Raw genomic sequence first — 144,179 nt, 5'->3', positions numbered from 1 at the left:
GATTTAATTATTTAAAAATTCACGAAGCTTAGCAGTTGTACTAGCAAAGATACAGGGGTTCATAGTTTCTCCCTGGATCTGCTGACCCTACCCTCCAGTTTGTCTTCTCTCCAGGGAGTTGGACTCCACCCTGATTGGCTTAGCCACTTGGTCAGAGTCTCTGCTGCCCTCTGTGGAGTGCTTGGAACTGGCAGGTGGCTGGAGCCAGGGCACAGCATGGAGTTGATTGGATGCCAGTGAGTGCAAGGGACACAGCTGCATCATCTGCTCCTGGGGCACAGGGTGTGGGTTTGCCTTGAATAGGTTTTAAGTAAGTCTCCTTTTTCTGCTCTTTTAGGAGCCCCATTTAGATTGCATTAGGTCCATTTATCCTGCCGCATTAATTTAAGTTAGTATGTATTCGGTCAGCTCCTAGATTGTGAAACACCTGCAGTCCACTTAACTCTTTCTGATTTTGTGTCTTTTAATGTATTTTAGTGCTACGTAGGTTTTACGTCTCACAGTACATTGTCATTGCTGATATTTATTCAAAGATTGGCTGTTTCTATTGCTGTTCCATGTCTAGTTCTAAGAATACTTTCCTGTTGGATTATTACCCTTTTAGTAGGAAAATATTGGCAATAAAATTAGCTAATCTTTGTTTGCATGGAGATATCTTCAATTTTTCTTAATTAAAAAAATCCTTTCTGTGTATTCAGAATTCTAAGCCAACTTTGCTTTGCTTTGCTTTGGCTTTAAAATTTTTTCATTTAATCATTCCTTTGAAGAAGATAGCTGCCAGTCTTTAATCTGGTTTCATTAGTTTCTTTAGGGAACACAGCTATGATTCTAACGGATTTACAAGGTTTTATTTCAGACAGTACCTGTTTTTTGTACATGCTTTTCAAAATTTCTGTTTAAGACTATTACCGATTGCATTATAAAGTGTTTATATATCCTTTGCTTGGTATTTTTAATATTTGGAATTCTAATGAGTCTTGAATCTGTACCAAGACTCTTTTTCTTACAGTTTTAGAAACTATCCAGCTGTGATTTCTAAAATACTGCTTTTGCCCTATTGATTTTTCTTTCCTTCATCTCAGGAATTTCAATTACATACATGCTAAATTTTCTTACCATATCCAATATATTTTAACATTCATGTTTTTCTATTTTTTCCCTCTGTGTTTTTGCCAGGATATTTTCTCTCATCAGTATGTTAATCCACTTTTCTGATAAGTATAATCTAATATTATACTCATCAATTAAATTCTTAAAGTTTTATTTCAATGCAATTATTTTTGGAAACTCTTGATCACATGTACTTTAACTCTATATTTTAAAACTCTGGTATCAGGAGTCTCTGTGGCTTTTGTTTCTTTTTTCTTGGTCCTAATTGAATCTCTAGTAATTTTTGACACGTTGTTGGACATTTTATGTAGCAAACAGTAGAGCCTTCAGAAGGCACTATCTTTCCACAAACAAGGCAAAGTATAATTAGGTAACTTGCATCCAATCAGGGACTGCACTGTAGTTTTTATGAAATTTCATTTTCTTCGGTTTACCTCTTCCCCATCCTATAGCTTTCTGACTGGTCTTTAAAAGGCTTTCTTTGTAGTGGCTTCAGAAGTATAATTATTATCTTATTGGTAGATTTCCACGAGCTTTGTACCTGCCATCTTATGTTCCTACTCTCTGTAGTTTGAAAGTTCTGCAAATGCTTTGGTCACAGCAATCTAACTTTTCTGGGCCTCCACTTTCACCAGGTTGTCTCTAATCTGTGTTCTAACTGCCTGGACATTCTTAAATTTCATTTTTTGTCTCCCTGGACTTCTGAGACTGCCTACAATTCTGCCAGCATCTTTTCACTGGCCCACAAACCTCTTCCTGGTGAACAGTACTCAACTCCTGCTGAGTACCAAGAGCAGTGAAAAAGGCAGTGACGGGGTGTCTCACCCAAGGTTTTCCTCTCTCCAAGCCTTTAGGCTTTAGATCCTTATTGGCTCACCAGCTTTCTGTGCCTCCAAGAGTGCACTGTTTTCTGTCCAGCTTTGAAACTGTTCTCAGCAGGAAGCGTCTGCCCTCTGAAAGCCCTTCTAGCATGCCCCAGAGTCTTATTTTAAACAGCTTTTCAAACATCTGCCATGGAATGAATACTTATTATCATTTTACTGAAAATATGCCTAATATTTTGACAGATTTGACAACTACATAGCTAGCTACATTGTGCAGGTAGACCATAGTTTATTTGCTCAATGTCTTCTCAGTGGACCATTTGTAAACTTATCATTAAAATGTTCAACCTTGAAGAAATGGAAATAGTACAGTAAACACCCTCCATTATTCAAACTTAAGAATGCTAGGATGTCATTAAATTCGTGTTTTCTCTAAATTCTTCAGCATGCCTCATCTATGAATAAAGGTATTTCTCTTTCATTATCATAATGTGGTAGACAGTTTTGTCTATTAGTTTAGTAATGCAAATAATGTTCTAAGGACTATCCAGGGTTAATAGTCCCCCCAGCTTCTCTACAGAAGATCCCATCCAAGACCCTTTCAGGATGCCCACGTGCACTGTTAAACTCTGTGAATACTACGGATATCTGTATGCATGCATCCTGAGGATCAAGTCCAGTTCATAAATTAGGTATAGTCAAAGCTGAGCAAGTATAATAAACAGAACAATTATGACAATATACTATAATGAAAGCTATGTGAATGTGTTTCCTCTCTCTCCCCTGTCCCCTTCTCTGTTTCTCTGCCACTGTGTAGACAGTGTACACAGTACAGACACAATCACAAACAGGAAAGGATGGTGCAGGATACTGCGAGACCCCATCACATTACTCAGAGTGATCATTTAAAACTTATGCATCACTTATGGAATTTTTGTAGTTAATATTTTTGTGCCACAGTTGACTAAAAGTAGATAAAGCCACAGAAAGCAGAACTGCAGATAATATCGGGAGAACACTCTCTTGTATTTGTATTTTGCATATCACAATATGTATCTCAAGGTAGTGTGATCACTGGTACAAAATGTAGACACATTTTAAATTTTGACAAATAAGTGGCACATTGGTCTCCAGAAAATTCGGACCAATTTGCACTCTCAACAAAGAATACAAGAGAGCTGCTTTGAAGGAGAGTGCTTTTGATGGTTCTCTCTGGGTATCTCATGTGGCAATCTGGGCATCCTCTGATGTACCAAGTGTGTCAATTAGCACTTGAAAGTCGCTATCCCTATTAAGGCAAGGAGAGATTTTTGAAATCCAGAACAATTTTGTCAGAACTTTAAGTGTCCCCTAAAAGAAGCAAATACCAAGAAGACCCAAATTCCAAAATTTCAGCTCTGATTACCTCACTATAGTCGAGCCATGAAAGGATCTGGTCAGCTGTCCCCAGATAAAAGAGCATTTGGTCTCACAGAAGCAAAAGGAGGGGAGGGAGAGAGCCAACCTTGTTTGTCTGGTTTATGAAGGACAGAATGAACTCTAGTGTACCTCTAATCCCTTCCACATTTTCCTATCACAGAGAGCAAAATTAAGTGTTTCGTTTCACAAAAGGAAGGAAAAAGTTAGGGTAGACATAAGAAAACTTAATTGCAGATGAAAATGATTCATTAAACTTACTCCGCCGAGTTCGGGTGAAGTGCATTAACCTTCTGTAAGGGCAGAGAGTTCTAGACACTTCTGAGTAAGAGAACAGAAAGGAAATATAATCTTTCTACGATGTAGTGAAGTCATGTCTGTGTCGGTGAAGGCAGATGGAGGGATCAGTGCACCCCGCGTGGGATTACACATGCAATGAACAGTTACTTGGGGCAGAATCTTGGTTTCTAGTTTTCCATTTTATGAATGTTTTCAAACATCATTGAGCATGATGTCCTTATACCACTTTATCATATTAGCAACCAACAAATGTAAATTTGTAAAGAGTTGACAACACTGCCAAAGGCTTTGCATATTTGTTTTTAATTCAGTCCGCAGGTTTTGCAGATATCAGAGAAAGCCTGGGGGAGGGGAGCGTTAAATCAGCTAATTTCAATACGGCTAACATTCTCAAAACTGAAATTAAATCTGAATGTGCCATTTGCATTTAAATATTATCTACTTTAAATATTAACAGAGATTATAACAGAAGATACAGAAAATTACAAAGATTTAAACAGTTTATTTTTGAGACAGTGAATATTAATATTTGCCTCTACACACATAGATGTTAATATCTGTAACTGCCTTGTGTCAAAATAATATTCATTTTCTATTTTAAAGATTTGAAGAAATAAAACAGGCAAGAAAGATGCAGCTTCCAAATATGCCACTACTCAGAAATAATCAGCATTTGCATGTCAGGAGATAACTTTCCAAAATTGTTGGGTGTATTGATGGAGCCCAGACGATGGGGCACAATTATAATGTAGAACATGTTTGTAAAATAGCAACCTTACAGATATTTCCTAATCAATTAGAGGTCTCAGACTGAGCTTCTGTTCTGCTGTTTCTGATGAATTCCATTGATCTTGACAATGTCTACAGCCCAGCTGCAGGCCTCTGATAAGCACTGAGCCTCAGTATTTGCCTAAACCTTCTGGTACCCTGGGCTGTCAAGGATGCCTTTAACTATGCTCACCCAGAAGGCCTCCGTTCTGGAACATTCCACACTGTGGTAATGCCTTTGACCCTTTAAGGGCCCCTCCCCTCATTCTCTGGAGTGTTTCTATGAATCTGCTCAAGACTAGCCTGCCTGTCACTTTGTGACTCAATGCATGGAACCAATTATGTAACATTTTGTCAATTTGTACCTCTAAATGCTGTGTAAACTAAGCTCTCTGTAAATTCAGCTCTGTTGCCTTTGTAGAAGTATCCCACAACAGTCCACTGGCATAAAGATTAAACTCTGCCTTCTTATCTCCTCAGTGCAAAGAGTCTTCCTTTCAGTTTGGTTTGGCTTGGAAATTTTCCCACAAAACGGACACAGTACTCAAAATGTGGACTTCTGACCTGCTACCACAGTCTCTGGCAGAAAAACTCCACCTTTCCTGTAGGACTGGTCAGTGTTGCTGTGAGGTGGGCAGAATCCTGCATCCAGACAGTCTGAGTGCCTTAACCTGTGATTAAGAGTATGAGAAAGGCCAAAAATGTTTTAAAAAATTAGTTTATTCACAACTTGTCTAACTTGAGAGAACAGCCAGTCCTTATCCTGCCTGGAGGGCACAGAAGTACTCCAATTTATACAGGGAGTGGGGGAAAGGCCAACAATGTGCATGTGCAGATTTAACTGAGGTTTGGTCCAAGGAGGGTTGAGCCTTTCCAGCCACCGGGGTCGGTGCCAATCTCTACTCTCAGTATGAGGAGGGCAGAGAACTCACCTGTCTTAAACCAATTCCCAGGTTTTAAAGATCCATTGTAACTTCTTTGTTACAACAACGTCCTCACTGCAGAGGGTCCTCCACCCATGACTGGAGGAAATCAATGTCACAAGAACAGAGAAAAAGAGCTGAACACCGCGTGCCTCCCGGGTTGTTACCATGACCTTGCACGGGCTTGTGTTCCAAGCAGGTACAGCGCAGCTCCCCAGCAAAAGGGCTTTCTCCCTGTTTCTTCGGGTCATTTCTGAAGTCACATAAAATTTACATGAAATAAATCTCTATGCTTTTTTCTTGTTAATCTTCTATTATTGATGCCTCAGTCATGAATTTTGCAGAGGCTGAGAACTCTTTTCACCAACACAGTGTGTATGCATGGACTGCAGGGTAAATAAATGTTTCCTGTTGTAGCTTGCTGTTTTCCCTTAAGTATATATTGAGAATGGTTTCCGTGTTGATAAATATTTTCTGTTTATATTTACAATGGCAGTACTTTTATCACCATAAAAATAAGACTTCAGAATGCAAACAGTTTAAAGAATATCCCTCCCACTCAGTCTCCACAAATAATCTTAATCAACAATTATGTCCTCTCATATATAATATCTTGCATGCTTTTCTGTTCATACACATCAGCATGTGGATTACACACTGCTTTTCCTTTGTTCACTTAATAATGTGTAATTGAAATTTCTTGTTTCATTATAACACAGAACATGCCATTGGCTAGTTCTATGGTAATAATTTCATCTTTCATTCTAAGTATTATTATTATAGGCAGCTAACTTTAGGCAGAATTTAACATACAATCTGGGAAACACTGGGGTCTCAAGGACGTCAGCAAAAACAATAAGGACATCAGAATCGTGGCTGGAAGCACATCTAAAGACCAGGCCTTAAGACAGAGATGTGATGACCTAGGTTTACATGCTTCCCCACGGGATTGGAAGTATTGTACTATACTGATATCACCTGGTCCAGTAAAGTTCAGATAGACATTGGTTACCAAGGGGGTGACCAGAACACCCAGGCTCATGCCTACCCATTCCTTTCAGTGTATTCTGCCTGGGTCAATATTAGCTAACTGGACATGCTTGTAACCCCATAAACCACCAGTAGTTTGGCCCCATGTTACACCCACATGGTGGCTTTGCTGTACAAATTACCCCTGACCAAGGGCCTTGCTGGCACCACTTTTCCAGACCCCTCCTACCTCTCAGGAGCTATTCCTATTCCCCAGTAAACCTTTCCTCCATTGTCCTTTGGAATTATTCTTCAATTGAGGGGACATGAACTCTGCATACATGACATCTTGCAGGTGGAGAGTTGTATATTCCCCTATACAAATATAATGGTCATGCAATACACAACTACTAGTAGCCAGAGTCATCATCGTAATGTTGTTAATGTTATCATTGATATTACAGCTATTATTTTTATTATGTACCAGACATAATTCTATGTGGTTTACATGCAGATCACCTAATTCCATGTCCTTTATAGCCAGCATTTTTACCTTTCTCCATCCCCAGGCATAGTACCTCCCCTCCTCTGCAGGTCCTGCCCAAACATGCTGGGTGCTTCTCAGGGCCTTACCTGGAGGGAAATTTGATAATTTCATTTATCTATTTAACGCTCTAACTGCCCTCTCTATTTATAGCTACATATAAACAAATATGTAATTTGTTATATCAAATACATTTTAATTTACATAAATGTTATTATGCCATAAATCTTGGTCTCTATTAATAGCCTTACAGAGCACTGTGTTTATAAAATCTGCCCATCTGGCTCTATGCTCATTCATCACATTTTAATTATTCCATCCCAAGAACACGAGCACCTCTGGGGCTTGACTCAGAGTGCAATGGTGTCATAGCATCCTCGCCTGCTTGCCGAACCCCATGAGTAGGAGCCTGGCTGCCGTGGGGCCCTCGGGCTTCATCCTCCAAGTGCTTCTGGATGCTCACTAGAGAGAGCGCAGCTCGCCACTTCCCCTGGCAGTGACATTCTCTTCTCTCCACATCTTGGCCTTTTCTTTTCCAAAGAAAAGGAGCTTTTCTTTGCCAAAACTGGGTATAAAATTAGGTGGATTTCATTTGAATTGTATTTATCTGGTTATAAGTAAGCTTAAGCATCTCTTCCACTTCTGTTAAGTGTTCAAGTTTCCTAGCTTTCAGAGTCTCATAATTACCACAGTTGGCAGCTGACGAGAGCCTGATGACTTACATAGGCATTTCTGAATCCGTGTCTTCAGGTAAGCTTCTGAATCCAAGTTCTGCTTTCTTAACTGCTGTGTCAGCTCGCCACTCACTGTCTTCCAAGGAGTACTGTCATTCAGCTGGGCTCACTGTCCAGGTATATAGGCTCATTCTTTCCCACGTGCACTCTGGTTATTCAGACGCTACTTCTGATTAAGCAATATCCATGCCAGACCAACTCTTAATGACTCCTGATATTTTGTTTCTAGACCTAAAGTTAAACAAAATTTTCTCATTCCTTCCTTTTCCTATAAAACTATGTTAAGACAAGCATTTGCAAACATGCCTCCAAACTGGTTATCAGCAAGACAGAGAAATAACATGCAAGGAAATGGATTTGGAAGCTTCAAAATAATTGCTCCTAAAATCAATAAGTAGTGCTGCAAAAAGGTTCAAACATCTGGAAAGCAATATGAAAATGTAGGTGACAGTTTCTGTGCTGACAAATACAGCAGTTATACTCCTGATTTGCTACACAAAACAATCCCAAAGATGATATCATGCTGTACCTGAGGATATTCACTGCAGTCATGTCAATTTGGGGGAATAATAATGTCTTTTTTAATTTGATAATGGTTAAAATTACATATATCTTGCATGAAGTCTTAATTTTACATTTATTTTTAATTTTATTTTACTATTTTTGTTATTTCATTTAATGGCTAAAGAATTTGAAAATAAAATAATGGAAAACATTATGTTTAGCTCCTAAGATACAACATGTTTAAATGTCTTGATAGGATTCAGTGAATTTTCAAGAACAAATGGGTGGACGGTATCTGAATATGCAAAGGTCAAAGATGAGAAAATGTGGCAGAACTCAGAGACTTAACATCTGAAAACTCCTATTTTTAGAAGAGGAGTTTGGCGTTTCTATACACAATGGTCTTCAAGAGTAACTGCTCGAAAATGGAACGTGTGTTGAGCCCTCTATTGAGAATCAGTGCAGTGTCAGGAGATGCTGCGTGCATCCATGATTGTAGGGTAAAATTTAAAACACCAACCCCGCTCGCTCAGCAGCTGAACCAGGACTCACATGCAAAGCCCTCTTCCCTCCTGGGTCACTGGGTCACGGTGAAGGGAAAGCTCTTCACTGAAGGAGATCCGGGCTTCTCCTTTGGCATGTGTGACTGCAGTCCTCTACTGAATGAATTCTCGGTTCGTGTGAGAATATATCCCTGCCCTCACACACCTAAATGGTGACACAATGGATTGACTGTGCGCGTATTTCGTTACTGGAATAGTGTGCCTACCTGTCCTCTTTAAATTGCTCCACTAGTGTAAGAAACTGAAAGAGTAAGTAAGATCCAAAATGTACAATAGACATTGTGAACTGGGAAGAAACTGTTCAACTGTATGTCAACTGAAAACGTTGGTCTGTTCACATCGTGCAACCATATGTCTTCCTTGACGAGATCTGTATTGCTGCAGTGCTATCAGGATGGAAAAGTGATTATCTGCTGATGAGTCCTACATATTAATCCCCAAGTAGACCACCTATCTCTGGAGTTCAAATCATATAAATCGTTTGCCACTTGGACCTTATATCTGGGTGCCTAAAAACACCTGAAATAATTGCATTTGGTAGAGAACACATCGCCTTCTCAAGAAAACCTGCTACTCTTCAAAGTCTCTGTCCCACAGAAGGACACTGCTATTGCTCCTTCTCCCAAGCCACGTGGTTCCTGATTGCTCCCTCTTCCTCACCCCCACAATCAGGCTCTCATAAATCTTAGCTATCATGTCCTCAATGTGTCCATCAATCCATCCCCTTGCACACAGTCCATGTCAGAGGGCTGATCGGGCTTCATTATAACTGAATTTTTATATGTGAGCTCTCGGAACAATGAGTTCTCCACATTCGTGCTGTTGACTACTGTGTTGGGGAATCAGAATTCTGCAAACATTTTTAAATTAGTAACATTTTCAAATGAAAAATAATCTTGAACATAAACAAAAATTCATTGAAGATCAAGTTCTACTAAAAATACTTTCAATGGCTGCAAATACATATGAACACAAAGACAGTTTATTTCTTTCATCTTAGGCTTTAAATAAAATGCATATTTAATTTTATCTGTGTGCTGGAAATGGTGCCGTACATTTTATTTCATTGCAATAACTTTGTAGATTCTTCACACTTAGCAAAACTAAAGATTTTAAACTAAAAATCAAATATATAATGGAATATTACTTAGCCATAAATAAAGATAAACTTGAGACTTCTGTAGGTAAATGGATGCAACTCGAGACTACACTCATAAGTGAAATAAACCGACACACATGTGTAAACATCATATTGCTTCACTAGCGTGAGAAACTGAAAGAGTAACTAAGATCCAAAATGTGCAACAGACATTGTGAACTGGGAAGAAACTGTTCAAAAGAAAACTGTGATGGGCGAAAGGGGAAAAGAAAGATGGGACAGGAAAGATATGTGTATATGTTTGTGTATATATAAAAATATATATGTGCACACACAAGTTAGTTCACATAGTTATACAGCTAGTTTCTCTTAGTTCATTGAAAATAAAGTTTCGTGCTATGAAACACACTGACAAAGAGCTAACTGAAACCAAGCCTGAGTACATGATAGTGAAAACTACTTTTCGTTTCGTTTTAGATGAGAATCTGTGAGTCCTAACCATAACTGAATTTTATAAGCTGTGTTTTTAGATGCTTTACTTGTAAATGTTCAATATAATATACTTATTATACTAAATATTGGGATTGGATTTGACTTTTTAGCTTTCAAGTGACAAGAAACTAAAATAAAATTTAAACAAGTATATTTAAATTTTCATATTACTCCCTCTAACACAAGGTGAGATTAGGGGATATTGCTTTGTAGGAGAGAAAAAGATTCTGTAGGAAAGAGGAATATCCTCCCCGTAACACCACATTATATGGGATTGTTCTGGAGCTGCTCTCCACTAGACTCTTCCACTGGCAGTCTTAGTTCAAGCTACTGAAAACCTGGTTATGGATAAATGACCAAGCAAAACCAGAACGCCTTGTTCATACTGCGAACTCTGAATTCCAGTGGCTCAGTGGTACTGAGCTGAATGTGTGCGGCAACAGGATCCACTGCACTGTGTGGGAAACTACATCACAGATTCTGGCCCTCACTACCTTTCAACCCTTTTGGTGTCCTGAACAGGTCACATAGGCTGCCTAAGCTACAGTTTCATATTTTATAAATTTTCCCTAATTATTCAGAGGGCTATCCGTCATGCAGCTAACAAAGCGTGATGTGTAAGTGGTTAGCAAATGTGCCATCAGCCTTTAAGAACACAAAAGTGGAAGGGCCTGATAGCTACTTGAGTTACCCTGAGGGACAAACCTGTTTGTAAGCTGCTGTCCAGAGAGTTAAGGGAAATTGACCCAAAATCACACACGTGTATTTTCAGTGTAGTAGATCCTCCACTTGAGTCTTCAGGATTTGAGGACTTACTTAACAACTATTTGCTGGGCTGCGAGTAGAGTTTCTGACTCTGCAGGTCTGGTCAGAACCAGGGAGTTCTGCGTTTCTACTAGGTTCCCAGAGGTCAAGGTGCTGAGCCAGGGACCACACAGCCTTGGTCCTTCCCTGCGCTGCGCCGCTCTGTTCCAAGTCCCGGTGGGAATCAGGTAGACTGGTGTCTTGTGCCTCTCAGCCTAGGTGGTATATCTCATGAGATAGAGCTGAAAACCCTTTCCACATGTAAACTTTTCACATGAAAACCCTTTCCACATGAAAACCCTTTACACGTCAACATGCTGTAATCATGATTAAAGATTAACTCTATGCGGCTTCCCTGAGGTCTGCCACATGGGATGGTCAGAAGGGGACTTCAGTACCAGCTGATCTGACCCCGTAGTCTGTGTTCCTACCCCTTTTTCAAGTTTGGCATCCTTCATAACGTTTCGCACAAATGAAAACCCTTCCTCTTCACTGGACACATAGAGTTCATCTTTAAGTAAGCATCGAATTATCAGCTGGAGAGGTAAAACCTATGCATCAAGGCAACGCTTGTCTTTGGGGTATTGAAATCTGCTGGGGAGACAACATGTGTTTTGCATAAATTCAGACACAGACAGCATAGGCTAAGGGCTGCAGCACACAAAGAACTAAACTGTGGATGTGGGTGGGATTGGGGAAGAGGCTGGGGAGAAAGCCCCACACTTTAGCTTTAGCTCCAGCATCATCTGTGGGGTCCTGTGGTGGCACACTATGCTTTTGGGACATTTGTCTTCTCTTCCGTAAGTGTAGGACCATCATGGTGTCAACCTCACTACTCGGAGGGCAGGCGCCAGGCTGCGCGTTCTATAAAGGTTTAGCACTGGGACTGCACACCGTTTTAATCTTTTTCTCTTTTTCTTTCCATTTTCCCCCAGTAGAGGTTCATCAAGGCCTGACCAAGTGTAAGTTTTGTTGTAGACATTTTATAAGCATTTATTAAATGACTTAATAAGGACTGATGTGAAAATTAAATGAGAAAATATATATGAAACAGAAAGCCCTAATGCTTACTAAGAGCCTCAGTGGATGCTCTTCATCTTTAATCAGAGGATAGAAATCATAGCATGAAAAATTTTGTGAGTAAAAACATGAAGACCAGAAATTATGTTAACATAACCAAAAAGGTTATAATATTAATTTCTTTAAAAGATGACTTAATGTATCAAGAGTAACGTAATAAAATCTAAAAGTCCTTTCTCATGTTTAAACTTTACACACACAATTTACCATCATAAATATGCCAAATTACCCAAGAATCCCTGTGTCTTTACCCTATTATTACGTGTCCTTTGCTCACTTTGAGAAAGAGATAATTCACTGAGCAATCTCTCCACTCTGATGTGATCCAAGAGTAAAGGGGAATGTGTGACTGTACCCCTTTGCCTGTTTATGTTGGCTTTCAAGAGTGGTGTGGGGCTGGGCTAGAGTTTCTGGGGCTTATTTTCTCCTTTTCATTTATGAGTTAAATCCCTTAAAGTGTACCATAGCTCACAGAATTTTCACGTATTAATCCTTACAAAACAAAGGATTTCTTAGATTATTTGAACTGTAAAGACAAAAGAAGGAAATGATATCAAGCCCAAGCAAGGATTTTTCATGTTGAAAACTCTATGTGGTATTTAATGTGCTTTAGCTTCTTACTCGACTTTATAGGCTCAAAAACATGAAGGAGACCAGATCTTATCTTTTAGTAGATAAATGCCAAAATGGGTCTTTTATCAGTTTGTCCTAAGGCTTTGGATATATTTTCTGGAAATGGATATAAAGCTGACTTTGCTTTTGTTTATTGGAAGTATGAATCCAGAGTCCACTATTCTGTGCTTTTTATACTTCCAAGGAATTCATTTTTACCCATGCCCAGGTCTCACTGCAAAATAAGTTAAGTGGGTCAGTGATAACTCTTTGTTCACTCTAAGATGGACATTCGTCTTTTATTTTCCCTATTCATTTATATTCTTCCTATGTTGTATAAAATCCATCTTGTGTATGTTATCCCAGGACCCAAAGTGTCTTCCTGTGGTTCTATGACAGGGGACTATAGAAAAGGAAAAATAATTTTCTCTCTCGTCCTTCATGAATTCTTAGCTGGGAGTTTTTGTAATAAAAGATGGGCTTAATGAAAGAAAAACAAACAGAAGCCTAATAATGTATCACATTACAGTCCTGACAGGGTGGCCCAGTGTACAATGTTTCAACTTCATTTGAAAGCAATATGTGTGGTAGAAATTTCACACTGCATTTTGAATTTTGATCTTTTTCTGGGTTATTGATATTTAGCATTCTGTTTTCTCTTGAAGCTGGACTTGTAGAGAGTCACAGTTCCCGGTCAGCTTCCAGTTGTTCTGTTTCTGTTCAAATAGCCAGTGTGTTCTCAATTTCCTCCGGTACCCAGAACTGACAAAATATTGGATGGTAATTAAGTTCTTATTTTTTAAAAAATTCATCTGAGCTATAAGAATTTAGCTGTTCAATAGTAAAATAACATAGGACCAAATAAACCCATAAAATAATGAAGCGTTATAAGAGATGTGAGAGGTCAGAAGTATAGCACCCCAAGCGGGCCGTGATCCATGCTGTACACCCTGGGGTTACGAAGAATGAACTCCAAACTGCGCTGTAATTCTGAGCTCCACGGAGATGACTCCATTTAGCAGCACAGGGGAGGAAGCAACCTGAGGACAAATCAGGGCACAGAGGGACAAAAGGAATGAAGGATACACTGACTGAACAGCCTACATTTCAAGAGAGTCCATCATAATCTATATTCACAGAAGAAAGCCGCAAAAGAATGGCTTCAAAAACAATAGCATCCAAAATCTCTAGGTGCCTACCACTGTGCAGTTTAAATTAACTTTGTGTTTGGGTTCTCAGTTTCTTTGGATATGATTCTAATTTACTTGCTGTTTTATAACTTTATTATTTTATAAGATATGATCACTTTACTGTGTATGTGATGTCAATTGCTATTTTGGACATTATTAATTTGCTTACTCCCTCTTACCTTATCCATCTTCTTGCAGAGGGTTGAACATATGTTTCAGAAGAAATGAAAAGAGAAAGAAGAAAGCAAAAATCAGCTTCTGATAAGAAAACTAGGATTTTGCTGCAAGAAAATTAGTTTGAGAAGCAAGCAGCGCTGAGACAGAGTTTTCAAAGATCCTTTAGCTCCTCCATTTAGAGTGGCAGCAGCCATGCCTGAGGGATTCACACTTTAGAAGTCTTTCCTTCTTTGGGGACAGATACACCTTCTTCATATGACAATGATCTCATCAAACTTCCTTTCTGACCGTAAGGGGATATGGCATAGGAGAAAGGCAAGGACAAGGAAGGTGTTGAAACCAGCAGATGCCTGCTTCAGCCCAATGTCAGGGCTGTTCACAGCCTGACACCAATGACATTTGGCTTTTCTGAGCCAACCTTACTTCCCTTGTGATTCAGACAGGTTGAAAATGTGAGTCCTGCTGTGTAGGTAGAATCAGGGAAAGAGCCAGAGAGTATGCAGGAGCCACAAAGCTGTCCCTCAGCACTGAGCTCAATGAAGACCCCTCCAGGCATCATGGAACCTTGTTCGGCCAGGGGCAGAGGTGGTGACGGCAGGGAGTGAACTGGACCGGAGAGAACAGAGTCCAGCACAGCAGAGAAAGGTGACAGGGAGTTACACCCGCAGACCTCCAGTCCTGCTCACCTCCTACTGGGCTATGTCCAGAAAAGGAAAATCATCCTAAAGACCAGCAGATCACACATCAATTTTGTCCCTGGGAAGATTAGAGGACCCTCTCCTGTGCAGGGGTTCCCCTCTTAAACACATGGCATCCAGAGACAGAAGCAGGAGGAGGGGAGAATTGGTATATTTTGTGATAGTGAGACTAAATATTACTGAAAATGACCTTTTAATTGTCAGGTTGGACTAGGCTTGAAGGAAGACTAAATGCAAGGTAACTTTCCCACTAACTTGCAGGTGGAGACTTGAGAAAGAAGGCTCCAGAAGTTACAGAGAAAGGCTGTGAGCCTGTCATTCTGTTACAGAGGCCCGCAAATGCACCTGGGGAGAGGGGCTGCATGAGACCAGCTCAGGAAAGGTCAACCCATGTCTTGCTTCACATGGCACTGCTGTCACAAAATACCTGAATACGAGGCTCACGGGTCATCTGACACTGGCAAGGCTGAGAGCTGAAGGGACTCTGGAGAAGAAGTGTGTGTGTGAGAGAGACCAGGAGTGGCTGACCTCCCTGGAACAGCTTCCTCTCCTTCCACACCCAGTCCTATCACTCAAGAAAGGCAGGGTGGGGCCTCCGCCACTCACCACCTCCCACTGGTCCTGTCTCCAGTGGTCCCGACACTCTCAGTGCTGTTACTCTGGGACTTACATTTCCAGCACATGGACCCCTGCAGTGAATAGATGCAGACAACAGCAGAGCTACCCAGAGTATCAAATGGCATTTGCAAAATAAATCCTTCCAGTCCCCAAATGATTTTAACTTCAGTGAAGTAGATAAAATCCCTCCTTATCGTTCTGCACATACTGTTTAGTCTTCCTAAATTAACAAAACAAACTGCAAATAAAGGTGTTTATGGCCACAGATGCTAAGGAAATAGTTATGATTTAAGAAAAAAGACTCCTGTTACAACCCTATGTTAATAAAATTTAAAATCTCAATACAGTAGGCAATTGTACTGAAATATTCTTATTATAAAATAGACTTGGGATTAAGTAGAAAACATGTGTTCACTAATGGAGTTCCTATAGTTGGAATCTGAAGTCATATGAGTTGTGATATCCAATACATGATCTGTGATAATAAATACCTGGAAATACTGTGTACCATCCTCACTGTTACCACATCCCAATACTAAGTCCAGATGCATTAGAAAGAAAACTATCGAATGTAAGGCCAGCAAGCACCAGAAGAAAAAGTGTGGAATTTAAATTTTTTCACAGTGCACTAGACCTTTCAAGTCAGAGAGCAGCAATCTGGCTATTCACCAAGTAAGTCCTGTCGGGCTCATCAAGTCGTTCTTGCTTTAGACATTGCTTTTAATTTCAGAGACAACAAAGCATCATGACACAGTCCTGGACTTAGATTCCAGGTTCATCCCTCTGAGCCTTGTGTTCTAGAACACATCCTAGAACCAATCTGTGGCTAGCTGTCCCCCACACTAACATGGAGACAATAACACCATATCACCTGTGAAACGTTCATGAGAACTAAAAAAGTGAACTCGGGGGAGAACCAAGATGGTGGGGTGATGAGCAGCAGAGGAACAGCCTCTCGGAGAGTCGCCATCCAGATGCTGGTATACAGCAACATGAGGAAGACCAGAAGGAGGGAAGCGGGTCCCCTGTACCTAGGAAGGATCTCAGGCATGAACTAAAGCCCACAGAGAGAGAAGGGAGAAACTTCAACAAAGAAGGAGGTACCTTCTCCCTGAGACAGGTCTCACTGCACAAAAGGTGCAGTTCAAACCTGCAGACATGTGGTGATGGCTGGTGACCCCACAGGCCTCCACAGAGAGACACAGCAGTGGAGGGAGAGGCAGACACGAAGACTCTACCAGCCAGCAGTGAGTGCTGAAAGCTTAGTCCTCCCATGTGAGAGAGTGATAGGCTGGGAGCTGGTTAGGAGAGGGAACAACTGAGCTCAGAATTCAGAACTGCTGCTGGTTCATCTAAAGTCTCCCAGCTGGGATCCAAACTGTGGAAGGTGCACAGACTGCTGCAGGCTGAGGAGTCTGGTCTCAGCCAGAAGGTGCAGGCTTGCTGCCTTACCCACTACCCCACCAAAAGCTGCTTGCGGGCTTGCTGGGATAGATCAGCATGGCCCGGGACTCTGTCTCCATGCATTGTATACAAGTCACAGCAGAGATAAACCTGGATGTGGAGTTTTTCATTCTTTTTCTTTTTTGTCTTTTTCTCTCCCTTGTTTGTTTCTCATTCTTGTTGTGGTATTGTTTTTGGTTTTGTTCTTTTTTTTTTCTCCTTCATTGTTGGACCTTGTTTTTAAGAATGTGAATGTAGATTCTAGGCTGTGTGGCTGTGGTTTTGTTCTGTTCTTCTTTTCATCTCTTCCTTCTCTCTTTCCCTTCAGTCTTCTGCACCAATTTCCCACCAAAGTTAGCATGATCCCCCTTTGTCCTCCAACCTTACTTCTGATACTTCCTCTTCTTCCACTTCTCTATTTCTCTTTAACCCATTTTAAATTTTAAACTGATATATTAAAGACTTGTATACTGCATGTAACTTTCTGGCTTGTTTTAGATTTTGTTATATAATCACAAATCTAGTTCATACGGTTAAAAGTGACAAATCAGTTGTTGGCTCAGCGTGACATTTTCTAGCCTGAATTTGATGCTAATAGTGCCACTGTGCTAAAATTGACAAAACTGTTACAAACACCGGTTGGTCCTGGTATTCCTTGATTTTGATTGAGTAAGGGTCACAGAAAATACTGTGGCACAGTGCCAGAGAACAAGGGACAGGGCCAAACAAGCAGCAATTTCTCATCTCCAACAAAGTGAAGAGTTGGATCTTGCAACAGACTCAAAACCCCAAAAATCAGATAGAATTGAAAATACCTTAGAGAAGTTGTCACAATGTAAGGGTTCTAAATACTTGCAATAGAACAACCCACCATAGGCAACTTACCAGCATCAGCCCAGGAATTATACTAAAAAATAAATAAATAAATAAAAGAAAGTGAGAAGACACACAAGATACAACCCCACACATCCAGCTTACCAAAGGCAACCTAGAGGTAAATCAGCTGGATTGCTCTAAAAGTCTCCCACCTGCCTCTCTGAAGTAGTAACAACAAAGTAATTTAATGAAGTTCTGGAAAGAATAATTTCTCAGATAACTGCAAAATTGGGATCTACAAGGGAAAACCATGCTTAGTGACTAGACCAGATACAGGTTTAAAAAATGAGTTTAAGAAAATGATGCAATTTATGAGTGCCTAACATAGGAAAGAAATGTAACCCATAAGATAGAGTCAGGCAGACATCCAGGAGAATAAGAATTCCATTGACAGCATCCACAGGAAATCAACCAGTGTGAGGTCAGAAGCTCAGATATAGAAAATAGGCTTGCAGATAGCAATTATGAAAAGAAAGATTTCTCAAAAATAGTAAGGTACCATAAGAAATCAGTCCAGGAACTGCTATATGAGGCAGAGAAGAATAACTTAACATTGATTGGAGTCAATGAAAAAGCAGGAGATAAAACAAATGACATTAAAAAAATAAAACATTCGCAGGGGGATCTGGGGCTGCACCAGATGAGTTCTACTAGAGCATGCCCAGGGAGAGTTTAAGATCATCCCTCCCAGCAGTTAAGTGCCTGTCCAGCTTCCAGACACACTGGACTAGGCTCAGGAGGTTTTGTGGTCAACTAGACCATGCCCAGCAACCTTCTTCAATCAGGGGAGCTGAAGGCATGTTAAGTGAGTTCCAGCGCATCAGTGCTAGCCTAGGGAGAGTTTTAGACCATCATTCACAGTGGTTAGGAGCCTACCCAGCTTCCTGAATCATTGGAAGTGACATGGGAGGTCCTGCAGACTGGACTGGACCATGCCTAGCAAACTCTATTAAGTCCCAGGAGCCAAGGCCATAGGACATGATTTCAAACATGCCCAAAGAAAGCTTTGGAACATCCCTTGAAACACAGAAATATAGGAAAATGGCAAGATGAAAGACCAAAATGCAGTCTCAAACCTCCAGCCCATTCCAAGAAAGCCTAGGAGCCATATACAGAGAAGAAAACATATGCCATACACTTGAAATACTTAAAATAATAGCAACTGAAATAAAGAAGCAACTCTGGGAAGCTCTAAAGGAATTCAAATTAGAAATAATCTCCCAGGTAAAAGAAGAAATGATAAAAGTAATGAAAGAAATGCTGAACACATCTAAAGAAGATATAGTCAAAAAAATTAGAGGAAAAATGCAAAAAGATAGACTCTCTGAATGAACAACATAAGAAAAAAACCAATACATGAAGCAGTTTCAAAGAGATATAGATATACAGGAAATCAAAAATGTCACTGGAAGTTGTCAAAACCACCTCAATGAAAGTGAAGATAGAATTTCACACCTCGAAGACAAGATTGCAGCTAGTGAACAGGAAAGGAAAGATCTTTTAAAAATAACAAGGAATCAGGAAATAAGAATTCAACAGCTGCAATATGATGCAAAGAAAAATAACATAACATTGATAGGGATAAATGAAAAAGAAGGGGACAACACAAATGATACCAAGAGGTTATTTACAGAAATAATAGCTGAAAATTTTCCAAACATGAGAATGTAAACTGACATTAGGGTTAGTGAAGCATATAGAACTCCAAACAGCCATAACCAAAATAAAACTATACCCAGACATATAATAATCATGATCCCAGAAATTCAACATAAGAATAGAATATTAAAAGCTGTTAGAAAAGACAGATCACCTTTAAAGGAAAACCTATCAGAATCACAGCAGACTTCTCAACACAAACAATGAAGTCAAGAAGGGCATGGAGCAAAGTATTTCAGATCCTAAAGAAAAATGATTTCCAACTCAGATAGATGTACCCTGTAAAATTGTACTTCAAAATGGATGGAGAAATAAAATATTTCCATGACAAAGAACAGCAGAAGAACTTCATCATCACCAAACCAACCCTGCAAAGAATACTGAAGATACACGTAGGAAAAAACCACTAAGCAAGGCAGACAATTAAACAGAATGGAAAGGTAAAGATGCAACAGCAGAAAGATAACATGCCAACAATAAACCAATATATAACAGTTATAATCACTAATGTAAATGGTCTCAATTCAACAATTAAAAGAAATAGACTGACAGAAGGATCAATAAACAACATCCAACCACATGATGTCTACAAGAAATCCATCTAACCCAAAAGGAAACTCATAGACTGAAAGTCAAAGGATGGAAAACAGTACTTCATGCAACAGGAACCGCCGCCTCCCTCCCCCCAAAAAAACAAAAGCAGGGATAGTTATTTTGTTTGCAGACAATGTGAACTTCAAACCAAGAATGATCAGAAGAGATAAAGAAGGTCACTACCTACTAGGTAGGGGATAACTTCAAGAGGAAGACATAACAATCTTAAATATATATGCACCAAATTCCAGAGCACCCAGTTATATAAAGCAAATTTTAACAAATAAAAATCAAATAAGCAATAAAACAATTATAACAGGAGACCTCAACACACCACTGACACCAAGGGACAGAACAACCAAACAGAAAATCAACAAAGAAATAACAGAACTTAATCACACCTGTGAACAAATGAACTTGATAGACATATACAGAGTGTTCTATCCAACATCAGAATATACACTCTTCTCAGCAATACATGGGACATTCTCTAAGATAAACCATGTACTAGCCCACAGAACATATTTAAGTAAATGCAAAAGAACTGAAATAATCCCATGCATGTTATCAGATATAGTGCCATGGAACTAGGAATTAATGATAAAAGAAACTGCAAAAACCTCACAAACATATGAAAACTGAATAATACAGTCGAGCAATCAGTGTATCACATAGGAAATTAAAGAAGAAATTAAACAATACTTACCAGCAAATGAAAATACAAATACAATTTACTGTAATCTGTGGGTTGCAGTGAAAGCTGTCCTCAGAGGAAAATTTATTGTCTGAGTTCCCACATCAGGAAAATAGAACAAAAACAAATAAACAACCTGGTGCTACACCTCAAACAGCTAGAAAAAGAAGAGCAATGCAAGCCCAAAGCCAAAACAAGGGAGGAAATTATAAAAATCAGAAGAGAAATTAATGCAATAGAGACTAAAAAAGCAATTCAAAGAATCAATGAATCAAAGAGTTGGTCATTTGAAAGAATAAATAAAATTGACATGCCCCTAGCCAATCTTATTCTAAAAAGGAAAGAAAGGCTCAAATTCTTGCAATAAGGAATGAAAAAGGTGAAATCACTACAGACTCTGTGGAAATACAGAAGATCATCAATACCTATTTCAAAAGCCTCTACTCTCATAGGTTCAATAACACAGAAGAAATAGACAGATTTCTAGAAACATATAAACAACGAAAGCTGGGTAAAGAAGATGTAAAACTGCTGAATAATCCAATTTATATTAATGAAATTGAAAATATAATTAAGTCCTTACCTACAAAGAAGAGCCCAGGCCCAGATGGATTCACTGCACAGAATTCTACAAGAAATACAAAGAAGACTTAATGCCAACACTCCTCAAACTCTTCAATGAAATTGAAAGGGAAGCAACCCTTCCTAAATCATTCCTAGAAGCAAATATTACTGTAGTACCAAAACCTGAGAAAAACCCAACTAAAAAAGAGAACTACAGTCCAATCTCCCTAATGAACACAGACGCAAAAATCCTCAATAAAGTATTGGCAATCAGGATGCAGCAAATCATCAAGAAGATGATACACCACGACCAAGTGGGATTCATCCCAGGCAGGCAGGGATAGTTCAACAAATGTAAATCAATAAATGTAATCCACCATCTCAATAGAGCCAAAATTAAGAATCACATGATCATTTCTATAGATGGAGAAAAAGCTTTTATAAGGTCCAACATTCATTAATCATAAGAACCTTACAGAAAATAGTCTTTACCTCAATATGATCAAGGCCATCTATGACAAACCAACAGCCAGCATCACATTAAACAGCCAAAAACGGAAAGCCTTTACCTTAAAATCAGGCACAAGACAAGTATGTCCCTTTTCATTGCTCCTATTTAATATAGTACTGCAAATAGTAGCCAGAGAAATTAGACAAGAGAGAGATAAAAGGAGTAAATACAGGAAAAGAGGAAGTTAAATTATCATTGTTTGCAGATGACATGATACTCTACATAGAAGACTCCCAAAATTCCACTGAAAGACTCTTAGATATAATAAATAAATTCAACAATGCAGCCGGATACAAAGTCAATACTCAAAAATCAATAGCATTTCTATACACTAACAACAAAATCACTGAGAGAGAAATAAGAGAAGCCACACCCTTCACACTAGCATCCAAAAAATGAAATACTTACTAATTAATCTCACAAAAGAAGTAAAAGATCTATACAGGGAAAATTATAATACCCTGAAAAAGGAAATCAGAGGATCTAAGAAAATGGAAAGATATCCTTGTTCATGGATAGAAAGAATAAATATTGTGAAGACGGCCATTCTCTCAAAACTGTTGTACAGATTCAATGCAATCCCAGTGCAAATACCATTAACATACCTCATAGATCTAGAGAAATCACTCCTAAAATTCATCTGGAACCAGAAGAGACCTAGAATAGCAAAGGCAATTCAAAGTAGCAAAAGCAAAGCAGGAGACATCAGAATCCCTGACCTGAAGTTATACTACAAAGCTACTGTAATAATATCAACGTTACTGGGGAAAAAAAAAACCAGATCTGAAGATCAGTGGAATAGATTAGAAGATAAAACCACAGAGAATTCGTGAACAGGAATCAAACTGCACAGGAAATACTTTCCAGAATCAATAACTGGGATCACATGTTATTAAAAAGTTTCTGCATGTGAAAGAAATCTCCAGGATAGTGAAAAGAAAACCCACAAACTGGGAAAAAATCTTAATGAACTGTTCCTCAAACAAAGGACTTCTGTCTAAAACGTATAAAGAATTTTTTAAAAAATCAGATCCCCAAAATTCAAAGATCCAATCCAAAAATGGGCATCTGAGATGAATACACACTTCTCAAATGAAGAAATACAAATGGTAAATAAATACATGAAAAAGTGTTCATCATCATTAGTCATTAGAGAAATGCAACTTAAGTGTCCACCAACTGAGGAATGGATAAAAAGTTGTGGTGTTTTTATACAGTGGAGTACTACTCAGCTATAAAGAATGATTACAGTGAGATATTTATAAACAAGTGGACACAACTTGAGACCATATTCATAAGCAAAATAAATCAAACTCTTATGTATAAATACCGTATAGTCTCCCTAGTATAAGAAATGGTAAGAGCACATAAGATTTTATGGTAATTGTGATTCTCCATTACATTGCTTTCAAGACTTATAATGTTTTCATTCATTAGTTGGGATAGTTTTATTGTTTTGTTTGATTTTATTATGTGTGATGGTTTGAACAGCTATTTTGAAGAAAACAAGACATTATGGCAGTCATTGCTGATTTAATATCATCTTGCTTTGAAGTCCTACCATGCTTTTGTTCTTCAGTTTCCATTGGTTCTATCATGTTATGTCTTATTGGATTTTAACATGTGAGATAGTATAAACAAATTTTTTATGGAAAATGAGGTAATATAGTAGCCATTGTTAATTTTCTGTTATTTGGTTCTGAATGTCCTGTAATACTTTCATTCTCTTGAATGGTTTTAATACTATTTTGTTATGTTTGATACTATTTTATGTGAAGGTATGCTCAACTATTTCAAAGAAAGAGACATTATGGTAGCTACTGTTAATATCCGGTTGTCTTGTGGTGAAGTGCTGTGTTGCTTACATTGTTCTGTTTTGATCTGTTTTGTTCTGTGCTCTTTTGTCTTAATCTCTTTAAAATAAAAAAAAAAATTAAAACCATTCACAGATATCATGACAGAAAACTCTCCTGGCAGAGAAAATGGATTTGACATTCAGATAAATGAGGTATACAGAACTCCAATTAGCTATGATCAAAAAAAAATCTACACCAAGGCTTACCAAGTCAAGAGATAGAAGTTCAACCCAAGAAGAGAACCTTAAAAACTATGAGGTAAGAAACAAACCACCTATGAAGAAAAGTCCATCGGGATTATAGCTGATTTCTAAGTACAAACTTTCAAGTCAAGGAGAGCTTTTCAAGTCAAGGAGAACGTGAAGTATTTCAAGTTCTAAAAGGAAACAACCTTGAACCCAGATTGATGTATCCCTCAAAAGTATCTTTCAAAATTGATGGAGAAATAAGACATTTCCAAGTTATAGAACTTCTAAGGAAATTTGTTACCAAATCAGCCTCCACAATGTTTTTAAAGGACATTATACAAAGAGATAAAAAGGACTAGAGCTCCATAAACTACAACAGAAGGAATCTACCAGGCAAGGCAAACAATTAAAGCAGAGAGAGGGAGAAAAAGGAGGATCAGTCAACAACAGGAAAATACAACAACAAGGATAAGTCAATACATATCAGTTACAAGCATTGATGTTAATGGTCTCAATTAACCAATCAAAAGACACAGACGGCAGAATAGATCCAGAAGCAGGCTCCAACAATGTGCTGCATGAAAGAAACACATTTAATTCAAAAAGAAATTCATAGACTGAAAGTCAAAGATGGAAAACAATACTCCATGAGACAGGAATCCGTGAAAAACCAAGGGTAGCTATTCTATTTGCAGGCAAAGTGAATTTCAAGCCAAGAATGACTAAGATTTTTTTAAAAAGGTGAACTACATCTTTGTAAGAGGAGAATTCAAAAGGAAGAGATAACAGTCATAAATACCTGTGCAATAAATATCTGTACACCTAATTATATAGAACAAATATTAACAGGCAAGAAAAATCAATTGTATTGGGAGATCTCAATACCACACTGTGACAGATAGACAGATCAACTAGAAAAAATCAGCAATGAAATATTAGAGTTGAACCAAACTTTTCAACAAATGGACTTAGTAAATGTCTATGCAGTGTTCTAAAACATAACAACAGAATATATATTCTCCTCATTTGCACCTGGGACATTTTCCATAATAGGCCGCATACAAACTCATAGAAAATACTTAAGTAAATGCAAAGGAACTGAGATTAACCCAGGCATATTATCAGACCATAGTGCAATGAAATTGGAAATCATGGCAAAAGAAACCACAAGAACTTCATAAACTTAGAAATTAAATAGCACCCTCCTGAACAACCAGTGGGTCCCAGATATGACTAAAGAAGAAATTAGACGATTTTTACAATTGAATGACAATGGCAGTGCGACATATCAAAACTTATGGGGCACAGTAAAAGCAGGAAATTTATAGCAGCAAATAACCATACCAGGAAGACAGAACAAGTGCAAATAAACAGCATAAGGATGGGCCTCAAACTTCTAGGAAAAGACACACAGGATCATCCAAAAGTTCATACAAAAGAAGAAATGCACTGGAGAATAAAAAGGCAATTCAGTGAATCAATGAATCAAAGAGTTCATCCTTTGATAGATTAAATAAAATTGACAAACCTTTATCCAGTAAAGGAAAGACTCAAATCAAGCAGTTAGGACTGAAAAGCATGAAATCACAATGGACCCTGCAGAAATCCAGGTCATCTATACCTACTTTAAAACTTGTATTCTAAAAAGAAGGAAAATTCAAAAGAAATGGACATGTTCTTAGATACATATGAATTACTGAAGATAAATCAAGGAGATATAAAAATTCTAAACTAATGTCAATCAATGAAATCAAAGATGTAATTGAACTTACCAACAAAGAAAAGCACAGGCCTGATGGATTCACTGCTGAATTCTACAATTAATTTAGAGAATATCTAATGCCAATACTCTTCAAACTCTTTAATGAAATTGAAAGGGAAGAAATTCTCCCTAGCACAGTCCTGGATGCAAGTATTATCTGATCTCAAAACCAGGGAAGACCCAAACAAAAAGGAGAATGACTGGCCAAGCTCCCTAATGAACATGGATGCAAAGCTCAATAAGATACTGGAAAACAGAATGCAGCAAATTATCAAGAGAATTATGCACCATGACCAAGTGGAATTCATCCCAGGAATAGAGATAGTTCAACATATGCAAATCAATAGATGTAATACACTATATCAACACAGACAGGGACAAAATTTATATGATCGTCTTAATAGACGCAAAAAATCTTTTGACAAAGTCCAGCACCCATTCATGATAAAAATGCTACAGAAAATTGGAATAGACTATCTTTATCTTAATCTGATAATAGCCATCTGTGACAAGCCAGCAGCTAACATGCTAAATGAACAAAAACTAAAAACTTCCTCTCTAAAATAAGGAACAAAACAAGGATGTCCACTCTCTCCATTCTTATTAACATAGTTCTGGAAATTTTAGCCAGGGCAATTAGGCAAGAGAAATAAATGAAAGAAATAAGGATAGTCAAAAAAGAAGTTAAATTATCATTTGCAGATAATTGATATTCTGCATACAAGACCTCAAAACTTCACTAAAAAACAGCGAAGTAACATAACTGGATACAAGGTCAACACTCAGAAATCAATAGCATTCTTGTACACAAACAATGAACTCATTTAGAGTGAATTAGGGAAACACCTTTCACAATAGCTTTCAAAAAAGTGAAATACCCAGGAATCAATCTAATAAAAGGTGTAAAAAAGCCTCTACATTTAAAACTACATTACTCTAAAAAAATAGATTGAAGAGGACATTAAAATATCCCATGCTCTTTGGGCAGGAGGAACCAATACAGTGAAAACAGCCATACTTCCAAAACCATTATACAGATTTAATGCAATTCTGATCAAAATTCCAATAGCATATCTCACAGAATTAGAGAAATTAATCTTAAAATTAATTTGGAATCATAAAAAAAAATAGAATAGAAAAGGCAATTCTGGGCAACAAAGAGAAGGCAGCAGGCATCACAATCTCTGATTGAAATTATAAAGCAGCATGGTACTGGAAAAAATGGCAAAACATAGACTCAAAGATCAGTGGAACAGATTAGAAGATGCAGAAACAACTCCACACACTAGGCCACCTTATCTTTGACAAAGGTGCCAAATGCATTCAATGGAAGAAAGACAGCCTTTAACAACTGGTGCTGGAAAAACTGGCTTTCCACATGCTGAAGATTGAAACTGGACCCATACCTTTCACCATGCACTAAACTACATTTGAAATGGGACAAAGATCTAAATATTGAAACAGAAACATTGTCTGCTGGAAGATTGAATAGGTAAAACTCTTGAAGATACTGGTACAAAGACTTTATGAACAATACCCCAATGGTACAGGAACTAGCACAAAGTATCAACAACTGAATCTCATCTTTTAAGAAACTTTTTCATAGCAAGAGAAACCACCAATAGAATGAAGAGACAATACTCAATGTGGAAAAGAATGTTTTCCAGCTGTTCTTCAGACAAAGCAATTGCTATTGAGAGCATATAAAGAATTCAAAAAATCAGACTTCCCAAATTTAAAGACACTTTTAAAAAATGGGCATTAGAGATGACTACACACTTCTCAGATGAAGAAATATGTGGAAAATATGTCCAACGTCATTGATTATTTGAGAGATGCAAATTAAAACATCACTGAGATTCCACCTCACCCCAGAAAGAATGGCTATATCAAGAAATCAAGCAACAACAAATGCTGGAGGGGCTATTGGGAAAAAGGAACCCTTCTCCATTCTTGGTGGGAATGCAGACTGGTACAACCACTGTGGAAATCAGTGTGGAGATTCCTCAAAAACTAGGATTGCAGGTCCCATTTGATGTAGCTATTCCGCTTCTGAGTATCTTCCCAAAATAATTAAAGACATCATACCACAGTGACACACATGTACCCATGTTTATAGCAGCACAATTTCTAACAGCTGAACCTCTAAAACATACCAAATGTCCATCAACCAAGGAATGGGTAAAAAAGTTGTAGTCTTTTTATACAATGAAGTATTATTCAGCCATAAATGATAAACTGGAGACATTTATAGGTAAATAGATGCATCTCCAGACCATACTCATAAGTAGAATAAACAGACCCACATGTGTAAACATTACATTGTCTCCCTAGTGTGAGAAGCTGAATGAGTAAGTACAATACAAAATGTGCAAAATGTACAAAATGTGCAAAATGTACAAAATGTACAAAATGTATAATGGATGCAGTGAAACGGGAGGAAGCTTCAAAAGGATAAACAGGGACGTGAGAACGAGAAAAGAAGGAAAGAAAAGCAAAATACACATGTTCACATAAATATAAAAGATAGTTGATTTCTCATAGTTCATTGAAAAGAAAGGTTTGTGCTAATATTGTTGGAATAAGTAAATGTCAACATTTTGTATTCTGAGCAACTAATTTAAAAATAACAATACATAATCCATTAACCATTGTTACCTTCTTATTATCTTGTTGCAAAATGGTTTTATTTTTTCTCTTTAAAATAAAAGAGTAGACTCATATAAGAAGTTTGAAGAGAATCCAGCACAATGTAATCCCTCAATAAATGGCTTTTTCTATTTGGTCTTTGTCTGTTGTCCTTTTCTTCTGTACTGTGATTCTCACGTTTTCATGTTTTCTTGTTCTGTGATTTCATTGATAAACAAACTTAAAACCAGATAGGTCTTCTGTGTCTTTTACCTCACGCTTTTCCTCTGAACCTAAGAGAAGTTCTTGCTTCACTCTCATATCCTATAATTTCCTTTTCTGCAGACTCCAGCCCACTTTTCACTGCCCCCGTCACTGATCTTGAAGGTTTGGTAATCTGTGTTTTCTCATGTAGGCAAACGTTCTGCTGTCAGATTGTTTCCCTTTATTCTCTACAATCTTTTATAAGCCTCTTCAGTCCACTTACACTGAGCTTTCCCATTTTCTTGCTTTATTTGTAGTATCTGTCTCAAGTGTGTCCTTCAACTTGCTTTCTTGAATTAAGGCAACTTCCAAAACCTTTGAATTGTCCTCTCCGCGGTCACTGTGCCATCCGCCCCCCTCTCTGGTCACTGTGGCTTCGCAGCTTGCAGAGGAGTTAAAGGAAGCCTGTGCCTGCCTTGCTCACCCAGATGCCTGCTTGTTAGCACTGCTGAGCCCCTCCACAGTCCTCCCACCTTGTGAAAGAACCGTACTCACTACAGACTTTCACTCTTCGTGATAAGGTGCTAATTCTGTGGGAAGCAGAGGGGAAACGTATTTTGTTATTGTGCCAGCTACCGACTTCGTGAACTCTGAAAGTGTAAGGGCATTTGGGACAGCATCTCCTTTCTCCGACTAGTGACTGCCAGTGGCAGCAGGTCAGACCTCTGACTCAGCAAGCAGAGTTCCCTGCATTCTGCAAAGGCTTTGCCATTGTTCCCCCCAGAACTCTTCCTGCAGCCTGTGGGGACAGAACACATCACCTAATCTAGCAGGCAGAGGCTGCCTCTCTCCTGAGCGGTGAAAAGCAGACTCAGGGAAATAAAGTTAGCTTCATCCTGACTGCATGACACCATTCCAGAGAAACAGAAACTCCCTTTATAAATAACCCTTAGCTCCACCTACCAGGTGACACCTGCTGCTAAGTCACCCTGACCTGTGTCCCTAAACCTAGATCTCCAAGACACACAGCCCGGACACCCCAATCCTCCACTGTCACTTTAACTAACAAGGTGGTGTCTTGTAGGTTTCTCCCTGGTCTTCTGTGGCCTAACGTGGCCCCCGAGTCTCTGCAGCCTGGGCGTTTTCAGGGGCATTTCTGCTGCTGCTGTTTTCGGGTTTGAGGGCTTTTTTGTTTTCTTGCCTCTCCCCTTCATACTTAGTAGAATTTTTGATACATAGGCGGTGTCAATAAATAAATATGGATTAACTAAGTAAATGTTTTCCCCCAAATAAAGTTAGTCCTGAATCTTCTACCTTATTTGGGTATAACAAATAATTTTGCATAATCAGAATCTTGAACATTCCTATTGTCGTTGTTAGCTTTTAAAATCCAACCACAGGTAAACCAGGAGAGACTCCACTGCAGCTCCCAACAGAGTGGGGCCATAAGGAGGCGTGGAAAGGTAACGGGCAGCACAGTGCGGGGCAGAGAGGAGGCGAGGGCCGAAAATGCAAGGCTGTGGAAGACAATTCCTTTTCTAATTTCCTAGAGGAGATGAAACAAAAATTTGTCAACAATTTATCTCTAACAGAATAATTTTAAAATGTAATAGAAGAGGGAAGAAGAGCCACAGCGATTGCCTAAGGGGTTGGTTAAAGTTTCACCTCTCAGAGAAATATCTGGACATGTCAAGGAATAGTGACATAGTGACATAGAGAAACTGAACACAGCAGTGACCAAGAAAGTTTCCCTCTCAGCACTGGGCTCAGGGAAAGGAGGCAAAGTTCAGTTTGTGCCCTTCTTTGTCCTGCTTTTTATAAAAACCTTGTTTATCATTACTTCATTTCTTATGCAAAATGTTCCTCAGCTAAAGCGAATCATACAAATTGTCCTGCCAGTGAAGCCTGGAAGGTGGGCCATGGATCGGTGGATGGGTGACAGTTGATTTCCTGACTTCCTGACTTTAAGGAAATCATCTCTTCTGTGAGCCTCAGTCTTCTATAAATTCAAGGATAATTTTTATCCATCTAGAGAGATTTGGTGGGAATTGCCTAAGACAAGAAATGTCAAAGTACATTATACTGTCCAAGTAATGTGCAGATATTCACTAAAATGAATGCAAAAGACAGAAGAAATATTGCTAATTAATGTCTTGGAGACTCATTCATTTAACTAAGGTGTTTCATTGCAGCAATGTAATTTGCAACCTGGAAAAGAACAAAAGGAGGATGGACATGCTCATATGATCCTATAAAGTTCTCCAAAGTGCTGCCCCTATTTTCCAAAATCCAACCACAGGCAAACCATGAGAGGCTTCGCTGAGGTTCTGACAGCTGGAGAAGTAATCAAGCTTTCACTTTAGAATTCTCACTCTGTGTGAGCAAGGGTGGGGCAGGGGCAGCCATGCTCCCAAGTGACACCATCATGTACTTGACTTACACAAGGTGTGAGGCAGGGGTCCACATCTGTGGTTTCGCTTATGACAGTTCAGTTCCCAGAGTGCAGCTGTTGACAACCTGTTCTCACCATTCTATCCAAAACCAGCTGACTGTAGAAGTGTCACTTTATTTCTGTACCCAAATACTAATCCATTGATCTATATGATTATCTTTATGCCAATGCACACTGTCTTAGTTATGACTCCTTTGTAACTTTTGAAAATGCAGATAAAATCCCCCCACACTGCTCCTGCCAAAATTGATTTAGTTATTCTGGATCTCTTGGAATTCTTTATAAAGTGTAGAATCAGTTTGTGAATGTCTACAAAGAAATCAGCTGAGGTTCGTACAGTGATTACAGTGGCCCTTTGGAACATTTCTGTACTCCTTCAAACAGCACTCTTTGGAAACCCACACCTTTTAAATTATCTATATTTTAGGACAATGATCTAGTCACAGATTCGTGTTTTTCTCTTCCCACTGCAAATATTTTGATTCAGCACACCAAAACACATGCTCACCAAAATCTGTAAAGGTTTTGTCTAACCAAGATTTTCTGCTGCTCTTAAAATCCTCCTCCTTAGGAACACCCTCTCTCCCTCCATCTCTCTGGACGTCTGCAGACTGCTAGAGAAGACCACACGTGGTTGCAGTGCGGGCCATGGCTCTCTCCTTGTGGAGACCTGTGCCAGGCAGCATCTACTGCAAGGCTGTTCCTGGGCATCTGCTCTGCTCAGCACCCCAGAGCCTCTCTCAGTTTCCTGTCACTTTGCAGTTACAGTGGGACCTCAGTTCTCCCCACAGCTGACCCGCTGAAGCCTCGCCTGCTATATAAGGAGACCCTAACACCCGAATCCAGTGGGCTGGTTCAGTGTCTGGCCTTATACAGTCTCTTAGAATTGGATGCTAGACTGATTCTTCGTCTTGAGACTTCTCTTTTTCTTATACTATTTTCAACTGGTTATTTCCACCTTAGTAATTTTTGTTCATTTCTCATCTGTTTTGTTTTTTAACCATACTGCACTGACTGATGTTTTCTGAGGCATCCTAACTTTTTATCCTGAATCTCTTCTTGCGCTCTATGGCCTCTCTCAGAAATATCACCTACTCTTCTGACACCCAGCATTCCACCTAAACCAAGAAATCTGACCTGTGTCATAGGAACCCTGGGGTGTCAAGGATTTGAGAACTGACCAAGGAACAGAGCGACCACTACGGAGAAGCGCAATGCTAGACTTGGGTCAGGTTTTGAAAGGTTAGCAGGTGGTGTGTGGACCTGCCCCTCAGGCGAGGCCCTGGGGAGGGAGGGCGAGGAGCTTCTGTGGGAGAGCACATCGGAGCGGGGTTCTGGTTCCGGTGCTGCTGCAGCAGCCCCGCTGGGAGTCTGCAGGTCTCGGAGCTCCGAGGGGCTGCAGCGCTTTGAGTTTTGATAGCTGAGTTTTCTCTGATCTACTAACAGATGTTGAGTGCTGTTTTGTGAAGCATGCAAAAAACCGGCAGGCTCGACTGGATAGAAATCTGCGTGTTTGGGCTATATTTAACACAATTCCATTTTTGAAAATTAGACTTTGGCACTCTTGGATTTTGAGTTAATGCATCTCAGCCTGCTGTGAAGAAATAAACAACCCGAAGGCCACCGTTGGCTGAATTATGCAGTAGTAACTCAGATTTCTGGATGAGCCTGAGAAACCTGAAAATTGAACCCAGTATCTTTCTCCTAAGTGTATCTTATTTTATTTTATTTTATTTTGCCTCGGTGAAAGGAACGCAGTGCGTTGTTGTGGCGTTGAAGCTGGAGCGGCCCAGCCTCCTGGTTCCCAGGCACACTAATGCCCCGGGCTTATTAATCGAGTTCTCTTCACAGCCTGGCCTTCATCTCCGGCACATGCTCCCCACCGGGCCCTGCGTGAGAGCTCCCCACACACTGCCTGGTGGCTGGCTCTTTCCCCACCTCCTCTCCCTACCTGCTCTCACCTGCTATGTCCTTCCACGACTGTCACCATAATTTTTCTAAAACTCCAACAGGATAATACCATTTGCTGCACCAGTTTGCCTCTCACCTCTGCTCCACAGCCAGCCAGGACCCAGGATGGAGAAGTCCACACCAGGAATGATGGAGGGAAACACAGTGTAAAAGGAAACCTTTTCGTCTGAGAAGAGTGACAGGGGAGACAGCTGCTCTGAAAAAGTGGGGGGCCAGAAAAGCAAACACTCACCAGTAGGCTTCCTTTACTATACTTTGGAAGCACTTCCCCACCCGGGGACAGCTGGCACTTGTCACAACCTGACTGGCTCTCTGGGTGGTGGTAGACAGGTTCCAGGCCACTGTGCCCTGACCCCATGCCACAGCCCACATGCGTGTTCATATAATTATCCTCAATGAGTTGCCAATCATGAGATCGATACGTATGCACACTTAGCAAATATCCAAAAATGCTTTCGAGCATTTTCTACGTAATCTTCATAACAGCCCTCATTCTATCTACTGGGACACAGAGAGCTCCAGCGACTCAGCTAAGATGACAGTGAGTGTAGAGAGGGTGTGAACTGCAGCTTAGTTCTTTAAGTCTACAGGGTCTGAACCTCAGCTGCTCAGCCGCCCTCCCTCTTCCTTCTGAGATGTGTGCCGGGTTTGTTTCTCTGATGCAGCCAGGGACAGCCACAGAAAGGAGTCTTATGCTGAATCAAGGTATCTATAGTATCTATCTAAATCTGATCAGAAATAGGGCAAAACTTACCTAATGCTAAACAGAAACCCAAAAGCTTGGGAAACATTTCTTATTTATTCTACTTACAGCACACAACTAGTATGTTTTTCCATTTTAGAAAAACTGAATTTTCTCCTATAGTCAAAAAGACAAAAATGCACAGTGTAAGGGTTTTTTCCACTTTCCTAAGTTACTAATGGACCAATTAGCAATTTCTAATTTGGTCTGCTACTCCCTGTCATCTAAGTCAATTAGTAATACAAATAGTACAATCACATAATCCATTTAGCACTTAGAAAGCATTTCCCTTGGGGGCATATGTACATCTGTGGACATTAAGGTGATTCATAGAAGTTGTATGTGTTATATAAATGTTATATAAAAGATGAAAATAATGCAGTTTATTAAATCCAGCAGGGTCTGTATGTTTACACTACGGTGAGAATTCCACTCATTGAGCTGAACACATTTCGGGCTTCAGGCTGGTCCTGCAGCTCTTCTGGCTTCCTCACTCTATCCTCAGGCTACCCGAGTGGTCCTACTTGATTACTAAAATTCCCTGGAATGAAAATCAAGTTACCTTCAGCTGCTTTAGGAATTCAAGAGTGAGGCCACCATCAGAAGGAGCCCAATATTCGGGGAGGCTGTGGCAGAATTGCAAATTGAAGCCCAGCCTGGGATCTGGCTTAGCCACAGTACCCCTGCTCCCCCCAAAAAGTAACAGAAAGAGAGTGAACTTTCCAGTCCTCTCTGCATGCCGTTTCCGAGCCTCTCCCCTTCTACTAGGGCAACACTTGGAAATCAGTAGTTGCTGAGGGGCTGGAAGCACCTCGTGGGCCTTCTCAACTCGGGTCCCTGTCCCCGTCTCTGTCTCTGTCTTTCCTCTTCTCTCCTGTCTCCTCCACTGATTTCATTTATTCTAAGCCCTAAACTACCCTCTCTTCTGTACTCTTCCCACTCCATCAACCTAGTCTCCTTTATTCTGAAATATACATCCATGTAATTTTATTATTCAAAAACAACTGCTGCCATCCAGCTGAGAAAAGAGACAAAGAAGATACGCAAAGGAGGTGATGAACCCAGCACATGAGCCTGAAAAGGTTCTGAAAATCCAGGCTGAGCTCGGAGTTCCATGGCTGCTCTGTCTCTGGAGGCACCAATGACCCGACAACCTTGGCTTCGGTCTCTGCTTAGGGCCGTGGCCTTCCAGACACCAGCATTTCCTGCCTTCCCTATAGTGGATAAAAGGCACTGTCCACGCACCGCAGGCAGGACAGCACATCGAGGTGCTATCTTGTTTCCTGTGAGGAGGCCGGGGTTCGGACACCTTAGGATTTGCCTCTAAGGAACAGAACATGGACTGGAAGCCCCAGCATTCTGATTCCTGAACCCCCCATCTACCTTATTATCCTTCTCTCCAGAACTGATGCTGGAATAGTAGGCCAAGTGAATGACTTCTCTCATCGTAAATGGGACACTTCTCCTGTGACCAGGCTAACAGAGTCACCCCCCACTAGATGCTACACGAACAAGAATGAGGGACTAACACTTGTTAAATTCAATTTCAGGAAGGGAATGAAGTCATCTCTTCATCTTATTACAGAACAAAAACTCTCCGAGGTCCCATGCCAAGACCATGCATCTCCCCAGAAGCAGCCCAGACCTGATACATCAGTCTGTACATAGCACTCTCTATGTGGGGCACATAAGATGCTCGGTGCAAACAGATACTCAAGTATTTTTATTAAAATGCTGAGCTGAACTATTCACATCTCTAACTTGAGGATGCTGCATTTCATCATTTTCACAGTCAATAATAAAAATAATAGCTAGAAAGCAACTCAAATTAAGCGGTATCTAATTTAATGCAGACTTTATAGAACACATCAAATAAAACCATCATTAATTTATCTTCCAGCCTGTCAGTTAGCAAATAAAAAAATATTGAGGGAATGGAGGTCTTTATTGAATTGTCAAAAATTATAAAATTCTATAATAAAGATTCAAATCCATGATTTGACTTCTCTTTAATGTTTTAGCTTAACAAATAGAACTTTATTACCCTGCCTCTAGGGAGAATTAATAGAAAATAAATAGAAAGATAAATGCCAATATGTTTTATATTAATGTACTTTTGATACTTTTAAAAGGACAAACTCAGATTTATCTTAAAATCCAAAAACTTAAACACAAAAGTTTGTCCTTGCTACTGAAATGTCCGTTCCAAGTGAAAAATTGAATTGCACAAAGTCACCGGTTTGCAGACAATTAGTTCTGTCCTGATATGTTATCAAAATACCTGATACTTACAACTCACAGGAAAAGAGATTTATTTTTGCTCTTTTTAGAGGGTTCAGTCCATAGATTCCTGGTTCCAAAATAAAAACATGGCAGAAGGGAATGGGAGAGGAAAGCTGTTCAACTCACAGCAGCTAGGAAGCAGAGAACAGAGAAAATGCACCAGAAAAGAGGGGACCAGGAACCAGATATGTGTAGTCCCCAAAATCATACCCCATGACCCACTTATCAACACCCCAGAAGTGTGCTCTACTAATGTCCTAGGCATCTTGCAAGCTAATCAAGTTTGGCAGTCAATACTAACTGTCACACATGAGACTGGCATGATGGCTCATGCCTACAATCCTAGCTCTCTGGGAGGCTGAGGCAGGAGGATCACAAATTCAAGGCCAGCCTGGGCAATTTAGCAACTTAATGAGATTGTGTCTCAAAAAAAAAAAAAAAAAAAAAAAAGTAACAAAAGAGGTTAGCGATGTAGTTTAACAAAAACAAAACAAAACAAAAAGCCCTGGGTTCCATCCCCATTTCCACCAAAAAACAAAGACAAAAGAAGATAGAATAAAGGAGACCAAAAACTTGCACATGGTCAAACTTTCTGTCCAACTTTGTTAGAGTTACCAACAAATTTGCTACTGAAAATCAATCACAGGAAATGCAGGCACAGTACTCCTCTTGGGACAGGTCTTGTAATTTTTGAAGGTGTACTGAATTCCTATCCATCTTTTATGCCAGGGGACCCAGAAAAGTACTGGTGACAAAGGCGACAGAGGCATGATAACCCAGATGTCAGAATCTTTAAGTACGTCCCTAGTAGTACACTGCAGAATAATTTCAATATTGTTATTTGAGGCAATGAGTTTGCATTTTAAATCTTTCACTTGAAATAAAGAAATATTTTGCTGGAGATACTGCTTTTTATTTCTCTCTAAATCTGCTACGGTTTAAAGACCATTCAGTTTGTGAAGCTGCACACAGAGACTTCTCCATCTCCAGAAACTTTATTCCAGCCCTTAATGGTGCTGAGGAAGAGAGGAGCACACAGTGACCCGTCTTGTATGCATTTGCTTGAAGCCTTCCACCCATCCCGTTGGAGGCTGGCTGCTCATCTCCCAAAGCCATGGAGCCGCACTGACCACGGAGGCAGAATCTGTCCAACGCCAGGCCAGGCAGCCACTCCCTTTCACACAGGCTGCAGCCCACCTGGTCCCATGGCTGGAATTAAAGTAGAAGCCCAGGCCGGCAATGCAAGAAAATCCCGGCAGAAGTGAATCTTTGGTTACTGAAGCCAAACCACACGTGCTTTCAGGCACTGGCAGGAGTGGCTCCCCTCAAGACTGGGTCAGGGCAATGAGGGGAAGTAGGCTATTTCTGCAGGTGTGATACACTCACACGCACAGCTTCTGCACACACAGCTGTACACTTCAAAGAGGTACACTGGCCCTTTAAAATTCATTTTCTTCACCCAAACCACCATTAGTGTGTTGGCATTTCTGTGATACAATTTTTAATTTCTAGGTTATATTCCATCACATGGATGCCTCTCACACTTAGTCTAGCTTGGTATCTGATCATCTGGATATTTCTAGCTGGTAGTTACTTTTAAATGTTTTGAGGAGTAAAAATGGAGGAATTGTTTGCACGTACTTCACTTCCTATATTTTGGCAGTGAGTTTTTAATTAAACTTATTGGTACATTTTAGATATACATATTGGTCACATGCATCATCAGGAATTTGTACTGCACATGGTATGTTTTGATTTCTCTGTTTCAGCAATTATTAACATGACTTTGGTCATGCACAGGAGAGACATTGGATGGCACTGGAAAACTTAATAAAAAAGAAAACTTTGTTGGGGATATTGGAATTAGATGATCTTAGAATCAACAGAATTTTCTTTGAGTCTCTGTGAGACTGAACAAAATTTATAAATTCACTGAGTATTTACATTTTTTCATTTTGATAATTATTTAATTGAGGCAGTTATATAACTTTTCATTAGATTTTAGTCATTAACCGCTTGGTAAGGACTCTATAAAACTTAAGAAGAAGTCCTTTGTCAAATATTTTTTTTCAGTTTCTGATTTGTCTCAAATATTCAATCTCTTAGATGCTATGAATTTTTATGTAGCCAAATGTGTCCATAATCCGTATATTACACGTGGCATATTTTCTTCCTTTAATTTTAGGCTTAGAAATTCTCCTCCCACCAAGAAATCACGCAAGAAAATACATTAGGTCCATGTTTCACAAGGAACTGATCTACCAGTAGAGAATTTTTGGTGCGATGTACTTATATAATGGTTCTCTCCAAATAGTCTGGCACTTTCAGAATTCAGAAGAGATGAAATTTCTACACATTTATTTATTTATGAAGCAAATTGGTGTTCAGATTTGTAGCATATAGCTTTATGTTCGTTACCTGTCAGATCTGGCCCCTGGAGAAAGATTGGAGAGAGGAAGAGGTGAGCTTTTATTCTCTCTCTCTCTCTCTCTCTCTCTCTGTCTCTCTCTCTCTCTCTCTCTCTCTCTCTCTCTCTCCCTCTCTCTCTCTCTATCTATCTATCTATCTCTATCTCTCTTTCTCCTTATCACTAATGGGTTTTTTGCTCCCCGCTCCTTATTGTTCTCTTAGTTTTGATTCTGGAATTAGAGAACAGAACTAGATTAAAAAGAAAGTTTACTTAGAGAAAAAAATAATAGCATCCATTTTGTCTTTTTGACCTGATTGGATTCTGTAAACATGAAGCAAGTAGAGAAAAGAAGGGTGAAACCATCGTTATTTTCCTCCACTGAAAGATGAAGGAGACGGTGGGAACTAGAGAAGCTGCTTGAGGCTGAAAGTTTGTACATCTTCAGCTCCATATGTTGAAAGCTAGTCACAAAAATAAACACAACAGAAATACATTCTATAGCATCATGGGTGGGATTAGTGCCTTGATACAAGAGGCCCCACCTGTCCCCTCTGCTATGTGAGAACACAGCAAAAGCTGGCCACCTGTGAATGAGAAGGCAGGCTGTTATGCACACTGCATCTGCAGCACCTGGGTGCGGCCTTCCTGTCCTCCAGAACTGTGGGAAATAATTTTTCATTTTTGCAGACCGAGTCACTTTGTATGCCACAACTTGATGCAGCAGCTTGACTAGGGAAGCCAGCTTCAGACATTTAAACCACTTGGGGAAATACAAGGAAGGCCATAACCTGTGACACCAGCAGCTTGGTTTTATTCAACAGTTTCCCAGGATAAGAGCTTTGAGTTGCCAGTGCACACAGTATGAGCCCACGGGGTAGCATGCTCCTGTTCCCACAGCTGAACCATGTGAGGGCCCAGATGTGGCCTGGCTCCAGGAGGGCACGAGGTAGTAAAATCCTCCATGGCCAGACTTGTCAGCCAGAAGAAGCCTGGTTCTAAGACTTCGCCCCACCAAAACTGGAAAACACAGGCAAAGAGTAATGGTGGCTAATGACCATGGGTCATAATGGCATCTCTCCCCAAAATCCAACAGTGCCAGAGACATCACAGCGATGATCCATCTTGCTGGTCACTCCACAGAAGTCACACAAAATGACCCAAAGGATGTCAAGCAAATTCAAGGAACTCAGTTCTTCCATATCGCAGAGTCACACCATTTAAATTACTCCCCGTCCATACTAGTAGGGTAAAAAGACAAGAACAAGATAATCACTTAGCTGAGCCAGACACACAGGAACTAATGTTCTTAGTCGGAAGCAAGAGATTGAAAAATTTTCGTAATATTGTTATTCCTTCTCTGTAGTCCTTGTTCCTACCATTCGTCCTGGGGAAAGAGAAGGGAATTCATTCAGTTATAAAGGAATAAATACAAATTGCTTTATCACCCCCAGTAATGGGATTTCCTTTGTTAGTCTAATGTGTACATATACATACATATATTGTTGAGAGCTTAAATAGTCATCCTGAAAACTCCTAAGTAGCTATTATTTCAATATATTTCAGAAGCAGTTGGACATTTTAACTTAAAACACTGCTTCTGTGCTTTTATTCACAAACCTGCTTGGGAAATCTGACTGAACAAATCTAAGTATTGTGGCATCTTGGGCTGCCATTATTTATTATTCATATCTAAGGAGGGCTTCTCAAATTTTTCCACCTGAAAATTGCATTTCAGAAATGATTTAGACAATAGAAGAGAGGTTTAAGTATTTACTTTACACCTGGGTGTGATCTAATTCTATTTTTAAGAGAGCATGTAAGCAAGCCTGTGGCTGTTGAAAGAGACAACTAAAACTTAATAAATTATTTCAAGGGACTTGAAAATATGTACAAAACAATTTTTCAGGCCCCACTGGAGCATTCCTCAATGTATTTATTTCGCCTTGAATTAGACTCAAAGTTATCATCAAATATAAATAAGAATAAAAATAAGAATGCATTAAAGCACTCACATTTACTAAGCACTTAGTGCGTTCCAGACACTCAAAATTGCTTATAGCACATAATCCTTCCAATATCACCTAGAGGAGGTGTGATATTTGCTTGTGGTTTAACGGATTAAAAAACCAGGACTCTGAAATATGAATCAGCTCACTCAGGTCTATACTTGCAGAACAGCAGGTCTGAATTCAGTCTTAGTCCTCCAAAGCAAGAGCCTGTGTTGTCCCGTCTGCTGCAGTCTCAGGAATTCACTGAGCTCAGGTAACAGTGAAGGCAAAAGCAGGCCGCGCAGTGACCGGACACTGTGTCCACACCCCACCTTCCCCAGGTGTCTGTCAGGTTCTTCTGAGCAAATGATCTGTCACATGCTTCAAGATGCAAGGTTGTGACGCAGATTAAATGACTCTTTCACCTCTTCTGTAGAAAAAGGCAACAGTATCTATGTTGCAGAGTGTTTTGAGGGCCTCATTAGAAAATACTGCATAATATACTATGATAAAGGAAGAATGATATTTCATTAGATGATATGTAAGTAGTATGGTGATAATCTAAGTACAAAAAAATCTCTGAGTACAATGATTATTGCTTTTATACATTTAAATTATCCCACTTTCAAATCACTGCATAGGTCTCCTGAAGCCTGAGCATAAAATGCTGAGTGTCCACTCCTTGGCTGAGATGAACAAGTGCGGGCTCCTGCCTTAAGGGCCTCTGCCCACCTTAGTCCCCGAGCTTCCCGGGGGCCACTCAGCAAGAACTTCAAAGCCTGCAGGTCAGCAGGGCTGTGCACCTTGCTTTCTGCTCTCCTTGCCTCTCTGGAAAGACTCCAAGTTAGGATGCAAGGCTGACAGCCACCTCTCCCCAACGCTACCACAGTGCAGGAGACTCAGACTTGCCCAGGCTCACAAAGTGAAAGGACCTCCCAGGGCCCCAGCTGCCCTAAATATTTGCTATTTAACAATCCAGCTCAGCTCTTCCATTGAACTTTGAGGACCGACTCCCTCCCAGGAACAGTGCCCTGCTCCCAGCTCGCTGCCCTACGCTGTGCAGAATCAGCCTCCTGGATGTTCCCTGCAGAGCTGACCCCAATCACCAGCCCCCAGGCCTCAGCACTTCAGCAGTCACTCCTCTCACTACAGAGCAGCGGGTTGCAGGTCTGTCTTCCTACACTGCCACCTAGAGTTCTTGGAGAGAAAGAATACAACTAATAAATCAAAAGAAGTGTCTCAACCCCTCCCCCCAATTCTTTGTTTGTTCTAGATATAAGGCCTTTGTCTGAGAGACAACTGGCTAAAAATTTTTTCCACTATGTGAGCTGCCTTTTCACTCTGTTGCTGATTTCTTTTGTTGTGCAAACTAATAAGATGAGATATCAGTTGTTGATTGTTTGTAGTATTTCCCCTGCGATCTGGGTTTTGTTCATAGGTCTCTGCTTACACCTATGTCTTCAGAATTTCTACTTTTTTTTTTTTTGGTCTTTTTAACCTCTCTTCCAGCAGATTAAATGTTTCTGTTTAATATTTAGATCTCTGATCCATTTTGATTTTACTTTTGTGCATGGTGAGACTACAGTTTCTCTGAAAGACCACTTTTTCCAGCACCATTTATGAAAGAGGCTATCTTTCTTCCAGTGAAGGTGTTTGGCCCCTATCAGAGATAAAGTGGCTGAGTGCGTTTGGAGTTGTGTCTGCAACCCCAAATTCAAAGACCCAAAAATGGGCATCTGAAGTGAATATGCACTTCTCAGATGAAGAAATACAAATGGAAAATAAATATCTGAAAAACATTCAATATCATTGGTCAACCAAGAAATGCAAATTAAAAGAATACTGGGATTCCATCTCACCCCAGAAAGAATGACTGTCATCAAGAAATTAACAGATAACAAATGCTGATGGGGCCATTAGGAAAAAGAAACCCTTCTCCACCGTTGTGAGAGTGTAGACTGGTGCAACCACTGTGGAAATCAGTGTGGAGGTTCTTCCAAAACTAGGACTAGAAGTCCCATTTGACCCAGATATTCCCCTCCTGGTATCTTCCCAGAAGAACTGAAAGGCAATGCATGCGCACCCATGTTTATGGCAGCACAATTTGTAATAGCTAAATCTTGGATACAGCCCAAATGTCCATCAAACAAGAAATGGATAAAAATGAAGTGGCACTTGTATGCGTGAAATACTACCCAGCTATAAAAAAGGATAAACTTGTGGCTTTCATAGGTAATTGGATGCAACTAGAGACCATATTCACATGAAATGAATCAGACTTGCATGTGTAATCCTTGTGTTATCTCCCTAGTGTACGACACTGGAAGAATAAATAAGATTCCAAATGTACAACGCATGTCAGGAAAGGGAAGAAAGTGTTCAAAAGAGAGAAACTGAAGTGGGGGAATGGGAAAAGAAGGGAAAAGGAAAAACGTAATATAGTTTTACTACTAGTTTCTATTAGTTCATTGAAAAGCAAGTTCTGTGCTGGCTTGATATCATGTGCAGGGCTTTTTATTCCCATATCTTGTACCTGACTAACTACTTTAAAGATAACAATACTCAGTGTATTAAGCACTGTTACTCTTATTATTTTGTTAGGAAATTTCTTTTATTTATTTATTTATTTTGCATGAAGAAGAAGGTTCAGGAAGAGCTCCACCATCCAGCGTTGGGAGCCAACTGTGCCCATCCATGTCTTTGCCATGGTGTGTGCTCCTCCCACTCCAAGGACAGACCACAAGGACAGCTTGGGCCCCTTCCTCTGGGGCCTTGGGCGCACACAGGTGAGAGCAGAGCAGACGCCCGCTTCCCTCGCATCTTTGCATCTCTATGGAAGAAAATATATGCACCAAAGTGTCTTTACCACACTCCTCAGGCTGGCTCTGTTGTCAAGAAGTTCAAAGAAACTGAGGGGTAAGAATGGGGAAGAAGTCATATGCTGCCCTTTGCTAGCTGAAGGGCATCATACAAGTTACTTTGCCCCTTAGAGCATCAATTTCCCATTTTAAAACAGGGGCAACCATGTCTGGTTTATGGTGATAATGTTGAAGCGACTGCGCACAAGTAAGCCAACCTGTGTGGCCCTTGGGGTACCCAACAAGAAGTTGCTACTTCAAGGACCACTGTAGTGCTGTCTTCTCCAGGTCACCAAGGACCCTCAGTTTCAGATCAAAGCAGCAAGAGCAGCAATCCACCCCCTAAAGTGAGAGCTGTGTCATGCAGAGAAAAAGAACTGTTCTTTAACCTCTCAAGAGTCTAGAACATACTCTTTGCTACAAACACCACATAAAAATTTTTATTAACAGGTAATAATTATAACAGGCTGATGTGGTTTAGTGTGCTATTTCCACACACACATTCAGAATGCACCCGTTAAATCCACCCTCCCTGTACCCACCCTGTCCTCACAGTCATCCTCCCAAACATTCTTAGTCATTGTGCTACTGGTTCAACATAGGACAGGAAATGGAGTAGCATTTGTCTTCCTGAGGTCTAGCTTATTTCACTGACCATAATGTGCTCAGTTGGATTCGTTTTGCTGCAAATGACAGGGATTTTTCTTTATGGCTGAATAATGCCCCCTTGTATGTTTAGACCGCATTTCCTTTATCTGTCCACCAGTCTCGGTGCTGACTGGCACCTAGATTGAACTCTATCCTGGCTATTGTGAACAGTGCCATGGTGAACTTGGGGCACAGGTACCTCTGATACGTGACCTTCATTGTCCTTGGGTATCTATCCTGAAGCGGCTCATAAAATCTACACATAGTCCATATAGTTCTATGGCTAGCTTTTTTTTTTTTTTTACTTTTTTTTATTTAAAAGAGAAAAAACACATAAAAGAAAAACACAAAGCAAAGAGACAAACAGCAACAAACCCAAAGCAATAACAATATAACAAGATGATAGGAATTTAAAATGGTTGTTATAGTCCACATTGTTACCTTCAAAAGGGTTGCTTAAGTTAGCAGATGCAGACCTGAAAGACTGATCCAATCATATGAGGTTTACTGTTCTTGTCCAAGAACTAACAGAATTAGTAGTATAGTCCTTTTAGCTATCTTATGTATATTTATACAAATTTATGCTTTTCCTTTTTCCTTCCTTCTTTCCTCCTTTACCCTATCCTAGTTATTTTTCCCCTTTGAGCAGTTTCTTACTCTCACACAATATTTTTTATTGATTTTGGATCTTATTTGCTCTTTCATCTTCTTATACTAGAGAGACAATACGGCATTCACATGTGAGTTTGATTTATTTCACTTATGAGTATGATATCAAATCACATTACTTTTAATTTTTGAGGAAGCTCCATACTGTTCCTCTTAATAACTGTACTAATTTGCATTCTTACCAATAGTGTATGTATTCTTTCTCCCACATCCTTGCCAGCCTTTATTTATTTGTTTCAGTAATAGCCATTGTCACTGGGGTAAAATGGTTTCCACTTGCATCTCCCTGAAGGCAGATAACATTAAACACCTTTCATATATCTGTTAGCCACTTATACTCCCTCCTTGAGAAGCATCATGTACTGTCCTGACCCGATATCCTCATTTCCTGTTGTCACTGAAGCAAGTTACATAAGTTGGTGTTCTCAAACAGCACCAATGCACCCTTCTACATCTCTGGAGGTGGCAAACCACTCTGGGTCCACGGGGCTGAGGACCAGGGTCAGCCGCACACGTTGCTTCTATAGGCTGCAGTGCTTTCCTGCCCTTTCTCAGCTCCAATCGTTAAAGAGCCTCACTCTTGCCTTGGCTTCCACCACTGCAGTGCCTTTTCCTTGACGCTCAGTCCTCCTCCATCACTCGGAGAAGTACTAGGAATATCCTGGGCCCAGCCGAATAGCCCAGCATGCTCCCCATCACGAGACTTCATCCTTTGACATCTGTAAAGTCGCTTTTGCTATGTGATTATTCACCATAGTCATGTGCCACATGATGACATTTTGGCTAAGGACCAAATATATGAAAAGTCTTGTAAAATTAAGATGCAGCAGAAAATCTCCTTTGTCTTGGGAAGCAGTAGCCGTTGTGACATCATAACCATCACAAGCTTTGCAGTGCAATGTGTTCCTCACGTTTGTGGCACTGTTGGTTGAAAGGGATCTATCACACTTTATCATGCATAATACATAATGCTTCATAAACCATAATAAATGTCTGTCACTGGTTTGGGTATTTACTATACTTTCCTTTTTAACTGTAATTTTAGATCATACTTCTTCTACTTATAAAAAAAGATTTCCTGTAAAACTCTATGTGGTGTTACACTGGCAGCAACCTAACGCCTGTGATAGTTACAGGGCCCCTCAATGATGTCAAGGGAAGACCCAGGGCGATGGGCGTGCACCATGTAGGTTTATGGAAGTGTCATCTATGATGTATTTGTAACAGTGTGACTTCCCAGGCATTTCCCACCTTGTGTCCTTACTGTGAAATGAAGCCTATGTTCCTGTCTTGCAGAGACTGTACTGTGGGTGTATTTCAGGGCCATTATTCAGGTTTCCACACCAGTGTCCATCATGCATACATACAGACACAGTTCTGCTACTCTTTCTAACTCATTAACTCATCCTAGAGGAGGTTTGGAGTCATGCGCTTCATTTCTGATCACAGTTGAGTAATATGCAAAACTAGCAGAGCCCCAGAAGCCTGGTGGGCCCTCCACAAGGATCTATCTTTCACTCACTACGACACATTGTTGTAGAATGCCTGGATTTTTCTTCTGATGGGAAACAAAGACCCATTTCTCCCACCTGCTTCTGGATCCAAAAGGAAACACGGAAACCATCTAGGAAGCATGAATTTATATAGCATGGAAAGCACAGTGTGTGCTTTGGGGAAAGTAAGTGATAATGCATAAGTGAGCCCCGCAAAGAAATAAATGAGGTTTGTAATGACTACAGCCGCAAATTAGCTCAGAGCACACAGGAAGGCACTTAAACATCTTGGAAGGAATTTCTGACTTATTCACAAATCTGTATTTGAGTGAGGTGCCACCACCTCTAATGAAGATGCGGAAAACAGATTAAAGGAGAGAGATACCAAAGGCAGCCAAGCAACTAGGAGGCAGCGCACAGGCCCACACCTAATGCACTGTGGAAATGAATATGTATTGCAGCCCAATAAGACAACCCTACCTCAAAATCCATTTTTTTCATAGAAAGAGTAAATAGAATTGCACATTTTTCAGACATTAATCTTCATTTTTGTTGACTAATGCAACTTGAAGTGCAGATTTCGACAGAAAACGTATATTTCATAGAAGTAACCCAAATTGTGGTTCACTGAATCTGTTATCCATGTGCTTTGCAAAAGAAGCAGAAGCCAAGTCAGTGAACACTCCTAACAGGGAAAAGCTTCCAGTGGGGCGTGCTCCAGGAGCATCCCTGTGTGGCAGGCTCAGGAAGGTTGGCTCCTGTGGTCCCTGAGCACACCTGAGGGTGGAGATGCGACCTGAGGTGCCTCACTGCATCACTCATCATAACTCATCAGCGCAGCCCTTCCTAGCAGCGCTCGCAAGCCCCCGTTCTCACTGGACAGGGGGTGGCAATGAAGGAAACAGTGACCACGTAAAGGAGGTCGTCACAGCAGCAGGACTTCACTACTTCTGATATTTAAACAGAGGCACAGAGACACGCTCACGTGCATAGCACACATCTAGCTGGGCTGTTTAGACTCGCACCAGTGTCACACAAAGGACCATAATGCCCTTTCACTTGTGGAGTCCGTTTGTAAAAAATCCAGTGCCTTCCCCAAAATAATGAATAATTCTATCGGCGATTATCTTATGATTATTGTTCATAAGCCTTTGGTTATTGCATCATGAGATTTACTAAAAGAGATCCCATGCTAATTGAACTCTTTTAGGAGATACACAGCTATATAGATAAATAGGTAGAGAGATAGATAGATAGATAGATAGATAGATAGATAGAAGACAGATTTTTCCCATAAACAATTTTAACTACAGAATTATGTTTTGTAAATGTTATAACCATTTATAGATAATTTGTTTACTCAAATATTCAAACCATATCACCATGAAATGACTCACAATTTTGGGTTTGCTTTTGAAAATTAATTGGAAGGACTGAACTGACACATTCATACCAGTAGGAGAGTTCCAGTATCAGATGCTCCTGCTAAACTTACAAACCTTCTGAATATTCCACTAGACTTAAGTACTCAGATCTGCTATCAACATGCTAATGAATTTACAACTTATTGTAAATAGTCTGTACCCGAATAATTTTATATTAACATTCTGGAACATCAGTGTGTAAGCACTCATTTACTTATTCAATCATTAAGCAAATGTTTATTGAGTGCTTACTATATGCTACAGCAGGCACTGAGCTAGTCATCAGAAATAAAGCGATAAAAGAAAATGTTTTCTTTTCATTCTTTATAAAACTTACACATAAAGTTTAATGTACAGAGCCTACCCATAGAATTAAATTATAAATAAGTGGTCCCTACTTTAAGCTTAATGAATTTGATGTTGAATAATACCGTTTGATGTTGAATAATAGTCCCTTGATTGGTCATTTCATTTTTTCTCATTTTTATGTACTTTATTAGTTCATATTAATTTTAGAAAATATTGGGTTTCCATGTCACATGTTCCTGCAGGCACATGACATACACTCTCAGTTTCTACTCTTGATTAGTCTGAGTTTGCAGCATGATCATACTCCTTGTGGAGAACCGGTTTACACACACTCCGCATCACATCCCCTCCCCTCCCTTCTGCCTCCTTCCTTCCCGCCATGTCCTGGTTGCTTTCCTTTTGCAAAAGTCCCATCTCCTTTTCTCCTGTGTATTTTGCTCTTTTATTTATATTTTGGGTTTCTCATGTTGCAGTATGTTTATGAATGATGAAATTACCTCCTCAAGATATTTATTGTTAGAAGAATAAATGGATGAAAATAGCTCAGAATTCCTCAGAGTAAACAAAACTTGTCTACAGGAATTTTATACCCGTGAGTGTTGAAGAATCACTGGAAGAAATCACCGAGGTTACCTTCCATCTCACCCCTCCGAAGATGAGCTAAAAGTTAGAGGCTGGGTTGGCTCTCAGGGAAGTAGGAAAGTCTCTTTATTGCCAACACCTGGCACATCTGATAGGAAAGGGGTGCTGACGCCAGGAAAACAGGCATCAGCCACAAAGGAGTCACCCCAGATTAAACCACTTCATCCTTCAGTTTTCCCCGCAGAATCGTGGCAATGCCACACACAAGAAGACAAACCATGAGAACAGGCATCCGCGTACACTGAAAAGTATACAGCATTTTGCACAGAAGTACACAATCTGTGACTTTTCTGTTAACATAAAAATTGCAGTTTTCAAAATGCCCTGTTTTTTTCTGAAAGTTTTTTGTTATTGTTGTCATTTTTTTTTTAACATAGGCACTGTGCTATCTAGGGTCACAGGAGAACACCAAGAAACAGTTTGAAAACCACCGAGTCTCTAGTACCATTTGCTACCTAATTAATCAGCTGCAGGGCTGTCTCCCTGCCTCAGCTATTCAGCGCTGAGAACAAAGGACATGGGTGAAGGGCACTATGGGTGGTGGCACAGCCCTGAATGCCACGGCAGCAGGAGCTTAGAAGTCACCATGACAAAGGGCCAGGCCACACTGCAGGCCCAGGTCTGAAGTCCTTATTACCCAAGAGGGGAAATTAACCTGCAGTGGTGAGTCAGACTTAGAATGTACTTTATCTGGAAAGAATGGCATGGTAACTGTTCAGACAACAGGCATTTTTCTCACTGCAAATAATTCAGTTTTATCTTAGGGGATGCAAAAGAAACAAAAAACAAACAAAAACATCCCAGTGACTTAAAGTAGACATACAACACTTACCTTTGTTGGGAAGGGGAAAACTGAGGCTGCAGGTACTGACATAATCTAAAAAGTCAAGGTAAAGAATCACCGCATCTTAACTGAGAAGCTGGGCACTGAGCACCGTGGCCGCAGATGGCCTTTTGCATGCCAGGACTCCTGGCAAGGTAGAGGACATCACAGCCAGACAGAGACCAGAGCATCTGGATGAGTACTACCTGAAGCGTGCTGGGACCTGGGCAAACCAGCATCATCTATAGAACCCACCTCCATACAGGCGAGCAGTGTCACCGCCATTCCTCAGGGTGCTGCCGTACAGGAGAACAGTGCAAGCTCGTGATGTCCGTGCCAGGAAGTTAACCCAGGAAAGCTCTTCCACAGGGCCCTTCCACAGTGCACAGCACTGTGGGGAAGTGCTGCAGCTGCACCTGACAGTTCAAGTGCTTTCTAGCAGGTACTTGTTCAGCCCATCACCACTGGACCTCCTGAGCAGAGCTCTTGCTAACGTATGCCCTGCGTAGCTCTGCCCAGTGCTGCCATAGGCCCCCGGGGATATCCAAGAAGCACTGTAAGACTTACGTGCTCCTCATGGACCCTCTCCTCAGTGTCAGTTAACCCTACACTCTGTCTTAGGACCTGCAGGTAGTCTTGATCAAGCTTGCCCCTCACGAGCTTTCTCCCAGGATTTTCGTCCATCTCTCAGCAATCTTCGTCATTGCCCCAAGAGCTGGGCTGTGGACAGAGCAAAGCCAAACAGATTCCATGCTCTGGTCTTCTACAGTAATGGCATGAACACCAGGCCAGGAAGTCCTCCAGGAGCAATGCGGATGGGAACACAGGGAGATTAGAAAGGGCTCTCTGGGGAGGAAAACAAAAGAAATGAAATTGATAAAAATGCAAAATTGGAAGGAAAAATAATAGAAAAAATTAAATATCCTCTTATCAAATTAAAAACATTCCTATTTGTAAGCATCAGATGTTTTCCAATTTACAAGACAATCTTATGTGGCCTCTAGACTTACAAAATCTATACTTTTGAAAGAAGTCATGACAAGTGTGTCAGAAATGCTTCTGAGACCATCAGAGGTCAGCGTGGGCGACCCTCTCTCTTCTTTAGTTTTTTGTTTTTTTTTTTTTTTTCCTTTTTATCGGTACCAGGGATCGAACTCACGACCACCTGCTTGCAAGGCAGGTGTTTATGCCATTGAGCTAAATCCCCAGCCCCCCTTCTTTAGTTCTTAATAAGTAAGATGCTTTATTACAAAGTCAGGTCAGAAACAAGACAGCATTCAGCAAGTGGCAAAGCCTATTCCTCAGGTGCCTGTACAAATCTAGGAGGAAAACTCTAGCTTTTCCCCCAGGATTAGCTTCTCTAAAATTTGATTGCTGGCCAGGTGTAGTGTAGCTGAGAATAAAGACGACCTTTGCCAGCTTCCTTGTAGTGAAGTATGTTGGCTACGTGACCGAGTGCCAGGCACGAGACCTGCACAGAACTGTCTTTAAGGGAGGCCCTGAAAGGAGGGCTATCTGATCAGCCTCTTCCTCCACCCGCTGCTTGGAGCATGCTTGTGACTCAGGACACCAGAGTGGAACTGCCTGCCCTGACTAGTGAAAGGTTCTTGCCCTAGAATAAATTACTGTATGGTTATGGCAGTGGCCTAAAGTGGTGGAAGGCCAAAGTGGAATGCCTACCACTTCCTGCTTCTTCCTCAGCCTTAACTGCAACTCCCCTTCCTGTTTTCGCATGAAGAAACCTCTAGTCAGCTCCTTGAGCCTCATCAATGCCCACCCTAAGTGCCTTCCCATCAGAGGTTATATGTATATCCCTTGCCTCACATTCTGGCCAGAGAAAGCCAGGCTGCCAGTGGTCATGGAGTCCTCTCCATGTCCTTGGAATAAAGGTTATTTTTGCTTTATATTCTTTCTCTCATCTCTTTCATACTGGGGTCGTGACCCAGATGGTAGAGTGCATGGTTCCTGGGAACCCCTTCCAGTTTGAGCTCCCTGCCTGAGAGCCGCCTTTCTTTCCCTCTGGGACTGTTTACTTGCCACCGCTAATCTGCATGCAGCCTGGAGCTCTGTAACTCATCACAGCTGGGGTTTTCTGTTTCTGTTCCTTAGCAAGTTTGCGTCATAAAACCCATTCTGCTATCCCTGAACAGAGATACCAGTTTTCATGCTCCTTAGGCCATAGGGTTTGAGGCAAAACTGTTATTTTTGTTCCCTGGGACCCGTTCCCACACTCTTCGGTGACCCAGCTGAGGAGAATGGATGTTGGGACTTTCTGTGTCACATTTTCAAAACTGGTGATGACCTCTTTGATAGGTGTGATCCAGGACAGCTTCCACGTTCCTTCGGGGGGGGGGGCAAAGCTCTTATATCCTGAGGCAAAGTTGTTCTCTCAGCTCACTTATATGGAGACCACTTTCTGTCCCTCGAAAAACACAACTCTGGGGTACCTGCTTCATAACCTTGGTGCTCTTGGTCTCAAGAAGGCCATAAAAACCAAAAACATGATCTTTATTTATGCTCCTGTCACAATGGCAGGAAGCTGGCTTCATCATTAGACCACTTTAAAGACTTGCCCTTCTCTCACTCTGTCTTGCATGATGGCCCAAATACCCCTGGCTTTCTCCTGTGTCATCCTCTCCCCCCCCTCACCCACAGCAGCCTCTAATCCTTCCCTTAGTTTCTCTCCCCAGTCTCTAACTTCTCAATCCTCCCCACTCAAGCCGCCCTGTTCCTTTGGAGGGTTCTTTGGTCCCTTCCCCCTCATTGCCATTTTCTCCACAGGTTCACCATTCATGGTCTTGGGTGTTACAGCCTTCTGGCAGGCCGCATGGTTGTCAGCAGCCATTTTGCTACAGCTCAAGTGGAAGACAGCTGCCATCTTGCAGCCCTCAGCCACATAACAGAGCACCACCATCTTGTGACCAGTCTCAGGGTCAATGGCTGCCCCCTTGTGGCCCCTTATGTGATCAGCAGCAGCCATTCTGCTGTGGGTCACATGATGACCAGTCGCCGTCTTGTGCCCCCGCACTGTGTTACTGGCAGCAGCTAGGCTGCTGCGGGTGCATGGTAACCTGCCAACAGCCTGTGTTTCCTTGTCACATGGTGACAAGTGGCAGTTTTAAAGTCAATCACTGGGTAATTGCCCATACATGCCTGCCAGATGGTTGGCTGCTTGGTGGCCATCTACTCCATGGCCTTCTCAGTTTTGATCTCTACTCCCACTTTGGGAACAGGCTGGCCCTGAAAGATTAGCTATTCATGTTCCTTTTTTCCTCTCTGACCTATCTCAGATTAGCCATAAATTAGGTTCATTTTCTGGTATTCTTATTTCAAGAGATCTCAATCAATTGATCTACAAAAAAGTTCATACTAGTCTATTTATTATAGTTCATATTGGCCAAATATATTTGAGTGCACTCTGATTTTATAAGATAATTGTCAGTCTATATAGATGTTGTCTGTCCATTTGCCTGCTCTGTAAACAGCTGTTCCTTTTTATTTGAGCTCAACAATTTTTTCCTCCTCTCTTACATTTACAGATCATTTAATCAAGGTTTATTTGGCTTATAGGTTAAAAAAAACATGCTTCCACCTAGGTTGCCAACTGGTCAAAATGATGCTAGAATTGGTTAAACAAAATCCCTTGGGGTGAGGAGACATTAGACAGGACTTCAATTAATAAACAAGAAAGTGGCCACCTGGTAACTTTATCCAGCTCTTGTTCATTAATCAGAGGCCCCAGTAATCTCCATAGCCATATGGGAGACACCTCAGTGAAAGTTCATATAACTAAGACAATTCATGGTTGCTGATCTGATGGTATATTCATGCCTTCAAATATAAAATTGGGATTGTTTATGATGATAAGAGTTTTCTTTCAGATCCAGGCATCTGCCCCTGCCCGATGTTCCTCAGAACTTCAATGGTGGTCAAGGTTGCTGGGCTGCCATCCTGGTTCCACATCACTCAAGCTAAGCAGTGCCCTCTGAACCCTAACTGCCCTGATCCTACACATTCTGAGAGGTCATCTCATTTTCTATCTCCTACTCGTGTTCATCTCACCAAGCCCTCACAGCTGCAACTCTCAGACTGTCATGTTTTGTTATCCAGTTTGGTTCCTAATCCCTTACATTCTTTTAATTAATTTTTTTTACAGAAGGACTTTTGACAGTCTTTCCTAAAGACTCCCATATCATGTGTAAAGTCATCTTCATGTTGTTCTACGTGACAACAGCCTTAGTTCTCTCTGTCATTAGCTGTTTAGTAAAACGTGAGATCCCTGAGGGCCTAGGCTCCTATCTCCCTCATAGTGGCATAGCCACAGCTCTCCCCACCTCTCCTATTCTTTCCAGCTCAACTTCTGGGCCAGAGACAAGTCCTACCTACCTACCCTCTTAACTTTTACTCTTTAAGATAGGGACATAATCACTCTGCATAACTTTACTCCTCCTAACCCTGTACTTATTTTTCAGAATTTTACCTGACTGTGGTCCTGATGGAACAACATATTTAAATCAAAAACACCTTTTCTTCTACCTCCCCTGGGTCCTTAAATATGATAGTGGCCTGCCTCCTCATAGCACCTTGCCTCTTTGTTTTTGCAGTCTAAGATGTGGGCATTCACCAATGACAAAGTTGTCCTGGCTGAAACACCTGATACCAGCTTCTACATGGACATCAACCATCATCCTCTCAACCTTCCTAAACCCCAATAACAGCACCCCCTTTCAGCAGTAAGTAATAAGAGGGAGAAAAACTTCACCCTTTTCCTAACAATAAAAAGATGGGAATGAAAGGCTCTTGCGCTGGAATAAATTACTGTATGGGTATGGTGGTGGCCTAACGTGGCAGAAAGCCAAAGTGGGAACGTCTACCATTTCCTGCTTCTTCCTCAGCCTTAATTGCAACTGCCCTTCCTGTTTTTGCTGGAAGAAAACAATCAGCATCTTGTGCCTCATCAATGCCCACCCTAAGTGCTACCCCTGATCAGAGGTTAAATGTATATCCCACACTCCATGTTCTGGCAGAAAAAGCCAGGCTGCCGATGGTCATGGGCTGCTCTCCACGTCCTTGGAATAAAGGCTATTTTTACTGTATACTCTGGCTTTCATTGAGCCAAAAACTCTTTCAAATAGGGCGAAGTGAGGAGACAGAAGTAACAGCCTGCATGACCCCGAAATGCCAGCTCTGGCTGTCAGGTTCATGACAGAGAAAGGAGCCTCTGTCTTATTTAGTCCCTGTTAGTGGAGGCAGTTGTTAAAACTAAAACTTAATTTAGAAGATTGATTGAATTAATATTAAACACTTACTCTTTTATGGATATATTATAATATTATACTAGTGGCTTGCACATATAACACAGGCTAATTGGGATTCTTCGTTGAATTTTGTAAACATTCTCTCTCTCTCTCTCTCTCTCTCTCTCTCTCTCTCTCTCTCTCTGATCTTTTTCTCTTTCTCACTCCCCAATACACTGTGATATTTCACCACTTAGCCCCTAAACTTACAGCCTTGGACATAAAGATATTCTTTACATAGCCACAGTACTATTATTACAGCTAAGAATCAACTAACATACCACCCATATTCGACATTTCCCCATCATGCCAATATGGTTTTATATTAACATTTTTTTGAAAATGTTAATAAAACAGATGTGTGGCAAGATGATGTACTAAAAAGATGCTGCTAAAAATAAACTTTATCAGGAATGAAAACGTACTAAGGGTGTAAGGAAAATAATACATATAAGATATTAAACATATGACAACCTTCTCAATAATAGCTCATCCACAAGCAATCCTTATCCCAGGAATTTCAGTACTTAAAAAAGCCTATCGATATAATTAAAGAAATAATAGAAGAAAATGATATTGTCTCATGTGCGAAGAAAGACTCGTCAAAACCATAAACACCTGAGCGTGTTTTAAAGACTGAAAGAAAAACTAACAGACTAGTAGAGGGGAATTTCCAACAGACAGTAGGGGTCATCCACCGTGTTCTCCTAAACAGGAGGTGCTCCGGGCACCTTCAGCCGGGAATAAGGAGAGGTCTCCTTTCCTGGAGAGGAAAACCGGCGGTGGCCACGGTGCCTGGGCCTCCTCGCCAGCCTCACTGCTCATTTCTACCTCGCTGCCAGGCTGCTCCACCAGCGCAGCACAGGAGCCCCAGGCGGCTCCGTTCGAGGCGGGGACCCCGACAGTGGAAGGCAGAGGGTGAGGAGCGGGACGGGCTTTCTTTTCCTGCTGCCCCTTGGTGGACTGCTGGGAGAGCGTGGCCTGCGCGGTTGCTGAGTTTTCCACCAGTGGTGCCGGGATGGGGAAGAGGACCGAGAAGGACACGGCTGGGACCCCACCGCATGCCTTGTGGAAGCACCACATGGAAACCCACTGTCTGATTATTAACAGGCACTAGTGAGAGCGTCCTGTGCAAAGAAGTCGGGCTGGAGGTACGAGCGCTCCTCGCAGGACTCGGTGCGTCCGTCCACGGTGGGAGACACAGAGGGACCCGGACAGTGGCCTGTGCACTGGGCTGCGCATCCTTCCAGGCTCCAGGCCTCTCTTCCCGCAGTCCTGCCGCCCTGAGTCTTCAGGTCCCGACAGAGTGTGTATTGGTTACTTTGCTATCACTGGGACAAAACAGCTGACCCCTCAACTTGAAGAGAGGCCCGATATGTGTCAGAGGGTTCTGTCGTGACACGCAGGTTCCGAGGCAGGCGTGGCAGAGTGGGACAGGCTGGCAGAGGGCAGGCACTTAACCATGGCCCGTGGAAAGCACCGCGAGAGAAGGGCCCCGGGGAAGAGCTGTGCACCCCGAAGCCAAACCCGAGCTTGCCCCTTCAGTTCGGGAGGCTTCAGCAGCATCAATGCAATCCACTCACCTTCCACCAAGCCATAGCAGAATGTTACCACGCTTTCCTCTAACTAGATTCTGCTCCCTGAAGGATCAATGTTAATATGTAAACAGCCTAAAATCACTTTATTTTTACATCATGGGCTTCCTGAATCACAGTCATAACACAGTCAGCTAAACACAAACATTCTTGGGGGTGTCCCAAGCATAGACTTGGGAAACTCAGATTGAATCATTTGAATGCTTTTCCATCACTCGAAATGATAAAGCAGACATTCAACACGTAGCTTTTGCTAGGAGCAGTAGTGTACCGGTGCCAGTTCACACCTACGGCTAAGAGCTAATGCAGGGCTCTCTTTCCAGCCCCCTGTTCAGAGACACCACACTAATAACCTGTAATCAGCCATCACAAGAGCATTTACACCATGGAAATTGGCAGGTACTATTAATGAGAGATTGTTGTTGGTGTGTTTGGTTTGGTGCCCATCCCAGAAAGCCAGCTGTTAACCATTTACCAGCACATCACCACCTAGGAGCAAAGTGCTGCAGAGCCAAAGGATGGAACCTTGGCAAAGAGGAGCAGCTGGATACTAGGCAGTTTTGCAAGACACTTAAGGTTGTAGAAAGAGCTCCTCAAGAAGGATGGCTGTGTCAAAGACTAACGGTTACAGAGATGATATTAAATAAGTTTTAATCGATAGCTTTACACTTGAGTCTCAGAAGCCCTATGTATTCCCTGTCATGGATATGCAGCAAATATAAAGACAAATTAGAATGGATGTAAATCATCATAGGCAGAAAATTATACCAAGGTAGATCAATACAGTATCCCTGGAATGTAGGCTGCCTGGTGGTTTATGAAGGGAATCAATCATTTTCAAACCTGGACATCAGACTGGATACTTCCAGACACCCATGCATGAGGAGGAAGGGAAGGTGTGTGCCATGGGTTTAACAGGATAGGGGTACCCCAGGGTGTGACCAGAACCCCAGCCCTCGGGGAGGGAGGAAGAGTGAAAAACCAGAACTTATATTTAAATCAACAATATTTAAAATTCTTTTCCTGAAATAAAAGAATATTTGAATCACAATTTTGAAAAAGCATGATCCAGAGAGATGACTGTAGAAGATCCTTATGTAAAATTATTTTAACTTTTTAAAATAGAGTATTATTGGATTAAAACAAAGATTATCTCTAAAATGCCAAGTTTTTGCTAACTTGATTAAAAGTTACAAGTACAGTATCAGAATTATTTTCTGGGAAAACACAGCCCCACCTGCTTTTGTATGTACCTATGAACTGGTGTTTAGACTATTTTCTGAGCTAATCAGTGGCCCCGGCTTGTATCCTCACCCAAAAGTTCTTTTGCATTATACATTCGGCCAGTATGTAGGACTTAGAGTACCCGAGGAATCTCCGGCAAGTTAAAAACTCATGCCATTGTCTTTTTACAGCTTATCAAATACCAAAAGTTTGGATTCTAGTCATAGCTGAAGACGTTAGTAAATTAATCATAAATAATTTTAAGGAACATGTATATGAAGTCCCTTTTCAAGTAAGGACTGCTAGTGATATAGGGGAACAAAACCCCCACCTACTAGAAGTCTGGTACAAATTCATGTTCTCTAAAATCAAAGAATGATTTTTAGGAACAATGGAGGTTAAGAGCAGAATGTATTTATTGAGAGAGAACAAACTTCTGAGAGAGACAAAAGGATCCCGAGTGGGTTGCCAAAGACTCTGCCTTTATAGGGACTTTTATAGAGCAAAACCACAAAGTGAGGCGGGTCTCGGGGGGAACCATAAGAACTCGCAGGGTAGGTGTGAGATGAGAACTGTGGCCAACCAATGATATTAATTGCATAAGTAAAATGGATTAAATCAGGGACAAATGGGAAAGCCAGTCACGTAGCACATGGGCATGAATACAGAAGAATGACTCTTCCTGTAGGGGGTTCTGATGATGACTCCTGGCTTCCTCAAGGTGATAGAGACCTATTTAGAATGTCACTCCTTAGGATGTGGGTGTATTTGTTTGATCTTTTGTCTCGAGGCCTGCCCACAGGGAAGGTGACTGTCTCCCCCACAGTTGCAGGGTATCTGGGCTTCTGTAGTGGCTCCTTCAAGGGTCCAGCCCTGTGTGACTACCTATAATATTTCTATCTAACTCAGCTGCCTGTAACACTAGCATCTTTCATCTGGGTGATCATCAGTGAATACCAAAAAAAAGCAAAGCTGAATGTGAATATCCCAGCAGCCTTCTCTGAAGCCATTGACAGTGGGGTTGGAGACACCTTTCTGTGAGCCCAGCCTCAGCGCACAGAGATAATGGTTTTGAACAAATGCCCTCACTTGTAGGGAAGTCAGGGTCCTCTGGAGGAGCAGAGCCAGTAGAATGTACGTATCATTGTAAAAGGGGATTGTCACATCAGCTCACACCATCAGAAACTAGACTGGCCCACAGTGGAGAGCAGGAAGCCAGGAACTGCAGTCCACCACCACTCAGCACAAAAGAAGGCTGTGACCTAGCTGAAGATCTGGAAACACCCGGCCACCCCAAGAGTCACTGGTGTGGATCCGTGTCCAAAGCCGAAGAAGCTAAGTCAGCAATGGCAGCTGCCAAAGACACAGCTGTTCAGGGAAAACTGAGTTTGCACCCCAGAGCTGCTTCTTCCTTCCACTGTGTTCCTCTGAGCCCCCAGCCTCTTGGACAATGCCACCCCTGTTCAAAGGTTCTCCCTGTGGGGCGCACTGACCCACACACTGGTAGTCTCCAGGAACACCCTCACAGGGGGGACTGTGCTCCACCAGCCTTCTAGCCACGGCTGGGTTCTGCCAGGCTGGCGGCAGGATGAGCATTGCAGGGCAGCAGCTGCCTCCTGACCCTTGTGAATGTGACTCAAAGAAATAAATAACTCATGTTCAAAACTATGCAAACGTACGGAACAGTTTCAGAGTACCTATAGCTTGTCTTCACATGGGAAATGGTGATTTTGAAATATGTGGAGTCTAGAAGTTTTACCCAACCAAATGATCTAATAATCAATAACTACACCAAGCCACGTATAAGAGAGTTAACTTAATTGTGGTAATCCTTTCACAATCTATATCAAATCAGCATGCTGCACAATTTGAATGTACACAATTTGCACTTGTCAACAATACTTCAAGGAAACTGGAGAAAAGAAGAAAAACAATTATTCAATCTGCTAAACAGTAACATCTTTTCTAACATATGTATATACATATATAGCATATATGATATACACACATAACGCATACATAACACAGAACACACATTTATTGCAAAGATAATAAATATGTCAGAACATCTTATTAAAGAGGCGTTATGTCCACAAAGTAACATTTTGTACATTACTGGTATTAAAACACATTAAATTCAAAATAGCTGATATGCTCCTGCTATTTAAAAAAAATAGCAAAGACTATCCCAGATAACTCAAAATCCATTTTTCCCCAGGTGCCCTACATTATGAACTAACAAGTCTTATTGTATTTCACACTGGGAGATTCTTTGTTACACACCATTAGCTAACCTATTTGTTCTCCTTTGAGATTCCACATAAACATTAGTACAGTTATTATTGCAACCATAAGATACATACGTGATTTATTTGCTTTTTATCTTTCAAAAAGAACTACCTTCTCCTGACTAACATGATATTTGGGCGTGTTTTGAATTTTAATCGTATATATCTGGAGAGGCGCCGTATTTAAAATCTGTGATGCAGAAACTAGATCTGTAGCTTTGGCGTGGGAAGCCGGCAGCCACGAAGTGCAGAGTGGGAGCAGAGAGCAAGGCAGGAGGCAGTCCCGCTTGCTTTGCAAAGGCACCTCTGCGATGAAGGTCGAGTGCTATGTGCAAGTTCACCTCATCACGGAACTGGGAAGAGCTCTGCCCGCAGAGGAAGAGCTCCAACGGGCAGAACAACAGACCTAGAAAAGAAGAGACGATGCAGAATCCGCTCAGTACCATCTTGCCATTGGCCATTATTGGTAGATATCTATACTTAAGGTAGAATTTAATTTCAGAATGGAAGTAAAATAGAAACCATGAAAGCTGCTCATTTCTGGAAGAAAACCAGTGCTCCTGGAGCTGGAGTGTGCTGGGCAGGGGCTGCAGCAGCCGCTGGCTTCTCTGCACAGCCTGGTCCCGAGTCTCCTCCCCTGGGGCAGCCACTGAAGTCCCTGGGGCAGCCATATCCTTCTTCCCGCCCCGCTCCTTCCCTTGGCAGGCACTAGAGAATGGTGCTTCCACCTGGCCTGGATCTCACTCAGTTCCAGCTTTGAAACTGATTTTTGTTCTTGCATCAGTTACATAAAGTCCCCTGGAGGGGTGAAGCTATGCAGTCCTTTCCAGCGTTGCTCGTCTTCCTCTTTCCCACCAAGACTGGAGGACCCCCCATTATTCTCCCCAGGATTTCCAGGCCCGATCCTGGTGTTCCTGAATGCTACCCTTTGTTTGGGCTTCGCCCTCTGCTACCAAACTTCTCTGTCACTGAGCAATCACAAAACCCCTGACCTCCTGCCCCTGGGCTCCCAGCTGTGTTAGTTCCCATCTCCCCACTGCAGTTGGCTCTTTCCTACCTCACCCCTTGTACATTACCACCTAGGGCATGGAGGACGTGCCTAATCTTGGGGCCACAGCATCAACTCAGTTCCCCACTCCAATACCAGGTAATCCTTGGCCCAAGGATTGTACTGAAAATATATACATAACATCTCCTGTGACCTTCTGCAGGACTCACGTTTCAAATACTCGAAAGCGAGGCTCACTGATTCTAACATGCTCAGTCTTATTGCTAGCCTTGGCTTAAACCTAACCACTGCACTGCACTGCTGGCAAAATGACAGGCTCAGGTCCTATCATCCAAAATAACCATGTTCTCCGGACCCCAGGTTCCTGCTTTGATTTCCCTCTGTCTTCTCACCCAACGTGGTGTTCTGTAACGGGTGACAGGGGACTTCCTCTCCTGCTTCTGCACTGTAAAATCTTGGTCAAAAGATCTGTAATAAAAAGTTAGGAGAATGGTGAACGGCAAGGCTCACAGCTGGAAAGAGGCAGGAGTACATGCCTTTTTATAATGCCACGGGCTTTGCTTGAGGGCCACAGTTTTGAATTGGCAGCTGCTTCATCTGAGCGTGGAAATATCAACTATAAACAGGAGACCTATATCTCAACGTGTACCAGAGGTATTCTGATACTCAGAGCAGATCTTTACCTTGGGCAAATATAGATTTGTTCTTTTCTGCAATTCATCATTGACCCAGGGAAAAATGATTAGTCACTAAGATAAAAAAAAATTGAGCAGCTTCATAGTTTAGTCAGAGATGGTGCATTAGAGGACTTTTCCTCGTCTCTCTTAAAAATGAAATATTCATAGCCTCCTTCGTCTTTGTTTCATTGCCCATGAAATGAGGGAGGCACTGCCTCCTGCCACGTGTTTAGGGGAAACAAAGGCAGAAATGGTTGTAGGTTCTGAAACCGTATAATAAAGAAAATTACTGTACATAAAAGAATAATCAAATCCTCTGTGTAGTGTTGAGGTGCTTCAACAACAAAAATCCAACAGGAGATGGTATTAATAGAGTCGCACGGGGTGGAAAGCAAGCCTTTCTTCACTGTGAGCTTCACTCATTGCGAAGATCAGAGTAAAAGTCCCCAGCCTGCCTCTGTATGCAGCTCATCATGCTGAGCTCTGTCTCCTTAAGAAACCACAAGCCCATTGTCATGCTGGGAAAGTAGAATTGCTTGCCTCAGATCTTAGGAGTGAATGGATCTAGCGGGTCCCAGAAATCAGAAAATAATATTAAAGTAGAATTACTTATCAAGAATGTAATTTAATGAAACCATTTTAAATTCTAAAATCCCAGGCCAACATTCAGGGAAGTCCCTTTGTTCTTTTTGCAGTACTCTTGTTTCCCTTGGGTTTTGGTCTGAGTCATTTTTCTCATCTTGTCTGTGAAGTTCTATGGGGGGGGGGTAGAGGGAGATGTAGAGATTAAATTATCCTGGTGAGTAACTGAGCAGAACTGGGTTTTCTGATTGCTACATCAGTAACCCAGAGGTCCCAATTTCTCTGGATGTAGGTGGTTGCCACCTGGCACCTAGTGCCACCTTGGGATGCCTGGGACACTGCTCTCAGGTCCTCATGGGTCAAGAGCTTGTGCCCCAGGCAGCAGAGTTGAGAGGTGGGCATGGAGAAGTGATTGACTCATGGGGGTGCTGACCTCGTCAAGGGATGGATCAGAGCTGAGTTCAGAGCTGAACAGGCCACGGGGAGCCGGCAGCTGGAGGAAGTGGGGTCAGGAGGCTGCATTTTCTCTGCAGGGCTTCCTTGTCTCTCTCTGTTCTTCCCGTACTTTCTGCTTTCCAGCTGTACCATATGAGCAGCTGTCTCCACCAGCACATGCGCCACAATGTTCTGCCCCGCCTCAGGCCCACAGCGAAGGAATTTGTCAGCCATAGGCGGAAATCTCTGAAAGTGTAAGCCAAAATAAATATTTTCTCCTTTATGCTAACTTTTGTTACAGCAACGAAGTCTGCTAACCCATGAGTAGTTGAGCAGAACAGGAGGTTTGCTGTGTGCGCTCCCCATTCTCTGCTGGTGGAAGATGCTGCCTGGCACCTCCTGCGCCTTCCCTGTGCCGTGCTCTTGTTCACCCTCACCATCTGCCCACTATGAAGATCCGGTCCTCCTTTGTCCCTGCCGTGGTTGCTAATGGCCACCAGTTACCTGAGACTGGAAAGCTGATGGAGACTGGACGTGTCACCACCAGGCGCAGCCTCAGACTCAGGCTGATTGGGTACCTTGGCGGGGTGTTATCCTGCCCTCTGAGGGCAACATCAGACTCTTGCTTCTGAGAGGGAAGTGCATGAGCATGCAGAGTGGAAGCCCCTGCACCCAGCTGTCCTTCTGTGAGAAGAGCTGGGCAGTGATGGCAGGAGTCCCTGTGTCTGAGAACCCAGAATTTCTAAACCTCCACACTGGTCCATACTTCATCTTTAAGATTCAGTATCTGTTTAAGCATTTTCTTTTCATGCAGTTTCATGGTTGCAACTTCTTCCTACCATATGCTTCCCAGATTCAAAGAGTTCACACCCATCTTTGCTCAGAAGGACCTGTCTCCTTGGATTTAAGTCCTCCTGGATATCACCAACCCTCAGCACCTGGACAGCTCAGGAATGGCTGGAACCTTAAAGGTGGGAGACACATGGCCTTGCTAATTTCTACATCCTATTGATAAGTAGAATTCCTGTCTTCTTCCACACAGACTTAAGAAACTGTCTTTCAAATACATTAAAAATTATATCCTTCTCTAGGAAGGGAAAAGAAAAGGATGTAAATTTGTGTATATATATATATATATATATATATATATATATACTTAACATACTAAGAGGATTGTACTACTAATTTTATTAGTTATTGGAACAAGAGTGAACACTCAAGGATTAGATCAATTTTTCATGTTTCTGTCTGGTAGTCTGAGTAACCCTTTTGAGGATAACTATATAAAATAACCACTTTTCAGTTCCTACCACCTTGTTTTTAAAGCCTATATTGCGGGGGTTGTTTGGGGGTTTTTGTTGTCTATAGGCTCCTTTGTTTCTTGTTTTTCTTGCATTTTTGGGTTTTTTTTTTGTGATTCCCTCTTTAAAATAAAATAAAATAAAAATATATATGATTCTCTTCCTCTAAGAGCAGAACTTCCTCTAGATACAAAAAACCATGAGTTTGTGTCTTAAGCCAGAAGTCTAATGGTATTTGAGCACTTTCCTGTGTATAAGATTCAAAGCCACAGCTCTAGGTAATGGCTACAAGAACAATATTTTCTACAGTGTGTTTTACAGAATTTTACTTCTTATGTATTGTAGTGGGTTTTATATTTTTATAGGGAATACTGTGATAATTCAGTATTTGAATGCAATTTGTAATGACCAAATTCAAGTAATTAGCTTTTCATATCCTTAAAATTTCTTTATGTTTGGAATCTTTGAATTCCTCTAGTTCTTCACATAATATACACTAGGTTGTTGTAAACTTTAGGCATTTTACTGTGTTGTAGAGCCCTGCAAACATTTCCTCTTAGCTAACTGAATTTTGAATGTGTGTTACTCTAAACGCAGCATTCAATGACCAAGTGTAGTAAATGCTATGTTCTTTTAAAGTGTAGAGTGTTCTTCACTGCAGAGCTTTTCAGTTCCTTGCATATTCTGTGTCCAGTTCTCAGCAGATAAAACGACAGCAGTATACATCTGCATAGACATTCGTGCTCGTGCCCTGCATCAGTAGGTCAAGACAGTCCTGATAAGATTGTGGACATCAGTGGCATGCATGTGTTAAATTTGTAATTCATATGCACATCTTGTAATCCAAAAAAAATTATACCAGTATATTTCTACAACTAGTGATTAATATTCTCATTTTCTCATAAATTCTCAGTAATCCTGCATATTAACTAATACCCTTTTAATACTTGTCAGTTTTATGGAAAAATGATGCTGTCTCATGGTTCTCATTTGCAAAGTGGCAATTTGTGCATGCTTGAGTTTCAAAAGAATTGTCTTCGCTTATTTTTCTATATATTTAATCTATTTGGAGTTCTTTATATTTCAAAGTTGGATATTCTATGAACAACAGTTTTCTCCTAACATTTTTCATGAGGTTTGTTCTTGTTATAAACATTAATGTGAATGTAGTCAAACTTAGCAATCATTCTTTATGCTTTCCAAGTTTCATGCTATGCTTTAAAATACCTTATTCTATGCTGTTATATTTTAAAATGCCTAAACCAGTGTATGTTGTGAAAGTAAATTCTATGCAACTGTCAAAAACTGTAAGATAAATTTATGCATATTATCAAAGAACTAGACTGCTAAAATGGTAAGATGAAGAAATTTTTATTTGCATTATTTCATCAAATTCTCACAGTACTTCATAGAGCTAACATTACTCTTTTCTGCAATCTTGCTTATAGGGAAACTAAGATACACAGAAATTAAGCATCTTTTAACTTACGTAAGTCTAGTATCTAGGAGAAGCACAAGGGTTTGCTCGTGGCTGGCTGACTCCAAAGCCTGTGGGATTAGGCAAATTATACAATTTTACCTTCATTTATTTCTTATTGCTATAACAAAGTTTATTTAGTCACATCTCTGGAGACTGATAGTCAAGCAGCATAACACTGGCTCTAGTGAGGCCCAGGACCGTGGTGAGATGGAGAGATTTGTGTGGGTGCCGTGGTGGGGGTGAAAGCACACCTTGAACATGAAACCAGAGTTCATGGGCCCAGAACTTGAGATTGTATAGCCTTGACTTACAAACAATTAAATGGGCCCTCAGAACTCCTGCAACCCTGCAAGGGCAGGGCCTGCTTAGGCCCTGTTCTCGAAGGTCAGTGCAACCACCCTGAAACCATGCCTGCAACACACCTACCTCTGGGAGGAAAAGCAACAGCCAAACCTTCGAGGGTGTCTGTGTGGAGACAAAGGACCCCTGGGTCTTCTCAGCTGTTTGTTGTTCTTAGATGAAATTCAGCAGCTGGGGAGAAATTGGAGCCTTGAGAAGAGGTCTTTGGAAGGCGTGTCCTTGTGAGCTGGCTTGGTGGTCTTTTGGTCACCCCAAGAATGAGCCCTCAGAGGAAGACCCATGAGTTTCCCTGAAAGGGCAGGTTAGCATTAAGTCATCTCCAAACTTCTTTGACCTTGATGGTTTTGGAGAACATTTTGAAGGACTAGGATTCTTTAAAGAATAAATTGGAGCCCAGGAATAGTAAGGGAGAAGAGGGGATTGGAAAGGTTGATCCAACTAAGTTACGGTTAGAGAAGAGAAGTAAGTCCTGATATTCTATTGTATAGTAAGATAACTATGGATAAGATAGCATACTATTATTCTAAAGAAAAAAGCTGAAAGCAAAGATTTTGAATGTTTTCACTCTAAAGAATAAGTATATGAATAGATAGAAATATTCACTGATTTCAACATCATTCTATATTTATATATACATCTATATAATAATATGTATATGGAAACATCATCACACTCCAAAAATATATGAAATTTTTGTGCATTAATTACTTAAAAGTAAATAAAAAGAATTTGGTACCAGGGCTAAATCAGTAGACTTTTCTTCTCCTGTTTGCTAACATTTGCACTGCCAGCCCCATTTCCTCAGTAAACAATGCTAACCTTGTTATTCGGTGAGGATATGATGTATGTTTTAATTAGCATTTTGACCTTGTCCTTTTTAGTTCCTTGTGCCAAGCAAAAGGCTCTGTTACTGATATGATCCAGCTTTTTTTTTAATGAATTAAGTTATTATCTGGCTCAACCTAACATTTCTGTTCAAGCAGTTAACTGTCCACACTGCACCACCACATCCTGAGTTAGGTGCATTGAGCTAGCCTGCTTTTCTGGAGCTGTCTTTCTGTGTGAGGCAGGACATCCTCTTCTCCCTGCGCAGCCCTGTCCGCTCCCCGCTTCCTGCCCCTCCCAAAATCCCATACACAACAACAGTTACCAAAGTGTGCCCAAGAAGTGCAGAGCTCAGGTTAGTATTGGAGTGAGTCCACTTGCTGGGATATCCAGCCGTCATGTGTTAAAGACCCTCAGGACACACAGGCTGCTTTTGACGTTTTCTCTTTTACAAATGCTTCTTCACCTGGGTCAACTGAACCTCACATGATTAGACACAGTCTAATGGCACTGAGTATGATGATATGTTTCTGCAGATATGTTCTCATATCTTCCTCTACCATCCATTTCATAGCTTTTGTCTTTTCTCTTTTCTAAATTTTTCAAATGAACAACTGCTGCATGGTCACTGGATTGGGGACGATTCATAGCAGTATTTGCGAATTCAAGAATAAGCATGTTTAAAAACTGCAACCGCTCAATCCTTCACCAAATAATTGTTAGGACCTTTGTATGCCTTGAGACTTTTACAAAATAATAGCATAATCTCCTCCCAAAACCACTTTTAAAACCAACTGGTGACTCCAGAGTCCAAAAAGATATTGCAGGTTGAGGTTCCCTTATCCAGAGTGCTTGGTCTAGAAATGTTACAGATGCTGGACTTATTTGGTTTAGGGACTATTTGCATATATAAGAGGTAGCTTGGGCACAGAACCCAAGACTAACCACAAAGTTCATTCATGTTATAAATACACCTTATATACGTAGTTAGAAGATAATTTATCCATTTTTAATACACCTGGGTTTTGACTGCAACCTGAGGCTAGGCATGACGACTTTTACTTTGTGGTCACTCAGGACTCAAAATATTTTAGGTTTTGGAGCAAATAATTATGAGATTTTGGATTAAGACTTCTTAGATATGGCAATATATTGCAGCTGGAGTGCGGAGGAAAATATCACCTGAAGTCCATGGAACCAGAGAAAGAGGGAGTCTGTGTAACCCTCTTCACATTAACTTCACACTCAATGATCAGGAACTCACGGAAGATCTTTCCCTCTACAGGCATGCACGTATACGTGGCTGTTCCCCTAGGCAATTTCAGTTTTCATTATTCATTCAGATTTAGGGTCAGCTTTTACTGAATTTGAGTGGCAAGTCCCTCTCTGAATACCAGAACCCACGTATTTCACGTTTTTTACACCTCAGAACTATAAGGTAAGTGCAATTCTAATTTTATGTAAGAAATCTCACACTTATGTGATTAGTTTCCTCAACCTTACTGTTGGTAAGAAATGAGATTACAAATTCCAGGTAATATTCCCGCCATGATTGCGCCCATGGTCCTCCTCTAGCATCTTTTTTAGGAACAACCTGGACTGTCAGCCTGGGAAAGCATAGAAGTTGTAGCTGAAAGACTTCCCAAAGCTGGTTCCCCCCACATCCCAGCCTCCCAATGTAAATATAATTCCCAAGATAGTATACATATTTCCGTTGACTTATTTGCAAATAAATCCTTTGCCTGTTTGCTCATAAGCCAATTTCTGAAATGATAAAAAAGTGCAATTACTTATTGGAATATAAATCAACAGATGCTTCATTGTAAAAAATTATTTCAGATTTTTATATATCATTTCCAAGCATGAGCTCCTTTTGGAGGCCCTGGACCTCAAAACACATAACAAGGGGCAGAGGGTTCACCTACTTTTTGCGTTAAATGTTCTGATTTCTGTTGGATTCACCCTCATATTCTTTGTCTTGAAATTGTCATCCTCATTTGTCTGGCTTAAATAAATGGTGTTTGAATAACTATATTAGGGTATCACAAGATAAGGGAAGCTGAGAATCACTTCTGCACACTGAGAGAGAAATTAGCCACTTAGAAGGATGGCTCGCACTAAAATGGCTTAACAGGCCTCCCTCTCTCTCACCCCAAACAAGACAGAAAGAAATGATATCTAACATAATTGACTAGGCAACAATAACAACAAATTCCATGATTTATTGAATATCTTTACAGACTATATTAATTACCAATCACCACAAACAGATTACGGCCAAAGGCTTCCACTCTGAACAGCAAACAACTGTTGCCAGTTTACATGGTTCTGTAGATAAGAAGTTTGGGGACCCCTTGGCTGGGTGGGTTCCGACTTGGGGTCTCTCATGAGGTTGTCCAGGGCCACAGTCATGCCAAGGTTTGTCTGGTGTCATTCCAAGATGGGGTACTGACATGAGTCGTCAGTCAAGGTTATTTCTGGGCTCTCCACAAGAGTCACTGAGTAACCTCTGCCTTTGTCATAAGGGATCCAACAAAGCTAGATGGGATCCTATGCTGGAGGCTCAGAAATCACACCCTGCCCTGCCAAATTTACAGAATCACAGAGTTTACTCTGATCACTGGTGCTGACTAGATCAGGCACCCAGAACCAACATACCAACAGGTTCAGCTCCTCAGACAGCCCCAAACTCACCAGCTCAGGACCTCATAGCAGCTATTGGGTCAACCCTGTTATAGCTCCATGCAATAACAATTACTAATATTATTACTAATATTACAGATGTAGAAATTAAGACTTATAAAATCTATGATCAAACCAAAGCTGGCAGAAGTATGTGTTGGAATAGGTCAACCAACTTTTGTTGTCAGAGTATTGATCTTTGGGCTTTTCACCTCACAGAATGCAAACCTAGAAGGGCATTTGTTGGTTTTATTGATAAAAGCTGCAAGCCATTCTTCGGGGCTGCAGAATGATTGTGGGATCAGGGCATAAGGGAAAATAAATGAAGAAGAGCTGTCAGGCAAGTGGAGTAAGTGGTACTTCCACACAGGTGGGAAGGAGGACACAAACCCCCTGCAGCAGAAGAGGATCATGATGGATTATCTAAAGGGGCAGCTTGTAACACCCAGCTGAACTGAGTCAGCATGGTTCTGTGGTTGGAAGGCCCGCCTGGGGATTGTTGCCAACAGCATAAAAAGAAAACGGGAGGGGAAGATGATGTGCTGGTGATTTGCCTGGAGAAGCTTTGTCACGCTGGTTTCCCTGGTATGAACTCAGCAGTTATCATTGGAGGAGCTCAGGTCCTCACTGTCACTGAGGATTGCTTCAGTTCCCTTGAGGGGAACTGGTCCTTACCTTGAGTGTTACTTCCCAGCTTTAGTACAGACGCCTCCACCTGTTGGCACAGATCTTTCATCGCGCTGGTGCAGAATTTCTAGCTTTCACCACTGACCTTTGGGCCTTCCCAGGGATTATCTTGATGCAAATTTGTATGACACATTGTTGTGGGCTCCAGGTCTCCAGGTATACTCATGCAGGACATTGCCATGGGATCCAGGCCCTGAGCTGGATTCTTTGGGTTTCTAGTGTATGGACAGATCTCCTGCACTCTTCTGTATTTGACTTTTTGGGTGAATATTACAAAATAATCCTACATATTATGCATCTTGTATTAAATCTTTTCCCTCTAAAACCTAACTACAAGAAGGGTCCTCTGTGCCTGTCCCATTTCCTGCATGAGTCCCAGTCCCTTTACTTGGAATTCAGTGCAAGGGCAACTCCCTCCCTAGGTGAAGCTACATTCCAGAACAATGGGTTTAAGTCTTCTGGAATCTGAACAGAGAATCCCACTGGAAATGAATTCGTCAATATCAGGTTCATAAATCTCTCCCTTGGATGGTGTAAACCTAAGAACAAGATCTTGTGGATAGCATGGTTATGGTCCTCCTCTTTTAAATCAAGCAGCTGTCCAGATTTTAAAACTCCCTCTTCCATTTTAATAAAAACAGGCAGCTATAGAGGCATCCTGTAACAATATCTCCGAAGTGATTCTTCCAACTGCATGAAACCGTAAGACCAACCACTGGAGAGTAATACTCTCACCAGTGACTGGACAAGAAGAATGTTCCCTCCTAAGACCACTCCACATCCTCCCAGGAGCAATTCCCATTTATACCAGCTTATTAAAGAAATTATGTTTCTGAAAAGTAGTTATAACTGCCAGCACCAAGTCCAACTTGACTCTGAAGCCCAATCTCTGCCACTTTATAAACAATAACCAAAAGAGTGATCTAAATGCAGATGAGCCTGCAGGGAGAGCCTGGTGGCTGGAGGGAGGGAGTCCTCGGAGAACCTCAGTCTCCTCAGTAATGAAGATGGCAGAGTGGTGTACAGATTAGTCTGTTGTCTCCTAAGCTATGAGGAAGGGCATGACGAGAAGCCAGGGCTCAGCTGTGGAATGCATGCTGAAGCCCATCCAGTTGGGCTCCCAAGGTGTCCCCAAGCTTACTCACAATAATGTGTGATGATTCCAGTAACTGATGACTGCCTTTGTTTTCATTTCCCACAGTGGTGCTACAGAATGCATTTTCAGCTTGGGACTGAAACTCTTTAATGTATCCTTGTTATTTTCCATAAGAATGAAGCTAAAGTTCCAAGGATCAGGGGTTGGAAAGGCAGGTTTTCAACAGCAATCCAATATTTTCACAGCAGTGGCCTCCCAGCATAGTTTTTCTGTTTTTGTTTTATAACTAAGGAAAGTAGTTCTGAATTTCATCATGTGAATTCAGAGCATGAGCTGTTCTAGGAAACCAAGGTCACAGAAGCAGTAAGGACCATGTGCATTCTCACATGCACACACTGCGATGGAGAGAGAACACTGGTTCTCGGGACTTATTAGAGCACTAGTCATGGCCAACCTAAGCTTCCCACATATCCATAATCTTAGACACACAAAGGTCAGCAATAAAATTGTACATGTAACACTCTCTGCTCCCTTACAATAGAAATCTGCTTAAGTAAGGAATAAACAATAAATAATACATCATTTTCTCAGGATATTAGGAAGAAAAAAATTAACATTAATGTAGGTCTACAGCATGTGACTACTAAAACCAGTCTAAAACTCTAAGCAGAAACTACTGTCCATGGAAAAGGATGTGTCCAGTCCATTTCTACCCAACTGCACCTGAGCCATAGCTCTGATCACTTTGATTGGGAAAGGGTGGGAACTGTAGTGTTGACCCTCCCTCCCTCTTACCCTCCCTCTTTAGGAGCTTTTTTAAAAAAATTTTAAGAGCAGAATATATTTGTTCTGTCTAAGAGAGAGACAGAAGGGGGTTGCCAAAGTCTCTGCCTTTCCTAGGGACTTTTATAGAGCAAAACCAAGAGATGAGGCAGATCTAAGTGAGGGGAAAATGGAAATTCACAGGCCAGGTGGGTATGAGGTGGGACAGAGCCAATAGTCAATGAATAAGATCAATTGTTCAGGTAAAATTGACCAAATCAGGGGCAAATGGGGAAGTGAGTCATGTAGCAAGTGGGCGTGCTTAAAGAGCAGTGTAGTGGGATGGGATGGTGGCTCCTGGCTTCATTAAGGTGATCCACACACCTATTTAGAAAATCAATCCCTGATGTTTATACTTAGGGTGCAATTGCATTTGTTTCATCTTTTGTCTTGATATCTGGCCTACAGTGGCAGGCCATGTCTCCTCCAAGGTTACAATCCGGTCTTCTGCACTGGCTCCCTCAAGGGCCTAGCCCTGTTTGACAGCCTGTAATATTTCTGTCTAACTCAGCTGCCTATAACACTCCCCCCTCTGAAGAAGTACTGCTGTCAGGGAGAAATGAATGATGGCTAATCTGGCTTCTTTAAGCTGAAGGGGGTCATAGTTGTTGATCAGCAGCCAGAGACACTCTACAGAGAGTCTATCTAAAGGCTTTCAGTGGACACCAGGCACTTTCATTTTGGGTGGGGATACAGCTCTAAGTCTAGAGGAGATAAAACCAAAGAAACAAACAAGTCTGTACAGGCCAAATAATAGAATCAACAAGATAATTATGAGTATAGTCAACAAACGTCTTCACCAAGAGAAGCTAGTAATGGCTTCCCATAAGGCGGAAAGGGTAAGGTCAAGGGAATTTTAGAGTCTGACATGTCATTGATTTGTAGTCTAATATCTTGAACAGCTACTGTGATATTAGCAGAAGGGTCAAGTGTGTACACAGAACATTTAGTTTTTACAGTTGCACAAGTGCCCCCTCCCCATCTGCAGCTAGAACATCTAATGCCATCCAGTTTTGGAGGACAACCTGTCTCATTAATTTTACTCGTTCATTTAGGAGAAAGAGACCAGCAATGATGTCATTTAGGGCCCGCTGAGTGTAGTCAGTTAAGGCCTTGAAATGTTGCATGACATTTTCTACTCCTAGGGTAGGGATATAGAGACCAAGTGATCATCCCAGTGAAATACACTTCTGGACCACTGATGTTGTGGATGGGGTAGATTTACAAGTTTGTCAGTGCTTTTGACACTCTGGCCTTGTAACCACGTGAATCCTAATGTGCAGGCAGTAGTCAGGACCACAAATCAGTCCCACAAGAGCATGAGTTCTACTGGGAGCCCCACACATAGTTCCAGGGTGACTGAGCCAGTCTGTGGCAAGCCAGTCATTAGCCTATAAAGTTATTGTGTGTATACATTGTTCGAGGGGTGTCTGTCCCAAGTATTCAGTGGAGTTAGACCAATGAGAATAGGAGTAATTCTTTTGATCCCCATATAAGGGGGCTTTTGTATTGAGATATCTTATAATGGGGGTTAACCATATATATTCATCCCATATTTAAAATAATTATCTTTATATCCATGGTTGTTGGCCCTCAGAATAGGACCCTCACTTTTATTTAATAGGAGCCTCACTAGTGCTCGTACACAGCCTTCCCTGGTATTGTTAGAAAAGGTCTGATTATGTCCAGGTTCATGAAGAGTATAATTTATAGACCTTTCTATTACTTGGTAATGGTGGGCTAGGCATTGAGTTATGAATATCTCATTACTATAGTCATAATTTATTCCAGTCATCTCTCTGAAGTGGGGATACCCACCAAGCAAGTCCTGATGTACTTTACAAGGGGAGTAGGCCACATATTTGCACATTAAAATTCCTGAGGTCTGGAGTATCACAAAATTAACATTTTTTGTTCACCCTGATTTTTTAACAGCATGTACATCACTAACTTGATGCTTTTTCTCAGCAGTTGAAAGTATTTCCTCATTATTCTTTTGTATCTAACATTACAGGCAAGAAAAGATTACTTCAGAAAAGATTACTTAATTACTGCTATGTTTTAGATCTGAAACATTCCTCCCCTCCCGAGACTCATGTGTTTGGAAGGTGATTGGATCATGAGGGCCCTCAACTGAATCTACTGGTGAGTCCACAGCTAAATGTGCTAATGAAAACCAGTCTCTAGCAGCAGGACCCAAGGGTGTATTCTTGTCCCCAGCTCCTCTCTTCACTCCGCGCTTCCCGGCTTCCCTGGGTTGAACACCATTTTGTCCATCACGTTCTTCCACCATCCTATTGCTGCCTTGGAGCCAGTCAACTATGGACTGTAACCAGGAGCCAAACTTCCCTTCCTTTGAGTTGTAGTATATTTTGTCCCAGACACCAGACAGTAACTAAGATAATTACATAAAAAAATTGAAACAACAAAGTTCATCAGTATATTGCTGTTACTCTATATATTTATAATTTTTCTAAAATACATTGCTTAACAAAAATAAATGCTATTTCTGCACTCAGTCTGTTGGAAAATCACTTGTCATGTAGCCTGTGTTAAATCCCACTGAACATTCAAGAAATAAATGACAGTGAAAAGACAAATACAATCTCATCATCATAAAAATATTTTTGACCCTACATCTTCCCTGAAACAGTCTTGAGGCATCTCAGGTCTCCCCAGATTATGTTTTAAGAATTATTGGTATATAGAGTTTCTAAAACTAGAGAGGAAATGATATTTTTAAGTACAACAATGAAATGAACAGATTCTTTACAGAAAAACAAAATAGTTCTTTGATGTATGAAATGATACTCAAGCTTGTTTATATTAAATGAAACACAAAAGTATTTCAAGACACCATTTATCGAAAACAAAAATTTAACTACTTCAAAAATTTAACTACCAATTTTGTTGGTAAAATCGTGAAGAAACCCAGTAGATATAAAGACTGTGGTATTCAATTTATGGATTCTAAACACCATTTCCCTCTGAAGGAAGCCAAGAATCCTCAAGAAATAGCTGATTTCTAGTCTGCAAGAAAAATGTACGGGATAAGCACAGAACATCTCTTCATACTAGACCCTAAGGACACCGTCAAAGACTGTTAGAATCACACCTGAACATCTCAAGAGCCAACTGAAGGAAGCTACCATTTACCGTTTACCAACTGAAGGAAGCTACAGAGCACACTTTCAACATCAGTAAGAGCAATTGGTACAGTGGATTAAAATGTTATAGGGCTACTGAAGAAGAACTCTAAACATGTGTACTATGACATATTTCCTTAGTAGTACTAATAGGTCAACACTGAAGTGTGATAACCACTCAGTTCAGGAACTAACAACTTACAAAGGGACAACTGAAGCATTTATCCTCCATTTCCCTTAAAAAATATACATAGTTCATCAAGTAGTAGGTGAATAAATATTTCACTTTATGATAGTATTCCAGCTAATAAAGGAACGATAGAATTTCACAAATGTGTCAATCTAGGTATTAATCAAAAATAGCTAATGTAACAACAAAAACAAAAAAGGGAGACTTATACTATGTGTCCCTTATAGAAAATGACAACCCTACCTATGAAATATCCATGGAGGCAAAACAAATGCCTGAATCAGAGCAAGCTTCTAAATTTGATTACCTATTTGTCAAGTTGCCAGGAAATATTTGTTTAACTCATAAAGTCCAAGATTTACATAGCTTGTATGACATTTTCCAGGGTGTTACACGCCATAAATCCATAAGTTCCATCTTTGCTTACCATAAGTAATCCTAGACAAGCAGACATACTGATAAATTCTCCCACTAAAAAATACTGTTATCAGGAAGTTTGTTATCAGCATGCTTGCAAGGAGATGCAGCTGAGTGCCCTGTCTGCTTTGTCCCAGGGATATCCCTTTGGAAGAGACAGGACTATAGATCTGCTACCTAAATATTTATTTTTCCTTCATGTCTTTCAAGATAAGAACATAACAAAGGGCTACAAGTAAACAGTGACATACTGAAAGGTCAAAAATATGAAAGACAAATAGAACAAAATGAAGAAGCTAGAAATTATCTATAAGTAGTGATCAAAATATACAGTGAATGTTTAAATTTAGAAAAATCTGTCATAGTAAAAGACATTCCACCATTACTACCCTTCAAAATACTCCCCCTCAACTTCAAGCACAATTATCTCATTGTTTTGCCACTTTCTGAGAGGTCCTACAACCTCTCTTTTGTGAGTGTCTTCACGTGATCAAAAACACAGAAAATGCTGCTGCCAAGTGCCATCCAACAGGAAGTCAGCCTCATGGAAACATGATACTGTGTTCTCCCCCACCTTACCCACTGGGTCTGGTACCACATGACTTTTAGTTCTTTTCCAAAGCCAAAGTGATCATGAAAGATAAATGTCTGGAATCTGTTCTAGACATCAAGGGAAGCTAGGATAGCACAACCTAAGTCATGAAAGAGAATATCCAGAATTATTTCAGAAAATGTGAAGAATGATGGAATAAGTGTTCAAAGCGAAGAAAAATATTTTGAGGAGAAATAAATGGCAATGTGTCTTTTAGTGTAATATTTTTAAAATTTCATTGTGTTTTTATCATAGTACATAAGTACTTCAAGTATGCTTAGAATAATTATTCAATGGAAAAGCAAAAGTTTACGAATAATGTTTAAAAATGGAGTCATTTTTTTAAGCTATACTTGCAGATTTGTGAGAAACTCCAAGGCAGAATTAACTAGATAAACTGATTTCAGATTCCTGTCCTAAGAATGCAGTTGTTTGTTTTAACCAACTAAGTTTTAGGGCAATTTTTACACAACAGTAAAAACAGATAGTTTAGTACAAAAATGGGGTATCCCATAACGAAAACCTAAAATGTAAAAGAGAAAATGGGCAGAAACTAGATGGATGAAGGACTTCAAAAAGAACATTACTAAGTCTACATTGTCTTGATCCGACTGTTTGCAGAATTCATACTTTAAGGAGGCTGTCAATGAGAACTGAAAAGAAAAAATCTTATTGAAATCTGGAGAAAAAGTTGTTTTTTATGAGTTTATGAATGGCAAAATGAGCTATAGGTAGAAAATATACCTAGTGACCTACACAATGATCTAACTGAAGAGATTTCCAGCCTTTTAGTGAAAATGCTATTCATAGTGAAATGCAACATGAAAGTACTTGGATAAGAATTGTTAAACAAAAGAATAAGGATTTCCAAGTTTTGAACATGTCCATCCAAGTCTTCAGGTAGTAGGCAGCACTCAAGAAATAGTTTTGATCAAAGATCAAATCTCAGACATTCAAAAGAAAGTATTGTTTAAATACGAAACACAGAGTGTGACCATAAAATCCTCTATTAAAATCTCAGGGAAATCAAACACAGCTGTCTCTGTATGTATCTCAAAGGATCCCCGAAGTCTGATGTCTGAAAGGGGACTAATGCATCAGTGAGTTCAGTAGCTGAACGTGTTGCTGAAGGCCTAGCCAGCTGGTTGTGAGACCCTGGGACATGACCCAGAAGGGCATGTTACAGTTCCTGGCTCCTCTGGTGTGGCTCTTTCTGCCTACTGGGTGCCATGAGTTGAACAGTTTTCCTCTGCCATGCCTTCCATGCCTCGTTCTATTTCTAACATGGAGCCAATCAACCACATATTGAATACTATGAAAACTGTAAGCCAAGATAAACCTCCACCCTTTCAAACTGTGGATGTTGGGTGTTGGGTATTGGGTGAGAAAGCTGTCAGTTCAGTGGTAACTCAGGGTATCAATCAGTCATATTTTTTAACCAATCTCTTTTAAGATCTTCAGAGGGTAGCTATCAGACCCTTCACATCGAACCATTGTTCTTATAAGAGTGTTGTCCATCATTGGAAAACCAAAATAGGACAGGCACTTGCATCTGTGCCTTTGTCTCATGGAGGGAGCTGCACAGGTGCCCCTGAGCTGCCATGATGTTAGGAGAATCAGCTGTGCAGGAACATTACTGGGCTAGACAAAAGGGGATAGAAACACTGCAAACTGGGAAGGATATTTAGGGCTCCAAATATCTACACCGGGAGGCAAACTGAAGAAACTATCCTGCTGCTGTGTTAGTTTTCTGCCACTATAACAAATACCTGTTGACATCAACTTATAATAGGAAAAATGTTACTTCAGCCTGCAGTTTTGAAGGTTCTAATCCATGGTCCATTGGCCTATTGCTAACAAGTTATCACACCAGACCAGGAGCAAATCCATTCATCTCATGACCGGGCAACAAAAGAAAGGATGGAGAAAGACCAGCTCTCACTGCCCTTCTGGGACATGCCCCTGATAACCATAAGACCTCCCACTAGGCCTCAGCTCCTGAAGGCTCCACTGTCACTCAACAGCAGCAGGGGCCATTGGAGACATTTGATATTCAAATCTAATCTAGGAGTTCCAAATGCTTGCAGTGTAATAGCAAATGCAGTGAATGTTCAACATTTTAAAATTTTATTATGGTGAGAAAGTGCATTGTCATTAGTCCCCCCACTTCAAACACACTTACCCCATCAGTGCTTACACTTTCCAAAGCAGTTCTAGAAGTCCTACTGCATCAGTATCTTTATCTGCACTGTTGTAGCTGTCTTAATGTCTAAATTAACTCTAAACATTTACCTTTCATGGTCATTTTGACTTTGGGGAAGAGACAGGTGCTCCACATTTCCAGATCCACTGAATACAGTAGATGAGGGCCGTAATATTTTATGAATCTTCCCTTCTGTTGGGTGGCAATGGACAGCAACATTCACTATGCTTTTTATCACATCTCATAAAGGTGCTCATGAAAGAGGACTTCCACAACTGATTCAGAAGAAAGTAAGCCAGAACAATGGGATAAGTGTGCTCAAAGGAAGTGAGAGTATTGTGAGATGTAATGTGTCTTTTCCTGTAATAAAGTTTTTAAGTTCAATCTTTTGTCCTATATGTTGGTCACAGCGAATAGGTGACCTTTTGTAAGAATGAAAGATTTCTCAGAGAGTGGAACCTTCGCCAGCAAATGTATCCAGGAGCCTGGACAATGAATTAGAAGATGCAAGGCTGAGCCCAATGAAGAAACTTCCAACATTTGCTCATTTTTCGTGATTGCACGATCATGTTTCATGATTGCTGTCTTCTGCTAGCTCTTGTTGCCTTCCATTTCTCCTCTATGAGCAAGGGTGTCTGCATATGTCGTCCTATGTCGTCCTGAGTGTTGTGCCTGTGAGACGTGTAACCTGTGGTTTTAATTTCAGAGATTCAGGGAACTGCACCCCGTAATAACACTGAAAGAACTTTAAGGAGCTCCACATTTACATGGACAAGACCAACATGATGAGATTTCTGTACTTTGGACTGATGAGAACCAATAGCAAGAATGTGAATGAAAAAGAACCTTCTATACTTGTGCTGAAGAAGATAATTCTCAATGCAAAATGCCAAAACTTGGGGAAATTAAAGATGGTAATACTCTACAACCCTAAACAGTCTACTCTACCATAGAGAAATTCTCACACAGGAACATAAAAAGTCGTGCATAAGAATGTTCACTAAAATATTTGTTACAACAATACATTAAAAGCAATCTAGGTACTATCACTAGCATAATGAATAATTGAAACGTAATGAATACATTTGATAGGACATGGTGGAATGTAAAGCCAAAAGGAGCTAGAGATTTACAAACAACAACATTATTAAATGCTTTTTAAAATGAATTGAGTAAATCAATGAGGCAAATGGCATAATACAATACCATTTACATAAATTAAAAAGACACATTTTCCTGATAGATGCATGCTTTTCATTGATGGCAGTGCAATTACAGAAATTAAGTGCTCAACCACATGAGCCTTTAACAAATAGTAAAATCAGTGAAATGGGACTGGATAATTTGTTAGTGGTACTGCACTTGCCTACAATGTTCAAGACCTTGGTTTGATCCCTAACACTGAGGATGTTCAAGTTCTTGAGTTTGAACCCCATCACTGGATTTAAATGTAGGTAACAAAGAAGGAAAAGATAAAACAATGCTTACTAAAGAATACACTGAGGCCACAGTCACTTGAACTTTAATGTATGAAGTTCACAAAAAGGGAAATATGCACAATAGTAAGGAAAACAAATGAACCAAAAGACAAAAGGGGGTACAGAGTGAAAGGAGAAAGAGAAAGGCAAATTTTATGGAGCAGTATGTGATGCCTTCGCCAACTGGAGCATCCTCTGGAACATTAGAAACTACGGACTCTAGCTGGCTTCACCCTTGGTGACACTGCTCTAACTCTTATTCTGACTTTATGATGTGCTATCCCAGGAGGAAAATGTCAGGAGCAATGAATACCTCAAGCTAAGGAAAGGTCCAACATGGTGGCCTTCGTGGTTCCCCAGCCTGTGGTTGCACAGGAATAGTGATATAGTCTAAACTCCTCTCTTATTGGGGAAAACATTTGAGAAGTTTCATGTCCAATCACGTTTCTTGGGGTAGGAGTATCTGGAACCTCTTGGGAAATTGAGTAATTTGAGATCTCTGGCTTCTGATCCCTTTTTCAGGGGCATCAAATCCCTTGGAAAACAGGCTCGAGGGCATTTCAAAAACTACTAATGAGGTAAGATTCATGTCACATTCCAAAATTGTGTTTCATTAACGCAATATGAAAATGCTGCTATTAGCCACACTTATGTCTCATTACAGAACAAAAGCACTAAGGTGATTTGCTTGGGCAGTGTGCAGCACTGCAAGCCTCGTTGCTGCCCGTATTAATTATGGAGCCATCCTTGAAAGGGCAGCGTGATGTAGTTGGCTAAGGATGAATAGAAACATGACTCTAGGCTCTTCTATTTCCCTCAGTGCATTCTCCACTGAAACCTTGATGGCACTGTGTAAATGATATTCGAGAGTTGCCATTTCTAAAACCTTGATGAAACCATTGAAACCAGGTAGGAAGACATCATTGTGTGTTACAAAAAGCAGGCCAGGAGAGATGGCTTGTGCCAGTGAAAATTCACATGGTGCGGGCTTGCTCAGATAGCCAGGAAGGAATTCAGCGTCCACCTGGACACATAAATGTTAATATGGAGGGGAAATTTCATAGAGCGAAAGGAAAAGGAGAGCGACAGATGCTAAGCTGGGAACAATGTGGAAATACTGACTGTCCTCACCTATGAATAATGGAAAAGTCACCTGAGGGAAAAGTCGGGAGAGACCGAAGCAGAGCCACCAAGGGCTGCATTCTCTCATGTGCTAATTTTGCTGATTTTTATTGTTCGTGAATCTTTTCCATTAGTGCATACCAGAAAATCTAAGGTTTTGTGTTTTGGCCATTTCAGGATTGCACTGTTAGGCATCTCAAGGGATAGAGCACATATTTTAAAGGAATGAAGCAGAAGAAACTGAGCAGAGATCATCTCGGTAGGTTTTCTAAGAGGAGGAAAGGCATTTGCAGAGCAGATAATAAGGCATATTCATCTAAGTTCTATTCTTCAAAGTGAAAGTCGATCATCATAAAAAGTCAGCCCCTTGGTTGAAGATACAATTATGTCTTTCTAATTTATCTATTCATCCAAAAGTGCTGAGCTCCCAGGAGGCTGGAGGAAGGCCCAGAGAGAGAATTCTTACCTGCATTTTTGTGGACTGGAATTTAGATGTCTAAGCCTTATTATGATAAGTAAATTCAAAGAAACTTGATATTACAATAAGCACAAATAATAAAACTGTCCTTTAAAACTTCGAAGTCATACTATAGTGGAATATATCCTTTGCCTTGCTGAAAAACATAGCTTCAGTCCTTGCTACAAGAAGCACAATGTATTAACCATCTATGGAAAGAAGGGCAGAAATCGTGAGAGAAAATGAGAAGGCTAAGGGTACCAACATCAGTCCAGAAAACCGAACTAAGAGGTCATTGAAAGATACTCCATGGTCATGGACAGATAGCAGAATTTCCTCACTGCCAAAGAGACAGATGTCATTAAACAGCCTCTGGTGAATTCTCTGCCTTAGAGTTTACCAGGAGCAAGACGGTGGGCAGGTGCTGTAACGATATGCATTCCTGATGGGTGGCAGAGACAAAGTGCTCCAGGAGTCAGAATCATACCACCAGAGGTGCCTAAGACATTTATGTAAGCAGGAGAACAGAACAGTGACTACAAAGGGCAAGGCAGCAGGTTTTACAGGTACGATGTGAGACTGTACCCTGCTATGATACTCTGATCCCATATGCACCCAGGTGTCCACACAGGTGGTGAGACCTTAGTAACCTATGACACCCTTAAGAGGCAGTCACTAGCAGAGTGTGAAGTACAAATAGCGGGGTGCTCGAACCTAAATTATATGAACTGTTTTTCTGCAGTTTCCTTAATCTATGAAAACTCATCTCTGTCCACTGCAGAATAAGAATGACAGTGTCCTTTGAGGGTGCTAAATGGTAATGCAGAATGAATTTAACCCAGAGCCTAATACATAATGCCCTGCATGAACCCGTCTGCTTATGTTGTTACTATTTTCATTATCAGCCCTTGATGCTCACTGCTGCTAATCCTAGGAGAGGCTGCTCGGAGCTTTCAGAGGTCACTCCTTGGGATCGATGGTCACATTCCTTGGATTATACTTTGAATAATGCACTTTTTTCAGAGGAAAACTTCACGATGTCTGAAGAAGACTATTGACATCTGGAGACAGTAACTATAGTACTGGGATGACCTTAACAAGATAAAAGATATTGCCAAAATCAAGTTAAAGGAAAAAGAACATCTGAGAAATATAGCTAGAGGAGGAAAAATGAGCTGTGAAGATGACTGCCATGGGCCAAGTTTCTAATATTAACCGATGGTCTAGTGAATAACTACTGAATAACAAGCATATAAAGGCCCTCTACGCACAGGTCTGCCAGTGGGCACAACATGCCTGACATCCACGGCCGACCACGGCTGACTGAGTGCTGAGGTTCTGGAAACCAAGTGCAGGCTGAATGTCTACAATGCTTCCCAGCAAGCAAACCATTGAAAAGGACTCCAAAGGGCAATGAAGATGATGGAGACTGAGAAAATACAGTTGGAAAACACAAAACAAGTATCCCTGGGCCACAGTGATGAACATTCCTTTAACACAGAAGAGGAGGTGCGCTCTCGTTTCTAGTGCAGCTGCCCTGAATGAAGACACATCATCCTCCATATGTTCTCTTGAGTTCTAGCAGCAAGCAAGGATTCTCATTTCCATCTCCTAATGCAGATGATGGTTTAATCAATGGTCACTGTGGAAACTGAGGATCACCGAGCTGGATCTGTAGGAGACAGGACTTGAAGCTGATGTTCTGATTGACTGTCTCTAGTACCCACATCTCCATCTCCAGAGAACAACTGAATCTCTTTCTTCTGGGATTCCAAGAATAGATTTTGAAAAGACACAATTCTTTCTGAAAGAAGAATTAATGATCTCTTTCCCCAGCTAGGGGAAACAGCCTTTGTCTCCTCTTCATTCGCCTTCTCCGAACCTGGGCTACTGGTTGACCTACTTGGAAAGCTGAAGAAAAAGTCTCTGTGAGAAAAGAAGGAGGCAGGCCTAGACTGTCACCAGTGTGTCTGGCTTTTAATGAGGCAGATAGAAATCTAAAGTTCTGAATATGATGACATTATCATACCACATTGCCTACAGGGTTATGAAATATGTAGACTGATGTGTTGTCAAAAACAAAGTTAAAAATAGAAAGATATACCTGTATATCAGTAACAGCTTTGAAATAAGCTGCATCTTGGAGCACAGAAGCAACCTGGGAAGTGGTTTGATTTATCTGGATCTCTCTTAAATATCTTTGGAAGCTAAGGAGCCGTATATATAAAGCACCATTTTCTGGGATGTCTGTCCATGATATTTGTCCTTCTTCAAATCATGACTCTACTAGTTGTTTAAGTGCATTGTTTCTTAGTTTGTTTACCTATAAAATAATAATAAAATCTATCTCATGAGATATTTTTCAGTAATAAATAAAATCCCAAAATTCAGTGCTTAGTTACCAGGAAATGTTCACCACTAGCTTTTCTCATGGTGTCCTTGCTGGGGCCTTGCTCACCCAAGCCCCTGAAAATTTCCTCTTTCACAGCTTAATTACCTCACGCTTCACCTACAGATCAGTCAAGTCCTCAGTTTCAAAGCAAATTTGGCCCTGGGCGCCCCTGCCCTCCACCCTTCTCTACAACTGCTACTTCACTGGCAACCTTGGCATCAGCTCCATTTTCCAGGGCTGCTCTAATGAAGCACTATACACTGGGTGGCTTTGACCAGCAGCGATTCATTCCGCTACAGCTCTGGAGGCCAGAAGTCTCCAATCACGGGGCCTGCAGAGTCACCTTTCCTCTGTTTTGAGCGGGAAATCTTTCTTTCTTCCCTCTCTGTCTTCTGCCTCGTCGTGCTTCGCAGAGTATTTGGCTTCACTGACACCACATTCCAATCGCAGTCATCTCATAGTGTTCTCCCCATGTGTCTCTGTCTTCATGTGACATTTTCCTCTTCTAAATACAACAGTCATATTGGATTATGGCCCACCCAACTGACTTCACTGTAACTCGGGAAAATCTGCAAAGACCACATTTACAGATAAGGCAACCTTCACACTTAGTGACAAGTGGTGTTGTGAGAGACCCTCATGAAAGGGAAGCTGCTTTTCTGCAGAGCTGGAACTAAGTGACAGGGTAGGGTACAGCTAGGCAGAAATCTGAGGCAGAGGCACACAGTGTGCAGACTTCCTGCGCAGGGAGCAGATAGATACTAAAGCCAAATTAAAGGGAAGTCAGGGGCTGGGGTGTAGCTCAGAGATAGGTGCTTACCCAACATCTGTGAGACCCTGCCTGGGCATCTTAAACCAAAACCAAGTCAATGCAGCTGGAGCAGAAAAACTCAAGGCACAGGAAGTCACCCAATTTCCAAGCCTGGAAAACAGCTGTAAGGAACTAGATCCTAGAACAGTGGCATCCGTAGAGGGACCTCAGGTAGAAAATGTCATGTTACTCTTCCTACTGAATCTGGGAAGTAATTAATTTTTGTAGCTTCATAACTACCACATAGAAACAGAGTCTATGTCTTTTGAATAAAGCACTCCTAGATTCTGTCCTGGTTTTCTTTTCTATTTCATTCTCCTCGCTGATGTCTTCTCAGTCTCTCCATCTTTGTGACCTCTGTATGGGGGTTCTACCCCTATCAGCCAGATTCCAATCACCAGGACCTCAGGCGAGAAGGCACAGGGTACTGTGTCTGACCGCCTCCCCTTTGCAAGTGATTGGCCTCACTGAACAACTCAAGTGAAAAATAAAATTAAATGAAATTGGAGAAAAACACAAATTACATAGCCCATAAGAATATATGGCATATATTACTCGTAATATACCCTTATCTATAGGCTTCAACCAACAACAGATTGGAAATGTTTAACAGTGAAATTGCACCTATACTGAACATGCAGATTCTTTTCTTGTCATTATTCCTTAAATAATACAATATAGTCACTACCTACACATCATTTACCTTAGGTAAAGCAGAGATTACAGTACATATGTAGATTATATGCAAATACTACTACATAATTTTATATAAAGGACCTGAGTACACACAGATTTTGAGAATACACACACAGAATAACTCAGAGTTAGCCCTTCAGCAGAGTGCTAATGAAAAATGTAAAGAGAAATTATGTTAAACCTCATGGTTGAGCAAGATAAGTTCTCCTCACCTGGTTGGAAATAATTATAGAATTCTCTTTATAAATTTTACAAACTGATTTTTAAGCTGTCCTAATGTATTCATTTTCATGTTGAAAGGCTCATTTTCTTTAAATGTTCATTTTTATTGGCTTGAAGACCTAACAAAGTGAAATCTACTTCATTTGTAATTGTCATGCTAATGAAAAAGAAATTGCAGTGGTTTATCCAAACATTTAGTTCATTTAGAGATTTGTTAAATGCTTCAAGTGCAGTGGGCTCGAATTAAGTTCTAGCACTAAATACTAAAGAAAAACTATAATATTACTTCATTCTCCTCTGCAATCTAATGCATAGTATTTCTTATTTAACCAGAACCATAAATACCAGGGTTTAGTTTGAGTCTGAGACCACCCAAGGCCTTCAGCATTAATGTCTCCTGGCATTAAGCAGAAATATTAAATTAAGGAAAATGCCAGTCTTATAGCTTTACTAAATGTAATTTATAGTTTAACCACCATATTAAATCCTTTAATTGAAAGTTGTAAAACAAATGGCAGTGTTGGTAATTCCTTTATCAGCTCTCAATTCTCTGCCACTAACCACCAGCCTCTAACCCAAGGGAATTATAGCTCCCAAACGCAGTCCTTGAACTTGAGGAAATATCATTGAATCTCCACACTGCCTAACCTCCATGTGCACTATTCCTGCAAGATAACACATTTCAATTTATCATAGTAATGTGCTCATTTCCTTTTGATGGTATACATGCATATTAACGGGGCTTTCCAGCTTAATGTTATCTGGACTTTTGGCTTATGCTGTAATTACAGATCGGAAAGAACAATAGTTCAGACAGAACAAGGAACAGGAAAACAGAATTAAAATGGCAACTAATGTGGTGGAAAGTTAAAAAGCAAATGACAAACAATAGCAAAGCAACAGAGTGAGAGAGAAGTACAGAGTGACAAAGATGATTAGAAAAAGCTAGAATTAGTAGAATATCATTATAATTTTCTCCCAATACTTTTTCTCTGCAAAGAGTTTCTTGTTTAACATTATTCATGATTTCCCAATATGAGTGTACACTGTACTCTGTCAGCTACCATGCACTATATATTTGACAATGTTTCCCTATCTACAGCAGAGACAATTCTACGAAGCTATCTACTTGTTTAAAGGTGAACACGTGGTACATCCTTCAGCCATGCATCAGCAATGTCTATTAGGCTGTGTTAGGTAGAGCCTAGGTAGGTTGAGATTGAGAGAAGGGCTAGACAGTGTGTGCTGCTGCCAGGGAAGTGGTCCCTAGAAAATCCTGTTTACACCGCTTGATTGCAGGAGGCTGGCCAGTGGAACAGCAGCAGGAGTGGGAGAAGATGAGTCAAAAACTGAAAGGACATGGATTTGACCTTGCTCCCTAGGTCTTCAGGACTCACCCCAAGCACAGTGCTTATCCACAAAGCAGAGCACAGTGCGCTTATTGCAGCTCAGGCTGCAAGAGGCAGCAGGTGGAGTGTGGAGCTGAACACTGACCACCCCATGGCCGCCCACAAGGAAAACACAAAGAGGTTGTAGCTCTGGATATGAGACCTGAAACCTGCCTTTGAAGATGCTGGGGGTTTCCTTCCCCTACCATCCAGCCCATGGGTGTCCATGTTAAATTATTTTCCAAAGCACCCTCAGGACAAGGATCCAAAGAATCTCCAGGGCGTTACATCAGACTCCTCTGAGGCACTACAAACACAGCATCTCTTCCCTGGATGCAGGGACATGCCCGGGAACCTTGCTCTCAGTTTGTTATCAGATAGTCCTGATGATGAAACAAGCTTATACCAAAATTTAGTCATTTTATAACTCCATGCAGAAACAGAGTCTGGAGACTCCTGGCTAACGTTCTCCCAGATGGTGACCTGGTTTACTTCCATATCCTGTTGTCAACATCATGACTCATGTCTTCCCAAACTCTTCATCTTGGCTTCATCTCCTCTCTGCAGTGTTCTCACTCATATTAGCCACATCTCACTCCCCTGGACACTACCTGGACCTCAGATAAAAAGGTACGAGACGTTTGACACAATGTACTAAGAATCAACTCCAAACCCACATTTATTGTTAGAAAAGTAGAGAATACTTTTTGAATCCTGCTGAAGTCAAGGGCATCCCTCTCCCGAGAAATCCCTGAGCCTTTGGGATGCACCAACTCCTCTGGGAAGGGTCCGAAGTTGGTAAATTGAAAAACCTTCCTGATAGGTTTTTCCTCATGTACAAGCTTTCTTTGGCGCTGGACAGCACCCCCTTGTGTTCTTTTCGCAAACCCACAAGTCAGAGCTCCTGCTTTTCACGCATGCGCAAAGGCTCCTCCTATCAGGTGCTAATGCGTCATTCTGCCCGCCCCTTTAGCTCCGCCCCCGTTAAACCACAGCCACCCCCGCCAAACCAAGATTTCTCCTGAAGCTTCTGAGTTGCAGGCGGCTCAAGCAGTCCTCCCGGGCCCCAGTAGAGACCTGTTCTTCCTCGCATGATCTCGCTCACCCCACGGGAAACCAAACTCTTCCCAAGGCCATGTTGCTGCCTGTGACCTTCCACAGCACGCTATGCCTGGACCTCAGGGAAGCTCAGCTGTGCCCCACCCAGTGCCAAGGGAAAGGCTGGCTGCAAAAGCCCCTCGGCACCCACCTCAGTGCCTGGGGAACCAGCCTGCCCTGACTGGAGGCCTTGACATCCTCAAGCTTCCCTCCCGGTCCGGCTCACTGTTCCTCCGAGGGAAGGCCTGAAGTCTACAAAAGACCACTGCAACTGCTGGTTCCACCTGATGAGCTGCTTCCAGCTTCGTCCCTAGCGCATGGATTTGGAGTCTTTTCTTTCACTTTTATGGCAAAGTTGATTAAGGGTTTGTCTATTTCATTTAATCTTTAAAGAAACAGCTCTTCAATTCATTGATTCTTTGTGCTGCTTTCTTTATCTCAATTGCATTAATTTCTGCTCTAATATTTAAAATTCCCTCCCCTGGACACACTTTGGGTTTAACTTGCTCTTTTTTTCTAGACACTTCATTAAGTTGTTTATTTGAGCTCACTCTTTTTCTAATATGAGAATTTACTGCTATAAATCACTCTCATAGAACTGCTTTTAAAGTTCCGGTATACTGTATTGGCATTATTATTTAATTGCACAAACTGCCTAATGTCTTCTTTAGTTTCATTGGTGAGGGTATTATTTAATTTCGTGTGTTTATGTAGTTTTTGTGGTTTCTTTTGCCATTGATTTTCAATTTTATTGCACTGTGATCTCATAATATGGGTAGGATAATTTCAATTTCCTTGCATTTACTTAAGCATGCTCTAGTATGTGATCTGTTTTGGAGAAAAATCCCAGTTGCTGCTGAGAAAAGTGTGTATTCTGTTGTGGGGTGAAACACTCTATAGATATCTGCTAATTCCACTTGTTCCTGGGTTTTGTTCAGCTCTGATATATTTTGTTGTTGATATTTTGTCTAATCGATCTATTTGTGATAGATAGTTACAATTGTATTAGTGCTTATCTTATTATTATTCGTTGTTTGTTTTACATGATTGTATTGGTATTTGCTGCATATATATATATATTTATGATTGTTATCTCTTCCTTTGGATCATTTCCTTAACAATTATGTATTGACTTTCTTTATCTCTTCTGATCAATATTGATTTGAAATCCACTTTGTAAGCAAATGGAGCCGGCGTTTTTCCAGGTTTCCTGTTGCATGGAGTGTTGTTTTGTATCGTTTAACCTTCAATTGACTTTCTATCTTAGGCTGTCACTCTCCTTTCAAGGGCAAGCAACATTTTCCCCAAGGAGGGAAAAAAAACTCAATGGGTTGGTTCTCTTTGAATTTCCAACACTAGTAAAAGGAAGGTTGAAAGTCCTTATTGAACCAGCACAAGCTAGCCCATCAGAGAACATTTTGGCAATCCTGACTAGTAGCACACCAGAGACAGGCTTGACTACACACCTGACTACAGCCAATGGCTTCTATATATATGAGATGTGAAATTTTTTTCTACATTTTCAAATAAATTTCATGTGCACTCAGCACAATTCCTAAGAAAACTGAAATTCTTGATTCCTCAACTAAGTGACCTGGAGCTAATCCAGAGGTATCTATATCACTTCATGTGCCATCGTATAGAATTAGATCCTGAACAGCTTTTCTTGCAAACCAGTTCACACAATCGCAGGGTTCTAATTATTCACTTAATTTTAGGTTAAAAAGGGAAGAGAAAGATACATGTTATATCTTGTATCTGTCATATATCATATAGATGTACCCCAAGATAAGAGTTAATTCTTTTTGTTTCATTTTGTTCTGCATCTTTAGTTCCTCCCTTTAGACATCATTTTAAACAGAAGAGAGAGCCTATCAGTTTTCAAGAGCTCACAATGCACTGGGTCCTTTTTGGCACTCTCCTGGATTGTTTTTATTTTGTTTGTTTGTTTTGTTTTGTTGTTGCTATTTACCTATTTCAGAATTCCTTGAGCATAAGTAAGTATTTCAGGTGGTTACACTGAATCTGTTAAGAAATTTAACTAAAACCATGTCACAAGTGGCAGATTCGAAATTCAACATCAGGTGTCTAATTTGATGATGAATGGAACTTCTTGCACACTACAACATCTCTAAAAAGTTTCATTCTAGTAAGATTATTTGATCACTACATGGATCAGTGCATGGTCAAATTAAGCAGATAGTATGATCAGAGAGAATTGTTGTACCCACCCCAGTATTTCTTGTTTTTTCCTCTAAACAGTTCTGTGACCTTGGTCTGTTCATATGGGTGTCTGTCCCTTTCTAAAAATTTATTTCACTAACTGGATTATTTCTAATGCATTTTAAATCTAACATTCTGTGATTCTTATATAGAAGTAGATGAAGGTTTTTTGATTAAGTTAATATATTGGAAATCAAGACATAATTCTAGCTTTCCATGATATCCCTCCATGGGAGAACTCAATTTCCAGGCACTAGTGTTCTCATTGCCAGAGACATCACTGCTTTGACAATGCCATTTCATTCACCTTTACAATTTAAAAATCATCCACCATGAGGGCATTACAAAAATCACTCACGGGCAGAGGTTAAAAAGTGGCTGCTATATATAATGAATTTCTAAAGAGTATTCAGTCCCTGCTCCTTCTACTACAGGAACTGCTTCTCAACAATAAGGGGATAAGAATAATTGAAAACAAAGTCCTTAAAACGCACACCTAATATTCATCCTTCATCTTGGCAGCAGTCCTATCGAAATTGAACAAGAGCCTTTTCACACTTAAAGGAAACTCATTTAGCCTCTTCATTAAGCTTTGATCTTAAGGAGACAAAGCGATTAATAGCTACTTGGTGCCACCAGAGCCCCCGCCTATATTCTTTGTTGCTAAGGTGTGTGGATACCCAGGCGAGGATGGAGGAAATTTGAGACAGCTGCTTTCCTTTTATCTGTCACACAGTCCCTGCTATAAATTAAGCCATTCCTAATTTTCTTGGTCCTGAACTTCCCAAGCATTAGCGTCTTCCATCTCCTAGTTCATTACCATCCCTGACAAACATTTCCAGAGAAAAGCATTTCACATTACTTCTAGCAGAATTTTCTCTGAAGACACATTTTGAGGTAATTGACATTTCAGAAGGCTGAGAAAATACAGCTTGAATGGAATAGACTCAGTATTAAGCATATACCAACACTGTATGTTTTCCGCAGCCATGTATACAGATTCATTGAAACATATCTGGTAGGAGAGATAACAGACTAATAAAAATGAATTCATGGGCACTGGGGTGGGCATGATGTCCATCAGAAAGGAATCAGATTATTAGAATTAGAGCTGAGCAGACATGCAATCACCAAAACTGCACTGAATTTTTATATAGAAGTGAAAAGATCATAATTTTAAAGCATATTTTACATTAGGATCTGAAACTATAAACTACCTAAAAAAAAGTTGAAAAAATTTTATAAGATTGAAAAGAAAATGGGCAAACATAAAATATAGAAATCTATTATTTTAAGCGATGAAAAGGGCAGTTGCTGACATTAAATGTCCTAGCAAAAGAAGTTTCAGAGGAGTTGATGAGAATAGTGTTCTTTTTAAAAAAAAATAATAAAGTAACAACAGAAATGAGGTGGAAATCATCTGCCTGCTAAATTTGATGCTTGGGGTTGCATGAGCAACTGCCAAATCTCAACCGAAAAACATATAATTTATTTTTAACAGTTTGTGAATAATTAGTAAAAACAATGAAAACATATATGAAATAAAGTAACAAGTAAACAAACCAGACAACAAATGCTATTATATTATTGCAAATTTGTCATCACACGGGGCATTCACTAAATTGAGAATCATTAAAACTCTATTGAAGCACAAATAGTCCCTCCCACAAACAAACAAACAAAAGGTAAACAACAGACAAAAGCTCTGAGCATGGTTTCTAACTTTCTCCTCAACTGAAAGCTTTCTGTCTGTAAGTTCATTCAGCAACTTGAAACAAGTACGATAGCAGAGTAGCATGGTCACACAGGGGCAAGATGGGAACACTTTCTTCATGTCCATCAGCCCTTCTTCCTTAGTCCCTGTGCACAGACCCTAAAATCATTCATTATTTTGGAATGCTGCCAAGGTGACACTTTTTCATTTCAAGTTGTTATTTCTGTGGAATATTTTAAATACACATGCTAATATTGAATTTTCCTTAAATAAGGTAAGATGTATAACAAGATGCGTTGCTCATTATAAAAACATCTGAACTTGAATCCTGGGAACAGGGCAGCTGGAGGTGAGTGTCCACGCACCACTCTGAGCCTGGTAGTTTGGGATCATCGCTCCCGCTGGTCAGGAACTTCCCATTTCCTGCCACACTTGACTAGCTCCACAGATCTTGGGCCTGCCAGCGCCAACTTCCCAGCTTCCTGCCGCTCTTGGCTGGCTCCACAGGTCTTGGCCTGCCTGCACCCTCTGAGCAGCTGGAGGTGAGTATCCATGCATCATCCTGAGCCCCAGGAGTTTAAGATTATCACTCTAGTGGTCAGAGAACTTCCCAGCTTCCTGACACACTCAACTGACTCCGCAGGTCTAGGGCCATCCCAAGTAACCCTCTCTCAATCCAAGGAAATGGGTAGCTAGAGTCCCAGGAGTTGAGGGCATACAAGACTATTTTCAACAGGCCCAGGGGAAGCCTTGGAACAACACTTGAAACAGGAAAATATAGGAAAATGACAAAATGAAAGGCCAAAGTACAATCTCAAACCTCCAGCCCAACCCAAGAAACCTTAGGAGCTATATACATAGAAGAAAATATATGCCATACACCTGAAATACCTGAAATAACAGCAACTGAAATAAAGAAGCAATTCCGGGAAGCTTTAAAGGAATTCAAACTAGAAATAATCTCCCAGGTAAAAGAAGAAATGATAAAAGTAATGAAAGAGATGCTGAACACATCTAAAGAAGATACAGTTAAAAAAAGGAACAAAACAAAAAGATAGAATCCCTGGATGAATAATATAAGAAACAAACAATACATGAAGCAAATTCAAAGAGATATACAGGAAATCAAAAATTCCATTTAAAGTTGTCAAAACCACCTCAAGGAAAGTGAAGATAGAATTTCAGACCTTGAAGTTAAGATTGCAGCTAGTGAACAGGAAATATCTTTTAAAAATAAAAGGAATCAAGCAATAACAATTCAACAGCTGCAAGATGATGCAAAAAAAAAAAAAACCCATAAGATTGATAGGGATAAATGAAAAAAAAAGGGGGACAGCACACAGGATATCAAGAGGATATTTAGAGAGATAATAGCTGAAAATTTCCAAAACATGAGAATGGAAACTGACATCAGGATCAGTGAAGCATATAGAACTCCAAATAGCCATAACCAAAATAAAACTATACCCAGACATATAATAATCACCATCCCAGAAATCCAACATAAGAATAGAATATTAAAAGCTGTTAGGAAAGACAGATCACCTATAAAGAAAACCTATCAGAATCATAGCAGACTTCTCAGCATAAGCAATAAAATCAAGAACATGAAGTGAAGTATTTCAGATCCTAAAGGAAAATGATTTCCAACGTAGACTGATGTATACTGCAAAACTGTCCTTCAAACTCAATGGAGAAATAACTTCCATGACAAAGCACAGCTGAAGAACTTCATGATCACTAAGCAAACCCTGCAAAGAATACTAAAATACAGTGTAGATACACTTAGGAAAAAAAACAATAAGTAAAGCAGACAAACAGAATGGAAAGATAAAGATGCAACAGCAGAAAGATAACATGCCAACAATAAACCAATATATAACATTTATAACCATTAATGTAAATGGTCTCAATTCAACAATTGAACAGATTGCCGGAATGAGTCAAGAAACAGCATTCAACCATATGAGGTCTACAAGAAACCCATCTAACCCAAGAGGATACAGACTGAAAGTCAAAGGATGGAAAACAATACTTCATGTAACAGGGACTCCAAAACAGTGGGGGTAGCTATTTGGTTGCAGACAATGTGAACTTCAAACCAAGAATGATCCTAAGAGATAAAGGTCATTACATACTGGTTAGGGGAAAACTTCAAGAAGAAGAGATATCAATCTTAAATATATATGCACCAAATTCCAGAGCACCCATTTATACAAAGCAAGTATTTATAGAAATGAAAAACCAAATTAGCAATAACACAATTATAACAGAAGACCTTAGATACCATTGACACCAAGGGACAGATCAACCAGAAAGAAAATCAGCAAAGAAATAACAGAACTGAATTGCACCAGTGAACAAATGGACTTGATAAGCAATATAGAGTGTTCCATCCAACAACATCAGAATACACATTCTTCTCAGCAGTACATGGGTCATTCTCTAAAATAGACCATATACAAGCACACAGAACATATTTAAATAAATGCAAAAGAGTTGAAATTATCCCATGCATGTTATCGGATCATAGCGCCATGAAACTAGAAATTAATAATAAAAGAAACTGCAAAAATCCCACATTGGAATTGAATAACACACTCAAGCAATCAGTGGGTCACAGGGAAAATTAAAGAAGAAATTAAACAATACCTACAAGCAAATGAAAATACAAACACAACTTACCACAATTTGTGGGATGCAAAGAAAGTGGTCCTCAGAGGAAAATTTATTGTATTGAGTTGCCACATCAGGAAAACAGAATGAATACAAATAAATAACCTGATGCTACAACTCCAACATCTAGAAAAAGAAGAGCAAGTCAAGCCCAAAGCCAAAAGAAGAGAAGAAATTATAAAAATCAGAGCAGAAATCAATGCAATAGAGACTAAGAAAGCAGTCCTAAGAATCAATGAATCAAAGAGTTGGTTCTTTGAAAGAATAAATAATATTGATAAGCCCTTAGCCAACCTTATTTTAAAAAGGGAAGAAAAAGCTCAAATTCATGTAATAAGGAATGAGAAAGGTGAAATCACTACAGACTGTAGAAATACAGAAGATCATCAACACCTATTTCGAAAACCTCTACACTCAAAGGTTTGATAATACAGAAGAAATGGACAAATTCCTAGAAACATATAAACTACCAAAGCTAGGTTAGGAAGATGTAAAACTGCTGAATAACCCAATTTCTATTAATGAAATTGAAAATGTAATTAAGTCCTTACCTACAAAGAAGAGTCCAGACCCAGACGTATTCACTGTGGAATTCTACATGAAATTCAAAAGAGACTTAATTCCAACATTCCTCAAACTCTTCAATGAAATCAAAATGGAAGCAATCCCTCCTAAGTCATTCCTGGAAGCGAATATTATACCAAAACCTGAGAAAAACTCAACTAAAAAAGAGAACTACAGGCCAATCTCCCTAATGAACATGGATGCAAAAATCCTCAATAAAATATTGGTAAATAGGATGCAGCAAATCATCAAGAAGATTATACACCATGACCAAGTGAAATTAATCCCAGGCATGCAGGGATGGTTCAAATTACATAAATTAATAAATGTAATCCACCATATCAGTAAAGCCAAAAGTAAGAATCACATAGTCATTTCTATAGATGCAGAAAGAGCTTTTGATAAGGTCCAACATTCATTCATGAGAAGAGCCTTACAGAAAATTTCAATAGATGGTATTTACCTCAATATGACAAAAGCTATCTGTGAAAAACCAACAACCAGTATCATACTAAATGGACAAAAATTGAAGGTCTTTACCTTAAAATTAGGCACAGGACAAGGATGTCTCTTATCACCACTCCTATTCAATATAGTAGTGGGAAAACTAGCCAGAGCAACTAGACGAGACAGAAACAAAAGGGGTAAAGATAGGAAAAGAGGAAGTTAAATTATCATTATTTGCAGATGACATGATACTCTACATAGAAGACCCCCAAAATTCCATTGAAAGTCTCCTAGATATAATAAATAAATTCAGCAATGTAGCTAGAAACAAAATCAATACTCAAAAATCAATAGCATTCCTATACACTAACAACAAAGTCACAGAGAGTGAAATAAGAAGTCATACTAGCATCCAAAACTATGAAATACTTAGGAATTAATCTCACAAAAGAAGTGAAAGATCTATACAGGGAAAATTATAATACACTGAAAAAAGCAATTGAAGAGCATCTCAGAAAATGGAGAGACATCCCTTGCTCATGAATAGGAAAAATAAATATTGTGAAAATGATCATTCTCCCCAAACTGCTATACAGATTCAGTGCAATCCCAATAAAAATACCATCAACATACCTCATAGATCTAGAGAAATCACTCCTAAAATTCATCTGGAACCAGAAGAGACCTAGAATAGCAAAGACAGTTCTAAGCAGCAAAGGCAAGGCAGGAGGCATCACAATCCCTGACTTGAAGTTATACTAAAATGCACCTGTAGTAAAATAAACATAGTACTGGAATAAAAGCAGAGCAGGAGATCAATGGAATAGATTAGAAGATACAACCACAACTACAAACACACTCAACCACCTTGTCTTTGATAAAGGGACCAAACAAGTTCACTTGGAAGAACAACAGTCTCTTTAATAAATGGTGCTGGAAAAACTGGCTCTCCATATGCCGAAAACTAAAACTAGACTCATGCTTATCCCCATGTACTAAATTAAAATCTAAATGGATCAAAGATCTGCATATTAAAACAGAGACACTAAGTCTATTGGAAGACAAAGTGAGTAAAAACCTTGAAGGCATAGGGATAGGTAGAGAAATCATGAACAAGAATCAAACTGCACAGTAAATACTCCCCAGAATCAATAACTGGGATCATGTCTTATTAAAAGGCTTGTACACATCAAAAGAAATCTCCAGCATAGTGAAAAAAAACCCACAAACTTGGAAAAATATCTTAGTGAACTGTCCCTCAGACAAAGGACTTGTAAAACATGTAAAGAATTTTTAAAAATCAGACCCCCAAAATTCAAAGATCCGATCCAAAAATGGGCATCTGAGATGAATACACAGTTCTCAGATGAAGAAATACAAATGGCAAATAAATACATGAAAAAATGTTCGTCATCATTACTCATTAGAGAAATGCAAATTAAAACCACACTGATATTCCATCTCACTCCTGAAAGAATGGCCAGGATTAAGAAAACTACCAACAACAAATGCTGGAGAGGCTGTGGGGATAAAACAAACTCTCCTGCACTGTTGGTGGGAGTGTAGACTGGTGCAACCATTGTGGAGGTCAGTCTGGAGATTTCTCAAAAAGCTGGGATTGGAAGTCCCATTTGTTTGAGCTATTCCACTTCTAGGCATATTCCAAGAAAACATCATACCACAGTGATATATGTGCACCCATGTTTATAGCAGCACAATTTATAATAGCCAGATCTTGGAAACAACCTAAGTGTCCACCAACTGAGGAATGGATAAATAAGTTGTGGTAATTTTATACAATGGAGTGCTACTCAGCTATAAAGAATGATCATATCGAGATATTTATAAATAAATCGATGCAGCTTTAGACCATACTCATAAGCAAAATAAATCAAACTCACAAGTATAAATGCCAAATAGTCTCCCTAGTGTAAGAAATGGTAAGAATACATAAAAGTATGTGGCAATCATGATTCCCCATTATATGGCTTTGAAGCCTTATAATGTTTTCACTCATTAGTTGGAATGGTTTTATTCTGGGTTGTTTGATTTTATTGTCTGTGATGGTATGAATAGCTATTTTGAAGAAAACAAAACAATATAATAACTAGTGCTGATTTAATATCATCTTGTTTTGAAGTCCTTTTGTTCTTTTGTCTCCATTAGTTTTATCATGTTATATCTTATTGGATTTTATTTTACGTGATAGTATAAACAAAATTTTTTATGGACAAGGAGATAATATAGTAACCATTGTTTGTTTTCTCTTAGTTGGTTTTGAATACCCTGTAATACATTCATTCTCTTGAATAGTTTTATACTGTTTTGTTATGTCTGATACTATAGTGTATGAAGGTATACTGAAATATTTCAAGGAAAGAGACACTATGGTAGCTACTGTTATGTTGGGTTGTCTTGTAGTGAAACACTATGTTGCTTAAATTGTTCTGTTCTGACCTGTTTTGTTATGTTCTCTTTTATCTTAATCTTTTTTAAAATAAAAAATATATATAATTATACAGCTAAAAAAATCTGAACTTGCAAAAGGACAAGAGTTATATTTTAAGAATTCATACATAGATTATCAAGGATTCAGAAGAGAAATCAAAACACAAATGAGATTCAAAATATTTATTCAAAAATTAAGTCCAAATATGCCACCTTAACTGAAATTTTGAAAAACATTTTGGAATATTTCAGTAAAAGGAGTGATAAATTATGGACTCCTAGATTGAGTGGATATAATAATGCCTGTATTTTGTCAGCTTTACTTTTAAAAACACAGGAAAAACTTTCATTAAAATTAATGGAATATACAAAACTGATGATAGAGATAAATGATGAAAAAATTATTCAGACATCAAAAACAAATAGTAGTAAAAATTTTCTAAACTATACTAAGGGCAGTAAATGATTAATAGAGGCAGATATAATTACAGATAAAGTAAGAAAACAATATGTAGACAGATTGAAAATGCAGTATAAATAAGTGAAATATCTGAACACATTAGAAACTATTAAAATTTCTTGCCAATTTAACACAAAATACTGACAACAGCCAAGGTTATAAAGACCTAATTACATGCCACTACTACCTGAATATCAACAGGCTGATGGTACCATTAAATTAAAGAGTAATTAAAATTAGTTATTTTCCAAGAAAACTTGAAATGCTCTGAAATTTTATCATTCATGTATAGAAGAACTAATAAAAAAAACTTTGTAGCAAAGTTGCCAACTTAATAATAACTCTAAAAATATGCATACCATCACTAGCAAGGAGTTCTATGCCACCAATAATAAAATAAATTTCTATCACCCAATCTAAAGTACACACTAAGTCATCTTTATGTTCTTTATAAAGGGCAACATTACAAAGCCATTGTCATATAAAGAGGCTATCAAATAAGCCAAGAATAAGTAGAAAATTAGAGGGAAAAGGATCCTTTTGCTATTGAGTTATATTATTTTTCTAAATATTATATCTATGAGATTTATCAGCTTTTAAAATTTGGAATATTGTGACTTTTGTTCAAAATTAATGATCACATTTGTACCTAACAATATCTTTGAATTGTAAGCTTTTCTTCCCCTTCATGAGCCCCCAAATTGTGTAAATGTCAATCTCCATGAAACTCAGGTCCATTCTGTATCCAGGGAAGGTGAAAGTTGGGGTGAGTCACCTCTTCCTTGCTGAAGTCCAGATGTGTCTTTGTGGTCCTTGGGGGCAGGGCTGATGCATTCCCCATTCACCCTGACAACTCTAGCGTGCCTGGCACTGGGTTTCACTCTCCAGTCCTGAGAAGGTTTGCTGCCCAATTTGTCAAATTCCCCAAAACTGGCTGGGCAAGAGCAAGACGTTCTTGCCTGTCAACCTTCAGAGGCTGCCAGCTTCACTAAGATCTGAGCTGGCAGTTGTTTACTATCTTGATTGAGTACTTTTAGATCATTTTAATACTTACTTTAACATTCTGAGCATGATCTCTAGTTGTTTTAAGTGAGATGATCAGTCTGAATTATTAGCCATATCCCTGGATATAAATCTTTACTCATTTTCTACCAGATTTAGTGAAACCTATATCCTGTCAGATCTTTTTTTCTGATTTTTAAAAAACATGCATTAAATTACTTAGAAGCTATTTTAATTTTAAAAACCCTTCTAAACAAAATAATAGTGTCCTTACACACAATCCTCATTTTATGATTTTTCATAATCTTTAAGACATTGGATAGTTAACATTCTGAGCCATACTTTTCCTATTTTGCTTTTGTTCTCAGTGTTTTATCATAAGCACTTTTTGACATCATTAAAAATGTTTAATGAACATTTTACTTGGTCATGCAATAAAAGTCTATGTGTTGCTCTAAATTATATATAATAGTGTGTGCAATTCAGTTCCTTAAAGAACAAGCTTCTGAGAATAATAAAATACACATATGCTGCACCTAGAGTTTCAGGTCTCATAGTTCAACTCTGCGCACTGGCTGGATTGGGAGTCTTATTAGGGAATCTAATGGGGACCGCTTCTTCTCTGCACCAGCACACCCTCCTTTCTTTCTTTCTCTGTCTCATACAGGCAGCTTTGGACCTCCAGAGTGGGTTTGAGTCCTGGCTCCTGCACATTCTGAGATTGTATCTGAGCCAGGGATAGTGAAGGGAGCCCAGGACAGCCAGAACTCAGTGTCTCCTCACCCACACAATTTCTTAATAGTCCTTTCATTTGAAGAATTTCTGTTTTGTACTTTTCAATGTAGGACTATATGCTGGGTTTAAGAGGAAGAAAGAAATACTTGTGTCCTCCCCCATCAGCTTCCCACCCAAATTTCTCAGAAATGACAGCAAAGTCAATACAACCGAATCGTGTGAATAGATTTATACTTTGATGAGCATATCTGTGAAGAAAGAGACAAGGAATGAACCAGATGGCACACCAGACTGTAGGGGAGTGTGGCTAAGAGCACACTAAAAGGCCAACAGGACTCTGTTACCCTGCTGCCACCCATTCAAAGTGCCTGTTCCATAACTGAGGTGAGCGGAAAAGTTCAAGTGGGACACGGGTCAGAACCCCCCAGGTCACAGGTACAGAGTGGTGGGCAGCAGTTAACACCCGGCTCCACTCTGAGTTCTAAGCTGTTTCCCTAGTGACACAGCATAGTCTGGCTGAAGGGGCCTGTTCCCAGCTGTGGCTTCTGTCACAAGACAAAGCCCTGTTACTGTGACACAGAGCAAGAAGGAAGCCTGTCTGTCTGCTTCTTGCATACACACCCTGAAATGAAATCTACCAGTTGGCATCCCCCAACACACACACACACACACACACACCATTTCTGTCTGGTTTCTAGTGTTGCTTGACAATTTACTCTCAAGTTTTATGGTTTACAAGCTCAACCATCTTCATGTGTCTCTTGATCTGAGATCAGCTCAAGAACTTCCTCTCTCCACATGGCTGTGGCTGAGGTCACCTACTGGTATCCAATAGAGGGAGGCTGATAGAGTTCAAAGTGGCTTTGCTCTTATGTCTGGTCTTAGCAGACAATGTTAGAAGGCTAGATGCTAGAGCAATGATCACTGGAGCACATACGCATTCGAGAAGGAGCCTAATCACTCAGGACTTCCAAAAGTCATGTTCTAAGGAACATGAAGTGAAAGCCGTCAGTGTCTCCACATTTGTCTCAGGCAAATGCCTAGAGTATGACACCCACCATTAAATTCTGTTGGTCTCTATAAGTACATTCAGGTTCAAAGGAGATTCTAGGTTGTCTTAGATGCTGTGGGCTTATTGCTTTTTGTTGACGTGTACTATTTCATTTATAGATAAAGCATGATTCTTTGTATTTTCAAGACCTTAGTGAAGGAATTTCCAATGATTTGGAAATAGAAACTGAGAGAAATACAGGAAGTGTTTTTATTGTAAGCTTCCAGAAGACTTGGGTTTACTGTACAGAAGGCTGGAGGAAGAGTAGTTGTAGGTGAGGGGGATAGGAAGCTCAGCTTTGGTTGGATGCTGACTAGCAAATGCCTACTGAACATGAGCGAGAGGCTGAGAAGGCAAATGGATAGGCGGAGTTGGGAGAGAGCTCAGGGCTGATATCCTCAGGTTGTATGCAGATGTGCATCCAGACCTTGGGATGCATCCTGTACCAGGGAGTAAAGATCGGTAGAGAATGAATGAGTTGGGGACTGAATTCCTAGCAGCAATGAGCACTTGGAAAGAAGGGTAGAAACACAAAGTGGATAGAGAAGCATAAGAAAAAGGATGAGCTATCTAAAGTAAAGTAAGGATGTGTTTCAAGGGGTGGACTGTGGCAGTAATGAGTGGGTCTTATGTGACAAGAACTGTTCACAGGAGAGCTAGAGGAAAGCCTGAGTGGATACATGTGGTGCCCAGCTGCCACATGCTATCCTTTCTTAGTCACAAGATCTCTGCTTTATCTGAGGGGAAATGCATCCAGTTCTATTTTCCAGTCTCTCTTCCATCCAGATGTGACTGAGCAACCAGGGAGCAAAAGTGGGGTTCTGGTGTTTCATAAGATGAGAGAAAAACTTGCTGCTCCTCTGGCTGGGTGAGAAGCTCAGAGTGGCATATGGAAACTGCTGGGATGCACTTGCATGGTCATTTATACCTTCTGCTCAAAAATTTTCATATTTGCACTTAAGAGCATTGTTACTCTACTCACTGGAAACCATGGCAGGGGAATGGAGTCAAGCATTATGCACAACTAAAACCTACCACAACTTCCTTTCTTTGTAACCTCTGTGCACTAAAAATGTTAGATACTAGGTAGAGCAGCAGCAGCCTGTGCAGACCGTTTAGCTTTAGCAGTGAGCTAAGATGGTTCAGAAGAAAGCTGTACAATATATGTTCCGGGACTCATCACAGCACCCCCAACTGGTAGTCTCTGGCCTCATTTTTTAAAAAAAAAAAAATATAGAAATGGACTTTATCTTTCATTTACTTTTATATTCTCTACCATATCAATCCAAACCTAATACTAGTGGACACAAATAAATGGGCAAGAGGGGAGGAATATGAACGATCTCTTCAAAGGTTTTTTCCTATACAAATGAGCAGAGAAATGATAGTGACAGGAAGGGCTAAGAGGTGAAGAGAGTTTTGTTTTACATTTCAAGTTGGAAAATGTTTCAGTATATTACATGATGCTTAGAGAAATCCGGTAAGACAAGAGAAGAAGCAACTGATACTCAGAAAGAAAACAGGAGATGGATTTTGTGCCCATGTGGCACTTAGAGGTGCATTTGCTTTGACTTAACAAGCTATTTGTACCTATTATATGGCCTAAACTATTTGAGTTTTATGAACTTTTCCCAAGGAGTTTTAGGTAACTCCTGCATATTGAAATTTTTATGGGTTTTTGATGAATAATAATTGAATCTTTTATATACCTTCACTTCATGACTTCCTACATGATTTTGCATTTTCAATGGGGAAAGCAAGTGGGAGAGATTTCATGCTGTTTGGGATTATGTGAATTATCAAAAGAAATCACTCATTAATCATCAGATATAAACTATTTTTCAGATAAAAATATAATACATAGAAAGCTAATAAAGCAAGGAAAGCAAAGTTCTATTTTTCTAAGTCCCCTGTTAAAATGGAAATTTTAAACACACAGATGTTTGAAGAGGTAAAAATATACTTCAATGTTTGATGGAATTGCTATAATTCCAAATATATAAATCTACCCACCACACTAACTAAAGTTTTTTTTAAAAAAATTCACCCTCTAATATCAACTGCATAGTGTTTTTACCTGACTAAGGCCCTGCTTTTCTTCTATGTTCTGTCATGTAAAATCCACAATCTTTTATGTCTATATTTTTTCTCACAGGAAACAAGTTGAGGGAGTTATATTAGGTATTATAGTTGAGATCACTAATGCCAAGTGGTCTCAAATATAATACCTTTAAGCACCCCAGTAGAGATAGTAAGCAATGAGCTATATATGTAGTTCTGGAGTTCAGGAACTATCCAAACAGGACATACTATTTCTGGATTTATCAGATTTCAGTACATTTAAAGATATGGTACAATTAGGATCTCTTAGAAATTTAAGGTATTAAGTAATCATAAATGCAGATCCATAGACTGAATACTAGAAGACCATGTGTAGAGGTTAGAAAAATAAAAGCAAAAATCAACAAAAAAGAATAAAAAGGAGCAGTTGGTAGATAAAAACAGTATCCTGATGACTAAGAGAAGTTAAGGGAATATTTGTCTATTTTGATTCATCAGATAAAAGAAAGAGACATGGTATTGGGTTGTGTACTAGGGAAGTTACTGGTAGGACCCTCACAAGAGCTTTGGGAGCAGAAAGTAGGCGTGAGAAAGAAAACAAATTAGACACAGTAGAAGTTGGTGGTTCCTTCTGTAGCTTTTCTACAAATAGGAAAAGAAAGAAATTGATGAGGGCAGGAAAGATTGGCTACTTGATTTTTACACTGGAGAAATAAGAGCATGTTGCTAAGCAAGAATGACCCAGAAGACTGTGGAAAGCTCATGGTGCAGAAGAGAGAGGGGAAGTCTGGAAGGATGTCAGATGTACCTCCTGCGTGGGAAAACAGCCTGGTGACAGCCCCAGAATCTCACACACACACACACACACACACACACACACACTCCCTGGAATGTAAAGTGTAAGTAAGGGGTTAGATATAGTGGTAGGACTTGGTGAAAGCTCTTTGATTTATTCATTTTTGTTATCGTCAGCTAAGTGAAAGTAGAGATCAACTGTTAGAGGATGAAAGGCAGAAAAAAAATAAGAAATGGTCATCTAAGTAGGGACAAAAATAAACTTGGAAAATATGATGGAATCGCCTGGCAGCTGTAAAGTAACGTGTGAGGCTACTGACCACCCAGGAGGGTGGGAGCAGTCAGATGGGATATAGTTTGCTCCAGGTTCCACAGCTGTGACTCCAGCCTGGGGGGTTCCAGGGCACCTTCTCAAGCACTATGACAGAGTTGAGGGTATGGAAGAGGTGAAGGGTGACCGAGAATGAAGAGATGAAAAAATTAGGGGCCTGACATTTTGCGTGTGCAGTAGCAAACAGAAACACTGAAATGTCACCCGGGATTGGAGGCAGATTTATTTAAGTCAACGGATCTGATAAGAATTCAGTCCTCACAAAATATCAGGCCCCAATCTCTGGCACTATAAGGCTTATATAGGCTTTGCAAGTGAGAAGCAGAGTATTTGGCAGTTATTGATTGGTTATATCATCTCATTATTATTGAATGACCTAAAAGAAAATGACAACTTATATGTTGTGTACTAAGACAAGGTCAAACTCTGGGCAAGCTCAGAGTTATGGGAAGCAAGTGCTTGTGATAACGTGAGTTCAGGGAACAGATGGCTAGATGAGGGAAATATGTACCTGGTGTTGGTGGAAGACAAATCTGTTCAAGGGAGGAGCTACTTAAAAAAATTTAACTCTACAAAGTTAAGTGTCTATTTTCCTCTTCAGGTAAAGACTGAAACCATTGAAGTCAGGTACTAAAGGATGATAGAACTGTGGGGGGAAGGTGGAGGAGGAGGACCAGCAGCGGCGGCGGCAAAAAGATAAGAAGTATAAAATATAAATAACCTTTATTTTGGGAATGTGGGGAGAGACACCCCCGACCCCTGGGGCATGGCATCTCCACCCCGGGGCGGCGATCTCTCCGTGAAACACGTGGAGTGAGGCACATAGTAGCCTCGGCCTGGGGTGGAACCTAAGGGGGCATTAGGGATGCACAGGTAGCCCATTGGTCTTAGTTTGGCGCCTGAGGCAATTCCTAAGGGTGGGGGGAAATAGGAGCTCCTTGGCTTTACCGGCTTACAGTATCCAGCCTGGGCCAAAACCCTTTCAAAGGATGAACAGGAAAGCTTGTGGGAGGCTTATCATGAAAATGAGTGTCGAGGTAAAGAAGGGGCAAAATCTCTAAACTCTAAACAGGCAACTGAGAAGCTAAGAAACCACAAACTAGCAAACTACAGTAGTCAGGGCTGACACAAGATGCCAGCCAAATTTGGGTCTAGCCACAAGGAAGAATGAGGAGGAGGGGAAAGAGGAGGAGGAAAGAGAATGAGCAGAGGATGGGAAAGAGGGAAAGGAAGACAAGGAGGAGAAAGAGGAAGAGGAAAGAAGAAGAAGGTGCAGAGGTGGAGGAGGAGTTGAAACACAAGCCACAGGAACCCTAGGATTTTCTGAGTGTGCATCTGACTCGCCAGGAGTCAGGACAAGAGTAGCAGGGACAGAATGGCAGTGCAGAGGATGCCAGCATCTTCATGGGAGTGGTCTGGCAGCCATGGCTGCCTGCAGCCCAGATAAGTCCTGATGAGCCAGTGTCAGCAGGATAACAGGAGGTGTGGAGTTTAGGGCTCCACCAGAAATAGCAGAGTGAGATAAGGAAGTGGGGATGAGGAGCAGGAAAGACTGGTCCCCATGTTAGAGACAGGACAGCAACACGCAGCCTGGGGAACACCAGGGAACCTCCTCAGAAGGGACTCTGGAGAAGAGGGGCCAGAGGGAAAAGCTGGGCTTCAGTTTTAACAGGAGTGCTCTTATCTGTGCTCTGAATTAAAGAACAGTGCCTCAGTTACTTTCTTTTGTTGCTGAGATAGAATACTTACCACTTAAAATTAAGGAAGGAAAAGTTTATTTAGCTCACAGTTTATGGAGGTTTCTGTCCATAATTGATTGGCTCCAAGGCAGAGTGGCATGGCACAGGGGCCAGAGTTCATGACGGCAGAAAACAGCAAAAGCAACAAATGCAAAAGGAAAAAACAAGTCTCTTTCCCTCCCTTACATTGTATGCAGGCTACCCGACCTAGAGTAGATGTAATACTCACACAGCCAATCCATAAATAAATGATCAAAATGTATTTTTAATGTTCATACTTTATTACACTGCTGGCTTTAAGCAGTCCTGCAATGTCATTTATTTTATGTAGCACTATGAAAGGAGACAATCGTATCATTCTTGTATCATTTTATTTTTGACATACATCCAAATTTTAAAGATGATAAAATAGCAAAATGTGCACCTTGCAATGTATGAAATATGATATATTGGTTGAACATATATCATATTATACGATACATGTTCAGTGCTGAGGATGAAACTCTTTTTTCCAAAAACGTTGAGAATGAAGTAAATTGAAACTTCAGCATTTTTGAGGACTTGCTAGAAAAATTCACTGACAGCCTCTGGAGGAGAAGCAGGGCGAGGCTGCTAGCTGACCCCACTGAACACCTCTATGACTTGCTCATTAATTGGCTCCTGTCTGGAAGTAACTCTTGGAGACTTGGTATGTCTAATCAATAGCCACAGACCAATTGACCTATCATTCGTGTCTCCACATGCATATGTTATTTGCAGTTTCTGGTTCATGTCTGGTAACTATGAGAAAGGCTCAGAATCTTTCATGCTGCCAGTTTAACCCTGTCGTGAATGAACATCACCACAGAAAGCAAACCTACCACACAGTAGGCTGAGCTGAGCTAGAGCTTTTATATTTGTAACCCTTTTCTCCTAAACTGGCATGTATCCTCAGTGCTTCATAATATTAGCAGACATTTGAAATATTTTCAGGTGCTTTTCAAAAATACTTAGCATTTCTAGACTCCACCCCTGTGCAATTAGGTCAGACTCTCTGGAGGTGAGTTCCAGGCTTCAATACTTTTGAAAACTTCCCAGGTGATTTAAATGTACTACCAACATTGAAAACCATGTGTGCCTGCTAGTTTCCCCATTAATAAGTAATAAACTTGGACATGTTCAGATCAATTTATCTTAGAAATATTGCTTTACCAGTATAAGCTCTGCAATAAAATATAGCAGGCATCAGAAATTAATGCCAAATGATATTGGAAAAGACTCATCAGGGGTTGCTAAATGAAAAATAAAACTGTATAGAGTGTTATCTTAATTAAAATAAGTTAGATCAATATATTCACATGTGTATATATGTTTAATTAATAGTCACAGATCAATTGATCTATAATTCTTTCCTCTACAAATTGCTTGTCATTCTCCAGTTAATGGTTCACATCTGACCACTATAAGAAGGTTCTGAGTCACCTACAATGTAAGTGTTAACACTATCACTAATAAGTGTGATACACATCCATTTATGCACACACATCTTTACACACACATTTATATATATATATATGCATACATATATACTTATCTATACATACATTTCTATATAACCATATGCATATATATACATATGTATATACATGTATTTATACATGTAGCTTTAGGTATGCACAAGTGTCTACACACACAATTCTAAACACATGCATATAAAACAACACACAATATCTACACATACATGTGGCATATATTCACATACATCAATGAATGGATATAGAGAAAGTGTTTACAATTTTAAGTGCTCAAGATTACAGAACAAGAGATTCTGGGGAGATGGCAGAACAGTAAGCAGCAGACTAAGAAGCCTCTGTGAGAGAAACAACCCAGATGCTGCAAAATAGCATTCTGGAGAAGATGAGAAGGAAAAAAATGGATCATCTTGACACAGGAAGAAACTAAAGTAAGAATTGAAGCCCACAGAGAGAATAAAAAATAAAGAAACAAAGAAAACAAAAGAAAAATTTAAACAAAAGGTGGTATCCAGACATGCTTTCACTGGAGCTGGTCCCACTGTGTGAGAAGCACAACTGTAATCAAGAGATGCATGATCACAGTGAAGCTGGGGGTTGGCAAGCCTAAAGGCCTGGATGGGAAGACACAGTGGCAGAGGGGAGCAGTGGACCAGAGAATTATACTGTCATAGGCCTGGTTTCCTCAAGAAACAAAAGGCAGTCTCTGGCCTCTGACCTAAGCAGTACTGGCCCAGGAGAGGTAAACACAGAAGAGATTGGGTGTTACACCCCTGCAGTTAATGAAGCAACAGCAACTGACATAAAGAAACAACTTTGTGAAACTATAAAAGAACTTAAAACAGAAATACAGGTAAATGAAGTTATAAAAAACATAATAAAAGAAATGCAAAGCACCTCTAAAGAAGACACAATGGAAGAATAGAGGAAGATAGAAAAAGGAGGGAAACCTTCAATGAAGAATATTTTTAAAAATTAGAATAAATGAAAGATTCAAAGAGATTACCAGGAAATTAAAAACTCCATTGAAAGCTGGCAAAATTCCTTGACAGAAACTAAAGTTAGACTATCAAACCTTAAGATAGGTTTGCAATATGTGATTGTGAAAGGAAAGATCTCTTAAAAATAACAAGGAACCAAGCAGTAACAATACAAAGGCTAGAAGATGACAAGAGGATCTATAACTTAAGAGTAAAAAATGTGAGTGAAGAAGCAGGAGTAAACACAAATGAAATACAAAGGCTATTTACAGATATAATTAAAGAAAACTTCCCAAGCATAGGAAAAGGAAATGATATTCAGATATATCACACAGGCAGAACTCCAGCCAGCTATAACCAAAATCGATCTATACCCATACATATAATAATCAAGGATCCCAGAAATTCAACCCAAGAATAGAATGTTAAAAGCAGTCAGAGAAAAGAAACAGATCACCTATAAAGGAAAACCCATCAGAATCATGACAGACTTCTCAACATAAGCCACCAAATCAAGAAAAGCTTGGAGTGAGATATCCCAAGCCCTGAAAGAAAATAACCTCCAGCCCAGAATGATGTACCCTGAAAAATTATCTCTCAAGATTAATGGAGAAATAAGATGTTTCCATGACAAAGAGGAACTGGGGGAGTTCATGAACACCAATCCAACCCTACAAAAAATACTAAAGGACATTTGAGAGAGAGAGAGAGAAAAGACTATGGTTTCAGGAACAGTGGCAGAGGGGGTCACTGAATGGGACAGACACTGGAATGAGGAGGAAAAGTAGACAAGCAACAGAAGAAAAATAGCTTGGCAGAGATGAGGCAGAGAAGGTAGGCCATAATCACTAATATAGATGGCCTCGATACACTAATAAAAAGAAACACCAGTAGAGTGGATCAGAAGATAGGCTCCACCAAGATGCTGTATAAAAATATAATTAATCTGAAAGACGGTTTATGGACTGAAAGTCAAAGATGAGAAAATAATGCTCTATGTGTCAGGGAACCAGAAAAAAGTGGGGGTAACTCACCCTTCAGCTGCAGATTAGTTGGAAAGACATAACACTTTTATTCAATGGAGAACTACTCAGCTCTAAAGCAGGAAAACCTTGAGACTCTTGTAGGTAAATGGGTACAACTTGAGATCATGCTCACAGGTAACAAGGTTCAGAACCACCTAGGTAAATAGCGGGTTGCTTCCCTAATATAAAAACTAAAGGAATTAGTGGGAAACAAAATGTACAATGCACCCAGTGAAAGTGAAAGAGGAGGAATTATTGAAAGAGAGAAGGCACAGGACCTGGTTAATCTTATATCAAGATTTGAAACCCATAGTGCTTTCATTGCTCTGTTTAGTTTGGATATATTCTGTTCCAGTTTGTCTACTTGTATGAGATTTGATGGCATGGACAGCTATTCCAAAGATAGCAGGTATTACTATGATAACCATAATAATCATTTCCTATTAACTTAACTTGAAGCCCTGTATTGTTTCACTGTCTTGTTTTGACTGATTTTATTCGAGTCTGTTTTGTTTGATAGTATAAAGTCTGAAGGTATAGGCAACTACTTTGAAGACAATAAGATTCACTATGATACCCATTATGGTTTGACTACTATCTTCTTTTGAAGTCTTATAATGTCTCCAATGTTTTGTTTTTATTAATTTTGTTTTGTACTGTTATGTTCAATTTTTTTTTTTGCTTGATGATATGGGCAATTCTATTGAAGATAACAAGAGACATTATGGTACCCATTGTTGATCACCTTGTATTTTGGTTTTAAATCATATACTATGCCCATACTTTTGCTTTGACTGACTCCATCTTGTTTTGTCTCATTTGGTTTTATCTGCTTCAAAATTTAAAAAAAAAAAGGCTACAAGAGACTTTAACTTTTTTCTTTTGTCTTCATTTTCTGTAACATAAATGTAACTGTTCTGTAATGAAACTTTATTTAGAAACAACAGCAATTCCTATTTATTGGAGAAACGTGGTAAAATTCAAGAATGCATAAATAAGAAAAGTCAAATGGCTCATGATTTCATCACTTGGAGGTAACTGCTCTCGACATTTTGGTTCCTGCTTTCTAATTCTTTTCTGTTGTATGAGAGTGCATGTATTGTATAGAATATATCTGTATATAGAGAATTATGCTTACACTAAATTTTCAAGTGTCTTTTAGCCTTTTTTCCTCTTAATAAAAGCTTCACTGTCATTACTTTTCAAAACACATTCTTTTTTAAGTGAACTACACAGGATCAGATTATGTGACTAATGTATTCAACCAAATTTTTATTATTTAACTTTTAATTTGTGTCGCGTATTTTGCCTAAACATGAATATATCCCTGTATCTGGTTATTTTCTGTTACTATGACATACCCCTCGGCTGGGGGGGGGGGGGTCATGCAAAAAGAGAAGAGATTCCATATATGGCTCGGTCCTGGAGACCAAATGGGCCTCCCCAGAAATAAGGACTAGCCACCTCACAACCCAGAACTGAGGTGATCAACCAGACTCTAGCCCATGTCAACTGCTCTACAAAAACTGGCCTCATTCCTTAGGAAACAGCCAGGGCTCCTTTCAGCTCCTCAAACCTAAATCCCTCCCCTATTTTTCTCTTACTTTCTAACTCTCCCAAATCAATCAGCCTAACCCTCTCACGGATCACCCTTGAAATGTTTTTCCGTGACAATGCATCAAGAATGTGCCTATGCAAAGTAAAGTCTCCAGCTCTTTAGAGGGCCCTCCTCCTCCTCTGTCCAGTGACATTCCGTCTTTTTATGACACTAAATCCCAGATGAGGTTTGTGTCTGCAATCCTAAAAGTTTGAGATTTGTGCTCTGGAAAACACACTTTTCCTTACTGTGATTTATAAAAATGACAGTGGTCAAACCATTGTTTGCAACAGTGCTTAGGCTTTCTTTGGAGACTTTTATTATTTTTTTTTTAATTTATGGTAACTGATTTTTTAAATATTAAATATCATGTTTTAACTATTAGCACAATATTCTTGTATGTCTTCATTCCCCTTTAGAGGTTTTAAAAGGAAGAGGCTACAGTAATCTTTAATCTCTCTTTGGACAAAGGAAAGGTGGAGGAAAGATGCCCCCAATATAAACTAAAGAAATCCACGCACCTAAGGACTCTCCATTAAGATCGGGTAACAAATAAGGAGAAAACAAGAGCGAGACATTTTAGAACCTATGAGGGAACTTTATTGGTTTTTCTGAAAACCAAAACCACCATGAGAAGGAGATATTTGTAGCACTTCATTTTATGTGGAGAAGTGGTCACCAGGTTAGGCTGCCATCTGGGATCCGTTACACATCTACTGACAAATCTGAGCAACTGAGCCAAGAGTTCTTTAAGACTGGGAAACACAATAGGGTACAATTTCTTGGTTGAGTATACAAAGCAGCATGGAAATAAAATTAATTCAAGCATTTTTTGTGAAATTCCAGAAGTGTTTAAGAGCAAACTCCAAGAAAACTTCTTCAGTGCCTGCTTTCCTCAGAGCACTGGTCTCAGTGAGATCAGAAATGCTAGCAAGTTTTGGGAAGGGTTGTGATGAATACTCCTGCGGAAGTTGCTGACACTCACCCACTCCCTTTCCTGCAAGGAATCACATCACCACTGCTTTACATCAGTGTACACAGAGGAATCCACTTGGTTCACAGGGAGAGAAGAGCTAACCAGCCTATCCACGTAGTCCGGCATCTTCCACAAATTCAGACCCTGTTCTCCATCTGCACAGCTCTCCCCCGACCCCAACACCCAAAAGGGGGCTTGGGGCATAGGCTAATGAAAAAAGCAGTCCAGATACTTCTGCCCTTTAGATCTCATACAGAATTTCAGACCTTCTCTGTTGCAAAGGAGAAACTTCAGAACATAACCGTGGCAGAATACGAGGAGAGACAAAGGGGCTAAGCCTGGTTTGCCAGGGCAAGTGCGACACAGGACTGCTGACACTCCCTCCTGAGGAAGAGTGAATGTGTGAGCCTTCCTTTTGTGGCCTCATGATATTTTAAAATAGACTGTATCTCTCTTCTAGTAGAAGGTAGGTGCTTCAAAAGATGGGCTTCTGTATCCACAGGGTTTGAGTGATTTAGTCAAGGAGGACACCTGATATGACCAAGTGGAGGTAGAGGCTGAGAGACCCAGGAGGAGATAACCAGAAGTCAGAAAGAAGTTTCTAACCAGGGCCCATGGATAAGAGATGTGGAGAAGTCCACAGGAGGCTGCGGCCTCAGCATCTAGTAGTGGGTACAGTCGCTGTAGCTCTGGAGGACCAGCAGCTGGGGAGAAAGCTGGAAGAGGGAAGCCAGTGCAGCACAGCAGAACAGTGGGACCTTGGAGGCAGGCTGAGACAGACGCTGAGTGCAGGGCAGCACGGGGTCCAGCCAGGTCCTCCCTGGACAGCAGAAACGCTGCCACCTCACCTCCACTTTCAGATCACACTCAGGCTGCTTTTGTGGCCAAATCCTACCCTAGTTCCACAGACAGAAGAGAGTTTTGGGAAATGGAGTCCACCTTAGTTAACTGCGTACAGGTAAGACCTCTGCAGTTCTCTCTAATGCTTAACAGTGGTAACTGTGGGCCATACCACCATCTCATCACTTTATGCTTTGTAATGTACACTGATTTATCAGCTTCTTATTTTCTATCACAGAGGAAGGCATTCTGATTCTCTTTTGCTCATTTCCATGAATCCCTCTGCTTTTACAGATTTATTTTTGCAGTTGGGTTGTGGAGTGATCTAGTCTTGACAGTTTTCCCCCGTCCGGGGTACACATTCTGTAGCACACATTTCTCTTATTGGGGTTCTGAGTGAGCACTTTCATATCTCAACTCAATCCTGCTTCTAAACTCTGGCTACAGTCACATAGCTTGGCATCTTCATTGCTATCTGTTGTTCATCACTTACTTTTCCAAAAAATAGTTTCATATCATCTACATATGACCAACTCACCAACCACTTTTTTTTTTTTTGTCTTTTTCTGTCTTTTTTTTTTTTTTTAATCAGTACTAGGGATCGAACTCATGACTGCCTGCTTGCAAGGCAAGCACTTATGCCACTGAGCTAAATCCCTGGCCCTCCAACCACCTTTTTGAAAGAGCTGAAGTTGCATACTAAGACCCAATTTGTCTAATTAAAAAATTGTCAAAAATGAATAACAGATGATTGAACATAGATTTTTCCCCCCTTTAAGAGAAATGGCATTTTACAAATGACTTGATAGGGGGAAGAATTGGGACAACTTGATATTTAATTTTTTGTCATGGTCTTTTAAACTCAAAAATTATAAACAAGACTTATTGGTCTAATTATTTTATACTTCAGAGGAGTATATTTTAATAAGGAAAAAGTAACTTAGTAACAAGATAGTTGTTCACATTCTGCCAGAATAACTGTTGTTATTCTCTTATCATTAAATTCTTTTGAATTTATCCATAATTACAATATATAAAAAAAGTCAGATATTCAAATTACATTTCTAAAATTACAGATCATTTGTACTGTTTGTTTTCTTTTAGCATTTTTAGCATGACTCAAAGTCATATGCGTCTGATTAACATTATTCCAGTGAATGTCAGGACAATTTCATTGAAAATAGTTTCTTACAGCCCCAGATGTTTTACTCCTGGTCTTTGACCTCCAGGATTAAATTTCAGATAGTAACTTTTCTTTGTAAAATCAGTAATATGGCATCTGGCAAAACACTCATGATAATGAGTAGATCACTTATTTCCTAAATAGGAAATAATCTGAGGATAAGAGAACTCCATGTGACTAAATTATAAACATCATAATATTCCTAGACCATGTTTCTACCCTCTTCTTCAACTGGTGGCAGTCTCACATGCATTTATGAGTTCATAAATAGTCCTGGCTCACCGGCCACTGAGGACACCAAGCACATTCTACTCAGAGTCTCATATGCCCAGACACTTACTGAGCAGCTTATACCAGTGAAATTTTCATTTCATAGGTAGACTGAATCCCTGCCTGAAGGCTTTCTCTGCTGCATTCAGCCCGGGATCTCAACATGGTGATCTATTTTTGGAAGCATTCCTTGGTTTAACACTATGCAATGAATATTTTTTGTCACTGGTATGAAGCCCAAGTTCCTTAGTGTCAAAGAGAATACCTTTCATGCAGTGGCCCCACCCAGGCAGCCAAGTCTCTGACCTTCCTCCCACCCTCCAACCTCTGCCTGCCAGCCACTCTCAAAGGCAGGCAGGTTTCCAGGTGTGTCATTCATGTGCCAGCACCCTCCTAGGCCTTCAGGGACTCGCTGCTTTCAGCTGTCCCAACCCTGTCCCCTGGTAACTTCTTTAGGTAACTTCTGCTAATCTTTGAAATTGTGGCTTTCACGTTTCTCATCCTTTGGGAAGCCACCCCTGGATCTATTAGGCTGGTTAAGCCTCCTCCGCTTTGGGACCTCAGCACTTTACCATTCCCCATCTGTAGTAGGATGAATGATCTCACACACACACACACACACACACACACACACACACACACACACACGGGGCCTCATCTCGGGAACCTGTATATCTCACCTTTAAAGGAAAGAAGCTTTGGAGGTGTGATTAAGGATCTTAAGGAGGGCCCTAAATACAGTCATTTATCTTCATAAGATACAGACAGAAGGAAATTTTACACAAATGTAGAAGAAAAAGATATAGAAGATGGAAGTAAGAACATGGAGACAGACTGTTCACAAGCCAAGGTAGCCAGCAGTCAACTGGAAGTTGGAAGAGGAAACACCAGTTTCCCCTAACACCTCTGGAAGAAATGCAGGCCTACAATACCTTGTTTTCAGATTTCTACTCTTCCAGACTTCACTAGAGCACACATCTGTGGTTTTATTTATTTTTTTATTTTTTATTTTTTATCGGTACCAGGGATTGAACTCACAACCGCCTGCTTGTAAGGCAGGTCCTTATGTCGCTGAGCTAAATCCCCAGCCCCACATCTGTTGTTTTAACCCAATTCCCAGAAATGTATTGCAGCATCCTCAAGAAAGCAATACAGCTTCGAATCAGTCAAGGTCCCATCAGCAAGAAAGGGCACACACAACAAGAGGAGGACCAAAATGCCAGGTAACAGCCCATGCTCCTGATAATGAGCTTCAGTTACCACCTCTCAGAGGGCAAGGGAAGGGAACAGCTACCAGAAGTCAAGAGGAGCTCTGTGGACAGGACTCCCAAAGGAGCTATGGCCTTCCATACCTGGGCACAGCCAACTCAGAGCGACTCACCTGGGAGAAAGCCAGGGAACAAATACCCCAGCCTCACCCTCTCCACCCTCTGACCTCCCCAGTGGCTGTGAACGAGGGGTCTTTTCAAACATTTCACTGCAAGTCAGAGCTCAGAGCGAGATGGAAGGAGCTGTGGAGAGGCCCCAGGAGGGGAGGACACACAGCCTCCTTCTCGGCCCCAGCTGACCCTTCACCGCCAGCTCCCTGCATTCTGCTGTGGACACCAGAGCTGGCCAAGCTTCAGTCTTCCATGTCATCAACCCTAGCGCCTGAGCTGTGTCAGGCACAGACTGGAAGGGTCATAAATATGTGCTAAACTAAATTAATGAAATACATTACAGAAGAAGTAGAGACTCCCACAGTTAACATCCAGACTCACACTTCTGATTTTATTTTCTGCTATTTCCCTTTATGAACCTTCGGCGGAAGGCCAGAATGAATCAGCAAATCGCTCTCCAGCACACCTGATTCTCCTTCACCTCCATATGTCTTATTTGCATTTCCCTTGGAGCAGTAACATTTTATTGTTTTGTTTATATGTGCGCACATATCATAACTCAACTTGAAAACCATATTTTCTTTATTATACTATGTCTTCTAGAATTATGTATCCTAATAGGATTAGGCAATGTCTTTCAAAAGTAAGTTCACAATAAACACTGTTGCATAAATTAATTACTACCTGTTTGTTAATTAGTATATTTTATAGTCACTTATTATCTAGTCTGTTCTTGTTTGTTTCGAATCTCTGGATGTTAACTTTAATTCTTTCAAAATGGTCACTTTTACTTAATAAACATGACACAATGAAAAAACTCAAGCAAAGTTTAGGTCTTTGTTCTTGACTTATGCATTAATAATTCATAATTGTACTACACGTTGTATTATGAAGGGTAATTATTTTCCCTAGGGGTGGTGAAGCACAAGGGGAAACACTGGCATTTCTGAAGTTTGTCTTGAGACATAAATTTACCCATTTTGCGTGTTCCTCAAGGCTTAGAGAAAGTTAAAACCACATTTTAATATGACTGCACATAAAAAAGGAAAAGCAGAAAGGAAATAGTATTGTGGCAGTTATACTAACCTACTTGTATAGCATTTTAATAAAAGTCATACTGTATTAGAAAATGTCAGGCACGAGAAGGCAAAAATGGCACATTCTGCTACAATGTTATATACCACTTACCATTAGAGTAAACATTTTTAAAAACCCTTAGCTACAACTACCAGGAATATTTAGCAATACTTATGATAGTCTGTGAAATTTACAATCCCATTTTATTACAGCATCACCTTAAAAGGAATACCAAGCTGAGCTGATCTCCCCAAGGGCTATCATGAAGAAGGGCAGGAATACCTAACACAGTGACTTTATTGCTGTAAGAAATAATACTTTCCTACACAAGAGCTGTGTAGTTTAGTAATTATATTTTGCAAATGACAAATGACTGCAGCACCATAATGACATCCCAGGAAAAACTCCTATGCAAATGTCTTTAGAAATGCTTAAGCTCTTTAATATTTGAATTGCTTACAATAGTTTATCTGTATTATGTTTTTCTTCCAAAACCTACCAAGCTTACTTCATTGCAAGGCATAAGTCAATATTGCATATAGCTGTGAGTAAACACAGCTTTGCAGTAGAATCATTTAGATGTAATGGACAGAATAAAATACATATTTTCTAAAGGAAAAGATCTTTTGGTCATTCACTTAAGGCTCAAAAGCAAATGAATGTTCAGTGTTTCACAGCTACACAAACCACTGGGCCTGATAACTAAATTCCTAAATAAAAAATTATTTGAAAATGAAGAACTCTGAGAGTGACGTAGAATGAAACCAGCTTGCCATTCCTTGAATGTGGACCCAGAATACCCTCTGCTTTCCAAGGCCCAGTGCAGGCTTGTTTCCAGGACAGGGACCTCGATGCCCAGCACACTTTCTAGATTCCTAAACTGATGTACGTAAGACAAAGCTAATGCCGGCTAGTACTAGGTTAACTCATAAAATTAACTGCACGTGAGAGTAGATACCTCAAGTTCATTTCTGTAGATGCAAAACAGATTGTAAAACCCCCTCAGCCTTCACTGGCTGTGCTGGGTCCTCGTACTTTGCAGACTACCCCAAATTTCTGAAATAAAGCTCCAGTCTTTCATTCGAGGCTTCACAATTGCTTAGCACTTAAATTCCAAAATAAAATCCAAGCTGCTGTGCCCAGGAATGACACAAGTGTCTAAAGATGCTCAAAACAATGAATATGACAAAATTAGTAGCTTAAAGAAGACTTTAGCAACTTTAAGTCACGCTAACGCCATCGCAGCAAAGATGTGGAGATTTCCCCTTCTCACGCATGGCCCCACGGCTTCCACCATTTTATCTTCAGACTGCGTAAAACAGGCCCCATGCACAAATGCTGAGTCAGAAGTAACTCCCCACTCAGGACACGCGGCTGCTACTGGAGCAGCACAAGAGCACAAAGCTGCAAGTTTGGGTTTGGTGGAGCACGTGACCCCAGGCGGGCGATCCGCCTACACCTCGTGCAGGGAGCCAAGGAGATGGGCCTGAGAGTGTGAACGGTGCTTGAGTTTGTAGACAAGACGAAAGATTACCTTGCTGGGAGTGTAAGGTAATAAAAATAGCAATGATTCCTGTGGTGGTTATGATAACAGGGTCACTATGTATTAGTTCACAAACTCGGGTGTACAATAATTATTTTTCATTTGTCATAAATCAACGTGACTCCAAATTCCTGGGCTAGGATAGTGGGAAATACTACCTTCCTTCCTCACCTTGCGCCCTCAAACCTTGCCAACCCAGAGCTATGCCAGGGTTCTTAGGCTCCCAATTCCCTACAGGGACTATGATCATTATGTACTGCAAACATACGCTAATAAAAGTGGAGAAAAATAGAGTAAGTGAGAGACTGCTTTAAGATAGAAAAGACCTTCTATCTAAGGCACCCAAGAATTCTCTTGGTCATCGGTCACCTGCCCCTGCTGACACTCACCCATGTGCAGATGCTCCAGGATGTCCCTTAGACACTGCGCTCTCCCGTTTGCCTGGGGTCTCACCACAATCTCTGGGGATGCTGGAATCGCCTCTCCAGCCAGTATTGTCCTGCCGCCAGGTAGAAAAGGGCAGGACCCAAAGTCTCTGTCTCTCTCTCCCTCCTTCTCTTCTTCCCTTCCTCCCTCTGTGGCAGCAGATGCTACCTTCTCCTCTCCACATTTCTCCCAGCAGCTTTCCTAACTCTACACTAAACCCTCCAAAGCCATAGTCTATTCAAAATAAAAATCAAGAAGTTTTGACAAAAAGTATCTTCCACTCAGTCATCTATCAGATGGCTCAAAATCTGATAGGCAGAAAAAAATGAAAAGAAAAAATGAAAAAAAAAAAAAAAACCCTTCATGTTGAAGTAAAATATCTGCCCCCTTATCTGATGTTTTCCAACTATTTACCCCCTCTCCCCAGGAATTTTCACTCATTAGTCCTTTGGGCAAGTATGAGACATTCTTAGCTCCACTTCATAAATGAATGGTATTAAATACACCCGAGGTCTCCAGGTGGTTAATGACAAGACTAGGAATAATCCGACTTCAGAAATTACACCTATCGCCTCATTACATATGTCACCTGTTCCTCCTGTACTGAAATGTAAAAGGAAAAATCTCCCAAGAGTTTTAAGAAGTACCAAATAATGGATGGTTGAGAATAAACAGCAAACAGTAGATACTGAAAACAAGGTTAGATGGAATTATGAAAACCTAAGACAGCCTTTGTTTCTGGAGGATAAAACTAACTTTGGAGAAAATCTGAAAGAACTGACAAAAATCTCATGGAAATAAGTGATTGTAGCAATGTTTTACTACTCAAAATTAATAAACCACTTTGTTATATGCCACCAATAAGTAACCAGGACTTGAAATTAAAAACGTGATAACATTTATGTAAGTACCCCCCCCCAATGGAGCATGTGTACAGGATTCATAGGAGGAAAACTGCACCTCCTGTTGAAAGAAATCAAAGAACTAAATGGATCAGGAAATATTCATGTTAAGGGATCAGAAGATAAAATGTTTTCCAAGATGTCTGTTCTTTCCAAGTTGAATTACAGATTTAATGACGCTCAGTTACAATCCAAGCAAGTTATTCTGTGGATATTGACAAACTGATTTTAAGTTTATACAGAGAAGAAAAAGATTCAGGACGGTCAACAAGTTATTGAAGGAAAAGAACAAAGTTAGGAGATTAAAAGACCGCTGGACTTACAAATTACTGTAAAGCTAAATAAATCAAGACAGTGTGGTATTGGCAACAGGAAGAAGGAATAGATCATTGCAGCAGAACAGAGAACCCAGAAATAGACTCACATAAATATAATCAACTGAGCTTCGGCAAAGAAGCAAAGAAAATGCAAAGGAGCAAAACAGTCTTCTTAACAAATGGTGCTGAAATACACATACACATGCACAAAAAAACTTTAAATCTGCAGTAAACTTTTCACTCTGAATAAAGTCAACTCAAAATGGACCATAGATTTAAGTATGAGATGCAAAACTGTAAACTCCCAAAAGTGCTCAGTGCACGGTGACAACTTCCTGGTTACACCAGCAGAGGCTCAATGTGTGAAACAGCTGATAAAATAAACAACGAATTTTTTTAAAGAATTACGTTCTGCAAAAGATACTGTCAAGAGGTTGAAAAGACAACCCACAAGCTGGGAGAAAATGTTCGAGAGACACTTGGGGCTTGTGCGTCATCTGAGCTTATGCAGCAGTGAGAGGTGTTCAGGACTTCAGGGACATCGCCCTAGGAAGGGACTCGCAGTTTTCCTGATGCTCTGTTGGTGCCTGCTGTTACAAAGAGAATAAGCTCAGCTTCCATTATGGTTTACAGAGTCCCCGAAAGCCTCAAGTGTTCAGGAAAAGGGCTTTTGGAAGGCGATGGGGTCATCTGGACTCATCTACGCACGAGTTCATAACTAATTGTGCTGCTAGAAGGTGGGACCAGCCGGTAAGAAGTCGCTCACCCGCCAAGGTGTGACTCCCCTCCCTCATCCTTCTCTTCTTCCTCTGCTCCCTGGGGGCTCTGAGGCAAGCCCATTTTGTCCACCGTCTGCCATGCCATCACTGCCGTGTACCAACAGACCATGAACTGAATCTTTCAAGTAAACTTCTGCACTTTTGAGATGTGTGTGACAAGTGTTTTGTCTCAGCAACAGGAAAGTGACCACGACACCCCTGAATCCCTGTCTTCCTGTGTCATCACACCATCCCTCCCCCCAAGTGTGGCAGGTTTTCCCTTTCAGGCTTTTTGTCATGTGTCCTGGCTCTAAAACACTGAATTAACCTCTTTACTTTTACTAACTATCAAATCTCAGCCATTTTTATTACAAAAACAAACAACAAACCAAGATACGTCTAGTAAAGGACTATCACCCAAATAGATAAAGAAATCAAGACTCAAGAAACAACCTTTTTTAAAAAGGCAAAAACTTCAACAGACAACTCAAAAAATAAGATATATAGATAAGAAATAAGCCTATGGGAAATCCTCTACATTACCACTATGAAATGCAAATTAAAGCAGTGATGAAATATCACTATCCACTTATAAGAATGGCCCAACCCCAAAATACTGACAACACCAAGCGCAAACTTATGAACCAACAGGAACTCATCTGCTGCTCACTGTGAAGGAAAAGAAATGCAAAACAGTGCAGTTGTGTCTTCCAAAGTTGAACATATTTTTACTAACATAATTGTACAATTATGCTACTTGAAATTTACCAAAATGAGTCAAAATTAATGTCCATGCAAAAACTTGTACAAAAATGTTGAAAACATATGTACCCATAGTTGTCAAAATTTAGAAGCAGTCAAGATAGCCTTAAGTAAGCTGTATTGAGACAATAGACTATTATTCACTGCTATAAAGAAGTGAGCTCTTAAAGTATGAAAAGACATACAGAAAACTTACATGCAAATTACTAAGTAAACGACACCAACCTGAAAAGGCTACATATCACTGGGAAACGCAAAAGTATAGAGACAGTAAAAAGCAAATCAGTGGTTGTTAGGAGTTGAGAAGAAGAAGAGGACTTAATTATATCTACTACCTTATCTGTAACCAATGGCAATATGCTGAAGGTTTCTGTAACTATGGAGTTGATAGAGCTCTGCTGACAAAGGTTAATCTGGAGCCAGCGCACAGAAAGGGCCGGAGGGAAAGCAGACTCCTGTGGGAGTGCATGGTCTACTCACAAGACAGCCTGGAATGCGGAGGGAGGAAGGAACCGGAGAACGGTGATGGCATGGCGAGGGACCCACATGGCTTGGCATCTGGCTAACTGTTAACTGTTAACAAGTGAGAATGAGGAAACAAAGTAAGAGGAGACTAAAAAGTCCTAGCGAATCAGAAGAGTGATAATATCATCAAAGGAAGCATAAAAAAAGAAACTGTAAGAAGGATCTACCATGATGACACAATTTAATTAACACACACTCCATGAAGAACCAATCTAGAAAGACTCTAGAGTGCTAGACCGAATCCTAGGGATACAATTCATTCAAGAGGAGTTTTACAAATGTTTGCAAACACTGCCTAACAGACAATCAGTCTACCTATGTTGTAGTCAGGGACTGCAAGAGAAACAAGTATATGCAGGACACAATGTACACAATTGTTTTTAAATAGCCACCCAAAGATTCAAACACGAAAAGTGCAGGATATCTGTCCACACACCACAGACCTAAAGAATCCAGTTGAAGGTCTTGATCCTATAGCAATGTCCTGCATGAGTCCAGCTAAAGACCGTGGTAATTCCCCCTACTAGTCCAGCTGGAGGCCTAGAGCCCACAACAATGTCTCATGCAAGTCTGTTTCGCGGATCTGCATTGGGAAGGCCCAGAGGTCAGTGGTGGAAGCTAGGAAGTCTGTGCCGGTAGCAGACTACTAGTCTCTAATAGCTAACCTCATCTATGCAGAAGCTTTCTCTTGGTGTTTCTCATGTATTGGTGTCTACCCACCAATAGCTTTTCCAATAACAAGAGATTGCTCTACCTTTTATCAATATTTCAAATATTTTATTTTCCACCCAGAATCAACTATAACTGCTCTGTGTTTTTCATCTTAATAGCTTTTATTTTTCTTCCACCATATCCTGTAAGATGAATCCAGGTATTCTCTACATAACCTATCTATGTAGGCATTGTCTGAATTGAGTCCTCTCTTTGATTTCAAATGAGAAAGAAGTAGACCCAACTGGGACATTTGTTAGAGGAATGAGCACATATTGTAATCAAAAGTAGAGAAAAAGGTAAATCTGTACTACGCTTTATGTAAAGAATGCCAGAATCAAAATCTAGTAAGATCATAGACAAATGCCAAGACCAAAGGGCAACCCAAAAATCACAAATGAAATTTTGAGACAAGACTCAGAAGTCAGACAAATAAGACTGAAAGTGAGAATGAGAGGTGATCAGAAATAGCATTCTAGATCAAGTTCTGTCACCATTCTGCAGAGAACTTGGCTTCCATTTACTGGGTGCTGGGAACAACAGAGGACCTTAAAATAAAGAAAGGGCAAAGGGCAAAGGGCAAAGGTTCAACCAATGATAGTAGGAAGCAAATTCCAGAAGACAGTTGTGGAAATCTGAATAAATCAACGAAGTATCCACTATTGACCTAGTCCATCTGGCTGCTCTTACAAAATGTCATAAACTAGCAGCTTATAGAAAATAGAAGTTAACTTCTCACAGTTCTAGACACCAGAAGTCCAGGATGGAGACTCCAGTAGATCCCTGTCTGGCAAAGGCCTGATCGATGGCACCTCTTGTGTCCTCACATGGTACAGAGCATGAAGCAGCTCTCTAGAGATCTTTCCTGATGGCATTAATCACTTCCCATATGACATAATGACTAATCATCACCTTGGGGGTCAGGATTTCAACATAGGAATTTGAGGGAAACAAGCATTCAGATTTAGTCATCAGTCAACTATAAAAAAGCATTTGTTTAAAATTTTTATGAATAAAAATGATTTTCTGTCTTATTTTGGTCCTCATTAAAATTATATTTGCTTATCCTTAAGCATTTATGAAAAAATAAGTATCCCCTCTGATTCATATAACTAAAAATAAGGTACATGGTATTAAAACCAGCTTTTAGAAGTTATTGTCCTTCAATTGTTAAGCATAATAATCTGAAGCATATGGTCTCTGGAGGATCCAGTTTCCTTGAGGGTCAGTAGAATAATGAGCTACAGGCTTCCCAAGAGCCTCAGAAAAAGCCCTGTCCACTCTACAGAGTAAAGAGCAACCCAAGCCAATCCGCAGAATCCAGTCAGCTCCATTCTCATTCTCATTCTCATTTTCTCTGTCTTTCTGTCCGTCTGTCTCTCTCTCTCTCCTTCTCTCTCTGAAATCTCTCTCAATCTCTTTATATTTCATCTCTCACCACACACACACACACCATATCATATCACAATCACATGACGATTATAGAGCAATATAACTTTGGACTAATAAAAGTTGTAAAAAATTAATGAGGAGACCGTTAGGATGCAATGACACTGACACCTTGGGTTCCTGAGTGAACAAACCACAACCCCACTCAGTGGACAGGGTAAAATGATAGTGTATGGTTGATTGACTGTGTCCAGTTGACAAGTTTAGAAGGAAATTGGCTCACCAATTCTACTTCCAAGGGTGCAGAGGACCCACCTTGGAGTGGTGTCACCTCGATGATGTAAAGAATGAATTGTTTCGGCTCTTCAGGGATGTACCAGTCTTCACCTTCAGCTTGGACATCACCTCCTGGACTCTCATTTTCTTCCTGGATCCTTCAGCCTTCCAATGCAGACCCATCGGCCTCATGATGTGGACTCACACAGGACACCACAGTGAACTACAGACCCTGGACTGGGTCCTTCCATCTCCAGGGTACAGACAGGCTCTGCATGCTTCCTCGTCTGACAGTGGGTGGCCATCATAAGCCAATCTTATAATTTCTTACACATTTGTGTATCTTGTGTTATACCTGTTTCTTTAGTAAAACACTGACTGACACAGACACTGACACCAACTAAGCAATTGCTAGGCACAGTGATAGTGAAGAACCTGTTAGAGCTTTCAGTGATAATAGCCCACCACAGCACATGTGCCACAGGCTCACCACCATTGCTAGTATCTCTAAGGCTACCATTTCACTTTAGCCAGTCAAGTCTTTCTCTGCCTTCTAGAAGTGTCCCTTTCACCTCTGTCTTGATTGCCTTTCTCTCATTGCTGAGACAAAATATCTGACACCCAAAATGAAGGAAGCAAAGGTTTATTGAGCTCAGTTTATGGAGGTTTCAGTCCATACTCAGCTGACGCCAAGGGACAACACTTCAAGGTGGCAGCCAGCAAAAGCAGTCCAAGCAAAAGGAGGGAAAGCAAGCTTCTTTCCCTCCCTTATATGGTATGCAGGCCTCCTTCCTGCTCCAGGCAGAGTAACACTCACAAAATCTTGCCCTCCTCTTGCACAGGCTAAGAACCGAGGTTCCCTACTGAGTTTCTAGTTGAGCTTCTAAACTCAAGATGACACAGTGTATCAACCATAACAACACCCATTCCTTGGAGCCTTGGGGAACTACACCACAGTACTGCCTGACTCATAAGCCATTACAGCTCATATAAACGCTTTTAAAATTTTAACATGCTGAAGTTTACATATTAATATTAACACTGTTTCAAATAAAGTCTGGAAATTCTCTCCCAGGACTGGACCAAAGCAATATCAAATGAGAGAAAAATATCCCTAAGCAGTAAAACAGAAAAACAGTGTCAATTACACACAACAGGCTGAAGAAATTCTAACATGATGAATATTTTTTTAAACTGAAATAAAAAAAAAAAAAAAACAAGACCTAAGTTTGCTTTTTAAGGTAATTGCATAGTGTCTTTTGATGGAAAACCCTAATTATTCTAGAAAATATCCGAATAACCCCAACTTAGGAGAACGAGGGCAGTGTTACACATGAAGTGTTTACTGCTTGATCTGTGGAAGCCGATACCATGGAAATGGCTTTTGCCAAAGAAAGAGTTTTGTTTGAGGCCAGAAAAACAAGGAGAAGGAGGTGTGATGAAGTCTGTCTCCCCATCAGCTGGTAGCCTGGAAACCCAGGGGTTCTGGGGAGAGAGGGAGTCTGACAAGGTGCGAAGTCTTGACTGGATGTGGTTTTGTGGTGGAATTTGTGGGGGACCCCTTACTGCTGATTGAGCCCACACAGTCCCTAGTGCTCAGGCCACTGGCTGGAGACTTTTCATCTGGTCTTTGGGGTCTTGTCGCGATCGGACATCAGGGTGCCGCACAGGCCATGCAGAAAACGTCTTGCACAACTGTTAGGAGGTTACTGGTGAAAGCTCCTAACAGGAAGTTGCGGTCTTAAAGCCGAGTTTTAGTGAGGCCGTGGATTCAGCAGGACACATGGATGGACAAGCAGGTAGACTGCTCTACTCCCTCACCACCCATGAGAGGATTCCAGCTCAACAGGGAGCCACAGGATGAGGCATGAGCACAGCTGTGTGGGTTCTTTCCAACCTGGATCCTTGCAGCCCATGGCCGGGGCTCCAGGCAAAGGTTCAGCGTGTGCGAATAAGGCCAAGTCAGGGACAACCAGGAAAACACATTTCCCTGTCCCTAGTATAGCTAACATTCTCGGCAAACAAAAGCTGGGAGCACAAACTCTATCTAATATTAAAGCTTGCAGGCCAGCCACAGTAAACACAGAGGTGTGAAGGCAGACAGAGAGACACAGAAGCAACAGAACCAAACAGCCTTGAAACAGACCTTCACAAACATGCTCAACTGACATGGCAGAGGTGCACAAGAAATTCCATGGGAAAAGAATATGTCGTCCATAATGGTCTTAGGTTGACTGTACTTGTACAGGTCAAAAAAATGAAACTCAGTCTGCCCCTCATGTAATGTTAACTCAGAATTAACCATAGGCACATGCAAAATGTAAAACCAAGAAAGTTTTAGAGGAAAAGTACGGCAACTGTTCAGTTTCTAACACTAAGCAGAGTTTGTGGAGTTTATTTCTAAGCACAGCTATAAAAGGAAAAATTTGATAAATTAGACCCTATCAAAAATAAAAACATTTTCTCTGTGTATGTCCACAAGAGGAGGATGAAAAAACATAGTCTGGGAGGAAATATTTGAAAACCATCCGTTTGACAAAAGACTAATATCTAGAAAATACAAATAACTCAACATTAAACAAGAAGACCCAGAAAACTAATGGAGAAATGAGTAAGATACATGAAGAAACATTTCACCAAAAACAGTGTGCAGCTGGAAAACAAGCACATTAAGCTACAAGCTATAAAACTATAAGCAACCATTAAATCAACAGCTCTTTATGGCGAACAATGCTATTGATACACATCTATCAATGACTAAGAGAAAAATAATGATAACCCCAAATGCCAGTGAATATGTTGAGAAACTACATTTCTCAGTATTGTTGATAGGATTATCAAATGATGCAGAACTCTTGAAAATGATTTGGTCACTACTTAACTTCACATACGACTCCCATATGATCAGCAGATGCACGTATGTGTATTTATCTCAGAGAAATGAAATTATATCCATACAAACACCTGTGCACAGATATTCAGAGCAGTCTTATTTTTAATAGTCAGAAACTGGAATCAGCCCAAATGGCCTTCCATAAGCAAATGGCTTAAACTGCAGTATTTTCATAGGTTAAAATATTACTCAAAAATTTTAAAAAATGAGTTATTGGTATATACACACATTGTAGATGACCATCTAGGCAATTACGCTAGATGAAAAAAGCCAATACTGACGGACTGCGCACAGTATAATTCTGTTTATATAACATTGAAAATGACACAGTTTTAGAAATGCACAGTTTGGTGTCTCCAGGAGTACGTAAGGTTAGGAAGCAACCCAGTGTGACTCCACAAGGGCAGCTCAAGGGACCTGTGGTCTCAGTGCTACAAACACTGACTATGAAGATGGACACAGGAATTTATACAGGCGCTAAATCATTCAAACCCTAAGGCACCGTAGTCACAGGAGTCGAGATAGAACTGGCTTGCTTAGAATCAAATGGATGAACTACATCAATGTCCATCTGTCCAGGCTGGGATTTTATGCAGTAAAGCTAACCAATCAGGGTAACTGAGCAAAGAGGACAGGTCATCTTTTTGTATTATTTCCTGCTACATGTGAATCCACAACTTTCTGAATAATGTTTCAATTATAAATAATCTAGTGGATATTAAACACAGTTAAGACCTAAGATATCAATTGTCATTGTAAATATGGGCTACGTTTCTCTTCTTAAAGACAAAAATGTTCGAGTCAGACTTTGGTAAAGCTATATGCTATTTCTAAGAGATAAATTTCAAACAAAATGTAGATTTGAAATAATAAAAATATACCGTGGAAATGCTTGAAAATTTTTAGAAAGTATAATGTTGATATCAGAAAAATATAATCTGAGAAAAATAGAATCAAATGGAAAATTAATAATTCATGTAAATAAAAGAGTAAGAGAGAAAAAATATCTGAATAGTTTTGATTCAAATCACATTCCCAAAATAAAGAAATCAAAACTTGATAGAGAAAAGAGACCAAAGAAATTGGCCAGAAATAGCAAAATCAAAATCATACAGAGGACCTGAAGAGCTAGAGCAGAATGGTTACTATACATAAGATAAAACATACAAAGCTCTCTGCCCAACTGTCTTGGTTACTTTTCTCTCCTTGCTGAGACAAAATACCTGACACTCAAAATTAGGGAAGAAAAGGTTTATGTAGCTTACAGTTCAAGGCAGCAGCCAGAGCAAAAGGGGCGGAACAAGCCTCTTCTCCCTTACATTGTATACAGGCCACGCAGTGCCGCCTGACTTTAATGAGAGCTGGGCCCAAGATGGCAATGCAAAGAAGCTGATAAATGCAGGGGCCACTACACATAAGGAAACAAAACATTTAGTTCAAGATGCTGATGCATCCACAGCAGCAATTTGATGAGGGCAGAGAGGAAATTAAAAGCAAGTTAAAATAGAAAACAGAAGATCTAGACATATGAACAGTACTTTGGGAGGATTAAACACATAAGTCAATCTGTGACAAGTCTAATCAAAAACATAAACACACCTACACACGCACATGCACATGCACCCTGGGAGGAAGAAAGTCAAAGGAGAAAAACAACCAGTTACTTTTCACTGCAAATATTAGTCAATTTATTCTAATTTTGTGATTTTTGCATAAAATAGATGATTTTCTGGGAAAGAAAACCTCTGAATAGGTAACCAAAGATCCAACTCTTTAAAAGGACACAAGGTGTAAGAGCTTTTAAGGGCAAGTTCCAAAAAAGTATGAAGTATCTGAAATGTCCAGCGTCACTAAGCTCTCCTCAGAACACCCAGGGGGAAATGAAACACTCCTTAATTCACTCTGAGAGCACATTAACCCAGCACCCCTGAATCAAAGGGGAACAGGAGAGCAAAGAGGGGCAGCAGTGAGGAAGCAAAGTTATACCAGAAAGTTAAAAAGGCGAAACTTGTAAATGAAAGGTTAGCAAATGAAACCCATGAGTTTGTGAAAGGGATAATCCCAGCAACGGGAGGGTTGCCCTGCTGGACCTTTAGATGTGGGAAAACACACTTAAGGATAAAAAGCTCTCTGATGTCAATAACAATAAAGATTTAAGTCAAATTCGATATATATTCTCAATCTGAAAAATTAGTAAACTAGAAAATAAAAATTTTCATCAGACGGGGCAAATTTGCTAGGATCCCACCGTAAACATGAGAATCATGAAGAAACATTGTAAGTAATCTCATTAAAGCATGAATAAGATAAAGGTACTTGTTGATACCATTATTATTTTATGCTACAGTGTATGTTTCAGGAAATGTGATAAAGAAAAAGAAGTAAGATAATGGGCAAGAAAGAAATATGTAACATAGATCGTATTGACATAGATACTGAATGTACAAAACTAATTCAAATCTCACCCAGAACAACAAGCAAGTAAGAACAGATCATAAAATGTTTCTGTCCACCATGCAAGATTTTTAACTCGAGCTTACCATTCTATTAATGACAGCAAAAGAGCACTGTTGCTGTGGAGGTGAAACAGGAGCCAGCATGCAAGCCACGAGCAGACCCGGCCGCTCCAGACAGGACCCTGTGTAGCCATTCAAACCAGCAAGGAAGGCAGAGAGTGGGGATCTCATTGGTGCTCAGACACTTCTGTGGGCAGAAGTAATGACCATGATGCTTTTTACCTGAATGTCACTCAAAAGAGAGCTTTTCTGAGATCATGACCCTTCCTAACCTACAGTGTCGCTCAGCATTAGGATTGTGATGCTCAAGAATTTCCACTATAAATTGTTATGCAATTTTTTAAGTGATAGAATATTCCAGGAAATTTGCATGATAAATCATCAGGTAGTTTTTTTTTAAAAGAAAATCAATGTTTTTATTATTGTTAGTATTACTCTTTTATAGAGAGATATATGGAGTGAAAAACCCATAGGGAAATGTCTAGAAGAGTGTGAAACAGAAAAGCAGCTGCAGTTGTTTAAAAGGGATCCAGTGATTTTATTTCTGCTATAATTTTCCGTGTCTTCCAAATGTGACATTTGAAGTAAGGAAATTAATTTTAGGTTGGTTTTTCTGGCTGAAGTGGTAGTTTTTTCATAGATGAGAAAAAAATCACACTCATCATATCATGAATGAAAGGATCTACAGGGTGTGTATGAAACTGTACGAGAGTAGCTCATGAAAGAACAAACCTTTGCCTCCTCCTGGGTGCGGCAGTTTACATCTGCAATCCCAGCATTCCAGACCCTCAGGGCAGTTTGGTGAGACCCCACACCACCAAGGAGGATGTGGCTCAGTGGTGAAGTTCTTGCCTCACATGTGGGAAGCCTGTTCATTCCTCAGCATCACATAAAAAGAAGTAGAAAAATAAAAGCAATTGACCTCCTAAGATGAACTAGCTGTTGAGGATATGTCACGGCAGACAGAGGAACACGAGATCCCATGTCTTACACCAGCAGGTACTGAACCTGGCAGGAGCATGTAACACTGGAGGTTTGCTCGTCTTGTAGGAGTCAACAAAACAGTTTTCTTTGTGAAAATATAGTTAGTTTCACGTGAAAAAAGAAACCATAAAAGCAATCAGAGGCCTTTTTGATCCTCAGTACAAAAGTAGATGTGCTACTGTTTTTCTCTCGGAAAATCTGTTTACAGGCTGCAGTGACTACAAGTTTCCTGTGTGTCACCTTGCTTGGGACAACTGGGATGACAGTGAGATGCAGGGTGTCCTTCCTGGGAGCCAGCTCACATCTGCAGAAATCCCAGAGAGCTGCTATCCAGGCTGTGCTGGCACCAACCCCCTGCCCGTCAAAGCCTAGGTCTGTTAGAGTGCAGAGACGCAGGAGTTAAACAGTCACAGTGTGAGTGTGCCCAAGTCCCAAGTCTTCTTCAACTGCAGCGTCAGACTGCAGCCAGAAAGGCGTGGTCAGGAGCAGGACCAAGGGAGAAGCAAAGCCAGCTACTGGGAGCTGGACTGTGCTCCCCTTCATCTTCACACAGATTCCCTTCACAGTGCGAAGGAGCTCAGAAACAGTCTGTAAGTAGATAACTGAGGCAAAGTGGGGGCGTGTGCGTTCCTCGTAACAACAGGTTAGCATGCCGGTAGCGCACGAGTCTGGGCACTAGTGTGTGAGGACAGAGTAAGAAGCAGCCGCTTGTGAGGCAAGGAGACAAGCCTCACAAGAAAACAGTCTTGGATTCCCGGGCTGCAGAACTGCAAAACAGAAACACGGATTGTTTAGGCCACCAGGCTGTGGAATTCTATAACTATAGAAATACTCAAACTCCAAAATGTCCCAGTAGTCCAACCCCCCGTATATATATAAATACATACATACATATATACATCAAAATATACTTCAAAAATTGATCTGAGTTTATCAACTCTCAGTGACTGTTTCTGGAAGACATTGTGGTTACTTGAAAACAAAATAGCAGAAAAAAAATTATATACACTAACATTTCGGAGGACCATTTATATCTATGAAAAAGTGACTGCCCTCCCTTCTCACAGGGACTGTGGTCCTCAAGGATCACAAACCCTTGTCTTCAAAGCCCTCCCTCAGCCTCTGTACTGCGGGCCCCTCCCAGGCAAAGCAAGGCAGGAGTTTCTGAAGCTGAGCTTGGCAGTGACCAAGAGATTACAGCAGAGAGATTACAGAGAGAGAAGCGCTCTGGGAGTGCCCCAAACCTGCTGGGTGACCTGCGATGCTATGCAGATGCCCTAGACAAAAGGGACAGCCAGGTGGTTTGGTTTGGTTTGGTTTTTGCCTTTTTGACAAAGGATTTCACCATGCAGTCAAGCTGGCCTTGAATTGACAGCAACCCTCCTGCCTCAGCCTCCAAAGAGCTGGGGTTACAGGCATGTGCTGCCATGCTGGGACAGAATCCCAATTGTTGAAAAGTTTCTCATATTATTTAGCTTAAACCCACAGCCATTGCTCTAAATTCCACCCCCAGATTTGCCCTGAACATGCTTGCTCACCCTTTCCGCCATATGTCCCAGCTCTTCATGCCGGCCGTCCCCCTCCTACAACTGTACTCTCTCTCAACCCTGTCCTGACAATATAGTATCCATTCAGGCAACTCTGTGTCTCTGCCCGGTCATCTAGGAAAGAAGCAGCATGAAGTCAGCTTCCAGCATGACTGCATGAGAGGCCAGCTGGTCTGTGACCCAGATGTAAACACTAAGACTGCCTCAAGAGGAAATAAGAACAGGCTTAAACCAAGAATCAAAAAAAAAACACATAGAGAAAACACTAAGCTCCGAGTACTTCAATAATAAGTTTGCCAATCACTTAAGCTAGAATTAAGCTAATTTTTCACAAACTTTTCAAAAAACTTAAGTGAAAATTCTTTCCAAATCATTTAGGGACCAGTATTAATCATATACAAAAAGAAAAAAAAAATTATAGACCGGTATATTTTAGTAACATGAATGCAAAATGCTTCAACAAAATATATAATTCTTAACTTTGAATAACTATATGAGATATTTAGCACTTCATTATAAAATAGGATTCATCCTAGATAATTTTGCTGAAATTAGCCTAATACGAGTCTTCTGAGCGTGTTTAAAATAGGGTAGGCTCAACTATCACAGCAAATCCAGTGTACCAAACACATTTTCAACCTATGATATTTTCAATTTAAAATGAGTTTGGGACAACATAACTGCGACATAACTGCGTCTTTACTAACAAGTTAGCCCACACTATCAGTGACATCTTATAAGACTATTTACCGTGGCCATCTGAGATTTACCCAAGTATGTAAGGTTGGTTCCATCTCTGAAAAAATAATCACTTTAGTATGTCATATCAATAGAATAAAAAGTTTAAATTTTATTATCATCTCAATAAATGTAGACAAACACTTGACACTATTAAATGCCCAGCCATAATAAAAACACTTAATAAACTGAGAATTTAAGAGACTACTAAGGACGTCTGTGAAGAACTCACAGCTAGCCTCATACTTAATAGTCTAAGACTGCATATTGTACCCTTAGGTCAGGAACGGGGTGGGAAAAGATGACTGCGCTCAACATTGGTATAGAGGTTCTAACCAAAACAATTAGAAAAGTAAAAGAAAGGGCACCCAAATTGGAAAGAAAGTCAAGCTGTATCAGTGCACAGGTGTTGTTATCCAATGGAATAAGTAAAAAGCCCTAAGGAATCCACCAAAAATAGGAGGACTAATTAACATGGTTAGCAAGATAACAAGATATAAGATTACAGGATATAAAGATTACAGAAATAAGATACACAAAAGTTGATTCTGGCTTTGTATATTTGCAAGAGAGCACTATGAAGGTGAAATTAAGAAAACAGTTCCATTCACGATAATTAAAATAATAAAATACTTAGGAATAAATTTTACTATAGAAGTCCCAAATTTATACCCTGCAAACTACAAAGCATTGTTTAAACTGAAGGTCAAAATACATTGAAAAACATTGCAATGAACATATGAAACTGTTAAAATGAAAATACTTCCTAAACCAGTCTTTACATCCAGCATAAGTCAAATCAGAATCTTAACTACTCCTTTGCAGAAAGTAACTAGCTGACCTGGGTATACTTACAGTGTTGGCTACTCAGGAGGCTGAGGCAAAGAATTACTCGAGCCTGGCAGTACAAAACCAGCTAGAATACTGACAACCTTCAAGACCAGTGATAGTGAGCCCTCCCCATGTCTTAAAAAAAAAAAAAAAAAAAAAAAAAAAAAAAAAAAAAACCAGTAAAGAATTGATCATAAAAATCTTATGAAATTTAAAGGACTTAGAATACTCAAAATATCAGGAGTCACACTTCCTGATAGTTTTGCATCAGGGGTCAAATAGAAGACATGTCCAATTTAAAGAAGAAAATGTTTATTTTGGCTCACAGTTTCAGAGGGTTCAGCCTATGGTCTGGTGGGCAGAACCATCAGGATGAAAGGGCCTGGTGGGTAAGCATTCCTCACCTTGTGGTAACCAGGAAGAAAGGAACAAGAGACAGAGGAAGGGACTGAAGGCAGGGCCTGCCTTTCAAAGGTGCAGCCTCCCCGGGACCTGCTTCCTCCACTTGGGCCCCACCTCCCAACGGCCCATCTGCCCATGAATTCATCAGTGAGCTATTGAGGTGGTTACTCTTGTGATCCAACTACTTCAGGGCCCACATCTGAAAACTGCGTACTGAGGATCAAGCCCTTGGTATCTGGGTCTTCAGGGGATATCCCACTCTTAAATCATAATGCTAATTTCAAGGTTTTCTACAAAAAGAATGATAATCAAGATTACTGTGGCATAAAGGTAAACATATAAACAAAACAAAAAACACTAGAATTCAGAGCTCAGAAATAAACCCAAACATCTGTACATCTATAGCCAACTGATTCTAACAGGAGTATAAGAATATTCAATAGAGAAAGGAAAGATTTGTCATCAACTATTGCTTGGACAGCTAGACACACACAGACACACACACACACACACACACACATGCACACATACACACACACACGGGCAAACTGGGTTCTCGCTTCCTACCACAAACAAAAATGAATTTAAAATGGATCAAAGACCTAAATGCTAGAACTGTTTGGAGAAAGCTTGGGAATAAGTTGTAAATCTTTATGACCTTGGCTTTGGCAATAGATCTTTAGATATTAAAAAAAAAAAAAGCATGAGAAACAAAAGACCATAGATAAATTAGACTTCAACAAAATTAACAACTTGTATGCTTCAAAGGTCACCTCCATAAATGAAAATATAACCCAATAATAAAGACCAAAAACCAATTAAATACCGGGCAAAGGATCTGAATAGACTTTTCTTTCAAGGAAGATGCATGAATGGCCAATTAGCACATGAAAAGATGCTCTCACCCAGGGCCACTGAGGAGATGCAAATCAGACCACTCTGGGGTCTGGCTGAATCTAAACATTACATAGGAAGCATCCGCAAAGCTGTTCAGACATGGGCACACTTCTCCACTGCCAATTTTAAAAGGTGGAGATATTTTGGAAAACTGTATCTAACAGCTTCTTAAATGTTGGATTAGTCATCTGACCCAGTAATTTCACTCTTAAATATTTAGTCAATAGAAATGAAAACATACAGGCACTGAAAACATGTAGAGCAGTACTATGTCTATCTCAGTGAAACTATTTTAGAAAAAACAAAAAGAAAACATTCGACGTCAGAAGAGACCACTCTTAGTTTTAAATCCTCCCAAAAGCTCTTCTATAGGATATTAAGTAGACTGAGCAGTAATCTTAGTGTTCCAGCAAAATAGAAGTTCTTAGAGCCTTCCCCTGAAGCTGTCAAGCTTAACTGTGAGTTTCTGATAGGTCTGCAGAATCACACCCCTGCTGTGCCCTTCAAGGGGACTGCTTTTGAGGTGGCCCTGGGTAGGAGCTCCAGAGTGCTGGCCCCAGTCCTCAGCTGGCTGCAGCTTCCTTTCCTGTGCTGGAGGCCCTGACCCTTAGGCTCTAGTTCTTTAGTTGGTTATGAGGATCAAGTGAGATAATAAAAAGCACTTTGAAAAGATGAAAGCATTATAAAAACAGAGGACAGCCTTCCTTAACATTCCTGTTGAGAAGCAGTAACTATCCTCCTGGGAGAGCAGATTAAGTACAAAGTAAAAACAAAACTCCACCTGGTGTTTTCATCCAAATTCAAACAGTAATTTGACTTAATTAAGCTTTGAAGTTGATAAACTAGAACTTCACTTAAATGTGTCTGTCAGTCCTCTAGAGTGAAAAATTAAGTCACAGCCTTTATCAAACAGCTGAATGTTTCCCAAGTAACATACCTCATGGATACAGGACAGAAAAGTAGTCTGGAATATCAGACTTCTCTTTTTTTTTTTTTTTTTTTCAGAATAATACCAGTACAAGAGGGAAAAAACTTTTAAAACTAAAAAATAATCTTGTTCCCACTTTGAGCATACTTAGCATTTTTAAAAAAGAATTTTCCCTGTTGGCAATAGATTTTAGGTTGCTATGCCTTAAGCAGAGGAAGACAGTCTGAAAGAAAAGGGGAAAAAACAAGGGAAGCAAGCTTGAGCTGTCAGTCAGAAATGAGTTCTTCGCAAAGAGAATGAAAAACAGGTCCGGGAGTGTGGCCTTCAGGCGCCCCCAACACCCAAGACCTGGCCGTTCATGAGGCACCACACATTCCTCACACAAGGAAGCTCCAACTGTGACTCTTAGTATTACAAATGAACCCTAGCTTCCCATGGCATTTCCATCAGCACAGCTTGCAGGGACTGTTGTGCTCACCCACACACCAGTGGGGTACCCAGCAGTCCAACTCCCCCTGCCATGCCCAGGGGAGCTGAAGGCACCCACAAAGAACCTCACCGGTACTCAAAACGGAGAAGGCTTCTGTCCACATGGCTCCACAGGGAGGAATTTCTGCCGCATGTACCTAGACATTTGAAAGAATCTCAAGGAGCAGCCTCCTGCCACACTCGCGTGGGTCATTGTGCAGGACTCGGGCCATAGCGCAGTGCAGGGGGTGCCCAGCTAAGCCACGGCGGGAGCAGCTGCGCCTCCCTCTGGACCGGGACCACGACAAGGATGAAAGGCAGGCATGCTTTCCCAAGGTCACTGCATGGGCCAGCACTCACTACCAGGCCTGGAAGTCATCACAAGTGCTTCCTGTGTGAGTGTTTTTTTCTCTGCATGCTGCTGTCCGTGGTAAATTCAATGAATATGTATTTTGGTAAATATCATGAAAGACATAATTTATTTTAGTAAACGAATGAGAACAACACAAACACAGGACACAGCACTCCAATGCAAACAAAGATTTATTGCAGCCCTTGTTCTGAGGAAAGAACTTGAGAAACTGTAAATCAGCTCCTTCTTCTGGCCGTGAAGAGGCAGCCAAATGCACAGAAATCAGCCCATGCTCTGGTCCGGGTCTAGCAGGCCCCCGGTAGATTTCTACTGCTGAAGCACAGCTAGCGTCAGCTATAACAAAGTGTGGATACTAGTACCCTGAAGTTTGTTTTTAAAACAATCTCGAAGACGGCATAGGTGTATGCACACCACTTGTATTTTTTCCTTAGATTTAAAATATTTGTAAAATGATTCCTAAAACCCACCTTCGATTTTGTGTTTCTGTGCCACTCAGGATGCCTCCTCTCTTTTGTGTCTATGAGTAACTGGACCTACTGCCCCGTGGTACCTTTACAGGCGATGGTAAGGCCCGGTAACTTAGCAAAAGGCTGCAGCATTTAGACTGAGGTGGTTTTACAGAACCAGAGAATGGGGTGCTAACCACCTTCCTTCAGGCATATTTTCCCTGCTACATCTGTCAAAATAGTACAAAATGCAGTAGAAGCAGAAAATGCTACATTAATCCTTACCTGTCCTTCTAAAGCTTTCATCTGAAGGCTTTTCTATCTGAAGCTTTTCTATCTTAAGTAAGAACTCTGGGAAAAGTTTCCTTCATCCGAACTGACCTGCAACTGCATGGCTGTGGAATATGGCAACTTCACAGCGCCTCAACCGTTAGTCTTGTGCTCTGTGTCCTCTGGCAGATAGAGGAGAAACCCTGGGAGGTGAACTGCTCTGTATAACTGAGAGTGGAGTATTCATCAGCTTTCAGTCTTCTTTATCCCTGTCTATTTAAATCCCTAGATCAATGAAACTAGAGTGTTTAATGTCTTTTTAATAAGATTTCAGAGCCAATGTGACACAGAAAGATTTGAGGCCAGGACCCCTAGATTTGAATCTTAGGTCAGTTATTGGCAAATTGACCTTGAAACTATCTGCAGTCCTTACAGGCTACCTTGTCTGACTCCAAAAGTGTAATGAATAAACATGGAAAAAGAAGCAGGTTTCTGTAGGGTTATGTTTTGGGCAGGATGCTATAAATACAGGTTTTGTTTTAGACACTTAGGACTTTTTAGTGATACCTGTTAACATGCCTTAAGAGATACACAGAGTAGCCAGATAAGCCAATGGAAAAAGACTTAGGGAAGAAAAGTAGCAAGGCAAATGGTAGAGGAGCAGAAACAAGATGCCAGAGCTATCTCAGTCAACTGCAAAGAAAAATGTTCACATGAAAAAGTACACACACATAACTATATACTTTTAAAAGATAAATTCCTCCTCCAAAAACAAAGCATAAACTTTCATTTCTATGCGAATGCTGATTTTTTTTTTTTTTTGACTCTGCACTCAGCAGCTACTTGGTCTGAGAATTCAGACACCAAAACAAATGCCATAGGTCTGTGCATGCTACCCCAAAATGGGTCCTTGACATTCTATGTTGGCTGACTGTGTCGCTCTGGTCCAGCATGCGACCCTCTTTCGCCAGTACATGAGAATGCCCCCATCTTCTTCCAACCTCCAGTGTTTTGAGGGTACCTTTATGACAGCGCCCAACATTTGTCCAAATATTCATGCCTGAGTGTATTCTGTAGATTATATTTACAATCAGTGGGCTTTGGGGGAAAGTAGATTATAATCCATCATGTGAGTAGACCTGATTCAATTATTTGTATGTGTTAAAAGACTAAAATCTCCAGAGGAAAAAAGAATTCTGCCTACACATTTGGGCTGCAGTAATCAGCTCTTCCCCATGTTTCCAGCCAACCAGTTGCAGTCCACTCTGCAGATGGGGGATTTCCCAAGCTCTATTCCTTTTGATTTGTGAATTGGGACCATTTACATTGATGGTTACAACAGATATATATTGGCTTATCTGTCTCATTATTTTCTTGTGTTGCTTCCTTGTCTTTCCCCTCTGTTTAATTGCTTGCCTTGCCTCATGGTTTCTTTCTGTTGGTGTTCTTGTACTTATGATCTTCATTTTCTCTTTCTGTTATGTCCTTCAGAGCATTCTGAAGAGTTGGCTTTTAATTGTTCTTTGTGATGGAAGTATCCTACTTCTCCATTGATTTTGAAAGATGGTTTTGCAGAGTATATCAATCTGGGTTGGAGGCCCTTTCCATTTAGGAATTGAAATCTCCCGCTCCAAGCTCTCCTTGATTCAAGAGTTTGGTTGAGAAGTCTGCTGTGATTCTGCTGGGCTTTCCTTTATAGATAATTTCTTTCTTTTCTCTAACTGACTTTAATACTTCATTCTTGTGCTGGATTCTAGAATTGTGATTATTATTATATTACTTGGTGTAGATTTATTTTGGCCATGGATGGTTGAAGTTTTATATGCTTCAGTAATTTGTAAGCCAAATTCTTTATGCATGTTTGGGAAGTTTTCTACCATTAGTTCTGTGAAGAATTTTTTAATGGCATTTGCACTGTCTCTGGTTTTCTCCTGACCCAGTTAGTCTTATGTGTTTCTTCTTTGCTTCATCCTGCAGATGTTGGATTGGTTTTTCATTGCTTCTTGCTGTGTTTAAGATATCTTTCTTTTCATGGTCACTAACTGCAAACCTCTCTTCTAGATCTGATATATTTTTTTGAGGCAAGGTTTTACTATACAGTTCAGGCTGGCTCTGAACTCACTGAATAGTCCATGCTGGCCTCGAACTCACAGCAATCCTCTTGCCTCAGCCTCCTAAGTGCTGGGGTTACAGGTGTGCGCCACCACTCCCAGCTAGGTCTGCTGTTCTACCCTCACCTTCAATTGCTTTCATATACTTCAAATGAAGAATTAATTTCCTAGATTTCTGTTTGGATCTGTTCCATGGATTCCATTTCTTTCCTATGTTGAACCTTCATGGTTTTCATCATTTCCCTGAGCTCTTCTATTTTTTTTTTTTACCTCTAATGTCTTTCATTTTGATCATTTCTTTTTGTACCTGAGAGATTATTTTAATAGCCTCTTCGGTTGTTTTCTCACTCCTATTGCTATCATTTCAGAAAGTTCTAGTGCATGGCTTTGGATTTCCTCTAACTCATTGTGCTCCAGACTTATTCTGGATGGGATGGGCATCTGGGGTTGCATTTTGATTCTGTGCCTTTTCATTTTCTATTTTATTTTGTTTTCTCTGTTGATGCTTGCCAATTTCTTTTTTTTATTTTTTTTAAATTTTATTTAAAAGGAAAAAGAGAAAAAATAAAACAAAACAAAGCAGTGTAAGGGTACAAGTAATACAGACCTACAAAAAAAAGTAAGAAATCACAAGTTAGTAGATTACACATTATCATCTTAGAGATAGTTGCTCAAATCACAGTATCAAAGCATACAAAGTGGACACTCAAACAGTGAGACTGTAAAGAGTTGTGTTCAATGATCCAACCAAAAACATTAATATGGTCAGCTATTTAACACCCCTAAACACTCTTGCTGTTGTATCATTTAGAACTCTTTTTTTCCCCTCTCTTTTTTACAACAAAATTTACACATTTTGGGTTTTATTACTCCTTAGTTCTTATTATATTTTGGGGGGGGGAGAGAATAAAGTCAAATATGGCAAAACAAAGCTGTCAGTCAAACCAAGGATAGACATAGCACATGATGTAAAACAGAGTACAAGGTTATCAACAATGGTTATCAACAATGTCTCTTGTTTCCTTAAAAAGAATTGTCTATCTCATTATATATTATAAAGTTGAACAAAACAGTAGAGAACAAGACCAATAAAACTTAAGCACTGTAAACATTACAGGGCTTCCAAAGGAGACAATAGTCAAACCAGAATGGGCATCTTAGTGAATCTTATTGCCTTCAAAGTAGTTGCGAATACCCTCAAACTTGATACTATCATACAGAATGGAACAGAGTCTAATCAGTCAAGACAAGATAGTGGGAATATTACAGGACTTCAAAACAAGTTAATAGGAAATCAAAAAAGGTACTATTATATACCCTGCTAATTTTTTAAATTTTTCCCCTTAATTAAAAAAAACATAAAAAATAACGAAATAATTTTTTAATGAATAAGGCAGAGATTGAGATAAAACAGGACATAACAATATAACAATACAGGTCAAAGAATGACTGTTTCAGCAACCTAGTGGTTCACCACCAAATAACCCAACTTAATAGTAGTTACCATAGTGTCTGTCTTTTTCCTTGAAATATTTGAATAAAACTTCATATACTATAGCTTCAAGTATTTCCATATCAAGAAGCCCAGAATAAAGCCTTTCCAATTAATGAGTGAAAACTTTATAAGGCTTCAAGGCCACATAATGGGGAATCATGATTACCACATATTTTTATATATTTGAATCATTACTTACATTAGGGAAACTATTCGGTATTCACACATGCGAGATTGATTTATTTCCCCTATTGAGTACGGTCTCAAGCTGCGCTCATTTATTGATAAATATCTCAATGTGATCCTTCTTTATAGCTGAATAATACTCCATTGTATAGAAATACCACACTTTTTTATCCATTTCTCAGTTGATGGACACTTGGGTTGTTTCCAAGATCTGGCTATTACAAATTGTGCTGCTATAAACATAGATGCACATATATCACTGTGGTATGATGCTTTCAGTTCTTCTGGGAATATGCCTAGAAGTGGAATAGCTGGAATAAATGGGACTTCCAATCCCAGCTTTTTGAGAAATTTCCAGACTGACCTCCACAAAGGTTGTACAAGTCTACACTCCCACCAACATTGTAGGAGAGTTCCTTTTTCCCCACAGCATCTCCAACATTTGTTGTTGTTGGTTTTCTTGATCTTGATTCTTTCAGGAGTGAGATGGTATCTCAGTGTGGTTTTAATTTGCATTTCTCTAATGACCAATGATGATGAACATTTTTTCATGTATTTATTTTCCATTTGCATTTCTTCATCTGAGAAGTGCGCATTCATCTCAGATGCCTATTTTTGGATTGGATCTTTGAATTTTGGGAGTCTGAGTTTTTTTAATTCTTTATATGTTTTAGACAAGAGTCCCTTGTCTGAGATAGAGTTCACTAAAATCTTTTCCCAGTTTGTGGGTTTTCTTTTCACTATGCTGGAGATTTCTTTTGACATGCAGAAACTTTTTAATAAGAAGTGGTCCCAGCTATTGATTCTGGGAAGTATTTCCCGTGCGGTTTGAGTCCTGTTTATGAATTCTCTACCTACTCCTATGTCTCCAAGGTTTCTACCCAATTTGTCTTCCAATAGATTTAGTGTTTCTGTTTTAATATTCAGATCTTTGACCCATTTAGATTTTAATTAAGTACATGGTGATAGACATGGGTCTAGCTTTAGTTTTCGGCAAATGGAGAGCCAGTTTTTCCAGCACCATTTATTAAAGAGACTGTCGTTCTTCCAGTGAACCTGCTTGGCTCCTTTATCAAAGATAAGGTGGTTGAGTGTGTTTGTCGTTGTGGTTGTATCTTCTAATCTATTCCATTGATCTTCGGCTCTGTTTTGATTCCAATATCATGTTGATTTTACTACTGTTGCTTTGTAGTACAACTTCAAGTCAGGGATTGTGATGCCTCCTGCTTTGTCTTTGCTGCTTAGAATTGCCTTTGCTATTCTAGGTCTCTTCTGATTCCAGATGAAATTTAGGAGTGATTTCTCTAGATCTATAAGGTATGTTGATGGTATTTTTATTGGGATTGCATTGAATCCGTATAACAGTTTTGGGAGAATGGCCATTTTGACAATGTTTGTTCTTCCTATCCATGAGCAAGGGATGCCTTTCCATCTTCTGAGATCATCTTCAATTTCTTTTTTCAGTGTATTATAATTTTCACTGTATAAATTTTTCACTTCTTTTGTAAGAGTGATTCCTAAATATTTCATTTTTTTGCTTGCTAATGTGAAGAGTGTAGTTTCTCTTATTTCCCTCTCTGTGATTTTGTTGTTCGTGTATAGGAATGCTATTGATTTCTGAGTATTGATTTTGTATCCAGCCACATTGCTGAATTCATTTATTGTATCTAAGAGTCTTTCCATGGAGTTTAGGGGGTCTTCTATGTAGAGTATCATGTCATCTGCAAACAATGATAATTTAACTTCTTCTTTTCCTATCTTTACCCCTTTTATTTCTCTCTCTTGCCTAATTGCTCTGGCTAGTACTTCCAGTACTATATTAAATAGGAGTGGTGATAAAGGACATCCTTGTCTTGTGCCTGATTTTAAAGTAAAGGCTTTCAATTTTTGGCCATTTGGTATGATGCTGGCTGTTGGTTTGTCATAAATGGCCTTTATTATATTGAGGTAAAGACCATCTATTCCAATTTTCTGTAAAGTTCTTATCAAGAATAAATGTTGGACCTTATTGAAGGCTTTCTCTGCATCTATAGAAATGATAATGTGACTCTTATTTTTGGCTTTATTGATATGGTGGATTACATTTATTGATTTACGTATGTTGAACCATCCTTGCATTCCTGGGATGAATCCCACTTGGTCATGGTGTGTAATCTTCTTGATGATTTGCTGGATCCTATTTGCCAATATTTTATTGAGGATTTTTGCATCTGTGTTCATTAGGGAGATCGGTCTATAGTTCTCTTTTATAGTTGGGTCTTTCTCAGGTTTTGGTACTAGAGTAATATTTGCTTCCAGGAATGACTTAGGAAGGATTGCTTCCCTTTCAATTTCATTGAATAGTTTGAGGAGTGTCGGCATTAGGTCTTCTTTGTATTTCTTGTAGAATTTTGCAGTGAATCCATCTGGGCCTGGGCTCTTCTTGGTAGTAAGGACTTAATTACATTTTCAATTTCATTAACAGAGATTGGGTTATTCAACAGTTTTACATCCTCCTCATCTACCTTTGGTACTTCATATGTTTCTAACAATCTGTCTATTTCTTCTGTGTTATCAAACTTTTGAGAGTAGAGGTTTTCGAAATAGGTGTTGATGATCCTCTGTATTTCTATTGGGTCTGTAGTGATTTCTCCTTTTTCATTTCTTATTGCATGAATTTGAGCTTTTTCTTCCCTTTTTTAATAAGGTTGGCTAGGGGCTTATAGATTTTATT

This window comes from Cavia porcellus, unplaced genomic scaffold (genome assembly GCF_034190915.1).
Source record: "Cavia porcellus strain 051 isolate PalLab524CR breed Dunkin Hartley unplaced genomic scaffold, mCavPor4.1 scaffold_23, whole genome shotgun sequence".
In the NCBI taxonomy this organism is placed as follows: Eukaryota; Metazoa; Chordata; class Mammalia; order Rodentia; family Caviidae; genus Cavia; species Cavia porcellus.
This window is presented reverse-complemented; position numbering follows the sequence as displayed.